Here is a 139,812-nt window from a genome sequence, read left to right on the forward strand (position 1 = left end):
TTGAAAATTACTGCCAGTCTAGGGAATATTGACTCTTCTTCTATGGTATTATGGTGGTCCGCAAACATTCGTTAGAGGTGCATTCTGCCACCTACTGTGTGGGCTGTATCAGCCTACTTTTTCTGAAGTGAGAATTCCTTACACTGTGACACAAAAACGGGAAGGAAAAGGGAAGATAAATTGTCCTACCAACTAACCCGTCACTGTAAATAAGAATTGGTTCTTACCTGACTTGGCTAATTAATAGATAGCAGTTTGCAGGTGTGGTTGGAAGCACAAAAAATATATATAGATGTGTATATAATACATACAAAAATAAAAAAGGTTTGTTAATTAAAACCTACTAATTATAAATGTATAAATGAATTGATCTTCAATCATCAAATTATAATATTTGTTTTGTTTAACTGTGTGTGTGCATGTGTCCATGTGAGTGTGTAAGAGTTATTCTACATGGAGGACATTACTATATGTAACATATTTTCATAAAAATATCATTTTACACTGAGAAATATGTAAACAAGGTTGAATTAATTCTCAAGTTGAATTGTATGGTCACTCAATCTAATGCTATTTTGTTGAGCATATTCACAATCCTATTTCAGCTTACAATTGTATGTTGAATGAACTTTTATTTTACAGTGAAGGTGGTCTGTCAGCATTTGCTTTCTTTATGCAGTTTGTTGTGGTAAACTAACAACAGACAAAGCTTGGGATACCCCCAGGTCAGCGGACTCTGTGGTCTATCAAAAACTACCGGAGGAAGAGAAGAACCAGCGCTACTACAGACCTTGAGGCTCTGGTTTGAATATCCCTGACCTAGTGCGAGTTATGTAATGGCTTGGAAACATCAGAGCTTCTGTGATTTAGCTTCTTATTAAGACAATGATGTACTCATTCACCTCAGGGAGGACATAAATTATCAGCAGTAATCTCAGTGACAGTCTTACATTCTTTCCTACCCCTTCCACCCCTTAAAGTAGGGCCAGTAGGTGCTGGGATTTGTACACACGCAGGCAGGAGATACACATATGTGCCATGGGCGGCGGCCTTAACTGCAAGGCCACCCTCAGGCTGACAGTCTCACATTCTACCTATAAAAATAGTATTGTTTTGTCAAAGAAAATTCTTTGTTGTTTAACCATACTCCCTTAAGAAGAGGTCTTATATTTTTTAAAGTTAAGTAACTGCTCAGGAGGGTGCGGTCTTCAACGGTTACATTTGACCTGGAGTGCCTGTCTTAACATCTGCACGTCCTTTGTTCAGAGTGTTCTCACGTTCTGTTTCCAAGCCTGGTACACACAACTATTCATCTCAAACAAAAACCAACCACCTACACCATCAGGTCGTCAATACAGATCCCGTGTACACAAAACTGCCAAAACGCTGAAATCATATTCGCCCCCCGCCATGAATCTGACCTGTATGAAATGTTGCTTACCATATGAACAATATAATGTGTTGTTTTTGTTGTTACAATTTTGCTTGTGATTTACATTGCTGTATGTAGGGAAATGTATGTATTTATGCACTATACGTGGTGATGCTGTGCTGTTGAGTTTGAGATGAGATGCAAGACAAATTTCCCAAAAGGGACACACCATAAAGAAATGATTACCGGCAGCCAAAAGTCAACTGTTGGTGCAATAAGGAAAAATGTTAGAAACAATGCGGCATCATCAATGAGACAATAGCTGCGTGAAGCAGATATTCTTTCCTGTACTGCTCCGCTACTTCTCTCTTTTCTGTCATACTCTATGTCTCACTCATCACATTTAACAAGGGCTGCACCTACTTTAATTTTCTTTAGCTAAAGCAGGAATTCTTACATTCACTACTATTACTTTTAAAACTCTTTGCATTCTCAGCGTCATTGTCATTCTCACACCCCTGAACTTTAAACTGAGAAGAATGTTCTTTAAGGACTGAACTCCCAGGGCGAAAGCGCATGCCATAGTATGATCATTAAAATCAACCTTTAAAAATGTGTTCTCATCACTTCTTTGGGGAGCGGGTTCACATTTGTTGGATTTCGTGCATGATTTATCTACACAAATAACATGCTTGTTTTCCATCTCTGTGGTGAGATTGAAAAGCCACTTTTACCTCAGCAATAAGTCACTGTAATGACTGGAAAGAGAACGTTCCTAACGCCCAACCACAGTTACAAGTGAAATGAAGTCAATCTGAACAGAATGGTACGCTAGAGTTATAATTGTGGTTCTAAACCCGAAGACAATGTAGAGCTAATCCTTGGTTACTCTTGTTCAGGAAAGTGCAGGTATAGGTAGACCTAATGCAGGGTATTTCAAGTATACCCTTGAAGTATTTTGAATATAAAATGTAGAATAATATCTGCCATTTAGCAGACACTTGCATCCAAAGTGACTTAGTAATGCATGCATACATTTTTTACATACGGGAGGTCCCAGGAATCGAACCGACTATCCTGGCGTTACAACCTCCATGCTCTTACAACAGCTACAGAGGATCATTTTATTGAAGTGTTTTTATAAGCTATACCAGCAGTGTTACGTATAACACACCATGTATGTACAGTAGGCCTGCACTTTATAATGTTCAGCTGAGTTAAATGAAGAACTCCCAAACACTGCCAGAGATGTGACATGCAATGATTCATTGAAAGTATAACAAAACAGTCCCTTAACATCAATAGTGCTTCTTCTGCCAGAGGCTCATTTTACTCACATAATCACTCTAGCTTTTCTCATCAAATCTGCTGCCAAGTGCAGATAAACTGGATTTGAGCTGGGCTGTCACTGAAACACTCACAAGAGCATACTGCATGCAGCCTGTACCAACAGGCAAGCTGAAATGTCACATGTCATATCTGAGAAGATCAGATAAGATCATCTAGTAGCTGTACAACATTGCATCTTCTCAGCAATGCAACTCAAGTCAACAGTATAGTCACACAAGAGAGAGAGTGAGTCTATTATCCCCATGGGTGTCACGCCTTGACCATAGAGAGCCCTCTAGGTCAGAGCGTGACTAGGGGGTGTTCTAGTCATTTATTTTCTATGTTGGTGATTTGTATGGTTCCCAATTAGAGGCAGCTGGTAATCGTTGCCTCTAATTGGGGATCATATTTAGGAAGCCCTTTCTCCCACCTGCTTTGTGGGATATTGTTTGTGTATGTGCTTGTTGAACTACGGTTTGTTTGTTTGTTTGTTTGTTTGTTTGTTTGTTTGTTTGTTTGTTTGTTTGTTTGTTTGTTTGTTTGTTTGTTTGTTTGTTTGTTTGTTTGTTTGTTTGTTTGTGTTGAGAAGTTTCACTTTTAATAAAGATGTGGAACTCAAATCACGCTGCGCCTTGGTCGGTCCATTCTAACAACCGTGACAATGGGGTAATTCATTTTGCCAGACATAGTAAAAACCTTGGTCGGTCCATTCTAACAACCGTGACAATGGGGTAATTCATTTTGCCAGACATAGTAAAAACCTTGGTCGGTCCATTCTAACAACCGTGACAATGGGGTAATTCATTTTGCCAGACATAGTAAAAACCTTGGTCGGTCCATTCTAACAACCGTGACAATGGGGTAATTCATTTTGCCAGACATAGTAAAAACCTTGGTCGGTCTATTCTAACAACCGTGACAATGGGGTAATTCATTTTGCCAGACATAGTAAAAACCTTGGTCGCTCCATTCTAACAACCGTGACAATGGGGTAATTCATTTTGCCAGACATAGTAAAAACCTTGGTCGGTCCATTCTAACAACCGTGACAATGGGGTAATTCATTTTGCCAGACATAGTAAAAACCTTGGTCGGTCCATTCTAACAACCGTGACAATGGGGTAATTCATTTTGCCAGACATAGTAAAAACCTTGGTCGGTCCATTCTAACAACCGTGACAATGGGGTAATTCATTTTGCCAGACATAGTAAAAACCTTGGTCGGTCCATTCTAACAACCGTGACAATGGGGTAATTCATTTTGCCAGACATAGTAAAAACCTTGGTCGCTCCATTCTAACAACCGTGACAATGGGGTAATTCATTTTGCCAGACATAGTAAAAACCTTGGTCGGTCCATTCTAACAACCGTGACAATGGGGTAATTCATTTTGCCAGACATAGTAAAAATAATAGACACAAAAACAAAACAATATATACAACGATACGTACACAGAAAGTAGACATCTAAACTAGACATGAAAAGAGAGTCAGTCTGTACCTTAACAGTACAGTACTACAGCTTATTGAGAAAGCTGATAGCAGCTGGGATGAAGTAGAGCAGGATTCCCCAACTGGCCCCCCAAGTTTTCTGGAGCACACACAGAGAAAATTATTTTATATAGAGGTGCTGACTAACGGCAAATAAACTATAAGCTCTAAAAAATTAAGAGTCACACAATATATAAACTCCCAGTAATTTATTGGGTAAATCACCAACGTTTCGGCATGACTGTGCCTTCAAATTTAATAAATGTTTTGTTGTTGGACATAAAAGATTGTAAAAACACCAGCAAATCAATTCCAAGCGATTTACATTTTGGAAATCTATTCCAAGGTGTTCTCACGCATAATAGAGAGATATTCATTGAGTGTACAAAACATTATGATTAGGAATTTCTAATATTCAGTTGCACCCACTTTTCCCGTCAGAACAGCTTCAATTCTTCGGGGCATGGACTCTTTCAAGGTAGCGAAAGCATTCCACATTATGGAATGGCCCATACTTGCCACAGTTGTGTCACGTTGGCTGGATATCCTTTGGGTGGTGGACCATTCTTAATACACACTCAAACCAGTGCGCCTAGCACCCACTACCATACTCCATTCAAAGGCACTTAAATCTTGGTCTTGCCCATTCATTCTCTGAATGGCGCACATACACAATAAATGTCTCAATTGTCTCAAGACTTAAAAATCCTTTAACCTGTCTGCTCCCCTTCATCTACACTGACTGAAGTGGATTTAACAAGTGACATCAATAAGGGATCATAGCTTTCACCTGGATTTACCTGGTCAGTCTATAGTCACACAAGAATCGGAGTCTCTTTATTATCCCCATGGGTGTCACGCCATGTACTGTATGTACAGTAGGTCATGGAAAGAGCAGGTGGTCCTAATGTTTTGTACACACAGTGCATGTGATCATACACAACAAATGTAAGCAAGGTTTTTAAATTATTATGTTTTAGTCAAATGTTATATTTGTTTGATCTTTTTGCAGTCAATTTGCAGAAACACAAATTATTTGCAATTATGTTCCTGCCCCCCCCCCATCTGCTGAAGAAAGAATTGGCCTGTGGCTGAATCTAATTGGTGATCCCTGAACTAGAGGTTAGACCTAGGGCACCTGTATCTGCACTCAGGGAACCAACGAAAATTCATCAAACAGGGGATGCTAGGAGGGCCTCAAAATGGATTGCACCTTACGTATGACAGGTGTCTGATACAGGTGAGTAAATTCATACCAATGATCCTGCTACCTAGTTTCACAATATTACCCAGCCTGTTCTTGCTCTCCAGGTTTAGATTATTGAACCAGCAGATCATATTGAGTGTTAGCTCTTGTGTATGAGCATTCATATACAGTACTGTATTTGCATAAGGTACATTTGCTTACAACCATACTGTAAAGACTATTCAGACCTTTAAATTGATATGGCATTGACAAGGTCTCCGATATCAGGTTTCCCTTTTCTGACATTACCATGTTTGGGAATAAAATGTTCTTAGAAGCCCTATGTGTGTGTGTGTGATGGCATGTTGAGTGTGTACCTTCCATTTGGGTGAAATACACCTGCACCCTGCAGACATTTTAGGTGTACTACGGAGAGAGGGATGTATCCGCCTGTGCCAAGTCTGAACAAGTATTTGGTGGTTATTTGAATAAGTCTTAACAGGTACTTTGTTCTCATTTTTACTACCGCTGTCTTTTCTTCTAAACTGTCAATGAAATAGTTCCGTTTTTGAATAATAAACTTGAAATAGCCTTTAAGGTATAGGACCATTTACAGTAAAATAATAAACCACTGAATGTTGGATACAGTGTGATCGCAAAAAAACTTTTCAGGATGTTGGCATCTTTTAGCACCAAAGCGGTAAGTGGTATGCTTCCCCCTGGCAGCTCATGCAGTAACAGGCCAACACACATAGCACAGCCAATGCCATAGATTATGACTGAAAGGATTAGGGTTTACCACCACCTCTCCTCACCTCAGCTTCTCTCCTATGCCTTTCACCAGGAGATGATGAGCCAATTAACAAACCAAATTCATACATGATGCTACTTGTCGGGACAAAAATGAATCATAGCCTTGATATTTCTGTTATTATAACACTGTCAAATTTGCAGTAAACAGTGCCAAAAGCAGCGTCCCTTCAAAGCACCAACAACTCAACCCATAGTAAATATCTTTCTCTGTGCTTTATCTCCCTGTGCTGGTTCTCTCTGTGGATGAGATCACTTACAGTATGTGTACCGACAGCACTGAGCTCACCATGTTTTGACTTGACAGGGTAACTATAGCAACACAAGGCCTACAATCAATCCTAGATGCATAACTTCTTCTATGGCTTTTCTGCATCCCCTGCTTATCTCAACTGCCATTCCACAGTCTAGCTCTTTTTCAACCTTTCGTCGTTCCCTCAACCAAGACCAAGAGTAGCCCTAGATCAACTCTCCGCAACCACAAGACAGAAAACATACAGGAGAGAGGTTGAGACAGAGGCAGCATTACCCCCTGTGCTGCAACGCCACCTACAGAACGTGTTGACCAGAATGTAGTGTCAACGTATCTCTGTCACGCCACTATGAGGTAGGAAGAACCCTAAGGATAGTGCTGCAGAAATATAACCCACGTGATAATTGTGGATGTATCAATCTGTATATATGTAATAAAAGTGTCTTAGACCCTAACCAACACCAATAAATGTCAACAAAACATCTAACTATTCTCAGGCAAAATGAAGGCCAGTCCAGTCTCCAGGATGACTCAGTCCAGTCTGTGTCCATGAGTGAAACATTGAGCAGAGAACAGAGATGTGTTTGTTTTTCCAGACAGTCCTAGTCTCTGTTGAGATGAGAAAGATGATAGCCTCTTCTGGTGAGAGATGAAATGTTACTCACTCAACATTTCCAGCAACCAGTATGCTATGCTATACTATACCGTCCATGTAGCAGTGGAGGCTGCTGAGGGGAGGATGGCTGATAACAATTTCAGAACGGAGCCATGTGGAAACCATGTGTTTGAATGTCACTACCATTCAAAAGTTTGGGGTCACTTAGAAATGTCTTTGTTTTTGAAAGAAAAGCAAATTTTTTTGTCCATTAAAAATAACATCAAATTGATCAGAAATACAGTGTAGACATTGTTAATGTTGTAAATGACTATTGTAGCTGGAAACTGATTTTTTTTTTAATGGAATATCTACACAGGCGTACAGAGGCCCATTATCAGCAACCATCACTCCTGTGTTCCAATGGCACGTTGTGTTAGCTAATCCAAGTTTATCATTTTTAAAGGCTAACTGATCAATAGAAAACCCTTTATGTTAGCACAGCTGAAAACTGTTGTTCTGATTAAAGAAGCAATTAAACTGGCCTTCTTTAGACGAGTTAAGTATCTGGAGCATCAGTATTTGTGTGTTCAATTATAGGTTCAAAATGTCAGAAACAAAGACCTTTCTTCTGAAACTCGTCAGTCTTGTTCTGAGAAATAAAGGCTATTCCATATGAGAAATTGCCAAGAAACTGAAGATCTCGTACAGCGCTAACTGAATGAGTTTGTCAGTCTTGCTTTCCCTGCCTCTCCCCTGGGGTCCTTCTGCCATTCCTCTGTGTTTGCACCTGGGTGTGCCGGAGCCTGATCAGGTTACCGGGGTCTGGCACGGATACCTGTCTGACGAGCTCGATCACTCCAACCCTTCAGTCTCCAGGTGCGACAGCTAGGAGGCAGGCCGATGCTGGGGAGGAGCCCTGTACCAGACAGGTAGATATAAGCCATCTGCCACCAGAGAGGAGTCACTCAGAGGGGCTTGACCTTCCTCTTAGTAAGCGCACCTGCTTCACCAAACCTCTCTGTCTCTCTCTCTCTCCTTTTCTTTTACTCCCATCAGAGGATCAGAAAAGCTGCAACCATGAGTTACAGGAGCAGTGGCAGCATGAGCGGAGGCTTCAGCTCTGGCGGAGGATTCAGCTCCGGTGGTGGTGGCACTGTGAGGAAGAGCTTCTCAAGCTTCTCCTCCTCAGCAGCCCCTATGGGCTCCAGCCGTATGAGCAGCTCATCAGTTAGACGCTCCGGAGGCGGTGGTGGGGGCGGCTTCGGCATGGGCGGTGGTGGAAGTGGAGGAGGCTCCAGCTTCAGCTATGTGAGCAGTGGTGGAGGCATGGGCGGCGGCGGCGGCGGAGGCTTTGGTATGGGTGGCGGCGGTGGAGGCTTCGGCCTTGGTGGCGGCGGTGGAGGCTTTGGCCTGGGTGGCGGTGGTGGAGGCTTCGGTGGAGGTGCAGGCTTCGGCATGGGTGGTGGTGGCGGCGGAGGTGGCTTCCCCCCCATCACAGCTGTCACAGTCAACTCAAGCCTGCTTGCCCCCCTCAACCTGGAGATCGACCCCAACATCCAGACCGTCCGCACCAATGAAAAAGATCAGATCAAGGGCCTCAACAACCGCTTTGCCTCCTTCATCGACAAGGTCAGTACACCTTTATTCTCTTAAAGCCCTTCAATTTAAGAGGATGTTAAACATATAAAGTATGCCATGACTATGGGCCTTGTCCAAGTAAATTAAAATATGTTGCATTGCTCCTCATCTACCATATGCCAGCATAAACAGGGTACAGATATGCTGCAAAGGAGATACTGCAAAGGGATACTGCAAAGTATCTGGAAAAGGACACTTTGCAATAGCAGTTCATGGCTGGGATGTTGTTTTATGGTACTGGCTGCAAATAGCACACTTGAATAGTTGCAAGGCTGTGTCTCTTGTGTGCTACTGTAGGGCTCATGAAATATTTCACAGCCACTGATAACGCAGCCCCCGGGAAAACCGGGCCGTATAGGATCCAGTTAGAACTGGCTCTGAAAACAAATACACAGAATGATATAGTGACTGCATCCTCAGCCTGAATGTATTAACAGGGGCATATCACCTTATCACAGGTGGTCAAAGTCCTAATGTGCAGCCAGTTGCATCGGAACTGACAGTTGAGTAGTTTTCTTTGGCCATAATTGCCCTGGCTCTGTGAGTATGGGAGTGGGAGTGAGTTTGGAAACCATAGCCCAAGCGGATCTTATGACCATGAGGGAAGGGATCGGGTTATAATAGCCCCATTCCCATGGCAGCAGGAAGGGACTCACTGGCTTTCAATAGAATGCTATGTCTCTGATGGTGCACCTGAGAGTTTATCCTCTCTCCCATCTCTCCCTCACAACCTGCAGAGACACAGACACACACCTGCACAAAGTTGAAGCTGATACGGCTAATAATATACTTTATCCATATGTCTGAAACAGCAAGGAGTTGTGTTAAATTAAAGGTTCTTCCTAAACACTTTCATCTTTCAGACAACAGCACGATAGACAATAGTGAAAATCAGACATTTCCTCAAGGGAGAGTTAGAAACACACCCTGTTAGTGAAACTGCACAGTCAGCTTTTCATAGACTAACCACACCTGCTTTTATTTTGAATGAATGGACAGATTCAATTAAATTACCTCATTTGCCTTCTTCTGCAAAACAATTGTATTTACCTTGTGCAAGGTAAAATACAACAATTAACCCTTAATTTCGCTGCTGTTACAGTCACAAATCATTAAATGCAGGTCATTCTCAAATTCTGCAGAATGCCTTATAATTACAGTGCATGGCAGCAGGTAAGTTCATTCACTAAGAGGCGATTCCACCTCAGGCTAAGGCGGGGAAACACAGCCATATCTGCTGGGACTTGCTATTACTTAGAATAAGGGGGGCTAAGGCGTGGCAGGCTTAGACATCTCCCTCCCGCCTCAGGGATGTGCAGCCTCACCCATGTACCTCACATGGAAGGTATCTTCTGAGAGCGAGATATAAAGTGGATAGATCTCTTCATGTCTGCCCCAGCCCTTAGGGAATGACTCAGCTCAGTACAATAGGCTATGGAGGGCTGTGTGTGCAAGTCACTCCTTTTTTACAGAGGTGTGGGAGAATGCCATTTCTGTCTGAGAAAGTCCCAATGAAAACTTCCAGCAGACCGTTTTCATTACCTCAGTGAATGTAAGTCTAATCTTGAACCACTACATAAATCCACAAGTAAACCTTGCCAGGGAGCTGTTGACATAATATGACATAACCCAAGTTAAATTCTCAACGTAATGGAAGATGTGTGCCAACCTGGTTCTAGCAGTACATATGACCTGGTTGTAACTATTATATTTCTCTCTCTACACACAGGTACGCTTCCTGGAACAGCAGAACAAGATGCTGGAGACTAAGTGGAGCCTCCTGCAGGACCAGACCACCACCCGCTCCAACATTGATGCCATGTTTGAGGCCTACATTGCCAACCTGCGCAGACAGCTCGACGGCCTGGGAGGAGAGAAGGTCAAGATGGAAGGAGAGCTGACAAACATGCAGGGTCTGGTGGAGGACTTCAAGAACAAGTAAGTTTTACACAAGACATTGTATGGATGTTCTAACTGTCCTACATGCTGGCCCATGTAACCATTGGTAATCTGTTTTTCCAGATATGAAGATGAAATCAACAAGCGTGCCGCAGTGGAGAACGAGTTTGTCCTCCTCAAGAAGGATGTTGATGGTGCCTACATGAACAAGGTTGAGTTGGAGGCCAAGGTCGATGCCCTTCAGGATGAGATCAACTTCCTCAGGGCCATCTATGAAGCGGTGAGGGCCATGTCAAACCACAAAAAGCTTAGTTTTCGAAGCGCTGTGATATGAACAAAAAATCATCGACATTATGGCTTTCCTGACGTCCTTCTCTCTCATCTCTCTCCAGGAGCTGAGTGAGCTGCAGGGACAGATTAAGGACACCTCAGTGGTGGTGGAGATGGACAACAGCCGTAACCTGGACATGGACTCCATTGTGGCTGAAGTGCGCGCCCAGTATGAGGACATCGCCAACCGCAGCAGAGCCGAGGCCGAGTCATGGTACAAGCAGAAGGTATGAGGAGACTTAAGTATATTTCTATGGATTTCCTATAAATGAGAGGTGCAGTAAAATATAATACATAGGCTTCAGACTGACTAATGACTGTGCCAATCCTCTCATCCTTCAGTTTGAGGAGATGCAGTCCTCTGCAGGACAACATGGGGATGATCTGCGCAACACCAAGTCAGAGATTGCCGAGCTGAACCGCATGATCAGCCGTCTCCAAAACGAGATCGAAAACGTCAAAGGACAGGTATGTACAGTATGCTGGCAAATGACGGTCAATTCAAAATAGAATCAGGTCTGGCACAACACTAACATTCAATTAAGTGAAAACATCAATCTTACTTCTGATCTTGTCTTTACTTTACCTGGTAGCGTTCTACCCTTGAAGCCCAGATCGCCGAGGCTGAGGAGCGCGGGGAGATGGCAGTGAAGGACGCCAAGCTCCGCATCAGAGACCTAGAGGATGCCCTACAGAGAGCCAAGCAGGACATGGCCCGGCAAGTGCGTGAATACCAGGAGCTGATGAACGTCAAGCTGGCTCTGGACATTGAGATCGCAACCTACAGGAAACTGCTGGAAGGAGAGGAGGACAGGTGAGCACAGGATCAAATATAGACATTGTGAAACAACACGAGACAAATGCATGGCTAGGAAATGTAAAGGCACAAGAAATGGAAAATCTTCTAGATGCAGTCAGCTCTTTCACTATAGTACATGCTTAGAGATTATGTCAACTAATCTATAAATCTTTACAAAGAATTACCTCTGGAGGGGGAACGGCAACCATCCACATAACCTCCGGCAGCAGCGGTGGTGGCGGTAAGAACTTCATACATATGCATTTAAATTAAGTTGGACAAGAAAAATAAAATAATACTTGTAGGTCTGATTATCACCATCATCAGTCCAAGTATTGACTTTTCTCCTACCATCTTTCTCTCCCAGGCGGAGGTGGTGGATTCGGCATGGGTGGAGGCGGCGGAGGAGGCGGAGGAGGCGGTGGCTTCGGATATGGCGGCGGCAGTGGCATGTCCATGAGAAGCGGTGGTGGCGGCGGTGGCTTTGGCATGAGCGGCGGTGGTGGCGGCGGTGGCTATGGCATGAGCAGCGGCGGTGGCGGCAGCGTGTCCATGTCCCGCTCCTCCATGACCTCCACATCCAGACGTTTCTAAACACAGGAGTCTGTATGTCTGTCCCCACCTCCCCCTCTCCTCTCCCTCCACAACCAAAACAAGCTACAAACTCCTCCTGTCACATGCAGGCACAGAGCGTCCACTGATCTACACTATAACTCAGGATGGGCTGTTAAATCTGACCCCTCCTTAGCTGCATATTCCCCATAGCTACTGGCTGGTAGGAAATAGTGGATGATATCAGAGGATGCACTTTGAATGCTGACAGATCATTTTTATCCCAATGTTTCCAGTGTTTTTAGTCCTGCTACCTCTTCAGCATCCTGTCCCTCACAGATTCAGAACACAGCCCTTAAAGATAGAGGCAGTGATAGTAAGAACCGGAAGCAGAGAATTACATCTGCTCCCTCTTCAGTCAGCCTGTCTTTAACTTGCTGGATGGTGCCTGTCATGGTGACACAACATTGGTTGGCGGTGCTGTGACAGTGCATCTTCATAAGGCAACACTAGTTTCTCATCGCACACAACATAGCGGCAGTCTCCAAATGAGCCGGCAAGGCAGGTGCCATGTTGTTCACTAAATGTTGAGACAACTGACAGTACAACATGCCCCTACCCCCTGTGTTCCACTGCCCCCACATTGCTGTGCATTATGGTGAATGCCAGATCAACTTAAGCAGCTATACTAAAGTGGCACCCCCTTTCTCTGGGGTAAACAATCTAGCGTTAACTCTTAATTCTCCCTTTCCTAGGGACAATGGGTTCTCCACTGAGGTTTGCAAACAGTGTTTGGTTCTGTTTTTCTTTTCATTCTGATCAAAAAGGGATGACTGGTACACCCAGATTTATTGAATGTAATTGATCATGTGTCATCAACTAAACATCCTGAATAAATCTGAGTTTTATAAAATACTTGTGTTGAAACATTTTCTTCTGACTGTATATAGGGGTGGCAGGTAGCCTAGTGGTTAGAGTATTGGGCCAGTAACCAAAAGGCTGCTGGATTGAATCCCCGAGCTGACAAGGTAAAATCTGTCATTGTACCCCTGAACAAGGCAGGTAACCCACTGTTTCCCGGTAGGTCGTCCTTGTAAATAAGAATTTGTTCTTAACTGACTTGCCTAGTTAATAAAAAAATATAAAACAATATGTTCTATTTACATAGACGGTCAGATAATTGGGTAGAAAATAGCTCTAGAATCGGGGTCAGATGAGTATCATTCAGAAGAATGAGACACAATGATGTTATTGACAGGGCTGATAGGATTACTTAAAGCAACAACAGTATTCAAATTGTCAATTGAGTATCCATCAGAAGAAGGAGAAACAATGACTTTACTGACAGGGCTGATAGGATTACTTAAAGCAACAACAGTATAAATGTTCTTAAAGAGTTAACTTAATTTAAATGAACTCAAACACTGTAAAATGCCTTCTTGACAGTTTAATCCACTTTGGCAAGTAAATGCAAAAACGTAATCCTTATGACTCAACACCTTGTATTTATTTAATGCCCATGGATAAAAGCTGTTACACGGTGCATACCCAGATAATATATAACCGTTAAGGCCTCTGACACAACGTAAAGGGATCTATCATCACTATAAACTGTAGATAAACGCCAAGTTATTAAAGGGATAGTTCACTCAAATTACAAAATTATATATTTTTCCCTTACCCTGTAAGCAGTCTATGGACAAGGTATGCTATACTTTGGTTTTGTTTACCTGGGAGTTGTTTCAAATGCTGCCTTTTTAGCATTTGTGTCAGAAATCCGATGCAAGTCAATGGTACCTGTATTAGCATTTCCGTGCTTCATGCTGTCATACCTTGTCCATAAACTGCTTACAGGGTAACAATACCAATATATAATATAAATACTTATATCTGCTTCAATTTCGACAGGTAGGCTACAGGCAGACAACTTTAACTAATGTAAGATATGCATGTGTCTACCGTACCACAAGTGAAGTGACAACTTGACCTATCTAACCCATTCACAAAAACACATCCCTCGGCTTATGCTGCCCTCTAGTGAGAATAGAGGGCAGCATACAGTAATAATATTATACTGAACAGGTGTCGTCTACTGTACAGTATGTGTAATTATTCTTTCAGATTCTGTTTTCTGGTATCTAACATAATCTTTCATTTTACCTACATGAAAAAAGTATATATTTTACTATAGAATACTAGAGTTTACTATAGAAAACTACAAATCAAATTGTATTTGTCACATGCGTCGAATACAACCTTATAGTGAAATGCTAGCTTACAAATACGTGTTAAGTAACAGATAATTAAAGAGCAGCAGTAAAATAACAGTGGCTAAATAGAGGGGGTACCAGTACAGAGTCAATGTGTGGGGGCACAGGTTAGTCGAGTAATTCAGGTAATATGTACATGTAGGTAGAGTTATTAAAGTGACTATGCATAGATAATAACCAGAGAGTAGCAGCAGCGTAAAAGGGGGGGCAATAAGTCTGGGTAGCCATTTGATTAGCTGTTCAGGAGTCTTATGGCTTGGGGGTAAAAGCTATTAAGGAGCCTTTTGGACATAGACTTGGCGCTCCGGTACCATCCTGGGTCCTGGATGGCAGGAAGCTTGGCCCCAGTGATGTACTGGGCCATACGCATTAGCTTCTGTAGTGTCTTGCGGTCGGAGGCCAAGCAGTTGCCATACCAGGCAGTGATGCAACCAGTCAGGATGCTCTTGATTTGATGGTGCAGCTGTAGAACTTTTTGAGTATCTGAGGACCCATGACAAGTCTTTTCCGTCTCCTGAGGGGGAATAGGCATTGTCGTGCCTTCTTCCAGACTGTCTTGGTGTGTTTGGACCATGATAGTTTGTTGGTGATGTGGACACCAAGGAACTTGAAGCTCTCAACCTGCTCATCTACAGCCCTTTCGATGAGAATGGGGGCGTGTTCGGTCCTCCTTATTCTGTAGTTCATAATCATCTCCTTTGTCTTGATCATGTTGAGGGAGAGGTTGTTGTCCTGGCACCACACTGCTAGGTCTCTGACCTCCTCCCTATAGGCTGTCTCATCGTTGTCAGTGATCAGGCCTACCACGGTGATCAGGCCTACCACGGCGAACTTAGTGATGGTGTTGGAGTCTGTGGATCTGTTGGGGTGGTATGCAAATTGGTGTGGGTGTAGGGTTTCTGGGATAATGGTATTGATGTGAGCCATGACCAGCCTTTCAAAGCACTTCATGACGACAGACTTGAGTGCTACAGGTCGGTAGTCATTTACGAAGGGTACCTTGGCGTTTTTGGGGCACAGGGAGTATGGTGGTCTGCTTGAAACATGTTGATTTTACAGACTCGGTAAGGGACAGGTTTGTCACAATTGGCCCAGCGTCTTTCGGGTTTGGCCGGGGTAGGCCGTATTTGTAAATAAGAATTTGTTCTTAAAACCTCTTAAGGATCCACCCCTCTTTTTAAATTTTTGCCTAAAATGACATACCCCAATCTAACTGCCTGAGCTCAGGACCTGAAGCTAGGATATGCATATTCTTGAAACCATTTGAAAGGAAAAACTTTGAAGTTTGTGGAAATGTGAAATGAATGTAGGAGAATATAACATATTAGATCTGGGAAAAATATAATCTAGTGGCCAGCTACAAGCAGTTAGATTTGGGAATGTCATTTTAGGCAACAATAGGGGCGGATCCTTAAGAGGTTATTAACAAAAGACTCTCATCTGAGTGTGCCAGAGCGCAGAATAACTGATGAATTTACGAACGCTCAACACCCATTGAATATGGCCGGTGTCATTAAACGTGGTAAAAAGCGTAATTAAATTGTTGCCAGCAAGCACAGTTACAGTCACCAACGCTCTGGATAACATGAAAACAGCCTAACCATTTCTGCTAGGGTGAGTAAAATGGTTAGAGTAGGGTGTTTTCTCATTTGTGTCTGGAAGTAGCTAGCAAGCTAGCCAATGTTAGCCAGTTAGCTTGGGTGCTTGACTGCCATTGTGAGAACAGAACGTTAGAATCAACCCTACTTATCAGCCAGAGCATCCAGTGTGCGCTCTGAACACTCTGCATTTTACAATCTGACAGCACAGTTGCAGTCAGCAACGCTATGGGTAATATAACAGCCTAATCAGCTCTGCTCGGGCAAGTGATTTTCAGTGAGCTGTTCTCTCATTTGTGTCTGGAAGTAGCTAGCAAGTTAGCTTGGGTGCTTGACTGCTGTTAGTACAGAGCACTCGGATCAACCCTTAAAGAGATGGGTAGGGCTAAAGCTTAAGAGGGTGTGAACGATGTTTAATGGGTGCAAACAAAGAAGGGCTCTCCAGTAGTAGTACCAAAACATTCAAAGGCCATTTTCTCAAAAGTGAGTTTACAAGTTTATCAACTTTCAAAGCAGAATAACTTTCCCATTGTTCCTCAACTGTAGTGTATGATATACCATTTTGTAGCTCTGAGTCTCTACTTTTATCCAATGTAAAAAAACACCATTTCAAATTCTGTTACATAAGACCCATTTGAGCTGGTCGGTCACATATTATAAATACCTCACATGTTTATCCGACTCCGTTAAGATGATTAGCAATATGCAAGAGACGACAGTTGAACCATGTGCAGTCAAGTATTATCCATTTAGCAGACTAAGATCAATGAATGGTCATGAGAAGCGAATATCAAAGCAAGTATTATTTAATAACTGTAAAAAACATTCACATACAAGGCATAAAGCTTAAGTTACACAAGGCAATACTGACATTAACAAAGCATAATTCTAGGCATATAGATCCTAAGGTTAACTTGCGAGACAAAGCATGTACAAAGAGATGCTTACTAGGCCAGAGTAGAATAGAAGCCTAGGAAATTAGAATTGATCATACAACCTTCCCCCATGGCTGGAAACAGGATAAGAGAGAGAACAAAGCCATGTAATTCCATTTATAACATCTGAAGGTGTAACCTTTCAACCCAAGACCAACCACCATTGACCAATCAAACGATACCAGGTTTACAGTGTAACCTGACCGCAAAGGCCCAATCTACACAGGATGTCACAACATCTAAATGCTTGTGTAGCGGATTGGACCACTGTAAATAAGACAGAATTCCTGAGAGGACGATAGCACTGCTGAGCGTAATTTAGAGTTCACCCTATACAGATACAAGTAACCACAGAGATCATACAAATATACCTGTATATATATATAGCATCAGTTATCCTCAGTGAACAAGTTTCGGATAGATACTGGACATGGATACTATAGTATTATTATATCACATCCAATAGTCTGTCCTCTGAATACTGTAATAGAGAGAAACATTTGGGGCCCTCAGTGGGGGAAGGGCTGACTAGTCCTTTTGCATTGTTCTCTGTCTTCCAACTCCAGGCGTCCGAGAGCACAAGCCTGCACTACATGGAACCCAATAGGGTTCGACCATAGGAGACCGATAGAGGATTCACTTTTGTATCTGTGCCATTATAGCGTCTGTGACAGAATGTAGTCAATTTTCTTCTCCACGATTCGCTGATCCCTCCTGATGACCCGGTTGGACATGGCTTCAACAGGGTCACCAAGAGGGATCAGCCAATGATGTTGAAAGTCCCACCCAGTTGGCTACATTAAAATGGTGGAAGTACTCAATGGCGCTGACCATGCTAATACAGCCTTTTAGCCACTAGAGGCCTCTATCAAAAAGGGTTATACCAAAAAGGTTTCTTCAAAGGGTTCTCCTATGGGGACAGCCGAAGAACCCTTTTAGGTTCTAGATAGCACCTTTTTTAAAGAGTGTATGACCTTCCCTGAATCCATAAAAATTCTGACATACAGTATGAAATTTCATCAAGTCATAGACCATGTTGTGAAATGTGATACGCAAACTTTTTATAACATGTGATAACATGTTATTCTAGTTTGTCATGCAGTTCATATGCTAAACTTCAGGGTTCAAAAACTGGGGGGAGCCAGTGCTCTGTGTCCACTACAATGCAGTTGCACTGGGGTTACTGGGGTCGAAAGCCATAATCTCCATGTGGATCAGACCTTAACAGGAAAAATCAAAGCATTTTAGAATTGTATCACATGAATCACACCATATAGTATTTTAGAATGTCATATCCTGAAAGGGAAACTTTGCAGAACTTTAACTGTAAGTCTCCAAGAACCATGAGAAATTCAGGATAAATGCCATCAACATGTGCAACCAGGTAATCAGTCATAGAGAAGATATACTCACTACTCCACTCTCCCACGTCAAGCTCCAGGCTTTCAAAGGAGTCGTCGTACGTCGGGGAGTCGGGTTCAGATTCTGGGTCATGGAACTCAGCCAGGTAGGGGTGTGAGAGGCCCTCTTTAGCCGTCATCCTGGTCTCTGGGTCCAGCAGCAGCACGTTCTCCAGCAGATTCACCGCTGGACAGAGGAACACACAGAACAGAGAGAGAGAGAAAGAGAGAGAGAGAGAGAGAGAGAGAGAGAGAGAGAGAGAGAGAGTGAGAGAGAGGATAGATGAGTATTACACAGTGAAAAGAAGGCATTAGGAAGTGGTGCAGGGAATACAGAGTCAAGCAAGCACTCAACTGTTCTCGATACAAAGTAGGAAAACTGAGATATTCATAACCACCATGCAGGACGTAACATTAGCACAGTGATAATAGACCAACTCACCGTTTACATGCAAGGAGGGAAAGACCTCCTTGAAGTTTTTCTTCTTTTGGATAGGGAGACTCTGTACATATGAGCGAGCCTGCAAGACAATACCAACAATGTTCAACTGTCAACTGTTAAACGTTACCTCCTTTTTCTTACAAGTTACCACCATAGTGAGCATACTTGTGATTTCAACACCAAGCTACATTGAATAGTTGCGAGCTGAACAGTTGCCATTAGATTGAGATGACAGTAGGCCTACATCTTTGCTCTGCATCTTCTGCACCAGGGAGGATGGTGGTGTTCCTGTAACGTTGAGGATCTTCTTCAGCTGGTCAATGCCTGAACAGGATGGTCAAGGAGTGTGTAGGGACACACAAGGCAGACAGTGGAAACCACTACAAGCAAAATACTTAGAGCACTGATCAGTGAACAGTCTGCTACATGATTGGTGTTGTCCCTTGTGCAACTGCAGAATGATAACTAATTCATGAGATAACTACATGATACGTACATCAGTAATATACAAAGAAATGGGGTACAGAATATATGTTTTTGTGTTGATGTAAACTTAGTGAGTTTATACAGGTGTTAAGAGGAAACTTGAGAGGATACTGTCACTGCCTGGGAAAAGAACCTGGCCTGTGATCATCTCAGCCAGGATGCAGCCAGCAGACCACAAGTCCACTGAGAGTGTGACAGACACACACAGAATAAATAACACATGAGCTACAGCTGAACCAATAGTACAAAAGTAAGATCACCCCAGAAGTGCAGTGCATGGAATGTGAAGCCCAAATAAATTAAAATGTATTTATTGTGTGTTGGTGATAGATCACCTGATTGGCTATAGTGCATCCAGTTGAAGATGACCTCTGGTGACCTGTACCAGCGTGTCACCACATAGCCTGTCATCTCACTCTCTGCATGTCTTGCTAGACCAAAGTCCAGGATCTGAGATAGAAAGAGAAAGCGAGGGAATGTGAAAGAAAAGTCAATTGAAGCTTATAAAAAGATAGGCTAATACGTAACCACAACAATCAAACAATCATTTGTAGTCATTAAACACCAATCTGCTATCTTCCTAAATCAAGTACATTATGTTTATCTTACTGTCTGAAGGTTTTACAATAAAAGGTTCAGTATAATTAAACAATTAATAATTAAAGAATGTTGCCAAATTCTTAATTACCTTTAATTCACAGTTCTCATTCACAGCAAGGTTACCAGGTTTTAGGTCCTGAAGAATACATTTTAAAAAACAAACGTAGGATCTTATATGATCTGGCCACTCAAATGTACTTAGAAATGTATTTCAAGTATATTCATAAGAACCTAATACAAACCCGATGGATGATCCCTGCAGAATGGATATACTAAGGGATAGAAAAATGTAAAGAAACATTATCTTCAGGTGAATATAAGATTCTGATTTAAGATTAAGATCAAGGTCCAACCAAAATTTGACTTCCGCTTTATCCCATCCCTTCTGAAAGATACACGCATATACAGGTTGAGAGGTCAGAGCAGGGGTCTGCCACACTGGGCGCCTATGGAGCAGTTGTTTTGGGATGGTTTAAGTGCATTGCTCAAGGGCACAACGGCAGGCAAAGGCATCTAGGATTTGATACCAGCAAACCTTCGGTTGCCAACTCATTTCCAGATGGATAACCTTTTCCTCACAGATCGGGGATTCAAAATGGCAACCATCCATTTGCTGGCACCCCTCTCTGACGGCTAGGCTACCTGCCACCCCATATAATACAATGATTTCTTAGTAGTGGTGAACACCTTCAGGCCACGTAGCAGCTGGTAGAAGAGGTAAACGATGATGCGATCGGTCAGTCTCCTGCTCTTCATGATGCGACCGAGGTCCTGAGCCACAAAGGGCATTACCATGTAACTGTAACATGGAGGAGAGAGATGGGAAGTCAGATAGAAACAGTGTTACCATGTAACTGTAACATGGAGGAGAGAGATGGGAAGTCAGATAGAAACAGTGTTACCATGTAACTGTAACATGGAGGAGAGAGATGGGAAGTCAGATGCAAACAGTGTTACCATGTAACTGTGACAGAGAAATAAAGTAGGGAAAGGGAATGATACAATATGTCATGTACTAAAGCTACCTCCTCAAACTAAGCATTACAAATGTATAAAATGATTTACATAACAAAAAATGCTGGTAATATCATACACAGACATAAAATATATGTTTTAACTCAGCTAACAGATTATATCACATACACAAGCACATACAAAGGAGCGAAGGCGAAGTAAGCACAAAATTTTAGGACATTGGGGTCCTAATAATGTAGGAAAACAAGTACACACACATGCACGATCAAATTCAAACTTCATGATACACTCTCAGCAGCCTGTCTCAACAAGCTGTGACAACTGGCAGAGGAATGTGGTTCACAGCTCCCCACTTACAACGTCTGGAATTTCTCCAGGGAGAAATCAGGTGTGAAGACATTGAGGAGGCTGATCACCTTAAGGAAAACAACAGGGAGAAGGAAAGTAAATGAAGAGTTTATTCCCACAAAAAGTGACCACACAAACATATACATTGCAGTAATACTAATTCATCGCCAGTAGTACAAGTAGGCCTGAGGAAGTACAAGTGCTCTGTGAATATGTTGAGTGAAAACACTGGCCCATAAGAGGGGCTATTCCTCTCCACCAAACATAAATATACATAGGAAGGAGGCAAAGGAATACAACTGGACGTCTTTGGGTGACTGATATTCAACATACAGATTAGTTTAAAACTACAAATTATCCTGATGTGAAGTAGAATGAATGACAATTACTGCATTGTGATGGCTTTTCATGTTTGAGTGTCTGGAATCTCTGTCCAGGGGAGTGTATCTCAGATGTCCACTATTATAGTAGGTAATAAGGACTTACATTGTCGTGCTGGATATGGCGTAACAGTCTTAGTTCACGGTAGGCCCGTTGAGCGTGGATTAGCGACTGAAAGGGACGATAGAGCTTCTTTATGGCCACCTTCTCCTTAGTCTGCTGGTCAATAGCAGAACTAATGAATAAAACAAGTTCAAAGTCAAATAACATTAGTGTTGGATAGAAGAATTCTGTCACAGAATGTAGGCAAGGGGGATATAGAATGGTTACTCTCAATGCCAATAGTGATACTTCAAGTCAGTATAGATCAAAGAGTACAGAATCTTTGAGTAGCTTTCATGTCAGTTTGACGAATTGTTATAAGTAGTACTACAAATAACATTTCAGACGCTTGTGTGTTCATTCTATATTACCGATATCTGGCAGAGGTAAAACGGGGTTTCAAGATGTGTTAATATGGGGCTCGCTCCAGGTTGGGAGTGCAAAATTAGTCTCATCTCGAGACCTGCTTCAATTGGCTAATTTCCTTGAGGCAATAGTGCCTCTGTTAGCAGTGTCCTGAGTCTTTTGTTATGGGAAAAAAATGGAAAAACAAGCTGATATTACACAATATCCAATATTGTAGAATTTTGCGTATGTAACTAATAAGAAATGAATAAACAATTATAGGCTTAGGTAAAGTTGTTCCCTTATTCTGTTTATGTTCTATATTTTAAAGTATATAAAATGCATGCTGGTTTGGCGAGAAGTTATTCCAGGAAAGCTCCCAATAATTGCCCCTTCACAAAGCCCTTTCACTCACCATACTGTCCCGTAAGCGCCCGAGCCAACTGCTTTCAGCGCGATATATTGCTCTGGAACATCCCATGTTGTTTTCTTTATCTCCAGTCTATGGAAACCTGTCTTCACAGGCGATTCCATTTTGTCAATAAAATATGTCGATCTAGTTCAAACCAGTGTGGTACCTATTGGTGAATTTTCATAGCCTTGAGGTTTCGATATGACAGGTAAGCAGAGGTAGCCTACAACTGTGAGACCCCACCCGACCTCACGTGATGTAAATGGCATTCCCACTGCACTGTGTACACACTCACCTGTCGAAGGCTCTGTATAAAACTCATACATAGGTCTACTAGTATAGTAGCCTAAAATATTGCTGCTCTTTTTGTAGCACCATTCCAAATACTGCAAAAAGCTGCCAAATTCCTCTTACTCTTCTGTTCGATCAGATGTGTAAAAAACAGGATTGAGTTGGTTTGTGAGATCTGGTATTAATAGTGCTTCTTGTTCCTGCTAAACGTCTCTGTAGAGGTCAAAGTCATGCACAGATTGCAGACAGAGTAAAGCAGTCACACAGATCACATTTACAGTATAGTATTAATCTAAGTTTTCTGTACTACCAACCATGGACCAATCAAAAACTGTAACTAGTATCTGCGGTGTATTACAACTTGAAGGCTACTGTAAAAACCATAGATACGTTATAAGACCCTCCACCTTTGTCTGACCCCATTAAATTATTTACTAAGGGATATCTATCTTGTTCTTACCATTAGTGGAACATGGGCATCCTATAGACCCTCCAGGCAAAAATATCGGTCAATACAAAAAGTGTATGATTCAAAGCTAGCTCAAATTTTCTAATTTGAATGCTCAGACTGAATGATCAGCAGCCAGAGTGAGGGACAGATATATTGGGCATAAAGCAAGCATACTGCAGGGCACTCCGTCTGTAACGGTTCTGTAACGACAGATGCTTGGAGACGAGAAGCAAGTACAGGGCGTGCATTTAATAATAAATAAACATGAAACATAACAAGAACAGCATCTGGACAGGAGAAACATAACATCAATGCTGACTCGGAAATTAAACTGAGGAAGTGACAGATAGAGGGGAGGTAAATTACATGATGGAGTGCAGGTGAGTCCCATAATTAAGCGCAGGTGTGCGTAACGATGGTGGCAGGCGTGCGTAATGATGAGTGTACTGGTGACCTCGAGCACCTGAGAGGGGGAGCGGGAGCAGATGTGACACTGTCAAATAGGCCTACATTACATTCCTCTAGTCAAGTGGGATGAAAAAAAGTGTAGAAAATCCACTACATTATTAAAAAACTTCTTCGGGATCAGTGTCCCTTCCACGGGACGGTTGAGCTAACGTAGGCTAATGCGATTAGCATGAGGTTGTAAGTAACAAGAACATTTCCCAGGACATAGACATACGGTCTCTGATATTGGCAGAAAGCTTAAATTCTTGCCAATCTAACTGCACTGTCCAATTTACAGTAGATATTACAGTGAAATAATACCATGCTATTGTTTGAGGAGGGTGCACAATATTGAACATGAAAAGTTATTAATAAACAAATTAGGCACATTTGGGCAGTCTTGATACAAAATGTTGAAGAGAAATGCAATGGTTCATTGGATCAGTCTAAATCTTTGCACATATACTAAATTGCACCTGGGCAGGAATAATACATTATGGCCTTTCTCTTGCATTTCAAAGATGATGGTACAACAAAGTACAAACGAACGGTTGGTTTTTTCTTTGTATTATCTTTTACCAGATCTATTGTGTTATACTACATTCATTTCACATTTCCATAAACTTCCAAGTGTTTGCTTTCAAATTATACCAAGAATATGCATATCCGCGCTTCAGGGCCTGAGCTACAGGCAATTAGATTTGGGTATGTCATTTTAGGCAAAAATTTAAAAAAGGGGCTAATCCTTAAGAGGTCCTGAATGAGTCCAGGTCACTGTAAAATGGGAAAAAGCTGAATAGATAAAGATAAAGCTGGATTCCATTGAGTATAATTTTTTTCAATGTAATGTGTGATTATCTGAAAAGTAGTTTTGTGAGACATGTGAGATTGCAAAATGTGTTCATACATGCAAAACAACCATTTTTCAAATGTCCATCTTTGGTTGGGTCTTTTGTTTTGTCCGTTTATTAGCAGCTAAGATAAAAACATACCAATAGGCTAATTCCGTAAAGGCAGATCTAAACTTCCGGCGCCGACAGAGATGGCCGCCTCGCTTCGCGTTCCTAGGAAACTATGCAGTTTTTTGTTTTTTTTACGTGTTATTTCTTACACTAGTACCCCAGGTCATCTTAGGTTTCATTACATACAGCCGAGAAGAACTACTGAATATAAGATCAGCGTCAACTCACCATCAGTACGACCAAGAATATGTTTTTCGCGATGCGGATCCTGTGTTCTGCCTTACAACCAGTGCCACGGAATGGTTCCCATGCAGCGACCCAAAAAAACGACTCAGAAAAAGAGGGAAACGAAGCGGTCTTCTGGTCAGACTCCGGAGACGGGCACATCATGCACCACTGCCTAGCATTCTTCTTGCCAATGTCCAGTCTCTTGACAACAAGGTTGATGAAATCCGAGCAAGGGTAGCATTCCAGAGGGACATCAGAGACTGTAACGTTCTCTGCTTCACGGAAACATGGCTAACTGGAGAGACGCAATCCGAAGCGGTGCAGCCAGCGGGTTTCTCCACGCATCGCGCCGACAGAAACAAACATCTTTCTGGTAAGAAGAGGGGCGGGGGCGTATGCCTTATGGCCAACGTGACATGGTGTGATGAAAGAAACATACAGGAACTCAAATCCTTCTGTTCACCTGATTTAGAATTCCTCACAATCAAATGTAGACCGCATTATCTACCAAGAGAATTCTCTTCGATTATAATCACAGCCGTATATATCCCCCCAAGCAGACACTTCGATGGCTCTGAACGAACTTTATTTAACTCTCTGCAAACTGGAAACGATTTATCCGGAGGCTGCATTCATTGTAGCTGGGGATTTTAACAAGGCTAATCTGAAAACAAGACTCCCTAAATTTTATCAGCATATCGATTGCGCAACCAGGGGTGGAAAGACCCTGGATCATTGTTACTCTAACTTCCGCGACGCATATAAGGCCCTGCCCCGCCCCCTTTCGGAAAAGCTGACCACGACTCCATTTTGTTGATCCCTGCCTACAGACAGAAACTAAAACAAGAAGCTCCCACGCTGAGGTCTGTCCAACGCTGGTCCGACCAAGCTGACTCCACACTCCAAGACTGCTTCCATCACGTGGACTGGGAGATGTTTCGTATTGCGTCAGACAACAACATTGACGAATACGCTGATTCGGTGTGCGAGTTCATTAGAACGTGCGTTGAAGATGTCGTTCCCATAGCAACGATTAAAACATTCCCTAACCAGAAACCGTGGATTGAAGGCAGCATTCGTGTGGAACTGAAGGCGCGAACCACTGCTTTTAATCAGGGCAAGGTGTCTGGTAACATGACTGAATACAAACAGTGCAGCTATTCCCTCCACAAGGCTATCAAACAAGCTAAGCGCCAGTACAGAGACAAAGTAGAATCTCAATTCAACGGCTCAGACACAAGAGGCATGTGGCAGGGTCTACAGTCAATCACGGACTACAGGAAGAAACCCAGCCCAGTCACGGACCAGGATGTCTTGCTCCCAGGCAGACTAAATAACTTTTTGCCCGCTTTGAGGACAATACAGTGCCACTGACACGGCCTGCAACGAAAACATGCGGTCTCTCCTTCACTGCAGCCGAAGTGAGTAAGACATTTAAACGTGTTAACCCTCGCAAGGCTGCAGGCCCAGACGGCATCCCCAGCCGCGCCCTCAGAGCATGCGCAGACCAGCTGGCCGGTGTGTTTACGGACATATTCAACCAATCCCTATACCAGTCTGCTGTTCCCACATGCTTCAAGAGGGCCACCATTGTTCCTGTTCCCAAGAAAGCTAAGGTAACTGAGCTAAACGACTACCGCCCCGTAGCACTCACATCCGTCATCATGAAGTGCTTTGAGAGACTAGTCAAGGACCATATCACCTCCACCCTACCTGACACCCTTGACCCACTCCAATTTGCTTACCGCCCAAATAGGTCCACAGACGATGCAATCTCAACCACACTGCACAATGCCCTAACCCATCTGGACAAGAGGAATACCTATGTGAGAATGCTGTTCATCGACTACAGCTCGGCATTCAACACCATAGTACCCTCCAAGCTCATCATCAAGCTCGAGACCCTGGGTCTCGACCCCGCCCTGTGCAACTGGGTACTGGACTTCCTGACGGGCCGCCCCCAGGTGGTGAGGGTAGGCAACAACATCTCCTCCCCGCTGATCCTCAACACTGGGGCCCCACAAGGGTGCGTTCTGAGCCCTCTCCTGTACTCCCTGTTCACCCACGACTGCGTGGCCACGCACGCCTCCAACTCAATCATCAAGTTTGCGGACGACACAACAGTGGTAGGCTTGATTACCAACAACGACGAGACGGCCTACAGGGAGGAGGTGAGGGCCCTCGGAGTGTGGTGTCAGGAAAATAACCTCACACTCAACGTCAACAAAACTAAGGAGATGATTGTGGACTTCAGGAAACAGCAGAGGGAACACCCCCCCATCCACATCGATGGAACAGTAGTGGAGAGGGTAGCAAGTTTTAAGTTCCTCGGCATACACATCACAGACAAACTGAATTGGTCCACTCACACAGACAGCATCGTGAGGAAGGCGCAGCAGCGCCTCTTCAACCTCAGGAGGCTGAAGAAATTCGGCTTGTCACCAAAAGCACTCACAAGCTTCTACAGATGCACAATCGAGAGCATCCTGGCGGGCTGTATCACCGCCTGGTATGGCAACTGCACCGCCCTCAACCATAAGGCTCTCCAGAGGGTAGTGAGGTCTGCACAACGCATCACTGGGGGCAAACTACCTGCCCTCCAGGACACCTACACCACCCGATGCTACAGGAAGGCCATAAAGATCATCAAGGACATCAACCACCCGAGCCACTGCCTGTTCACCCCGCTGTCATCCAGAAGGCGAGGTCAGTACAGGTGCATCAAAGCTGGGACCGAGAGACTGAAAAACAGCTTCTATCTCAAGGCCATCAGACTGTTAAACAGCCACCACTAACATTGAGTGGCTACTGCCAACACACTGTCAATGACACTGACTCTACTCCAGCCACTTTAATCATGGGAATTGATGGGAAATGATGTAAATATATCACTAGCCACTTTAAACAATGCTACCTTATATAATGTTACTTACCCTACATTATTCATCTCATATGCATACGTAGATACTGTACTCTATATCATCGACTGCATCCTTATGTAATACATGTATCACTAGCCACTTTAACTATGCCACTTGGTTTACATACTCATCTCATATGTATATACTGTACTCGATATCATCTACTGTATCTTGCCTATGCTGCTCTGTACCATCACTCATTCATATATCCTTATGTACATATTCTTTATCCCCTTACACTGTGTATAAGACAGTAGTTTTTTTTGGAATTGTTAGTTAGATTACTGCATTGTCGGAACTAGAAGCACAAGCATTTCGCTACACTCGCATTAACATCTGCTAACCATGTGTATGTGACAAATACAATTTGATTGATTTGGATTTGATTTGAAACACCGTAGGCACATTTTATTGAACTTTGAGCATTGACTGTAGGTGGAAAGGCACTTTATACATCCAATCAGTTATTTCAATTATTATTATTATTTTTCCAAGGTGTTACAGTGAGCACTGTAATAACTGTACCACAGAGATTTTAAACCTGTATGTATACCATAGACAGAGATAGACAGCTCTAGCGCCCCAAAGCTATTTTTGTCAACTTGGTGGGACTTCCTATGGATTAAGGAGGGATCACATAATCCCATCCAGGTCATCAGGAAGGCTCAGCAAATTAATTATTCTCCTGAGAAAACATTCCATAACTGTAGGAAGCAGTACATTTCATTGAAATTACATGGAAACAACGTTGATTCTACCACTGTGTGCCCAGTGGGATATTGCTTACACCTGTAAAATCCTCTCAGATTAGTGTGTAGGGTTTAGGGGTCCATTTGGGAGTGGGTCGTTTACTCTCTTTGACTACATGCTCTCCATACCTGGGCATACCTGAGGTGCATTGAATATGACAGAGTGGTGTTCATCGTTTAATTAATATGGAAACGGTACTGTACTAAAAAAACAGTTGGCGAACGATGTGGCCCAGAGGGTGATTGTGTAAGGAGGTGTGGATTTGTAGGTGTGGAGTTTTGCGATTTCAAATGGTCACACCCATATTGATCAGGCCACACCCACCAAACGGGAGTAAATATACCTCAAAAGAACAGTGTGCACCATTTTGGGAAAACGTGTAGTTCGGTACAAACTTACGGTAGGAAATGTTGATCCGAACTGAATGCACCCCAGGGTTGGGGTCAATTCCATTTAAATTCCAGTCAATTCAGAAAGCAAACCAAATTTTTATTTAAATTCCAAATGTTCCTCATTGAAAACCATTGTAATTGTAATTTCAGTTATCTTCCTGGGTTAGTATTGCATTACCATACCTCCAAATCACATTATTGCTCCTTTGGAAGTCTGCAGAAGTTTATATTAGCTGAAACGGCTAGACTACCCCGTTCAACAGCCCTGCACCCCCACAGCAACTTGCCAAACATCCCCTATTTCCCCTTCACCCAAATCCAGATAGCTGATGTTCTGAAAGAGTTGCAAAATCTGGACCCCTACAAATCAGCTGGGCTAGACCATCTGGACCCTCTCTTTCTAAAATGATCAGCCGCAATTGTTGCAACCCCTATTACTAGCCTGTTCAACCTCTCTTTCGTATCGTCTGAGATCCCCAAATATTGGAAAGCTGCCACAGTCATCCCCCTCTTCAAAGTGGGAGACACTCTAGACCCAAACTGTTACAGACCTATCTATCCTACCCTGCCTTTCTAAGGTCTTCGAAAGCCAAGTTAACAAACAGATCACAGACCATTTTGAATCCCACCGTTCCTTCTCCGCTATGCAATCTGGCTTCAGAGCTGGTCATGGGTGCACCTCAGCCACGCTCAAGGTCCTAAACGATATCATTACCGCCATCGATAAAAGACAATACTGTGCAGCCGTATTCATCGACCTGGCCAAGGCTTTCGACTCTGTCAATCACCACGTTCTTATCGGTAGACTCAACAGTCTTGGTTTCTCAATGACTGCCTTGCTTGGTTCACTAATTACTTCTCAGACAAAAATTAAATGCATGCTCTTCAACGGATCGCTACCCGCACCTGCCCGCCCGTCCAGCATCATCACTCTGGATGGTTCTGACTTAGAACATGTGGACAACTAAAAATACCTAGGTGTCTGGTTAGACTGTAAACTCTCCTTCCAGACTCACATTAAGCATCTCCAATCCAAAATTAAATCTAAAATCAGCTTCCTGTTTCACAACAAAGCAGCATTCACTCATGCTGCCAAACATACCCTCGTAAAACTGACTGTCCTGCTGATCCTTGACTTTGGCAATGTCATTTATAAAATAGCCTCCAACACTCTACTTAGCAAATTGTATCCAGTCTATCACAGTGCCATCCGTTTTGTCACCAAAGCCCCATATACTACCCACCACTGCGACCTGTATGCTCTCGTTGGCTGGCCCTCCCTTCATATTCGTCACCAAACCCACTGGCTCCAGGTCATCTATAAGTCTTTGCTAGTTAAAGCCCCGCCTTATCTCAGCTCACTGGTCACCATAGCAGCACCCACCCATAGCACGTGCTCCAGCAGGTATATTTCACTGGGAACGAATTGCAAAAATCACTGAAGCTAGAGACTCATATCTCCCTCACTAACTTTAAGCATCAGCTGTCAGAGCAGCTCACAGATCACTGCACCTGTACATAGCCCATCTGTAAATAGCCTATCCAACTACCTCACCCCCATATTGTTATTATTTTTTTATATTTTTTTGCTCCTTTGCACCCCAGTATCTGTACTTGCACATTCATCTTCTGCACATCTATCACTCCAGTGTTTAATTGCTAAATTGTAACTACTTCGCCACTACGGCCTGTTTATTGCCTTACCTCCCATTCTTACCTCATTTTCACAAACTGTATACAGATTTTTTTCTATTGTGTTATTGACTGTACGTTTGTTTATTCCATGTGTAACTCTGTGTTGTTGTTTGTGTCTCACTGCTTTGCTTTATCTTGGCCGGGTCGCAGTTGTAAATGAGAACTTGTTCTCAACTGCGCTAACTGGTTAAATAAAGGTGAAATAATAACATTAAAAAAATAAAAATAACAGCCAATAAAATGTAGGCGCTGTAAGCCACGCCTACATTTTACTGGACATTACATTTCTAGAACCCTCCCCCATTGTCTCATGTCAGATGGCTTCAATCTAATGCAGGAGCCAGCGCAGACGGCAGTTGCTCTTTCTGATGTGAGACAATGCCACCCCCCCGACATGCCTGTAGATTGGATGCTGCATGTAATGACATGTGTCACTGGGTGTTCGTGCTCCTCACTGCAAGGACGTTCTATTTAGTACAGTCTTGTGAAGACGAGAGTGTGGAGAACTCATCAAAAATTAGTTTTGAAGCACTGCACACTCATTGCTACTGCATTACCTTTGACCAATACAGACAAAACCAGATAACTACATAAATCAATAGCTAGCTTGTAATTTCATAATTATCAGCCTTGATGGGTAGCTAGCTAGCTACCAATTCTTCATCAGTTCGCCGGTGATCTATGCAAACTACAGTGGATATTTCAGGCAGTTAAACATGCCATAATTAACACAGTACATATTTATTAATGTATCAGGATAAAATGTGATAGTCAGGCAACATACTTGTTATGTCTCGTGGGTTTCATAACGTCTTTATAACATCACGTCTTTATAACAATTCAATAATAATGATACAATAATTCAGTTCATCCTTTTATCTCGAATGTGATCATCTCAACATACCACAACTCCCATGATGCTCTGCGGCATAACCCCAATATACAAAATCTCCTCCATTCCTTCTTAAATTGCCCCCATTATGAACAACAGTCCTGAAAAGGTGACTGTGAGCCCCTAGGAGATGACTGCTGGGACAGGATGTCACCCGGTAACAGTTCTGGTCCACTCACAGTACTCAACAGTAACTTATCTGTTTGTCTTTTCCAGATGAAGTCCTCTGAAGTCTGGACAGTGTGGGACACAGGACCAGTCTGAGCAATGACGGTAGCAGGAACCCACTTTGGTCTGTTGAGGTAGTACCTAGATAGTTTCTTCAGGTTTGAAAGCTCTGTCCTTTATTTTTTATTTTTTTTAACTAGGCATGTCAGTTAAGAACAAATTCATATTAACAATGACAGCCTACCCCGTCCAAACCCTAACAATGCTGGGCCAATTGTGCACCGCCTTATGGGACCACCAATCATGGCCAAATGTGACAACAGCCCAGGACTGAACCAGGGTCTGTAGTGATGCCTCTAGCACTGAGATGCAGTGCCTTAGACCGCTGCACCACTCGGGAGCCCGCTCAGTTCATGTTGTCACACTGTCTCCTTTGCGTTCAAAGGTTTGAGTAGGTTGAAACTTGTGCGTAGCTCTCTCTTCATGAGTAGTGATACAGAAAAGGCCTTGGTGGTTGTACGTGGCATGTTCCTGTAGGATAGCAGGAAGCTGTTCAAGCATTGGTGCCATTTCCCTTGACCCTGAGACGCTTTCAAGTCATGTTTCATGGTCTGCACAAACCTCTCCACCAGCCCGTTGGTTGATGGATGATACGGTGCAGACCTGATGTGCTGTACGGCATTCACCTGTAGGAACGAGGCCATTTCTTCTGACATTTCTGTGGTCCGTTGTTGTTAACGAGTTGGAGTAGTGATCCAAACCGACTAAACACTTCCACAAGCTTCTCAATGGTCTTCTCAGCAGTAGATCTCAGGATGGCAACCACTGGCTACTTTCTATGAGCATCCACGACCACGAGAAACAAACTTCGACTGAACCTGTGAAGTTGACATGCATGCATTTCCATGCCTCCTCCATCCAATCCCATGGATGAAGAGCTGCAAGTTGAGGTACGTTGTGAACCTTTTAGCATGGGGAACATGTTTTTGCTTTCTCCTCAATGTCTCCATCCAATCCAGACCAAAAGTAGCTTTGTGTGATTTCCTTCATGCAAACCATTTGATTCGCATTTCATTCTGCCTTCGCTGGTTTCCTCAGCAAAGGCGGAATGATAACTTTCCTCCCCCACAGCAGACAACTGGAAAGGTAAGGTTTCAGTTCTGGAGCATTTCCTGCGGCTTTACCTTGCATGATGGTGTCCATCACTTCAGATAACACCAGTTCGTTTCTGATGTTTCTCCGCACCTGTGATGAAGATGTCAACTTGGCATGACTACGTCTTGACCACAGGTAGTGGTAACCTGGAAAGTCCATCTGCTTAGCATTACAGTTCTGACTTGTGGCACTTGATGTCGTAGGTGTATGCTGACAACAACAAAGCCCACCTTTGCATTGCTTGCTTGCAGTATGCGGTACAAATATGCTAGTCAGTGGACAATGATCTGTAGGATGATTAGTAAGAAGGGTGAACTTCCTCCTGTACAAATACTGGTGAAATTTACGCACTCCAAAAACTATTCCTAGGGCTTCCCTTCTATTGCGTTGTTACTTTCTGCTTTCTACAATGTCCTTGATGCAAAAGCAATTGGCTTCTCTTCACCGGAAGGCATGATATAGGACATGACTGCTCCCACATCATAGGGACTAGATTCACAAGCTAGTTGGATGGGCAATGAAGGGTCGAAGTGTGTCCAGATTAATCTAAATCCCTCAGTTTCTTCTCCGCAAAGAAACCCACAGTACCTCCAGAGATGATATCTAGACCACGAACACATTCTAACCATTCTGATTGGTCCCAGAAGTTGATGGGTTGAGCCAGAGCAAGAACACACATGGTTAAAGCAGTGTTTTGAAAATGCGTCATTGGCTTTGATACTCTGATTGGTTAGAAATGATCCAATAATTTTGACATGAGTGGTGTTATACAACATTTGACTTAGATGATGGCAGTCACACTGAAGCATGTATCAAAACATAGAGCAGCGGAAGAAATCAGTTTGAGTCTTTAGGCAACAAATTAAGTGTAATATACAATGACATCGCAACACACAAAAACACATAAGTAGGAGGCAAAAATGGTTCCTACACAAGTAAAGAATGAAAGACATGCTATACAATTATGAGCTGTATTCAAATCTGTTATTTCATTTTTTTCCCTCGCCAGGTACGTTAGGTTATTTTTTGTGTAACTGTGCTTTCAGTCCCACTGGCAACCACCAGAGGAGGCTCAAATCACATAGGTCTACATACAGATTTTGAGGTGATGCTATCATTGAATTTCCTCCTGTATTACCACCTGGAACTGTGAATTTATACCGTTCTTTGTTGTTTATAACTAATTATGTTTGCGGTGTTAACACTTATTTTTTGGGCAGGGGATAGGCCTACGTATGGGAATTTGCTAAGTCATTATACAACGAATATAATTAAAATGAGGATAAAATTATCCATTATTTCAAGTATTTAACTTGTTTTTGTGAAAGTTCGACGATGTCATTCATTTATTGCGCTTCTTGCTTGTCTGTAAACAATGGCTCACTGCGGGACGAAGCAATTGCGCTTCTACAAAATAAGTTGCCCACTCCCAGATATGCCTAGAAAGAAGTCTGCCACTCAGCTTGGGCTTGTTCGTTGTAGTAACTGTTCCTCTGAACTACCCGTGCGCAAACCAAGCGGCTTGTCAGCTGTGGGGATCCTCAAAGACAACGAATGTACCATACGACAACTGACACAGTGCTGCTCGGTAAAGAATAGGAAGGGGCAGTAAAGTAAACGCACGTTTTTAGAATAATTTGTCAAACAATTTGCATTTGGATTAGCTGGAGAACAGACACTTTTCTCTCGTTTATAACGCCGGGGAGCTCACATCGAGACTCCGTGACATCGTACTTTTTAAGGTAAGAATACAGTTTGATTTGAGTCCCTTTAAAACTAACATTTACTTAAAGTTGTTTTTAGTGCCTAATAAACATTATAACCTAGAGGAGAAATAAATGCGACAATTCGGACTACGTTGAAAGAAACACATTACGGGCTAGAGTTTAAAATGTAACCTCATTCCATAGATTTTTAAGATTGGAAGGTGCAATAATATATTACGTTGTTGCAATACTTTAAAAGTTCCTATGTTGTCAAAAAACAAGTCCAAGTCGAATGTAATATCACTCAATACATTCATTTGTCCATGAGCCTTTTGTTAAAACGTTTTTAACACTAACCCCTGCACCGAATGAAGGTATCCTTGTAATAAAAACTGGTTTTGCGTATGAGTGTATTGTATTGAATTGCTCAGTTGTCTAGTGTGATTATTCCACTTGGGGTCGTTGTTCAAACTGTCTAGGCATAGACCATCAAAACAAATGTTTTGTTTGTGTATTGTCTGACTATCATTTGGTAATTATCAGACAAACTATTGATGTACCACCATCACTTTTTGACATTATGCAAGTAAAGCTGCCAGCATGCCATTCTCCTTCTCCCATATGTAGGGATTGATGAGAGGATGATCCAGCTGACACAGTTGGGCTCCACTGTCACCTGAATACTGCAACTGGATGTGTTGTGTGATTTTTCAAATGCCATTTTCAGCTGCTGTCATAATCTTTTGGATACAGACAGACACATCCTCTTCCTAACTGTCTAAAGCTGTTGTTCCCCCTTTGAAATTAGCTTACAACTTGCCATTGGCAAAATCAGTTGAATTTGTACATATCTGTATGTTTGCCTAGGTGTGATTCTGAAAAGGTTTCGTCTTATCTTTTAACAGGGGCTACAATTATAGCCTAACAGTGGAAGTGTATATTTTTTACATAGCCACTCCCTTTCTTTTTCTTTCTACTGCAGGAAATTATTGTGTAATATTCAAACTTTATTCATACAGTGGCCAACGTTTATAAAGGATCACATTTTCAGCTGTGATCAGGCTAGAAGAGGCTTTGTTTAAAATCCCCCAAAATCCTGTTTTGCACCTAATAAACCCTATTGAGATGGTGCTTTCATTCTTTCCCACCCCAGTCGGTTTTCACTTTCTTACCCTGTGTAGGTAATCCAGAAGTGCAATAAACAAAACCAGATTTATATATATTTTTGTATACCAAAGGACAACCTTTTTCTAGGTGTATTGGCTGATCAGATGTAATTTGATTACGTTGGATTAGGGTTTTGATTATCCAGCATCTTACCCTAGCCCAGTAACATCATTACAGGAAGACTTTGTAGTAAAATGGCCATGGGCATGACCTTCGAGCTCTTACTCTTTCACTTGTTTTGCTGTTCAAAACCCAGACGGACATTCTTGAATAGCAGGCCATCTGCTAGTCCAAGTGCTTTTTCCATGAGCACAATATCACATTACCCTCAGATCACTTTGCAATAGAGTGGGGGATGTGATTTGTTGGCAAGGGGGAATACAGTCTCATTCCCAGTAGTATGTCTTCAACACAATGTCTGGTAAAAGGCTTTTACATTTTTGTGGGTGGCTACCACCAACACCATCTTTGCTTCCGCTAAAAACCCTGCCATCTGATTGGTTGAGACTTATGGGCTCACTTTCCTTGGCTGGCAAAGACACCACCGGGGATAACTCTCTGATTTGGATTGCTGTGTGCTTTCGCTCATGTCTTAAAACTGTCTGACTATTTGGCCCAGAGGCCTATTTCAAGTTTTCAGGTAACAGGAATGAACATGCCGGCCTCCAGTCACCACTAGCCGGCCTCCTTCCGGTACCCTGCCCTGAACCTTAGTCACTATTAGTAACCGGCTACCACCCGGTACTCTACTCTGCACCTTAGAGACTGCTGCCCTATGTGCGTAGTCACTTTAATAATGTTTACATATTGTTCTACCCACTTCATATGTATATACTGTATTCTAGTCAAGGCTCATCCTATATAACTACTGCTGTGTACACCTTTCTATTCATATACTGTCCATTCATACCATTTTATATTTATATTCTAGACTCTGACATTGCTCGTTCTGATATTTTTGGGATTTGTGTGTTGTTTTATACTGTTAGGTATTACTGCACTGTGGGAGCTAGAAACATAAGCATTTTGCTGCACCTGTGATAACATCTGCAAAATATGTGTACGAGACAAATGCAATTTTGATTTGAAAAGATCAAACGTTGAAGGCACTAGGACCTCTCGGATGGACAAAATAAAAAAACTTCATCAGCAGCTGCCGTTCAATCTTGCTTTGTTACTACCTTTTTTACAAGCAATAGAAGGGAGGCTGTCATCTACAGGATATATATACTTGATTGATAAGTGAAATGTTAAAGGGATACTTTGGGATTTTGTCAGTGAGCCCTTTTATCTAGTTCCACAGCCTCCAATGAACTCGTGGATACCACGAAAGTTCAAGTTTTAAGTTTCAATGTCACATGCACAAGTACAGTGAAAGGTCTTTCTTGGAGACACAAAGCCCAACAATGCAATAATCAATAACGATGTATTGCTAGAAAACAAAAAACCACGAGTAAGTAAGCATACCATATACAGGAAATATTTAAAGTCAGTTCCAATACCATATTTACATGTGCAGGGATATTGGAGTGATGGAGGTAGATATGTATAGGGGTAAGGTGACTAGGCAACAAGATATAAGATAAACAGAGTAGCAGCAGCTTGTAGGTGTGTAGAGTCAGTAAAAATGTATGTGCATATTATCTGTGAGTGAGCAAATGATGGAGTGAGCGTTTGTGTGCATTTTGGCGTGACAGTGTGAGTGTGTAAGGCTCTAAGTGTGCATGGAGACAGTGCAAATACTGAAATAAAAGGTCAAACTCGGTCCGTGTAGCTATTTTGTTAGCTATTTAACAGTCGTATTGCTTGGGGATCGAAGCTGTTCAAGAGCCTATTGGTGTCAGACTTGATGCACCGGTACCTCTTGCCGTGCGTCTTTGACGATTTTCCAGGCCTTGTTTTCACACCACCTGATATAGAGGTCCTGTATGGCAGTGAGCTCGGCCCCAGTAAAATACTGAGCTGTCTGCACAACCCCCTGTAGTGACATGCGATCCAGGGTGGTGCTATTGCCATACCAAGCAGTGATGCAGCCAGTCAATATGCTCTCAATGGTACAGCTGTAGTACCTTTTCAGGATTTCAGGGCCTATGACTAACTTTTTCAGCCTCCTGAGGGGGAAGAGGCACTTTCGCGCCTTCTTCATGAATGTGCGTTTTAACCATTTTAAGTCTTTAGTGATTTGGACCCCCCTGTTTCCTGTAGTCCACAATCAGCTCCTTGGTCTTGCTGACGTTGAGGGAGAGTTTGTTGCTCCGGCACCACACTGTCAGGACACTGACCACCTCCTTGTACGGTGACTCATCATCAACGGTGATCAGGCCTACCACACGTGTTGTCAGCAAACTTGATAATGGGATTAGTCGTGCGTGGCCACATGGTCATAAGTGAACAAGAAGTACAGGAGGGGACTAAGCACACACCCCCTGTGGGGCCCCTGTGATAAGGGTCAGCGTGGTGGAGGTGTTGTTGCCTACCCTCACCACCTGGGGTCAGCACGTTAGAAAGTCCAGGATCCAGTTGCAGAGGGAGGTGTTCAGACCCAGAGTCCTAAGCTTGTTGACGAGCTTGGAGGGGATAATGGTGTTTAACGCTGAGATGTAGTCAAAGAACAGCATTCTCACAGGTATTCCTCTTATTTAGGTGGGTGAGGGCAGGGTGGAGAGCAATTAAGATTGCGTCATCGATTGATCTGTTGGGGCGGTATGCAAATTGGAGTGGATCTAGGGTGGCTCGATGTTGTCAAAGCGTGCATAAAATGCATTGAGTTCATCTTGTAGAGGGGCATCGTTGGGCAGATCATGGTTGGGTCTTCCTTTGTAATCCGCAATAGACTGTAGAACCCTGCCACATGTGGTGGGCGTCATAGCAGGCCTTCTTGTGCTTATTCCTGTCTTCGGCCATAGCATCAGGGTTGTCTGTGATAGCTCTGTGTTCAGTAGCCCTGCTCTTTAGTTTAGCGCCAAACTCTGTGTTAATCCAGGGCATTTGATTGGGGAAGAAGCGAACCCTCACCGTGGGTACAACGTTGCCGATGCATTTTCTAATGAAGCCTGTTGCTAACTAGTGCTAGCGCAATTGCTAACTATTGTGCGAACGTTTGCGAAACTACCTCTAACTTCCTTCATACTGAACACAGAGACAAATGGTAAACACAAGTTAATCTGACTCTGGGTAGTATCCCTTTAATGATGTAGGCTAACCCTTTTGCTTTTCTCAACATGAGAACAAGCTGACCGATGGGGTGATTTGTTGGCACTTTTGAAACAGGATGCTCACTGTATGAGTAGGGGGTTTCCCAGAGTGACAGTTGCAAACCAGTATGTTCTGAAATAATAAAAAGTAACTCCTCACATGTAACATGAGCATTAATGGAACTTAGGGATTTTTTTAGCTCTGGCCAGCTGGTCTAGCCATTTCTCCTCATCCTACTCCGACTGGTCGTGTAGACTTGTATTCTAGGCCCCAGAGACATAGACTATTGACTATTGGATTGGTGGAGATCTCAAGACACAGTCTCAGTTCAGCATGGCAAAGGGGATTGACACTTGTCTTCCTCTGAAGCAACAGTAGATGTACTTTAAGTAATTATTCTCACAGTGGAACAAACACTAGCCTAGATGACAGAGACTTGACAATCGGGAGAGAGTGGGTCAAATAGCTCCAAGCATATCTAGACAGAAGGACATCTTATAGTAATCTCCTTTTAAAAAAATATATATTTTTGAGTGTTTGCGGAGAAGATGGCCATCTTGAGGTTGGGGGTGGGGGGGATGTTTGGAAGATCTGAGAGGTCAAGGATTGTTAGGAGGTATTTGGGGCGTCCACCCCATCAGTCACTCTAGCAGCAGCTGCGCTGCCCTTATGATGCGTCCTTGTGCTGCGGGGTGTGGTTTTATGATCTGCCGGGGTGTGGGAGGTTGACAAGGGGTCACCAACCATGGGGCACCACTCTGGACATACTGCGCAGAACATCACTGTGAGAAAATGAAGGAATATTACAAAGGATTTACATGGTGAAAGTATTTTAACTGTTTAACTGGCAAAAGTTATGTGACTATCATAGGTAACTATGACGAACATACTGTACATCCTGCTGTTTTGGTAATTACATCTTTCAGCCAGACCTGTAGCTTGATACACTGCACAGGTTGAGTGTACTGTACAGTTGCCGTATGCAGATCTCAGAAGCTGCCAACTCCCTGACTGCTCTGCATTACATCACTAAGCCCACCCAGGATAGAATATTCATTAGCTAATGCTAACACGTGTGAAAGCCCTGCATAGTTTCCCTTATTTTTTTAGGTAAAACTGTCTCTCTCTTTACGTCCTTATCTGCTTTCATGTCTCCCCTCTCTTTCTTGCAAGTCACTGTGGAAGTTGGAACACACGCCGGCTGCTGATCCTGCTCTGAGGCTGTGCCCATTTCATTTGGCTTCCTAATAAATACCCCTTTTCATTAGTGGTAAGCAGCTTCTGTGATGTGCTTACCAATGATAAGCTTTTCCATTTCCTGACTAAGCTAGGGACAGTGCTGATGGTCATTACCCTCAATAGGGTCTGGTGGACTGGGTTGAAGATGAGCACTGTCTGGATACCAAGTTACTGCCTTTTTTTATTTATTTCCCTGGCCTTTGGAAACAGGTGATTTTAGAGCCTGAGGAAACGAGGACGGTCACAGCAAACACCAACAGCTGTCAGATAGGTTAACAGGACATTGTTTTGCAAAAACATATTCCCATGGGCTGTTTTTCCACTCTATTTTGGTGTCATCACATTGTATGCTGTTTTCCATCAAGGTCTTAAAGGCTGTCCAAGTTCTATAGTGAATGTCAATTGATAATGTCCCTACGATCCACCTTAACACTTGAAATGTATAAAAAATAAACGTAATTTAATTTTAAGTGTCAGTCTGCTGAAAATTCCCCCTTTTTCATAGCTCTTTGCAGTCCCATGGGAAGCCCCAGATATGGAGGGTGTGGTTATTGTGCCGTAACATGGCAACCTCCCTCATTCCCTCTGAACACTTGCCTGTGAGCCCAGCTCAGCTATGCAAGTTATTTCAATCACAGTTGTTAGCATTCCCTTGCTAAACGACATGCCAGTAGAACCTTGTGGTCCCAACTGGAACCTGGCATGACTGACAAATGGTGTTTATGCAGCATGGTATCAAATGTTCAGATATTAAATGATACATTATTACACAAGTAATGACTAAAACCAGTTGATTGATTAAACAAACCTCCAAGCATCTTATCCCTCTGCCAATCGAGTTAATGCATATGGGATTACTGTACTTGAACAGAGGGGTGTATTGCAAAGTCAGCTTGGCTTCTCACAATTTCTCTGTTTCTCATCTTTATTAGCAGTGAAGGGGATTTGGAGAGAGTCTTGGTAGATCCTAGATAGGGGATCGCTTTAATCCCCTTTACCTCAGACAATGAGATTGAGGAAGAGGAAATATGCACAGTAAACAAAGGTTAAGGACTATGGTCATGTTTCTTTACGCCATCTTTTTTTACTTCCAATATCTAACTTCCTGAAGCACATTGACGGTTTTGTTAGATCCTTCCTCAATTATGTGACCTGTGGCTCGATATCAGAATAAAATGCTAATATTCAAATGTAACTTTCTACCTTGCTTCTCTTAAGTTGTTTTGGAGGGTTGTTTCAGTATAAGAGTTTCTTGTCCCTTGATTTGAAGGAAAATGCTAAAGAAGAGTAATTCATTAAAGTTCAACTCAGCCTTGACTTTAAAGATTAGACCACAGGGCTGGCCTCCCAGTCTTGATGCTCTGCCCAATACGCTGTGCTAGTGACGCGTTCTTAAATCATACTTCCGTGTTCATGTCCCTTGTCTTTTTGAATGGGCTTGACGATGATCTCATAAATTTCATAACAATTATGTTCTTGTTTGTTTATGAATATACTTCTGCCAGATGCCTTTCATTAAGTTTTGGCACTGAAGACCCTTTTAAAAAGCCTACAAAAGTTCAAAAACTGAAAGGCTACTTGCTGTGTCATTTTGCATAGCGTGTATGTCCCAAACTGGTTACAGTCTCTAGGACATTTGGGTCACCAATAACTGCCCTTTTTTAGAGTATTAGCGTGCCAGTTTGTTTAGACATTAGAAGGGAAAACTCAGCAACAAGGAATGCAAAATAAATATTTTGGTTATTTGAAGTCAACCTTTTTATTTTTAATCTTTGCATGCTTTGAACGATGTTGACCTTAGGTCTCAGTCAAAGGCAAGTAATTGGCTTCACAAAACATTCCCTTTTGATCTCAAAATAATGAATGACATGGTTGTTCTGAAATGTCCACATAGTTAAACAGACCAGGGAAGATAGATATCAGCATTATCTATGTAGTGCACATGAATGTGCAGTAATGGTGTGTAATTCAGAGAACACATTCAGAGACCAAACCAGAGCCATTATGGTAGGAGCAGAGTAGAGCGGATGGCACGAGATGCTTGTACTTACATTGACAGTAAATACCCTCAAATCGAATAATTAAATCTTAATTCCAAGAAGCTCACAGTATCTTGATCCCAAAATTCAAGATGCTTGTTTAATGTTTACCAGATGTCATTAAATTGATTATTCAACTAAAGTTTCTAATATTACTGGTAGGCCTTTGACAAAACTATTTCATAAAGTAAACATTCTGCATTATATTTAGCCTTTTCTTCAAATTGTGTTAAAGGTTAGTTTCACTCAGACCGTGGTGAATAAGCAGATGCGGAGTCCTTTTCTTTGCAGACAGATTTATCCGGATGGTTGTATTGAACCTGAGGAGTGGCTTTAAATTACTTCAATCTCTGGTTGAAACCTAGCTACGTCACAGACCAATGGAAGATGCCTTCTGCCAAGCCTCCCTACTTAGTGGTCTCTGAGACTGACTGCTTAGTGTTCTATCAAATGGCAAGTATTGGAATTTCTGTCTGTTGAACTTTGTAATTTAGTAGAGGATCTTGGCCAAGAAGACCGTGCTGTTTGTTCCAGTTCTATAGTCAGCAGAGAGTAAAACATGCAGAGTTGTTTTGACCACTGCAAGCGACTCTGTAGGCCTACAGCCTATTCAATCAAATCTCGGTAACACAAACACGTATTCTATTTCTGTGCGCATACATTTGCATTGTGTTCTGTATGCATTGCCTGTCATTTGATTCCTGAGAGTCTTGTCTATGTATGCCTCTGTCCAGGGATCTACTCAGTCACAGCACCTTCATTCATCAGTCTAACCTTTATTGTAAAGACTTATTGGGGACTCTTGAGCAGAAGTCAAGTTGTGGTAGTGGGGTAAAGAAACTAAGGAGATTGTATTTTCCTAATTCGGTAGCTAGGTCTAGAAAAAACACATTTTCCTTAGAACCTACAGTATTAGAGTAGACCACACAGTCTTTCTGTGGGGAAAGTGAGACAAACAAAACAAACAGATCCTCAAGCTCAGTCTAATACTTTGAGCCTCTCTCCCCTCTCTCTGTCATTGTTCAGTCACAGCTTTGCTGCTTGCTTTTCCATGTATACTGAACAAAAATATAAATGCAACATGTCAAGTGTTGATCCCATGTTTCATGAGCAGAAATAAAAGATCCCTGAAATGTTCCGTATGCACAAAAAGGTTATTTCTCTCTCTCCTGTTAGTGAGCATTTCTCCTTTGCCAAGATAATCCATCCACCTGACAGGTGTGGCATATCAAGAAGCTGATTAAACGGCATGATACTTACACATGTCCATGTTGTGCTGGGGGACAATAGGCCACTCTAAAATGTGCAGTTTTGTTGAATATTAATTTCTCTACCATAAGCCACCTACCATAAGCCACAATTTGGCAGTACGTCCAACCGCCCGCACAACCGCGGACCACGTGTAACCATGCCAGCCCAGGATTGTCTGAGGCCAGCCACCCGGACAACTAATGAAACTGTGGGTTTGCACAACCGAATCATTTCTGCCCCAACTGTTGTCCTCACCGGGGTCTTGACCTGACTGCAGTTCGATGTCGTAACTGACTTCAGTGGGCAAATGCTTACCTTTGATGGCCACTGGCACGCTGGAGAAGTATGTTCTTCATCGATGAATCCCGGTTTCAACTGTCAGTATGGCAGACGTGTGGGTGAGCAGTTTGCTGATGTCAACATTGTGAACAGAGTGCCCCATGGTGGCGGTGGGGTTATGGTATGGGCAGGCATAAGCTATGGACAACGAACACAATTGCATTTTATCGATGGCAATTTGAATGCATAGAGATACCGTGACGAGATCCTGTGGCCCATTGTCATGCCATTCATCCTCCACCATCACCACATGTTTCGGCATGATAAATACACGGCCCCACATCGCAAGGATCTGTACACAATTTCTGGAAGTTAATTCCATGGCCAGCATACTCACCAGACATGTCACCCAATTGAGCCTGTTCGGGATGCTCTGGATCGACGTGTACGTCAGTGTATTCCAGTTCCCGCCAATATCCAGCAACTTCGCACAGCCATTAAAGAGGAGTGGGACAACCTTCCACAGGCCACAATCAACAGCCTGATCAACTCTATGTGAAGGAGATGTCGAGCTACATGAGGCAAATGGTGGCCACACCAGATACTGACTGGTTTTCTGATCCGCGACCCCACTTTTTATTTTTTTTAAAGGTATCTGTGAGGGCCTAATTTAGGGCCTAATTTATTTATATAAATCAGTAAAATCTTTAAAATAGTTGCATTTATATTTTTGTTTAGTGTAGAACTTGGCATTGCTACAACTCTCTCTGGTGATCTAGCAACATACTCCAGGGACCTTAACCCTGTCAGCTCTCATCTGCAACATTGTGTTTTCTGTGATATGGGTCAAACTGAGTTGTTTGCAATAACAAAAAGTAATTAGTTAGAAAACATCCATATCAATGAAAAGACAATGTCCTATGTGTTCTCTTTTTGAGACTCGCAGCTCAGGGATTTGTGTGTGTTATTTACCTTTCTAATTGCTGCTGTTAAGAAAGAGGCTAGCCTCAAACCATCAATTTGGGTTTAAGATGACAGCATTTGAAGCTTTTACTGTTTTTTCTTAGCACAATAATTATATAGGCTTACTACCACAACACTACTAAAGACTGGAGCAGGCATTTTTAAGTCTGTCTTGGCCTGTCCTCTTGATGTACAGTCATGTTGTCTGAATGCTTCAGGGCTTATGAAGTTGGAAATGTGATCCAAGAACATAATTAAGTGGTATACTGCATCTGCTCATCTTCTTATACCTCTGTAATTATACTTATAATTGATTGCAACTGTTATTAAAATTTCAATTGAATCAGCAATTCAACTTAATCTAAATACACAGAACAAAAATGTAAAAGAATACTCAAATATACAGAAAATATTTTAAATCCTAGATACTCAAATACCTGTGTTTGAACCCAGGTCTGATTCACATTTAACCCGAGCTAAGAGACCCCATATCACTTTGAGGCAGCACTAATTTCACACATGGTAACAGATTTAACGCTAAACTTTTCCAAAGCTTGCTGCATATCACCATTTTTAGACATTGAATTACATTTTGGAGATGTCTGACGTTAGCAAACATGGCAAAGTGGAGCCTAATGGACAAGCATAGCGGGCGATGTGAAATCCCACCTCCAGCAAGAGGATATGTTGCCAGATGCCCCAGAGAAATCTGATTTGCCGTAGTACATGCCGATGCTGTAGCCTGCATGCATTGTGACCACACAGTAGCTCCATACAATCCATCCATTGTGGCAACAGTCTGCTAACCAGGAGGTGTGTTCTCCTCTGTGTTTATACAGATGAGCCTCCCTGCATCTCTCCCTACAAGCAGCCCTGGCAGCATATTGTTTTAATATCTCGCTTTCAGCTCCATGTGTAATGGCAATTTGAGAAGGAGCACGGCCCACATGGTGGCTGTGTTTTAATTGGGCGCTCCAGGGCATTCAGTGGCCTCTCCTCTCTCTTCTGTTCTGAGACGTGCTGCAGTCTAACCAGGTCTGTTTGTCCAGCTGCTGGATTACCCCCCCCCATCTCCCCCTCCTCATTCTCTTTTTAAATATATGTGCACGCACACACGCATTCACGTGCACACACACACACACTTGCTGAGAGTTTTCCAATCGGCCTTTGTCATGACAAAAATGGGTTACGTTTTCCCCCTTCACTCAATGGTATGTCCAAAGGCCATGTCTGTCTGTCTCCCTCGGTCCTTCTCCTCTCCTCCTCTCTCTCTTTGTATCTTTCCTTTTCCGGGGTGTGCAGTTTGACCCTGGTTGCCCTTGACACATGTGCCTCTAAAGGCTGAACCAATCAATATGGATCTCAGGGTCCAGTGTCAGATGTCTCCGCTCACTAATTGAATTCAACATTTCAGTTTATGCATGAATGGAGGGGCTATAGGCTAATATGCAGCATTGTTGTTTTGATTTGGAGTTTTTGGTTTGGGGACATAAAACAGTAGGCTTAACCAATTTCTAAAATGTCTCCAACTCAATCCCAAAAAGTGGCTAGAATAATTTGTTTGGAGCCTGAATGTTGCTGACCTGTGAACAGAGGGAATATGTTCATTTTATTTCAGAGAATAAAACTCGCAGAGTCAGGCGATGTCAGTGTGCACATTTGTCATCAAGGCAAAGGTTGGCTACTTCGAAGAATCTGAAATATAAAATATATATATATATTTTTTTGGTTACTACATGATTCCATATGTGTTATTTCATAGTTTGATGTCTTCACTATTATTCTACAATGTTGAAAATTGTAAAAATAAAGAACCCTGGAATGTGTAGGTGTGTCAACTTTTGACTGTGTGTACGTACAGACAGACAGTTGAAGTCGGAAGTTTACATACACCTTAGCCAAATACATTTAAACTCAGTTTTTCACAATTCCTGACAATTAATCCAAGTAAAAATTCCCTGTTTTAGGTCAGTTAGGATCACCACTTTATTTTAAGAATGTGAAATGTCAGAATAATAGTAGAGAATTGTCACGCCTTGGTCTTAGTATTTTGTGTTTTATTTATTTGGTCAGGCCAGGGTGTGACATGGGTTTATTTTGTGGTGTGTTTTTGTATTGGGGTTTTAGTAGGTATTGGGATTGTGGCTGAGTAGGGTTGTCTAGGAAAGTCTATGGCTGCCTGAGGCGGTTCTCAATCAGAGTCAGGTGATTATCGTTGTCTCTGATTGGGAACCATATTTTGGTAGCCCGGGTTTCACTGTGTGTTTGTGGGTGATTGTTCCTGTCTCTGTGTTTTTTTTGTCACCAGATAGGCTCAGTCACTGGTTTTTCTTTTTTCATTGTTTTGGAAGAGAAGAGAACGTGAGTCGGGTGCGCCATTCTCCTTGCGGAGATGGTGCTAAATCCATCAACACGGTCGGTCCCTGGGATTGGGCTGGCCAACACGATTCGGTTTGCTTGGAAGGAAAAGGAGTTGGAGCCTTTAGGACAGGAAACTTTTGGAAGGATAATATTGATGGGGATTCTAAAGCTGACGGTGAAGGACGTGTTTTGTTTCCAAGGCAACTCGTTGGAGGGAGCATATGACGTGGCACTATATACAGAGGAGAAACACGATGATATCCTGAGAAGGGCAAGAGCAGTGGGAGGTGAGAGGCCGATGAGTCACTATGAAATAACAAGCCTGGCGAAGAACAACTTTAGGGTTGTAACTGTCAACATTTACAACCCTTACGTTAAGGACGAAGAGGTGAGGGCCTTTCTGGGGAGATGCATGGATAACGTCTCCGCAGCAAGGCACCTCAAAGACTCCCTTGGGTTTTGGAATGGGAGGAGAGGCTTCCAGGCCCTCCTCAGGGAGGACCCAAAGGGACATGGTAGCTACCTCCATCCTCCTGCTATGTTCTCCCTAGGGGCTGACAGGGGGACGTTGTTTTATGCACGTCAGCCCCCATTTTGCAGGCGCTGTATGGCCTATGGCCATATATTCGCTTCGTGCAGCACAACAAAATGCAGATTTTGTGGATCTGAGGAACACGAGGCGAGGGATTGTGACAAGCCTAAGGCGTGCCACGGGTGTGGCTCGTCAGCACACCTGTGGCGGGGGTGCCTGGCTCGTCAGAGGTCATATGCGTCTGCGGCTGGGGGGGGAGCAGGAGCGGGGGATGGGGGAAGAAGAGGAGGGGAAGGAAGCACGCCTCATGACCAGAGTACAGGTCCAGAGGGGAAGGCCGCAAGGAAGGAGGAGGAGCAAGAAGCGGCGGATGGAAGAGAGAAGGAAACAGAAGGCACGGGAGTAGGAGAACCAGGAAAAGTGGCGGAAGAAGGCAACCGAGTGGAGGAGCATGAGAGAGAAGAAAGAGAGGGAGGAGTGTTGGAGAAGGAGACTGTGGAAGAGCAAGTGGACTGGGGGGAAAGTGCCCTGGTGGAAGAGATGAGGGGTATGGTGGAGGAGCTGGCGGGGGGGAGGGTGGTATCTCTCTACTGCCGCCATCACCAAAGAAGAGAATGAAGAGGAGGGTGCGATTGGCCGACAGTGAGAGGGAGGGGGTGGCCAAGAGAGTGATGGGGGTGGGAGAAACCTCTGGGTTGCTGCTGGTTTCCCCAGGCCCTCAACTTCTGTTGGGTGGGGACACACCTAACAAGACTCAGAACTGGGTACAGGAGGAGGTGGGGAGTTTTTTGTTTGGGGACTCAGCCTCCCCGATTTTTTTTCCAAACCAGCTGCAGCACTGGGGAGGGGGAGGAGTGTGGGGGTAGACCCAGGGTGCAGGGCACCCCGGAGCCAAACACTATTCCTGCATCCTGGGTTGGTGAGATGGAGGAAGAGGGGGGGATGTCGGGAGTACGGATGGTGTTCTCACCGGTAGATATGGAGCAGGGGAGCATCGGGTGAGTCTCCTGTTTTTGTTTTTTTCTGTCTGGGTTTAGAATTTGAGTGTATTACATGTTTTTATTTTATTATTTCATGGGGTCTAATTTTACTTTTGTTAGTTTAAATGTAAGGGGTTTAAGGGATTTTGTTAAGAGGAGGGCGGTTTTTAGTTATTTGGAGGGTGTGGGGTTTGATTTTTGTTTTTTACAGGAGGTTCACCTGAGGGATGGAGGGGATGTTAGTAGGTTTAAGAGGGAGTGGGACAAGGGGGAGTCGGTTTGGGGTATTGGGGGGGTGCACTCATCGGGGGTAGGGATTTTGTGTGGGCACAGGGAGGTAAAAGTGGAGGATTCTTTTGTGGTAATGCAGGGAGGGTTATAGGGGTGGATGTCACGATAAGGGATTGTAAATTTAGATTAGTGGTGGTGTGTATGGGCCACAGGTGGTGGCAGACAGGAGGGAGATGGTGAACTGTCTGACGCCCTGTGTGTCACAAATAGGAAATTAGTGATAGGGGGATTTTAATACAGATTTAGGAATAGGGGGATAGCAGTGCAGGCGCCATTACCGGGCTAATGGCTTGCCATGGTCTGGTTGATGGTGGTCTGCACACTACTCCGAAAATGGCCGGTCCTACATGGCGCAACTCCAGGGGGTTGAGCGGAGGCTCGACTATATTTTTGTACCCAGGTCTTTGGGTAAGTTGTCTGGGCGGCTGTTGCCTGTTTTCTTTTCGGATCACGACGGGGTGCTCCTGCAGGTGGGGTCGCCAGTCTGCATCTTTGGTAGGGGGTACTGGAAGTTAAATCGGGATGTGCTGGAGGAGCAGGCTTTTGTTGACGGGTTTTATGGTTTCTTTTGGAGGCTTGAAGGCCTCCGGTCCATGTGCGAGGGGGTGTTAGAGTGGTGGGAATTAGTTAAGGTGAGGATTAGGGCTTTTATAATAGGGTATTGCAAGAGGAAAAAAAGGGAGGAGAGGAGGGAGGTGGATCGTATCCAAAGGTTAATTGAACGCGAGTACGAGGCAGGCAACCTCGGCGGGTCGTTTGACTGGGAGAGATCCGCTACCCTAAAGGCGCGGAAGGCTCGAGCTTTCCTGGAGCGTGCGCATAGTGGCTTTCTAGAGCACAATGAGACTTGTTCCGCTATGTTCTTTAAGTCGGTTAGGGCCAGACAGAGTAGGAAGGTAAATGCATGGCGTTAGGGAAGAAAATGGTAGTATAGTTAGAGAACCAGAGGATATGGTCAGGGTGACAACTGATAATTTCCAAGGTTTATTTAAGGAAAGGGAAATAGATGTAGAGCAGGGAAATGTGTTTTTAGAACACTTGTCCAGGCGGTTGCCGGAGGACATTAGAGAAGTGATGGAGGCCCAGATTTCACTAGAAGAGGTTGAGAGCGCTCTTAGGAGGATGGGAAAAGGGAAGGTGCCTGGGATGGATGGGCTGCCGGCTGAATTTTATCTCAGGTTTTGGGGTATACTTGGACCAGTGGTCCTCGAAGTCTTGAAGGCCATCCTTGAGACAGATGGCTGTTGGTGTGCTGTCACTTTTATATAAGAAGGGGGAAGTAACAGACCTTGGCAACTGGCGGCCGTTGACCATGCTGTGTGTAATTACAAGCTACTTGCAAAGGTTTTAGCAGACCGGTTGCGCACAGCCCTTCCCTACGTCGTCCATGAGGATCAGACGTGCGGGGTAGAGGGCCGCTCTATTAGATGGAACCTACAGTTAATCAGGGACTCCATCGCTTGGGTTGAAGATAGAGGACTGCCTTTAATGGTAGCAGCGCTAGATCAGGCGAAAGCCTAGATCCTTTTTATTCAGAGTGTTAGGTCGATTAGGATTTGGGGAGAAGTTCATAGGATGGATTCGTACATTATATGTCGGAGCGGGGTGCCGAGTTAGTGTAAATAGTCACTTGGGTGACGTTTTTGACCTCTCGTCTGGGGTCAGGCAGGGGTGCCCACTCTCGGCTCTCCTCTTCGTTCTGTACATGGAGCCTCTGGGGGCTGCCATTAGGGCAGACACAGGGGTGGAAGGCTTGTTGATCCCTGGAAGTGGTGGGCTGCGTATTAAGATGACGCAGTACGCCGACGACACTTCTTTGCTACTGTGCAAGGACTCGTGCCTGACAAGGTCCCTTGCCATCTTTGGGGATTTCACCCGAGCGTCGGGAGCAGTTCTGAACCATGCAAAGTCTTCCGTCAAGTTTTTCGGAAGATGGCGCGGTAGAACGGATGTGCCTGGGGGGTTATCTCTCTGTGAGGGGGCCCTGAGGATTCTCGGGGTCCATTTTGAGACCTCCGGCTCAGCGACGCTAAACTGGAACATGCGTATCGCAGTGGTACAGAGGAAGCTAGCAATGTGGAAGGCTAGGTATTTGTCTTTTATGGGCAAAGTCCTGGTCCTAAAGGTGGATGTGTTGCCGTCTCTTTTGTATTTGGCGTACATCTACCCATTGCCGGCTTGTCTGAGGAGGCCTCTAGTGAGGCTTGTGTTTCAGTTCATGTGGAGTGGCAGGTGCGAGTGGGTCGCCAGGGCACGCATGATCTGTCCCATCGGGGAGGGAGGTAGGGGGGTACCACATTTCCCCCTCAAGCTGGACACAATTTTTGTTTCTTTCTTGTTAACGGAGCTTGCTCATCCAGTGATACACCCGTCCAGTTACCTCCTGCGGGTGTTCTTCTCGTATCAGGCGAGAAGCGTAATGGTGTGGTCTAACACGGGTCCTCGGGCGGAACAGCTGCCGTGGCACTTTGGTCATGCGGCCAAGTGGCTGCGTGCGCACCCTGAGGTTGAAGTTGCCCGAGTAGGTTTAGATCACAGGCACCTGTACGAGGAGGTCAGAAAGGCAGGGAGTCCGGCGCCTGTAGTGGGCATCTCGGAAGTGGTCTGGGAGGGAGTGCAGGCGCAGGGTCTGGACAACAGGCCTCAAGGACCTGAATTGGTTGAGCCTCCATAAGTGTTTGCCAGTACGTTCCATCATGTACCGGTATAGTTTGGTGCAATCCCCCACCTGTCCAAGATCCTCTTGTGGCAGGGAGGAGACTGTGCGCCATGTCTTTTGGGACTGTGCCTTTGCTGGAGTAGTATGGGCTAGGGCACGGGTGTTGTTAGGTTTGGTAAGGGGGAATTTTGTATTGACGTGGGCCAGGTTAGAGAGAGGTGTAGGGACAGCGAGAGGGACGGATAGGGACAGGTTTCTGCTCTGGCTTCTCATGAGTCTCTTTAAACGGGGGCTGTGGGAAGCCAGGCAGAACATGGTGAAGACGGGGAGAGATTGGGGGGTGGAAGGGATAGTGAGGAGGGTGGAAGGAGATTTGAGGGGGAGGATGAAGAGGGAGGAGAGGAAGTGGGGGCAGCACGCTGCTCGGGAGAGGTGGAAGGGGGGTTTAGGGCTGGGTGTCATTTAGATTTGCAAGGGGAAAGATTAGGGACGTGGAGATAGGGAAAGGTAGTTTGTAGGGTGACGGGGAGGGAAGATGCTCCCCTGAGGTTTTGTTTGGGGTTTTTGTTTAGTTAAATTAGTTAAATTAAAATACCATTATTTGAGTATGTATGAAAATTATGAGTTGTAAAGAATGAATGGTATTGAAGATAATAAATTATTTTTTATAAAAATAAAAAAATAGGCTGTATAGGTTTTCACATTCCGTTTGTTGTTTTTGTATATTCGTGTTTATTCGTTTATTAAACATGTATCTAACTTACCACGCTGCATTTTGGTCCGACTCTCTTTCGACGGAAGAAAACCGTAACAGAATCACCCACCACAGGACCAAGCGGCGTGGTGACAGGCAGCGACAGCAGGAGCAGCGAAAAGAGGAATGGACATGGGAAGACGTTTTGGATGGCAAGGGTTGTTACACTTGGGAGGAGATACTGGCTGGAAGAGATCGCGTCCCATGGGAACAGGTGGAGTCACTTAGGAGAGCAGAGGCAGCCGGAGATAGGAGCCGGCGATACGAGGGAACACGGTTGGCAAGGAAGCCAGGGGGTCAGGGAGAGTGTGGCAGAGTCAGGGTTCAGACCTGAGCCAACTCCCCCTGTTTATCGTGAGGAGCAGCGATCACAGGACTTCTGGAATTGGGAGGAGATATTGGACGGAAAAGGACCCTGGGCACAGCCTGGTGAATATCGCCGCCCCAAAGAAGAACTGGAGGCGGCGAAAGTGGAGAGGCGCTGGTATGAAGAGGCAGCACGGCGACGCGGATGGAAGCCCGAGAGTCAGCCCCTAAAATGTATTGGGGGGGGGGCTCACAGGGAGTATGGCTACGCCAGGTAGGAGACCTGCGCTAACTTCCTGTGCTTACCGGGGGGCTAAAGAGACCGGGCAGGCACCGTGTTATGCTATGGAGCGCACAGTGTCTCCAGTGCGGGTGCATAGCCCGGTGCGGTACATACCAGCTCTTCGTATTGGCCGGGCTAGAGTGGGCATCGAGCCAGATAAGGTTGGGCAGGCTCGGTGCTCAAGAGCTCCAGTGCACCTGCACGGTCCGGTCTATCCAGTGCCACCTCCACACACCAGTCCTCCGGTGGCAGCTCCCCGCACCAGTCTTCCTGTGCGTGTCCTCGGCCCAGTACCACCAGTGCCAGCACCACGCACCAGGCCTTCAGTGCGCCTCGCCTGTTCAGCGCTGCCAGAGCCTTTCTCCTCTCCAGCGCTGCCGGAGTCTCCCGCCTGTTTAGCGCTGCCAGAGCCTTCCTCCTCTCCAGCGCTGTCGGAGTCTCCCGCCTGTTTAGCGCTACCAGAGCCTTCCTCCTCTCCAGCGCTGCCATTTTCCTGCCTGTTCAGCGCAGCCAGAGTCAGCCAGAGCCATGGAGCAGCCAGAGCTGCCAGTCTGCATGGAGCAGCCTGTAGCCAGAGCTGCCAGTCTAGCGCTGCCAGAGCTTCCAGTCTCTCCAGCGCAGCCAGAGCCGCCAGAGTCTGCATGGAGCAGCCCGCCTGTTGCAGCGCTGCCAGAGCCTTCCTGGAGCAGCCAGAGCCGCCAGTCTGCTCCAGCGCTGCCAGTCTGCATTTTCTGCATGCCAGTCTGCATGGAGCAGCCAGAGCTGCATAATCTGCATGGAGCAGCCAGAGCTGCCAGTCTGCATGGAGCAGCCAGAGCTTCCAGTCTGCATGGAGCAGCCAGAGCAGCCATGGAGCAGCTGCCAGTCTGCATGGAGCAGCCAGAGCCGCCAGTCTGCATGGAGCAGCCAGAGCCGCCAGTCTGCATGGAGCAGCCAGAGCCGCCAGTCTGCATGGAGCAGCCAGAGCCAGTCTGCATGGAGCAGCCAGAGCCGCCAGTCTGCATGGAGCAGCCAGAGCCAGTCTGCATGGAGCAGCCAGAGCCGCCTGCATGGAGCAGCCAGAGCCGCCAGTCTGCATGGAGCAGCCAGAGCCGCCAGTCTGCATGGAGCAGCCAGAGCCGCCAGTCTGCATGGAGCAGCCAGAGCCGCCAGTCTGCATGGAGCAGCCAGAGCCGCCAGTCTGCATGGAGCAGCCAGAGCCGCCAGTCTGCTTGGAGCAGCCAGAGCCGCCAGTCAGCCATGATCTTCCAGATCCGCCAGTCAGCCATGATCTTCCAGATCCGCCAGTCAGCCAGGATCTTCCAGATCCGCCAGTCAGCCAGGATCTGCCAGAACCTCCAGCTAGCCAGGACCTGCCAGAGCCTACTACCTGCCTGAGCTTCCTCTCAGTACTGAGCTTCCTCTCAGTACTGAGCTTCCTCTCAGTACTGAGCTTCCTCTCAGTACTGAGCTTCCTCTCCCCTCAGTGCTGGGCTTCCCCTCAGTGCTGGGCAGTACTGAGCTTCCCCAGTCAGTGCTGGGCTTCCCCTCAGTCTCAGTACTGAGCTCCTCCCCTCAGTCCAGTGGCTTCCTCTCAGTCCTTCAGTGCTGGGCTTCCTCTCAGTTTCCCTCAGTGCTGGGCTTCCCCTCAGTGCTGGGCCCCTCAGGTCCCGAGCTGCCCCTCAGTCCAGTGGGGATCTTGGTGAATCAAAGGTCGGCGGCGAGGATCGCCAATTACAGGGGGACTAAGACTTGGTTGGAGTGGGGTCCACGTCCCGAGCCGGAGCCGCCACCATGGACAGACGCCCACCCGGACCCTCCCCAATGGGTTTAGGTGTGGCCGGGAGTTCGCACCTTGGGGGGGTTCTGTCACGCATTGGTCTTAGTATTTTGTGTTTTCTTTCTTTATTTGGTCAGGCCAGGGTGTGACATGGGTTGTTTTTGTATTGGGGTTTTAGTAGGTATTGGGATTGTGGCTGAGTAGGGTTGTCTAGGAAAGTCTATGGCTGCCTGAGGCGGTTCTCAATCAGTCAGGTGATTATCGTTGTCTCTGATTGGGAACCATATTTAGGTAGCCCGGGTTTCACTGTGTGTTTGTGGGTGATTGTTCCTGTCTCTGTGTTTTTTGTCACCAGATAGGCTGTATAGGTTTTCACGTTCCGTTTGTTGTTTTTGTATATTTGTGTTTATTCGTTTATTAAACATGTATCTAACTTACCACGCTGCATTTTTGTCCAACTCTCTTTCGACGGAAGAAAACCGTAACAAGAATTATTTATTTCAGCTTTTATTTATTTCATCACATTCCTAGTGGGTCAGAAGTTTACATACACTCAATTAGTATTTGGGAGCATTGCCTTTAAATTGTTTAACTTGGGTAAAACGTTTCGGGTAGCCTTCCACAAGCTTCCCACAATACGTTGGGTGAATTTTGGCCCATTCCTCCTGACAGAGCTAGTGTAATTCAGTCAGGTTTGTAGGCCTCCTTGCACACACATGCTTTTTCAGTTCTGCCCACAAATTTTCTATAGTATTGAGGTCAGGGCTTTGTGATGGCCACTCCAATACCTTGACTTTGTTGTCCTTAAGCCTTTTTGCCACAACTTTCGAAGTATGCGTGGGTTCATTGTCCATTTGGAAGACCCATTTGCGACCAAGCTTTAACTTCCTGACTGATGTCTTGAGATGTTGCTTCAATATATCCACATAATTTTCCTGCTTCATGCTGCCATCTATTTTGTGAAGTGCACCAGTCCCTCCTGCAGCAAAGCACCACCACAACATGATGCTGCCACCCCCGAGCTTCACGGTTGGGATGGTGTTTTTCGGCTTGCAAACCTCCCCCTTTTTTCTCCAAACATAAAGATGGTCATTATGGCCAAACAGTTCTATTTTTGTTTCATCAGACCAGAGGATATGTCTCCAAAAAGTATGATCTTTGTCCCCATGTGCAGTTGCAAACTCTTCAGCGCAGTCTTGCTTTTTTATGGTAGTTTTGGAGCAGTGGCTTCTTCCTTGCTGAGCGGCCTTTCAGTTTATGTCGACATAGGACTCGTTTTACTGTGGATATAGATACTTTTTGTACCTGTTTCCACCAGCATCTTCACAAGGTCCTTTGCTGTTGTTCTGGGATTGATTTGCACTTTTCGCAACAAAGTACGTTCCTCTCTAGGAGACAGAACGCGTCTCCTTCCTGAGCGGTATGACGGCAGTGTGGTCCCATGGTGTTTATACTTACGTACTATTGTTTGTACAGATTAATGTGGTACATTCAGGTGTTTGGAAATTTCTCCCATTGATGAACCAGACTTGTGGAGGTCTATAATTTATTTTCTGGGGTCTTAGTGGATTTCTTTTGATTTTCCCATGAAAAGAGGCACTGAGTTTGAAGGTAGGCCTTGAAATATATCCATAGGTACACCTCCGATTGACTCAAATGATGTCAATTAGTCTATCATTAGCTTCTAAAGCCATGACATAATTTTCTGGAATTTTCCTAGCTGTTTAAAGCACAGTCAACTTAGTGTATATAAACTTCTGACCCACTGGAATTGTGATACAGTGAAATAATCTGTCTGTAACAAATTGTTGGATCAATTAATTGTGTCATGCACAAAGTAGATGTCCTAACTTAGAAATGGCCTTGTTTTTGAATAACATAAAATTGATCAGAAATACAGTGTAGGCATTGTTAATGTTGTAAATTACTACTGTAGCTGGAAACGGCTGATTTTAATGGAATATCTACATAGGCGTACAGAGGCCCATTATCATCAACCATCAGTCCTGTGTTCCAATGGCACATTGTTAGCTAATCCAAGTTTATAATTTTTGAAAGGCTAATTGATCATTAGAAAACCCTTTTGCAGTTCATAGATTGCATGGGGGCTTACAGAGTTAGCCTACAGTTTTATAGTGAATTTGCATTTAAAAAATATATATTTCCAAAATTAATAGACTGACACATTACCTTTTTTAGCTACCGATTCTCACCACTGTGCGTTTCCACCTCTCTCTCCTTCATTCTTTTCTCGAGAGCTTAGAGAGGGGGGGAGGGCTGTCAACAGTTTAATTAATTAAAATATGTTTTGTATCGATGTTCCCGAGCAGATTTCACTTGTGTTTTCCAAATTAAGCATGGGGTAGCTGCAGGAACAGTGTTGGAGAGCCCATGGCATACAGAGTTTGGGTGTACTATCAACTGTCGCCCAGCGAGAGGCTGCATGCTTCTCAAACAGCGTGTTGTGAAATTAGTGTGTTTTATAAGTCCAGGCATTTCTATATGCAATCCTGTGTGAAAGCAGAGCTCTGATGGTTGCCACTAAAAATAGGAAGTTCCCAACCTTCTACTACTGATATTTATTTCTCAGCTAAAATATTAAGCATTGCTCAGCTATAAAACCAGAGTAGCCAACCCGGAATGATTTAAAAACTAACCTCCGGCCTCCATTCGCTATTCGAGAGCGCATGGATGATGTCCCCCCTGCCTCTGTTTCTTCCCATTTGATAATGGACCTTTTCTAAATTGAAATAAACATGATATATTAGTAAAGACTAGATTACATTGAGAATAGTCTGATGGATGAAAATATGCTCACGTGATGAGAGAACAGCTTGTGCGGCAAAGAACAGAGTGCAAGCTTTTTTTGCAACTTTTTCAACTCATCAATAGTCTGCAGTCGCATCATGCAGCCCAATAATGTTTGAATTTCTAAGACATTATAGAGTGTGTATCATTCACAACTAAATTTGACAATTAACTGTCATATAGGACCTGTTTCAAATGATCACTTTTACGCTCAACAAAGGGAAAGGGGTATACCGAGTCATGCCTTAATCAACATCCACGGTGCCTGGGGAACAGTGGGTTAACTGCCTTGCTCGGGCAGAATGACACATTTTTACCTTGTCAGCTCCGGGATTCGGTCCATCAACCTTACGGTTAGTGGCCCAACGCTCTAACCACAAGGCTATCTGCCGGCCATCTTCACACACTCGCTCTGGAATTAGAAAAATATGCAGTTTTATTCAGCTAAATTCAATTATATTCTTCTTACTATAAAATCATATATTAGAAAATAATGGCACAGGACTTATAAGCATATCATCTGCTAAATGAACTAGCCTACAACCTATATGGCATGGCGTATAGCCAGATAACATGCAGTAGGCCCACTCATATTCTGTTCTTCTGAAATACATTTTCTTCAAAACATAATGTTTGTTTAGACCTGTCTAAAGTAATGGATTTATTCTGATGGTGTATATTAAAAGGATTTAGAATTGTTTCAATGTAGATGTTCCAAAGGCACATGGCATGGCATGTATGCGTAGAGGCCGGGAGATGTGTTTGTTAATTAATGGTCAATTACCAATACACCGGCAGTCATTTGCATGAGAATTACTGGCTGACAAAATGTCATGACCACCACAGCCCTACCCATGAGCCCTGTCATTGCATTTACTGAAACCAGCATCCTTACCCACTAAGCAACCACCGACACCAGACTTCCATGGACATTGAAAGTAGTTACAATTTGGTCAGTCCATCCTTCCCTTCTTCTCAATGTCAACCAGCTTTAATATCAACGTCCACAGATGTTGATTTTTGGACCGGCCTTGATTTGGCCGAAACACAGACGTCCATGATTGGTTCGAACCGGACCACATCTGAAGCAGTCGTAGACATTTGGAAAGCACTGTACAGTCGTTTTTTGTGTGTTTTTTTTTTTTAAACATAGTACAGTAGAGCACAAAGTAGAGTACAGTACACAGTAGAGCACACGAGTTGAGTACACTATTGTTCTGTAATGTACAGAGCTCTACTGTTCTGTGCTTTACTGCACTCTACTGAGCTATACTATGCTGTACTTTGTATTTATACTTTTTATTATTATTTTTTTTACCAACAGTATTTAGGATAAATCCTCATGAAGCGATTGATATTCATATCTATAATTATGCATTTCTGTGTAGTACAGATCAGGGACCCATGATGAAATCCCGTTTGCATAATTCTGTTTCCATGGAACTGCCCATAAAGTGAATCCTCAATCCCTCTGAGAGAGAAATATATATATATATATATATATTGTGAAATTCAATGTCACCATCTAGTTCAAGACACGTGGTTTTAAATAATTCAATCAACCTCTGCCAATTTTGGTTAATCCGTCAGTTCCACTGGGAGGGCATGGCCAAAACGGCTAGCTAGTGTTAGCGAAAATGAGCTAAAATTAGCTAGCTAGCAAGATTAATGTGAACCTAACATTAGTACTCGGCTAAGTTGGGTAGCTAGCTAGCAAATGTCTGATAACTAACAGCGCAGGCACATTTGAAGGCACAGGTCCCTCATCAAAACATTAGCCTATTCGACTACATCAAGGGAAAGGTATTCCCTGAAGGCTGCTCTATTCAGGAACAATGCTTATGGATTGCCAGTAAAGATCTGTGTGGATTAGCACCGAGTGTCCTGTGGAGGAGGGATTGTGGCTCTGCTTACTAAGCTAATTAATCTCAGTCAGCAGTCTGAACATCCTCTTTTAATGAAGCTTTCGGTCTGGGTCACGGCACAGTTTGGGGATTTGGATAATTATTCAGAGATTCAGCAGTGATGCCAGCACAGACCTCCCTCTATTGTATTGTAATAGCCGTGGCAAAAACTCTCCGTCAGCTCCCTCTCTGCTAATAAGTCCAAACACTGGTATCTACTGCTGGGCTTTCCCTGGAATTCCAGGTTGCATGACTAGTTGCACTGAAAAATAAAGCTGAATGAACACAGGCTTATGTCAGTTTTTTTATTTCGGTGTTTATCTACATATTTTCTGCAGTGCGTCATACAGTAGGCTATAGATTCTCGGGGCAGTAAAGGCATAAAAGAAAGTTTCTTGCTGAGCAAAAATGTTGCTTACAGTAGGTGCTACTTTGGAGAGAGCCGGCCGGGATAGTGGGGAAGAGGGAGTAGTGGTGTGGAAGAGGAGTGTACCTAACTAACCATCACGTTTCGGTCCCTGTGGAACACTTTAATGCTCTGTTTATCTTTCACTGATCTGGGCACAGCCAAAACCTAACACATAGCCGGCCACTGCAGCATACCAGTATTTACGGCTATTCTTTGATGTTAGTATCTACAGTATGCAGGGCTTTTCTGTCGCTGACTGGAACTGACCATGTACGTTTTGCTTGGCCTTTTGTTTGGGTGAACTTAACTCACTGACTTGATGGTTAATACACCAACGCTGAGTTAAACCCTCAGTCAGTCTGGCTGAAACCCATTGAAGCCCATCCACTCCCTCATACTGGCCTGATCAATGATTAATGCAGTCCCCAGGTGTCAGTCCTGTTAGCAGACTGTCTCAGGACCTCAGGGGAGTGAGCTCCTGGTCTGACTCCTCCCAACCCCCATGCTATGTTTCCCAAGGCTGTCTCTCTCTCGCTCGCTGTCCGTCTCTCGCTGTATGTCGCTCGTGGTCTCTCTCGCTCGCTTGCTGTCTCTCTCGCTCTCTGTCTCGCTCGATCTCCAAGCATCAGAAAGATTGCCTCAATTAAAGGCGCGGCGGGGTTCCCTAAGCCATTATCCATATTAGTGTTGGGTCCATGACTGTGGCCCTCTTAAACAAAGACTTTCTAATGCTCTGTGGTGCGGCTCATCCATAATTATTCTGCTCAGTCTGATTTAGAACCCCATCTAGTCACAATTTACTAATCTTGTATCGAAATTGCATAAGAAAATCTTTGGTTTTGTTTGTGAAAGATGTCATGGATTTCAGTTAAGATCTTTTCACTGCCTCCTCCTGCAGGTTCCATCCTAGATTTCACCACCCTATTGTCCTCAGGTCATAATTAAACACCTTTGCTTTCAACACGGCAAGCTCTGCACATCCATCATTAATGATTTTCTGTCAGAGTTTAGAGAAAGGGGTTGTGTGTGTGTCACATGCATGCACTTCTGCTTAAGAGAGAAAGAGTACACTCTATTAACCATTTGACAATTGAAGACCCCCCACTCGTAGAGACCTGCTCTGATTCTCTCCCTCTCCCATTATCTTTTAAATGAAGCTGTCTGTCATTCAGCACACGAACAGAAGGCCACGATAGCTCCCACCTGCCTGGCTCTGCCCAAAACCCTTTTTTGGAAAGGCATTGTTTTTGTAGTGATTTTTTAAATAGAATTTAGACAACAAAAAACAACCCATGTAAAGTGCATTCGGAAAGTATTCCAACCCCTTGACTTTTATCCACATAGTGTAATGTTACAGCCTTATTCTACACACAATACCCCATATTGATAAAGCGAAAACAGGTTTTTATACATTTTATCAAATGTTATAAAATGTTCTAAACCAATACCTTATTTACATAAGTATTCAGACCCTTTTCTATGAGACTCAAAATTAAGCTCAGGTATATCCTGTTTCCATTGATCATCCAACTTGATTGGAGTCCACATGTGGTAAATTCAATTCTTTGGACATGATTTGGAAAGGCACACACCTGTATGTACAGTGCCTTGCGAAAGTATTCGGCCCCCTTGAATTTTGCGACCTTTTGCCACATTTCAGGCTTCAAACATAAAGATATAAAACTGTATTTTTTTGTGAAGAATCAACAACAAGTGGGACACAATCATGAAGTGGAACGACATTTATTGGATATTTCAAACTTTTTTAACAAATCAAAAACTGAAAAATTGGGCGTGCAAAATTATTCAGCCCCTTTACTTTCAGTGCAGCAAACTCTCTCCAGAAGTTCAGTGAGGATCTCTGAATGATCCAATGTTGACCTAAATGACTAATGATGATAAATACAATCCACCTGTGTGTAATCAAGTCTCCGTATAAATGCACCTGCACTGTGATAGTCTCAGGGGTCCGTTAAAAGCGCAGAGAGCATCATGAACAAGGAACACACCAGGCAGGTCCGAGATACTGTTGTGAAGAAGTTTAAAGCCGGATTTGGATACAAAAAGATTTCCCAAGCTTTAAACATCCCAAGGAGCACTGTGCAAGCGATAATATTGAAATGGAAGGAGTATCAGACCACTGCAAATCTACCAAGACCTGGCCGTCCCTCTAAACTTTCAGCTCATACAAGGAGAAGACTGATCAGAGATGCAGCCAAGAGGCCCATGATCACTCTGGATGAACTGCAGAGATCTACAGCTGAGGTGGGAGACTCTGTCCATAGGACAACAATCAGTCGTATATTGCACATATCTGGCCTTTATGGAAGAGTGGCAAGAAGAAAGCCATTTCTTAAAGATATCCATAAAAAGTGTCGTTTAAAGTTTGCCACAAGCCACCTGGGAGACACACCAAACATGTGGAAGAAGGTGCTCTGGTCAGATGAAACCAAAATTGAACTTTTTGGCAACAATGCAAAACGTTATGTTTGGCGTAAAAGCAACACAGCTCATCACCCTGAACACACCATCCCCACTGTCAAACATGGTGGTGGCAGCATCATGGTTTGGGCCTGCTTTTCTTCAGCAGGGACAGGGAAGATGGTTCAAATTGATGGGAAGATGGATGGAGCCAAATACAGGACCATTCTGGAAGAAAACCTGATGGAGTCTGCAAAAGACCTGAGACTGGGATGGAGATTTGTCTTCCAACAAGACAATGATCCAAAACATAAAGCAAAATCTACAATGGAATGGTTCAAAAATAAACATATCCAGGTGTTAGAATGGCCAAGTCAAAGTCCAGACCTGAATCCAATCGAGAATCTGTGGAAAGAACTGAAAACTGCTGTTCACAAATGCTCTCCATCCAACCTCACTGAGCTCGAGCTGTTTTGCAAGGAGGAATGGGAAAAAATGTCAGTCTCTCGATGTGCAAAACTGATAGAGACATAACCCAAGCGACTTACAGCTGTAATCGCAGCAAAAGGTGGCGCTACAAAGTATTAACTTAAGGGGGCTGAATAATTTTGCACGCCCAATTTTTCAGTTTTTGATTTGTTAAAAAAGTTTGAAATATCCAATAAATGTCGTTCCACTTCATGATTGTGTCCCACTTGTTGTTGATTCTTCACAAATAAATACAGTTTTATATCTTTATGTTTGAAGCCTGAAATGTGGCAAAAGGTCGCAAAGTTCAAGGGGGCCGAATACTTTCGCAAGGCACTCTATATGTAAGGTCCAACAGTTGACAATGCATGTCAGAGCAAAAACCAAGCCATGAGGTCGAATGAATTGTCTGTAGAGCTCCGAGACAGACAGGATTGTGTCGAGGGCACAGATATGGGGAAGGGAAATGTTTGCAGCATTGAAGGTCCCCAAGAATACAGTGGCCTCCATCATTCTTAAATTGAAGAAGTTTGGAACCACCAAGACTCTTCCTAGAGCTGGCCGCCTGGCCAAACTGAGCAATCAGGGGAGAAGGGCCTTGGTCAGGTAGGTGACCAAGTAGCCGATGGTCGCTCTGACAGGGCTCCAGAGTTCCTCTGTGGAGATGGGAGAACCTTCCAGAAGGACAACCATCTCTACAGCACTCTACCAATCAGACCTTTATGGTAAAGTGGCCAGACGGAAACCACTCCTCAGTAAAAGGCACATGACAGGCCGCTTGGAGTTTGCAAAATGCACCTTAAGACTCAGACTATGGGAAACAAGATTCTCTGGTCTGATCAAACCAAGATTGAACTCTTTGGCCTGAATGCCAAGCTTCACATCTGGTAGAAACTTGGTACCTTCCCTACTGTGATGCATGGTGGTGGTGGTGGCAGCATCATGCTGTGGGGATTTTTTTCAGCGGCAGGGACTGGGAGACTAGTCAGAATCGAGGGAAAGATGAACAGAGCAATGTTCAGAGATCCTTGATGATAACCTGCTCCAGAGCGCTCAGGACCTCCGACTGGGGCGAAGGTTCACCTTCCAACAGGACAACGACCCTAAGCGCACACAGCCAAGACAACGCAGGAGTGGCTTTGGGACAAGTCTCTGAATGTCCTTGAATGACCCAGCCAGAGCCCAGACTTGAATCCAATCGAACATCTCTGAAGAGACCTGAAAATAGCTGTGAAGCGACGCTCTCAATCCAACCTGACAGAGCTTAAGAGGATCTGCAGAGAAGAATGTGAGAAACTCCCCAAATACAGGTGTGTCAAGCTTGTAGCGTCATAGCCAAGAAGACTCAAGGCTGTAATCACTGCCAAAGCTGCTTCAACAAAGTATTGCGTAAAGGGTCAGAATAAATGTGATATTTCAGTTTTAAAACCTTAGCAAAAATGTCTAAACCCGTTTTTGCTTTGTCATTATGGTGTATTGTGTGTAGATTGATGAGGGGAGAAAAAAACTAAATCAATTTAAGAATAAGGCTGTAATGTAACAATGTGGAAAAAGTCAAGAGGTCTGAATACTTTCCATATACGCACTGTATATCATCAAATCTGACCTTGTACTGCGTCTTTCCCATCTCAAAACTACCCCTTAACTTTCAGTCACTCCTCAGTGTGGTATTTTTCTCAACAGTGTTATTGAATTATTGCCACCTTGTGAAGGGTCGTCGTTCCATCGTGTGTGTGTGTGTGTGTGTGTGTGTGAGGAGAGTATGTAGTTAACCCTATGGTTAGTGTATTTTCTCCTGAAAACAGGATTACAATGCATTGCAGAGCTTCATGATCATCAATTTAGATGCATGTTTTTATAGTTTGACCAAAATATCTGGTACATCTGATTGTCACTCTGGGAAAGGAAAGCAACCCTTTATGAATAGGATTGATTGCGGTCTTTCTCTGGTCCAAAGGCAAAAGTTAATTTGGAACGCTTCTCACAGTACCTTTTTAACCATTCAGAGTGATTATTTCTGCATGACGTCTCTGGCAACCGATGAAACACATTTGTGATGAAAATAACAGTCTTTGCATACACTTGTCCTGAAAAATCATGCCAATGAGGTAATCTTGCCAAGTTCTCTCTCTTGGCTTAGTTACAGACTACTAAACAGATTTGACTTTAGAACTATCAGCATAAGTTATTGCTTCGGTACGGTATGTGATTCAAACAGAAGCTTTAATTACACTGCCTTAAATACGTTGCTCTGGTTAACCTTGGCCATCCCAAGTAGAATGACTGGTTTTACATGTGTCCTGGATAAAATGTCAGACCAGTAAAGAACATTGAAACCCATACTGAAGGTAACTGAGGCTGGTAATTATTCAGGTTTATTGTGGTTTGACAGAGATGACTGATTTGAACACCTGTAATGAGTGAAGGTACATGTACGTACACACACACACACACAGCTAAAAGATCAAAGGTTGCAGACTACCACACTAATATTTAATTTCCCTGACCAACAGCATGTATTTGTTAATGGAGGAGGACAGAAAAGACACACTGTGTGTAACGGCGCTGGACTCACAAGAGTCCCTCTATGAGACTGCCAGGGGGAACACCAGTTCAGTCTGCACAGCATTTAAGAGAACCAATCCCAGCTCTTGCTGGGTGATGCTCAGGGGGAAAAAGCAGGCATAAATAAATAAGAGAGGGAAAATAAACTCCCATTTCTTCAGATTTCAAAATGCAGTCATGGAAAGGCTTCACTGTTTTTCTGACTTGATCTACTCTGCGATGATGATGAAATGTGTACTAATGACAGCTTCACCAAATTGACCCTCTGAAACTGTCTACAGTGATGAACATCACTCTATCCAAAGCACAATTCCTTGGAAATCGGCTAATGTAGACCTAGACTGTATGTCTAGTTGGACAGTAAAGTTGTACAAGCCCAACCTGGCATGATACTAAGCAGAGATGTGCATGTTTCTACATGAAAGAAATGCGCCGAGCCGAGTGGCCTTTGGGCTGACTGGCGTATGTCTACTCAGACTACTTAAGGGCCTATTATAAGTGCTTAATAAATATGATTATTACAATATCACATCAGTCATTGAGGCCTATATTGCCCAGATAAGCTAAAGCTTATCCATTTTCCATTCCCCAGTAGTTGAGTGTTTTGTTAGGGTATACGCTCCTCCACACTGCTCTAGGCCAGAGCTTGGGAGAAGCCGTCCCTGCTAAGCATTCAGAAAATGCTTGGCATTCTGATAGGTGACTGTGATACCAGTCCCTGAAGGAAGAGGAGAGTGAGTAGTGCAGTGTATCTATGTTCTTATAGGCTTACATTGGGGGGGGAGGGGGGCTCTGCTGTTGCCTATGTGTTCTTATGAAGTGCTAAGAGCTTCTGGTTCATTTAGTTTCCTCCCTCTATTTGCTGTTAGGGGGTCAAAGCCTAGTTGGGATCAGCAAAAATACTCTGCTTTTTCGAGAGAAAAAAATGTTCTACTCTTTTTCAAATGAAACAAAATAGCTCTGCTCTTGTTAAAGCTTTTCGAATCATTTTTAAGATGAGGCTTATTTTCCGTCCATCTCTAGATTCTGAGATTACAAAGGGTTGGTAGAAACATAGCTTTTGCCTGCACGGCACGTTGGAAATCATTCCAACTGGTGTACCTTCTTGGTTTCGATTATAATATTTTCTTGTCAAGTCAGGGGAATAATTCAGTGCAGCATTAGGGAGCGTTTCTTACCACGACCTCTATTCCTTAAATGATAATACCAAGCACCTAACCATGAATTATTTTGTCAGGGAGCTTGAGTGGTTGTACAGTTTCTACTAATTCAAATGCCTATGAGTTGACGCTAGACTTCAGCTCTCCTTTTCATCCAACCACGAGACGTCGTCAAGACAACCACAAATGACAAAGGGCTTTCTCAGTCTATTCAGCGATATGAAAGAGAGGCTGTTTTGTGTGATGGAGATGTGATAGCACATGCAGTGGGTGGTAATGTATGCAGCCAGGGCACAAACACATGAATAAGCATGTTTCTCCACCGCTTCAGCCTCCTGTGATGCCAACACAAAGACATGCATTATCAATATATCCTATTGACGTGACGCTAAAATAACCATATGGTCCGAATAAAACACATTGACGCAATCACAACAATCCTTAATCGCACATTTCTGTTGTAGCTCCTTCTGCTCGACAGAACCCAACCGCTAAATGCCATTTTTGCCACTTGGCAAACGTTTGTGGCACAGAAACGGGGAAAGAGTGTAAAAAGAAAGCATAGCTAGAAACAGAGGAAGAGATTTGAGATTTTCTGCATTCACACGCTCTTCCTGTGTTCAGATTTTGCTCACATCAATCCCAGAGGAATCTCCAGTCCAGTAGTTTTGTCTGTAATTTAGTTGGAGCAGTTGGATTCTGTCCTGGTCCCGTACCCACAGCTCAGCAGGACCTGACCACCAGACACTTACTGGCCTCTCTTCCTCCCATCATTCACTACCATTCTTTTGAAGGGTCCTTATTTTACAGTAGTGTGGGTTTGAAATGTGTTATTTGATCCAATTTTAATTCACCATATACTTAAGTTTTACACACTACTATATATAGGTATATGTATGATATAGCCTATGAATACATGATCTTCAACCCCTCCAGAAACCCTTGGAAAGCATTTCAGCTGCTTCCATCCGTCATTCTTGCGGAATGCTGTATCTTTTACAACAGACTTCCGTGCTGTATCAATCTTGCGTCACACATGTTGTTTGGGTTGATTTCAGACTCTACTGTCAACTGTACTACGTTCTTCTGCACCTTGCTTCCCGCTGACAAACCACCTTCAGAAAGGTCTAGGCCTACATGAAGGGTCCCGTTATAAGCCAGACTGTGTGAAGCTCTTTTATTACAAGGAAGTGGCTTTATTCTCCACCCGGTCAGAGAAGCCACTTGGTCAGAGAGGACTGAAAGGGACACTATTCCCACCAACGGCTACACACAGACTCCCTTTTCAACACCGGGGGCATTTTTAAAAAGAGGGGAAGAGAGACCCTCTGTGCATTTGTTAGAGTGGTTTGCTATAGACCTAAAGAAGTAGACGGGACTGGCAGAGGGCCGACGTTTGTGTGTGTGTATGTATGTGTGTGTGTGTGTGTGTGTGTGTGCATCCTCCTTTGATATTCGCTTGTTAACATTTTCTTTGTCGACAAACATTTTCTATTCTATACTGTAGAAATCACATCTGTGACTGGCCGTGACTGTTTTTATTCACTGCAAAAATACCCTCAAAGTCTGACGATCACACCCTATGCTGTGACGTTTTATGTGTTGTGAAACAGAAAATCTATGTCTAAGATTAACTGTACTGTAGTTGGATTCTGCCTCGTAGTCATAAAACGATGAACTATGGTGGCTGTGTGTTCCCCCGAGCCTGTCATAACTCAAGCAGACGGGTACAGTACCATTTGGCTGTGTTCCAGAGGGGAGATGCCAGGAGCAGCAGAACAATGTCAGGCCTCCGAGCCTGAGGCCGTCTCTCATTCAGACGCCGCATGAAGAATCGTACCCTTGTCTTTTTGGAGGGATTCGCTGCTGACCTCACATTTTTATGGGGTCTTAGCGTTCAGACCCCTGTCACAGATCATTAAGAGTTGAACGTTAAACGTGCACAGCAACCACTTTCAATGATTGATAAACATAGAGGGGAGTCTCGTCGAGATGTGGAGCTCAGCGGACTTGGCTGTAGTGTAGTGGAATTGTAAAGCCCCGATCAGACCCCCAGTGATGCTGACAGGCTAATAGCCTAGCAGTAGTTATTTATAGGTTCCTTGGACTGCACCAGAGCAGAGCCATGCATTCCAGACACGGCCAATGAACTCTGGAGATTGTTGGCTCTGCATGCCCCTGTTACAGAGCCCCCCTCCCAAGTTATTGTTTTATCATTACAACCACTACACTTTACAGTGGTAGCAGCAGTAGTAACAAAGTGCTACATTACTAATTACAATATGGGCATTTGGCAGACTCTACTTTTCCAGAAGTACTTACATTCAGCTGAATAATCTTGTGAAAAGTCACTACAGCCATGATCAGGAAGAGGAAACGTGATGCATGTAAAATAAATAATAAAAAAATGAGGCTACTTTTATTATTTTTTTGTATAAAAGGAATGACTATCGGTTTCCCAGTCCTATACTGCTGCTCCAGTTACTAAGAGGAAGTTCCCATGACGATTGGTCCCCATGCACTATAAATATTGACAATGGGATGTCAGCCGTTCAAAGAGCTGGTGAGGACTGCAGACCAGTAGCATGGCTGTGTTCTCCATTGTTTCCAGGCCTCACAGTGCAGCTGTGTATCATAGGCCAATCGATCTAGACTGAGACTGAGCATCAAGGACAACAGTGACAGGAATAGAGGCCCACAAATAGACATGTTGTAGATAGTGCTAATGGCTCTAGAAAGTGTTTTATTCCCCCATACTATTCTTATCTCTCAAAGCACCCCTATTCTGGACATAGGTTTGTCTCAATAAAACATGATGCACATGGAATTATGCATGTCTTTTTCATGGACTACCCTGTGGCAGTGGGCCTGGAAGTTACTGTCCATGAAGTGACATACCTCTTATCCCTCCATGAATAAGTAAAGAGGGGTCTGACTGAGACACTTACTGTATCAGAGCAGCACACCAGACGCACCTGCTCCAGGACCACCAACTAGGGCTCTCTTCACCCTCTTATGCCCCATCCTCTTGTCACTGGCTACAGTCACGTACTGTAGGACTACTGCACTTAGCCATTCTTGACCTCTCACCAGGGTGGAGGGTGAGGACGGGGAAGAGCTGCTCAATTATTGAAGGGGTTGCAGCTGTAATAGAGGACTCCCACTGATTTGCTGGGGTAGTGAGGTGATGAGTGACAAGTGTCCTAAATTTCAGAATGCCCAACATCGCTTTAAGGCTCATGTGATGTAGATAAGTGGCAGGGTGGCAGATTCTAGAACATGATCCAACCAATGTTGTATCTCCTGATGGATTATTGGCTAACATTACATTTGCAATAATATTTCCATATTTTATTTTCTCTACAGGTGTAGTGAACAATAATGGGTTATGTTTGCGGATGATCAAGAGGAGACTGGCGTCTTGAGCTTATCGTCGGACACATGGTTAGACATATTGTATAGATATCTATTAATACTGTAAGCATTTGTATAGCAAACTTGATGTTGAGCTTTTTTAAATGTATTTATTTATTTGGACTATTCTTGTGTTTGCAGAATATTTGCCATGCCACTTGGGATGGCTCTGTTCTCAGCCCTGCTCATCCTCCTACTGATCACCACCTCATACACCCTCGCTGTCCGCACTTATCCACGCTTCTCCAGAAATGACACTTCTTTTGAGCACCTGGTCCTGCACCCGGACCCTTCTGTGGGCACGGTTTACGTGGGGGCCAGGGACCACCTCTTCCAACTGGACGGGCTAGACGGCCTGCGTCTGGAGCATGAGGAGAGGACCGGCCCTGTGACTGATAGTAAGGAGTGTCTTCCCCCTGTCACCGAGGCCAACTGCCCCCAGGCCCGGCACACCTCCAACCACAACAAGCTGCTCCTAGTGGACCCCTCAGCCATGGAGCTCATCACCTGTGGTAGCGTCCACCAGGGCACCTGCCAGAAGCGCAGCCTGACCTCTGTGAAGGAGGTCTTGTTCTCCACAGAGAGGCCGGTGGATACCCAGTATGTGGCGGCCAACGACCCGGAGGTGTCCACAGTGGGGCTGGTGGTGGGGCCCCGAGGCGGGGAGCGGGCCGTGCTCTATGTGGGGCGTGGTTACACAAGCAGCCATCCGCCCATCTCCACACGCCACCTGGCCCACGAGCCTGTGTTCTCTTACGAGGAGACAGCCAAGCTGGCTGTGGCGGGAAGGCTCTCGGAGTACGACCACCATTTTGTTGCCGCTTTTGCTCGCCGTGGGCATGTGTACTTCTTGTTCTATCGCCGTGACATTAAGGCTGTGTCGCGGGAGTACCGTACGTATGCTGCCCGCGTGTGTCTGGATGACACCTCCTACTATTCCTATGTAGAGGTACCCCTGGTGTGTCACTCCTCTACCTCCTCCCCAGAGAGGAACTACAACCTCCTCCAGGCAGCCCAGGTGGGTCAGGGGGGTGGCAGAGAGGGGGAGACCCTGCTGGGGGTCTTCTCCACCCGGGTCAGCTCTTCCAACGGGCCCTCCGAGGACTCCGCTCTGTGTGTGTACCCTCTGGACGAGCTGGACAGACTCATCGACTCCACACGAGACCTGTGCTACACACTGGATGGCCGGGTGATGGGAGGAGGCGAGGTGGCCTACATAGAGTATGAGGTCAAGTCCAGCTGTGCCAACTTACCTACGGTAAGGTGTTCGGAGGAGCAGCTGTTGTAACAATACATGCACCTTTCACCCGAGTCCTCTGCTTCATCGGTATTAAACACATTTCAATGTAGGTTTCCTCTGCTCAAATCCAAGCATTTGCCCTATTTTTTTCCTAACATCAGACTACTACCAATGGAATGCCTTATCTAGTTAAATCCTACTTATTCTCTGCCTTCACTGCTGTAATGGCTTATTGGCTTCAGCAGTCTGGAAGAGGAGTAGATCCAGCCTCCGCTCAGAGCAGCCGTAGAGAGAGGAAGGCCTGTAATTCATGAAAGGCCTTAATGAGCACTGTGCCAAAGAGCCAAGAGATCCCTGAAGCCGGGGAGGGAAGTAGCCCTGCAGGCCTACGACCCCGGGGTGACCTCCAGCCTGGAGCCCCGGAGCTCGTCAGGCCTGCCTGCCCTGCAGCCACGAGCGGTTTAATGGGATCGTTAGGATCAATAAAACTAACTGTCCCGACTCAGCTATCAGACTGGTAAATGAAGGCTGACACGGATGGGTAAGAGCCCTTTGAAGTCCAATGAGACTGACAGATGGATTGGAACACATAGTTCATTTGGTAAACAATTTGCTTTGAAGTAAACAAGCCCTGTAACAAGACTTTCCAATTTACTGGAGTTGGACTGAAGACTTATTTGTAGGCTTTTAAGGGGTTACGCAAAAGCAAAGGCACAAGATTGCATTCTTAGTATGCTTCCCACCTAGTATAATATTTAATCCTCTTATAAAATCTAAGAGGATTGGTTGGACTGTGAAAGACCTGTACATTAAATATTGCTGAATGAAAGTTATACTGTTGGACTTAAAATGAATAACCATGTTCCTGTGATAATGTGAATGGAACGTTCTCTGATAGATGTGTTTTTGTTTGTTCTCTGTCTTCCAGAACACCCTAAAGGCTTATCCCTGTGGCTCTGACCACACCCCCAGTCCAATGGCCAGCAGGGTACCCATGGAAGCTGAGGCAGTATTGGACAGCCCATCTGCCCGTCTCACTGCTGTGGCTGTTGGTATGAGGGCTGGGCACACCATTGCCTTTTTAGGAGACTCTAAAGGGAATTTGCACAAGGTATGCCAAGTTACAGTAGGTCATGATGCATTTTATTTGTTAATACTTGAGATCTAGATCAAGATAGTGTTTCAGACGTACTTCTACTCTGGATATCGTCTGGTAGCCTTGTTAAAGCTGTGGTCCGAGCCGGTGGGAGAGACCTTCTCAGACAGAAGAGAACAGAGGGCTTTGAGGTGCCTGATCAAAGCTCCCTTAGTATGCAGCTGACTGAAGTTACCCATTATAAAGGGATTATCTCATCACTGCACACCAAATTCCACAACCACCATTCAGACACACACGTCAAATGCATGCGTGAACACACACACACACACACACACACACACACACACACAGTGTGGATACAACTTGCAGGTTTCTAAATCGAGTGTCTTATTTTGTCAGCTCGCTAAGATGTGCTGACAGAAACTGCACTTGACAAGCAATTTGATTCCTGCTTACAGCACTGAGATCACTGCACAGGCTTATGGAGTCTGACATAAAAATCTATGCTAATCTCATTAAACTCAGGTAATTTGAGAGTTCTAGGGCTCATGAATCACTTAGGCAAAGGTGTCTTGGTATCCTCCAGATTAGATTTACTGACTGCCAATCAAATTAACTGTTCTCTTCACAATATGATCCTGCAGACAGTACAAATGCACCTTCAAATTGCTTTTAGACACATTCTAGCCAGGACTTCTTTAGCCTTTTCATTTCTCTTTTTCTGTTTTCATATGTACTGTATGTGCTGAGTTTTATAACCTTCACAATTGGAAATGGTTGATGGTTTCTGACCATAACCATCTGCTTCTCTCCAGGTGTTCCTAGGCTCTGGAGGCCGGGTGGAGATGTACTCCTCCATGCTCATCCAGCCCAACTCGCCCATCAGCAGTGACCTCCTGCTGGACCAGACGGAGACGCACATCTACGTCATGACCGGCGCAATGGTTAGTCTGAGTGAACAACACCGCTCAAACACATCATCGCTAGCTAGATACTTAACTCCCCTAATACAGTCTAGGGTCTTCAGCTGGTGCAGGAATGCAGTGAAGAGGATCAAGAGTAGGTACTGTACAGGTGTGTTTTGCATTTTTGACCATGCAGTTCACTGGTAGTAGTTCAGGGCAAGGGCTATGAAAAAATATATAATTGATCGAACACAATTATAGCACCTCTACGGTTTCATTGTATAGTACAGCTGTTTTTAAGAAAAATATGTGGGTAACCTTTCAGGTGGAGAAGCGACCGGTGGCAGAGTGTGGAGATCACTTGGACTGTCAGTCCTGTCTTTCAGCCCGAGACCCTTACTGTGGCTGGTGTGTTCTGGAGGGCAGGTGAGGAAGCACCAACTGACTATCCTATACCAAAGAAAATTTAAGTTAAGAGCTCAAAAATATAGGAAGAGCAAAGGCAAATGTTAACATTAATGAATGATCACCTTACCCATTTCTCACTTGTTCCTCTCTTGTTCCTCTCCTGTGCTCAACCACACTTCCCCCTGTGATGGCAGGTGTGTCCAGCGTTCACAGTGCAGTCGGGGGGCTCTGCAGGGCCAGTGGCTGTGGAGCTTTGACCACCAGCAGCAGCAGTGTCTCGGTATCCAATCCCTGAGCCTGTATAACATCAGCCGTGGAGAGGAGACGGACGTAAGACATGAGAGGAGTGGGAGATGCAGTACTTGTTTCGAGCTTGAAAGAAAAAAGAAATGGACACCCTGTATGTATTTTTGTCCTCTCTCTTCTCTCTCGAAGATTGCTGTGTCAGTGAAGGGATTGCCCAGTCTAGTGCAAGGCGAAGCATACAGCTGTTTCTACCAGGATGTGGAACGTCTGGCCACTGTCACAGACACTGGTGTGATCTGCTCTACTCCCGACGCCAGCAGGCTGCCTCCCATTGGCCAGGGAGAAGGTGAGTGACATCCGTGTGAGTCCAATTTGACACTACAAAGCCTAATGATTTCTTTCTCTTTCTTAATGATCACCAAAGCTAACTATCCTTTTGGAGGGTACTGTAATTTAGGGATGTTCTGACTTCTCTCCTGCTCAGACTCAGTCACCATCCCCCTGTCCCTTCGCTTCCGCAATGTGACTGTGGCTGCTCGGGAGTTCACCTTCTTTGACTGTGGTGTGGTCCAACAGCTCTCTGGACTCATGCCGTGAGTTAAAAGGCTGACATTTCTAGCCACAATGTAATTGTATATCTCCCCCTGTTAACCTCTCTGTCTCCGGTCTTCTCTCTGTTTTCAGGTGCAGAGGGTGTGTAAGCAGTCGCTGGGGCTGTAACTGGTGTATTCACCAGCACATGTGCACCAATAAAATCTGTGATGAGGGAGTCACAATTTACAACAAACACGTAAGTCTACCTGCAGGTTATCAGGCAGTGCAGTTATAGGACTGCTAGCTGGTACAAACTATATATACTAACCAGTGTATTCAGGTTTGCTTTGTAGTGAAACTGGTATCTGCCCCCTAGGTAACTGTTAGTTTGTACGTGTCCTGTCTATTTATGTTTTGTCGTGTTCCATTGTCTTTGTTTTAAATTTGTACTTTTTTTTAGTAAACAGTTAGTTTTTTTTTGTGATTTCAGTCTTTATGTATTTATTTGCATATTTCTTGCTATTCCTCTTGTTTTACCATCGTCTCCCTCCTCTCCCCCTTTCTGCTCATTTGTGTTACCATCTCAAGTTCAAACCAACATTCACTCCCCCAGCAACCAAACAATCTGACACTCTAACTCCAACTCTCCTGGCTGCTCCAACACTCCCACCCACAGGGACATCTATTAGGACCACTCCCCCAGTCCTGGCCAGCACACCTGTGCCCCCATCCACCACACCCACCACCACCACCCCCGAGCCAACCGCAGTCCCCACCACCCACTCACCAACCATTGCCACCACCACACCCTCAACCACACTGGCCACTCAGGCTACTACTGCAACACTAGAGGTGACAACCATTCTGCAGGCAGGGACACAGACCACCGCTGGAGAGACCTCAGTGGATGGAGACGGGAGCCTCCCCAGGACTACTGCTGGAACAGGGGAGACGGAGCAGACAACAGTCACTAGGGTTGAGCTGCTAGACTGGCCCGAGTCTCCAGAAACTGAGGCTCCTAGTAGTACAAATGGACTCACCTACACTGACCACACTGTGCCAGAGCCCTCCTCTGACACCACATCAACCACTGCTAGTGGTGTCCCCCTGTTAATGGACCTGCCCACTGGCTCTGACGGGGATGAAGTCCCCCTGTCAATGGACCTGCCCACTGGCTCTGACGGGGATGAAGTCCCCCTGTTAATGGACCTGCCCACTGGCTCTGATGGGGATGAAGTCCACCTGGCCCCCTCTGAAGGTACAGACTCACCCCCCTGGACAAAGGAATGGGAGAAGGGAGAGGGAGAGTCAGAGATGAACCCTCCAACATCCTCTGCCACAGTGCCCTCTGGAGATGATGACCCAAACCAGCCTTCTCAATCCTTTACCCTCACACCTGACCCTGACTCTTCAGCAGACTACCAGTCTGACTCCTCTGAAATTGATCTGCCGGTGAGTGGGGTCTTTCAGTGGCAGTCTAGCTGATGCACCCAGTACAACACATGCACTGAATCGGATAAGTGCAGTTGCATTGGCATCGTGTAAAATAGGTTACTCTTAATTTGATCCGAAATTCCTACCCTCTTACTTATGTCTGATGTGTGCAAACATTGCATCGCCATTACGTTTTATGTTTTGAGTGTCATTGAAGTGGTCAACTGTCAATACTTTGGAGATCAAACCATCAAAAATGGCTGTCTTCAGTTTGAACTAAACCTGCTGTTTTTTTGTTTTACGCTTTGTCAGTGTTTTTGTTCTTCACTTCAGTCGCATATAATAAACTTTTAGACTGCAGAGCTACATTTTGGTGTGGGATTTGCTGAATTGTTCACACAGTCAGTCTAGTTTAATGATTTGAAATTGGTAAGACCTCACCTGAAAATGTAAGCTGGTGTATTGTTTGATGTTAAATGTCCCATGTGTGTGTGTCCTGTAACGTATGTCTTATAATATGATCAGGACTGCCCGTGTGTGGAGAAGGTCCAGGGCTCCTCTCTTGTTCCTGTTAATGTGGAGCGGAAGATCACTCTGGTGGGACGCCACCTTCACCTCTTCCAGGTGTGTGAGAAATGCTTGCAAAACCCAAATGGCTGATGGTTTACTTTACCCAAGATGCGTGGTGTGTAAAACGTGGTGTGTGTGTGTGTGTGTGTGTGTGTGTTCAGGATGAGGATCTGGACTATGAGTGTGTGCTGACCATCGAAGGGCGGTCAGTGGTGGTCGACGCGTACGTGGAGCCAGACGACACCCAGCCCTCTCTCTACTTCATCACCTGCCAGCTACACCAGGTCAGTCTTCATACAACATCAGCCTATGTGGTATTGCAACAGTGCTGTTAATTTGAACAGCGTTTGTCTGCATGGTGTTTCATGTTTTTTTGAAGTGATATTCCAACTATAGTGCTGTGGAAAAAGTATTTGCCCGCTTTAAAATCTTCTCAACTTTTGCATATTTTTTGTATACTGAATGTTATCATCTTCAACCAAAACCTAATATTATATAAAGGGAACCTGAGTGAACAAATTATAATTGCATACATATTTTATAAACAGTTATGCAACACCAATACCTTTTTGTGAAAAAGTAATTGCCCTCTTACACTCAATAACTGGGTGTGCCACCTTTAGCTGCAATGACTCCAACCAAACGCTTCCTGTAGTTGTTGATCAGTCATGGTGGAGGAATTTTGGCCCACTCTCGGGATTAGGTCAGGACTTTGTCTAGGCCATTCCAAAACTTAAAATGTGCTGCTTTTTAGCCATTTTCATGTAGACTTGATTGTGTGTTTTGGATCATTGTCTTGCTGCATGACCCAGCTGTGCTTCAGCTCACAGAAGGATGGCCTGACATTCTCCTGTAAAATTCTCTGATACCGTACAGAATACAAAATTCCTTCTATTAAGGCAAGTCGTCTAGGTCCTGAGGCAGCAAAACATGCTTGACCGGTGGTATAAGGTTCTTACTGTAGAATGCAGTGTTTTGTTTCCGCCAGGCATGAGGGGACCCATGTCGTCTAAAAAGTTATACTTTTGACTCCCCTGTCTTTAGAAAATTCTTCCAAGAGTCTTGATCATTCAAGTGCTTTTTGGCGAACTTGAGTCCAATTATGATTTTTTTTTTGTAAATTCAGGTTCCCTTTACCTAATATTAGGTTTTAGTTGTAGATCGGATAACGTTCAGTATCAAAAATTGAGAAAATCAGAAAAAGTACCTTTTTTTCACGGCACTGTATGTGGGCATCTGTGATTGTGGTCACTGCTAAGACTACCTTATTTCTGTCATGTTGCAGTACGCCTATACTGCCTTTGTGGAGGAGTACAACGCCGTGATCAATGTGAGGAGGAGAAACACCTTTCAGATTGATAGTGCGGACGACCTTCATGGTAGGTTATACAAGAGAGCTACTGATGTAGATCTCATTGAGATTATCTCTTCTTCAGATTATGCGGTGTTGTTGACTCCCGGTATCCTCTCTGTTCCAGTGACGTTGTTTAACTGCTCTGTGGGCCGGTCAGACTGCAGCCGGTGTCGTACAGCTGATCAGAAGTACGGCTGTGCGTGGTGTGGGGGAGCTCGCTCCAAATGCAGTTACCGGGACTCCTGCGCTGGCGAAATCAAGCAGTCCTGCCCAGCACCCGTCATCCACTTAGTGAGGCTTGATTTGCGTCCTTGTCTTTTTATGGTTGACGTGTCTTCAGACAGTGACATGGACTCGTTTTTTAACTTCTCCGTGACTGTGTGTTGCAGATGGATCCCATCTCTGGACCAGTAGAAGGTGGTACTGTGGTGACCATCTCAGGCTCCAATCTTGGACAGAAAGCTGAAGACATCCAGAACTCTGTCACTATAGCTGGTGTCCCCTGCACGGTCATCAACAGCAGATATGAGATCTCCTCAAGGTAATGTTCTTCTCGTGCAACAACGTTTATTTCCATCTTCTGCAGCTCTAGTTGTATCTGCATTCAGAATGAGAACCTCCATTTCCCCTCTAGGATTGTGTGTGAGACCACAGCCAGTGGGGGAGAGAAGAGTGGTCAGGCCTCAGTCGAGGTGAGAGGAGGAGGGCTTGGACTCTCCAGTCAAAGGTTCAGCTTCCAGGTATCTATAACAGACATTATTATACTCTACTAAAATCTTGCTCTAGCCAAATGGACACTTGCCCTCAGTCTGATAATGTATTCTTAATGCCCTTCCTCTTGCCCTCAGGACCCGGCTTTGATGGGGATAGCCCCTCAGAAGGGGCCCAAGGCCGGGGGCTCAGAATTGACCATAATGGGCCAGAGCCTGAAGACTGGACACCCCAGTGAGGTCAGCGTGCTTATTGGAGGAGTCTCATGCCTCATGTAAGTCTCTTACGCATCTCTTACATTCAAAGTCACCAGATCAACCACTGTAAAGCAAGTGGAGTCAGCACTGCATATGAGAATTCATACATAATTTGTGAATGTCCTTAATAAAGTCCTGTACCTTTCTGTAGCAGCAGTTGTGATATCTTTTAAATTAATTATTTTTTAGCTCCTCTGAGGTCGTGGATGACCAGATTACATGTATGACAGGGGGCAGCAACAGAACTGGAGAGCATGGAATCACGGTCCGGTTTGGTAGAGCAGAACGCCATCTACAGGGAGCCATCTATCATTACACCTCAGATCCTAACATAACCATGGCTGCACCCTCAAAAAGCTTCCTCAGGTGGGTGTCACAATGTCACTCGCAATGAATTTCCATATTTTTTCATTCATGTAATAAATTCTTCTTCTCTCTGTGTGTCCAGTGGTGGAAGAATGATCCGTGTGTCTGGGCAAAACCTAGATGTAGTGCAGGAGCCCCGAATCCGAGTGACCCTTAGTCCTCTGGAGTCCCTTTCTCCAAGGAAGAAGAGGAGGATGAGGAGGAGCAGCAGAGATGGAGAGAGTAGAGTGAGACGCACAGAAATCCCACTCAAGAGGCAAAGACGGATAGTTCCTGAGCCAGACTGTCTTGAAGACGCACTCTGTGTGGTAAAAAAGGTAAACTGGTGGTCCTCTGTTGGTAGAGCATGGTGCTTGCAATGCCAGGATAGTGGGTTCGATTCCCGGGACCACCCTTACGTAAAACATGACTAAGTTGCTTTGGATAAAAGCATTCTGCTAAATGGCTTATTTATTATTATTCTATTCAACTGAAATGTATTTTGAGTCCTCTAACATGGTGTTCAGATGTCTACTGGCTTAGTTTGGGGGATAGGCTCTCTTTTCTTTGATCACGTAGTGTGATGTATCACCTTTTTAAAGGTAAAGTTGAGAATCAATCACTGCTATTGCTTTCAATAAATATCTATAAATACGCCTCTCATCTCTTGCTCTCCAGTTTGAGACGAGTTGTGCTGTGAGCAGCTCCTCTCTGATGCTGTGCCCTACGCCTGCCGTGGGGATGGAGGCCCACCATGCTCGGGTCAAGGTGGACTTCCTACTGGATAACCTGCACTTTGACTTCAACTCTGTGGGCAGTGGAGCTTTCAGCTACGAGCTCAACCCCAAACTGTACCCACTGAACCAGAATGACCCTAGCAAACCCTACCACCACAAACCTGGCAGCATCATCTCTGTGGAGGTCTCTGTCCCATTTCTGCTACCATAACAGTTTCCCCAACAGTTTTTCAGAACCTGTGAGTGTTGTCTGTTTCCTGTCCAGTTGGCTTTCTCCAATATCGTTATTGTTATGATCTAGGGGGAGAACCTGGACCTGGCCATCTTTAAGGAGGAGGTGGTGGCTCTGATTGGGGAAGGAGTATGCTCTGTGAAAACCTTGACCCATAACCACCTCTACTGTGAGCCTCCATCCCAGCAGCCCTCTGTGATGGCCAGCAAGAAGCAGGAGGGCATGGATTCTCTCCCCGAGTTCACTGTACGTCTTCACTCCTTGCGTCACCACTATTGGAATTGGAAATCAAAGAGGGCACATGTCTTTTGTGAATAAGTTTGGTCAAATCTGTGTAATTCTGAATATTATTTAGTTGTGGTGGTTGTAGGGATGACAAGTGTAAAACACTTCAACGTTGAATCTAATCCTTCCACTCTAAAATCAATTGCTGTCTTGTCCCAGGTCCAGATGGGGAACCTGAACTTCTCCCTGGGTAGAGTGCAGTATGACACCCAAGGCCAGTCCACCTTCCCCCTGGAGGCCCAGGTGGGCGTAGGGGTGGGGGCTTCCATCGTAGCTCTCATCGTTGTCATCATAGTGCTCATATATAGGTGGGTGCCAACAGTCACTCTACTTTGCCAAGTATACACCATTTCATCTGTTCAAAGTAATGCTTGGTACAGTATACTGGATGTGAGCTTTTCTGTCTGTCCGTATGCATCTCTGTCAGGAGGAAAAGCAAACAGGCCGTGAGGGACTACAAGAAGGTCCAGATTCAGCTAGAGAATCTGGAGACCAGTGTGAGGGACCGCTGCAAGAAAGAGTTCACAGGTGAGAGAAAGTGCCATAAGCTTTTACATAAGTTCACAAAACCGCATCTTATACCACAAAAACCTAGTGGCTTCAAATAAGTAAGGTTTTTCAGGTGTAGGTTATATATGATTTTGCTGAAAGGATTCTCACGATCTCAATGTGGTCTATTTTCCTCCCTCTGTAGACCTAATGACTGAGATGATGGACTGTTCAAGTGACCTGGTGGGTTCTGGTATTCCCTTCCTGGACTACAAGGCGTATGCAGAGCGCATTTTCTTTCCTGGCCACCGGGAGTCGCCACTGAGGCGAGATTTGGACGTGCCGGAGTGCCGTAGACAGACGGTGGAGCAGGGACTGGTTCAACTGTCCAACCTCCTCAACAGCAAACTATTCCTCACCAAGGTAACCTTAACCAACTCTGAAGAAGTGAACTTGACCTACCGTACCTCTCAATACCATTCAGACTATAAAACGTCAGCGGTAATATGTAACGCATGCACGTTATGCTTCACTTTCACTGTGTCACTGTTTTGACCCCTTTGTGCCACTCTCTCCCAGTTCATCCACACCCTGGAGGTGCAGCGGACCTTCTCCCCTCGGGACCGGGCCTACGTGGCCTCCCTGCTCACCGTGGCCCTGCATGGGAAGCTGGAGTACTTCACTGACATCCTCAAGACTCTGCTAAACGACCTGGTGGTGCAGTACGTGGCCAAGAATCCCAAACTCATGCTCCGAAGGTGAGGGGCGCTGATCAGTATATGTTCTCATCAGTCTTGGGTAATGGCAGGCTTCTTCCTGTGTCTTTTTTAAAGTCTCTTGTGGTTTTCCTATCCGTGTTGGACACATTCACGTGGAACATGTTCTGTTTCAGAACTGAATCGGTGGTCGAGAAGCTCCTGACCAACTGGATGTCCATTTGTCTGTTCACCTTCCTGAGGGTGAGTAGCTCAGCCTGCTCTTTCCCCATTCACCCCCCTGTGTCTCCTCATTAAAGAGGCATTTAAAGAAACATGTCCCATCTGTGCTGTGTTATTAGGACACTGCAGGGGAGTCCTTCTACATGCTGTTTAGAGCCATTAAACACCAGGTGGACAAGGGACCGGTGGACGCCGTGACAGGAAAGGCCAAGTATACACTCAACGACAACAGGCTGCTCCGCGAGGACATAGAGTACAAAACCTTGGTGAGAGCACACACAGCACACACAAACCCTGATGTCCCTTTTACCATAAATACACATCTACATTCAGGTTTTGTTTATCATTATAAAGCAGGGGCTGGAGTAAAAGAGCTGTGCAACATTGTGAAGTAGTCATGTTTTTTTGTGTAGTGATTTAATTAACTACCATTAACCTTCCAGACGCTGAATGTCCTCATGCCAGCGACAGGCAACGGTGGTGTGCCCCAGACCGCTCCTGCCAAGGTGCTGGACTGTGACACCATAACCCAGGTGAAGGAGAAGGTCCTGGAACAGGCATGGAAGGGCATGTCCTTCTCCCAGAGGCCCCACACAGACTCTCTCCACCTGGGTGAGCCTCCACTACAGCTCTCTGTCATTCACTGTTTAATCTGAAAAGGTGACATCTTTGTCCATCCTGGCATGCCAGGTAGAAATGAAGCCAAAGAACATTTATCCAAGTTAATGGGCATACTATAAACCTGAAACCTAGAATTGACAAAGCCAACAGAATCCTTCCTTGGTCATCAGTTATAATCAACTTTTTTGATAGCTAATCTTTTGTATCGTGTCCTTGATCAGAGTGGCGTGCGGGCATGGCAGGTCACCTGATCCTGTCAGACGAGGACTTGACGTCGGTGGTGCAGGGTTCCTGGAAACGCCTCAACACCCTGCAGCACTACAAGGTCAGAAATGGCAGGCCACACATCCCATCCATCCCTATCTCCTTTAACTAGAATGACTAACTACATGACTGTGAAGTATTTATTTTTTTGTTTACTTTGTTAATTTGATTTAATGATTTTACAAATGGTCTGCAGGTTCCGGATGGAGCCACTGTTGCACTGGTACCCCGGAACTCCAAGCACATACACAATGACAACCATGACTACTTTCCTGGAGAGAGTTGAGTCTCAACTAATCTATGGCACATACGTGCAGCATGGTCATAGGATATTGTTCAGCATCCATACAATATTGCTACCAAATTTGGACAATGCACAAGAGCTGCATTTGAAACATAAAGATATAACTGTTTCCTTATACACTGTACCTAGACTATATCCGAGATGTCTGACCGTGTGTGTCCCTCTATCAGAGACGCCCATGTTGGACGATGGGGACGAGGGAGGTGTGAAGCTCTGGCACCTGGTGAAAGCCAATGAGGAGCCAGACCTGCCCAAACACAGGCGTGGCAGTCTGAGAGAGAGGGAGAGAGAGAGAGCCAAGGCCATCCCCGAGATCTACCTCACACGCCTACTCTCCATGAAGGTGCCAGAATGCACAGGCACAACACAATGCAACAAACAAGCAGTCACACACACACAAACGCTATGTGTAATATTTACACTTGTGCATATATTTATCCCCATATCTTCCTACTTTCTCTCCCAGGGCACACTGCAGAAGTTTGTGGATGACTTGTTCATAGTGATCCTGAGCACTAACCAGCCAGTTCCCATGGCTGTCAAGTACTTCTTTGACCTGCTGGATGAGCAGGCTCTGCAGCACAACATTACAGACCCTGAGACCATCCACATCTGGAAGACTAACAGGTAACTCGGTACTACTACTACTACTGGCTCATTTGCTTTTGAACACAAGTGTTTCCTGTCCTTTGTAATTACAGTAACCAATACAGACCTGGGCTCGTTTTTATATCTATCAAATCACTTCTGGGTAGCAATTAAGTACCTTACTGTAATTGATTTCCATTGAAATGGGTAAAAATAGCTTTTTAACAAAACTATTTCTCAAGCAAGAATTTTGCTAGGAATGTCTGGCCCTTACCAAAATGTACCATGGTAGTGCAATAAAAAAAATCCATGGTTCTATCATTGTTTTCTGGTCAACTCCATGGCAGGAAATTACAATGGTATTTTCACCAGTAACCATGGTATTTGCCTGCCATGGTAGTGAACAAAAAAACATGATGGTACCAAAGTATTGTTTTTCATTGTACTACCATGGAACAAAAATGTACTGTGGTAGTACAACGAAAAAAGCCATGTTTTTGTACTAGCAGTATGTGAACCATGAAAGTATGGTAGTTGTTTAAAATGTATCATCATGATGGTCTGTGTCCCACCATTTTTCGGGTAAAGTGACCAAAAATGTAGTAATTTGTGGTACTCATGGGGACTCGCTCTGCAGTGGCAAAGCTTAGGCCTAGTGTACCCTCTTAAACCCCTTTAGCTCATAGCAAAAAAACACAACACACATGATCTAGTAGTGTACCATCTTAAACCTTCTGATCTGGATATGATATTGTAAGAAGAATGAAGGGATAGTGGTGGAGATTCGACTCCAAAGTAATTGCTTCCTCGACTCCTTTCCTGTTGGCTCCCATTTTCCTCGAATCCTAAGATTCAGTTTTTTTGCAACAGTCTGAGTAGTTGCCATAAGCTACTTCCAAGAACACAAACTCTTATATCATTCATGGTATTCATGGTAGAGCCAGGGGAGGGGCATAGGTAGGCAAGGTCGGCCACCAGGCAGACAGTCAAAATCATGCATAGCATCAGTAATCAAAAGTTGAATCTCTCAATTTCTTGGCATGCAATGTCTCAAAAGTTCATGAAAGTAGGGGCTATCAATTAGTAAGTAGGCTCTTCTACATGCAACAGACACTGGCATATTTCATAGCGAAGAGAAACAAAGGCAAGCCAGCGAGGGAGAGCAAGAGGCAGTTGGAATATTTTAGTTAACCTTTATTTAACTAGGCAAGTCAGTTAAGAACAAATTCTTATTTACAATGACGGCCTAGGAACAATGGGTTAACTGCCTTGGTCAGGGGCAGAACAACAGATCGGGGATTTGATCTAGCAACCTTTCGGTTACTGGCCCAAAGCTCTAACAACTAGGCTACCTGCCGCCTAGGCTATCTTGGTAATCTATCTCGCAATGTCTTGTCTTGCAATACCTCGTAAATTCACCAAAAGCATTTTAAAGTATAAGCTATCAATGAGTATGGCTATTCTACATTGTGCCAGTGAATTTGAAGTTTAACATCACCAAATGGTTCAGTTTCATTAGGCCTAAATGTGCAATGAAAAGTGTTATGCCTATAGTTTATTTAATTTAATGAAACCCTGGCACCTATCAGCTCATCCCCAATTCCCCACTGAGCTAAACCTTTTGGAAATGGCAAGTTCACTTTCTCATCCAAGTGTTGCAAATACTGTCCAGCAGCTCAACTCAAATCAGCAGGATGGGGGGACATTTTTATTAGGAGGGACATCTACCATGATCACAAAAATAATGATTATGATCACATGAGCAGCAGTGTCTGGCGTTGTCACACACTGCGGGGACACCTAGGGCTGTTACGGTGACCGTATTATCGCAACACCAGCAGTCACGAGTCTTGACCGCAGTCAAATTTCACGTGACCGTTGAGTCACAGCAACTAGGCTTTTCCAAAACTGTGCTCTGATGCCGCTGATGGTCATTAGTAGCCTACCAAACTTGCTAATGGCCTGGTACTCAGAGCTCTATTGTCCCTCGAATCACTCTGACATCAATGCAAATGCGATCAAAAATCAAACATTTCATGAGCACCCTGGCATTCAGAGTTTGAGCGGAATAGGATCACTTGTTGCTCAGCCAGAATCAGCTCCTCATAGCTGGTAGATGCATGGAATGAAATGCATTGAGTGGGCAAAATATTATTTCCATGCCATAGACTGACCAGGTAAATTCAGGTGAAAGCTATGATCCCTTATTGATGTCACCTGTTAAATCCACTTCAGTCAGTGTAGCTGAAGGGGAGGAAACAGGTTAAAGAGGATTTTAAGAAATCCTAAAACTTTAGGAACACCTTCGGAATATTGAGTTGCACTCCCTTTTTCCCTCAGAAACCTCTTTGTCGGGGCATGGATTACAAGGTGTCAAGTGTTCCACAGGGATGCTGGCCCATGTTGACTCGTATTCTTTCCACAGTTGTGTCTGTGTTGGCTGAATGTCTAAAGTTGGCTGAATGTCCTTTGGGTGGTGGACCATTCTTGATACAGAAGGGAAACTACCATACCCCGTTCAAAGGCACTTGCATTCACCCTGGCACACACACAATCCTTGTCTCAAGGCTTAAAAATAATTATTTAACCTGTCTCCTCCCCTTCATCTACACTGATTTGAAGTGGATTTAACAATTTAATAAAGGATCATAGTATTCACCTGGTCAGTCTGTCATGGAAAGAGCAGATGTTCCTAATGTTTTGTACAAGTGTTAAGCCATGTTGTGCAACATTTCTATAGGGTATGCTAAGCAATTGTGTGAGAAAAGTTTTGATGAGTTTTGATGAACACTAGCTTTCTATAGGCTAGGCCTACTATTTATTTCTCAACTTTCCTAATATTAAGCACATTGCTTCACTTTTCTAACATTTGTTATTTAAGTTCATACGCCCCTGTTCCGACAGCTGCATGATAATGGCCCATTCTAAGTCCAAACTTATTTCACACACAGTGCATTTGTAAAGTATTCAGACTCCTTTTTTGACATTTTGTTACATTACAGCCGTATTCTACAATTGATTAAATAGTTTCTCCCCCCCCCCCTCATCAATCTACACATCTACCCCATAATGACAAAGCAAAAGCAGGTTTTTAGAAATTTGTGCAAATGTATTAAACAGATTTTTTTTAAATCACAATTACTTAAGTATTCAGACCCTTTACTCAGTACGTTGAAGCACCTTTGGCAGCGATTACAGCCTCGAGTCTTCTTGAGTATGACGCTTGGCACACCTGTATTTGGGGAGTTTCTTCAATTCCTCTCTGCAGAGCCTCTCAAACTCTGTCAGGTTGGATGGGGAACATTGCTGGACAGCTATTTTAAGGTCCGGAGATGATTGATCTGCTCAAGCCTGGGCTCTGGCTGGGCCACTCAAGGACATTCAGAGACTTGTCCCGAAGCCACTCCTGCGTTGTCTTGGTTGTGTGCGTAGGGTCGTCGTCCTGTTGGCAGGTGAACCTTCGCCCCAGTCTGAGATCCGGCCCGTTCTAGAGCACGTTTTCTTTGAGATTCTCTCTGTACTTTGCTCCGTTCATCTTTCCCTCGATCCGGACCAGTCTCCCAGTCCCTGCCACTGAAAAACATCCCCCACAGCATGACGTTGCCACCACCATGCTTCACTGTAAGGATGGTGCCAGGTTTCCTCCAGACTTGTTGCTTGGCATTCAGGCCAAAGAGTTCAATCTTGGTTTTATCAGACCAGAGAATGTTGTTTCTCAACGTCAGAGTTCTTAGGTGCCTTTTGGCAAACTCTAAGCGGGCTGTCATGTGACATTTACTGAGGAGTGGCTTCCGTCTGGCCATTCTACCATGAAGGAATGATTGGTGGAGTGCTGCAGAGATTGTTGCCCTTCTGGAAGGTTCTCCCATCGTCACAGAGGAACTCTAGGGCTCTGTCACGATTGGGTTCTTGGTCACCTCCCTTACCAGGGCCCTTCTACCCTGATTGCTCAGTTTGTCCAGGCGACCAGCTCTAGGAGTCTTGGCGGTTCCAAACGTCTTCCATTTAAGAATGATGGAGGCCACTGTGTTCTTGGGGGACCTCAATGCTGCAGACATTTTTTGGTACCCTTACCCAGATCTGCAACCAAACACAATCATGTCTCGGGGCTCTACAGACAATTCCTTCAACCTCATGGCTTGTTTTTTTTGCTCTGACATGCACTGTCAACTGTGGGACCTTATATAGACAAGTAAACTCAGCAAAAAAGGAAACGTCTCTTTTTGAGGACCCTGTCTTTCAAAGATAATTCGTAAAAATCCAAATAACTTCACAGATCTTCATTGTAAAGGGTTTAACTTCTTGACGCACCCATCCCGTTAGCGGGATCATTTTTGTCAACATCCGCTGAATTGCAGAGCACCAAATTCAAATTTAATTACTAATTTTCATGAAATCACAAATGCAATATAGCAAAATACAGCTTAGCTTGTTGTTAACCTCTTGCGTCGACCCGAGATGCAATCGTCTCATCTAGCCATCAGCAAATGCAAATGCGCTACGCCAAATGCTAATAGCACTCGTTAAAACTCAAACGTTCATTAAAACACACATGCAGGGTAGTGAATTAAAGCTACACTCGTTGTGAATCTAGCCAACAAGTCAGATTATTAAAATGCTTTTCGGCGAAAGCATGAGAAGCTATTATCTGATAGCATGCAACACCCCGAAATAACTGAATGCGACGTAAACAAAAGATTTCACGTAGCCGGCGCTACACAAATAGCAGAAATAAAATATAAAACTTTCATTACCTTTGACGAGCTTCTTTGTTGGCACTCCTATATGTCCCATAAACATCACTATTGGGTCTTTTTTTCGATTATATCGGTCCTTATATACTACGTCATTTTTTTTAATTAAAGTTGACGATAAACTTTCACAAAACACTTCGAAATACTTTTGTAATCCAACTTTAGGTATCAGTAAACGTTAATAATCTATCAAATTGATCACGGGGCGATGTGTATTCAATAGCTCCACGATTTCAAATCATCTTCCAAAATCTCTCTTCCAAAACTTCCTGTCGGAGACCGGATGGAAAGTGATCTCTCTAGTACGTTTGACCAAGAAACAAAGGCACCGCAAATGACGAGACTGGCGACATCGTGTGGAAGCTGTAGGAATTGCAATCTCGGCCCCATTTAATTTAGTTTCCATTCATCAATACATGCAAGTGGTTCATTGATACTTTTTTTCAGTTTTCAGTGACCAGATTTTCTTGCGCTTTTCGATGAAACACACGCTCTGTTATAGTCACAGCCGTGATTTAACCAGTTTTAGAAACGTCAGTGTTTTCTATCCACACATACTAATCATATGCATATACTATATTCCTGGCATGAGTAGCAGGACGCTGAAATGTTGCGCGATTTTTAACAGAATGTTCGAAAAAGTAGGGGGTCGACGTAAGAGGTTAATCCACCTGGCATGTCAGACTTCAAACAAGCTTTTCGGCGAAAGCATACCAAGCGTTTATGTAAGGACATCTATCTCAGCAGACGCAACATTATAAACAGCTACCAGCAAAGTAGATTGGTCACGAAAGTCAGAAAAGCAATAAAATGAATCGCTTACCTTTCATGATCTTCGGATGTTTGCACTCACGAGACTCCCAGTTACACAATAAATGTTCCTTTTGTTCCATAAAGATTATTTTTATATCCCAAATACCTCCATTTGTTTGGCGCGTTATGTTCAGAAATCCACTGGCTCGAGCGGTCACGACAGGGCAGACAAAAATTCCAAATAGTAGCCGTAAAGTTCATAGAAACATGTCAAACGTTTTTTTATAATCAATCCTCAGGTTGTTTTTACAATATATAATCTTCTTATAATTATAATTCTTATGTATTCTTCTTCAATAGGAGAGAGAGAGAAAATGTCTGCTCCACTCTGTTGGCGCATGCAAAACGCTGCTGGCACCCAGCCATCCAATGACACGATGTGATCTTTCTCACTAATTTTTCTAAATAAAAGCCTGAAACTGTCTAAAGACTGTTCACACCATGTGGAATCCATGGTGAAAGGAATCTGTTTGATATACCTTTAAATGGAGGGAAGGCATGCAATGGAACAATGGAAGCTGTCAGGAAAAACAGCACTTCCTGGTTGGATTTTCCTCAGGTTTTCGCCTGCAATATCAGTTCTGTTATAGTCACAGACAATATTTTGACAGTTTTGGAAACTTTAGAGTGTTTTCTATCCTAATCTGACAATTATATGCATATTCTTGATTCTGGGCCTGAGAAATAGGCAGTTTCATTTGGGTACGTTTTTCATCCAAACATCAAAATACTGCCCCCTACACTCAAGTGGTTAAACATTGTTTCCCAATCAATGAACAGGCACCTGTGGAACGGTCGTGAATTTCCTACCGTCTGTAAGCTGTTAATGTCTTAAGGTCACAGTTATGAAAAATTAGGACACTAAAGAGGCCTTTCTACTGACTGAAAAACATCAAACGAAAGATGCCCAGGGTCCCTGCTCATCTGTGTGAACGTGCCTTAGGCATGCTGAAAGGAGGCTTGAGGACTGCAGATGTGGCCAGGGCAATAAATTGCAATGTCCGTACTGTGAGACGCCTAAGACAGTGCTACAGGGAGACAGGATGGACAGCTGATCATCCTCACAGTGGCAGACCACGTGGAACAACACCTGCACAGGATCGGTACATCTGAACCTCACACCTGCAGGACAGGTACAGGATGGCAGCAACTGCCAGGAATGCACAATCCCTCCATCAATGTTCAGACTGTCCGCAATAGGCTGAGAGAGGCTGGACTGAGGGCTTGTAGGCCTGTTGTATTGTAAGGCAGGTCCTTACCAGACATCACTGGAAACAACGTTGCCTATGGGCACAAACCCACTGTCGCTGGACCAGATAGGATTGGCAAAAAGTGCTCCTTACTGACGAGTCGTGGATTTGTCTCACCAGGGGTGATGATCGGATTCGCGTTTGTCGTCGAAGGAAAGAGTTTTACACCGAGGCCTGTACTCTGGAGCGGGATTGATGTGGCGTGTCCGTCATGGTCTGGGGCGGTGTGTCACAGCATCATCGGACTGAGCTTGTTGTCATTGCAGGCAGTCTCAACGCTGTGCGTTACAGGCAAGACATCCTCCCTCATGTGGTACCCTTTCTGCAGGCTCATTCTGACATGACCCTCGTTCTGTGATTTCCTGCAAGACAGGAATGTCAGTGTTCTGCCATGGCCAGCGAAGAGCCCGGATCTCAATCCCATTGAGTAAGTCTGGGACCTATTGGATTGGAGGGTGAGGGCTAGGGCCATTCCCCCCAGAAATGTCCGGGAACTTGCAGGTGCCTTGGTGGAAGAGTGCGGTAACATCTCACAGCAAGAACTGGCAAATCTGGTACAGTCCATAAGGAGATATTGCACTGCCGCACCAGATACTGTTTCTTTTGATTTTGACTCCCCCTTTGTTCAGGGACACATTATTCCACTTCTGTTAGTCACATGTCTGTGGAACTTGTTCAGTTTATTCTGTTGTTGAATCTTGTTTTGTTCATACAAATATTTACACATGTTAAGTTACCTGAAAATATACGCAGTTGACAGTGAGAGGACGTTTCTTTTTTTGCTGAGTTTATGTACCTTTCCAAATCATGTCCAATCATTTGAGTTTACCACAGATGGACTCCAATCAAGTTGTAGAAACATCTCAAGGATGATCAATGGAAACAGGATGGACCAGAGGTCCATTTCGAGTCTCATAGCAAAGGGTCTGAATACTTTCCGAAGACACTGTAGAAGGGTGCAGTGAGATGGGTTGGACGATACTTTTCTTGTTAATCTTTTTTTAAACGGATACTTAAATGATAATCAACCAACCAATGTAAGACTTTTTAAATGCTTTATTATCCAAATGTTCAAAGTGCGAGTGGGCGACGGAGAGAAACAAAATGGTGCAATTTGAGGCCATGTGGCGGAGAGTGCGGTGGGCGCTGGAGATGGGGGTGTTAGCAGGTGGGTCTGGACAGGTATGATGTAGTTGTCGTTTGTGTGTGTGTGTGTATGTTATGTATTGTCTAAAAAGATCAAATAATATATATATATTTTAAACATGGAAAAGACAAGCTTGCAACATGCATCTGATTATTCATTTTGTTTACATTCATTGTAACCATAACGACACATATAATTGAACCCACACAACATGAGCAGGTTAACTTTGTCAAAACATTTATTTTTTAAAGACTATCAGAAAGAATGTTGGTACTTATTTATTTTGATCACTCAGCTTTGCTGACAAATAGTGTTAAATGGGCTACCTACTAAATAGGCTAAGCCTAAATTAATTAAATTGCCTAAATAAACTAGTACATTTCATAGATAAAAGTAACTCAGGTCTTGAAAATATCGACCACGTTTTTCCCCTCCCTATCCTCGCTAGACTCTTTCATTCAGTGGTATTCTTCACATCAGCAAAGAAGGACTCTGTTTCAGAAACTCACTTTATATAGAGGGGCTATCAAGTCTAGAATTTTTATCTGTCTCTTTTTAGAGGGAGAGAAACCAAAAGCACACACGACCTATTTTTCGAAAAATATTCAGTCCACATGTCGAGTGTATTGCACCATTGTATTTACCCAAGTTATAGTTTTTTACCTGATGCAGGACTCTAGTGCCTTAAAGAGAGACTCTTGGACTGAAACATTCACACCTCCATTAATTTACCAAAATATAGTCAATTTGTTCCACAGTTCAGACTACTGATAGATCAGCGTTCTTACTCCCCCTTGTGATAGTTTGACGCAATGACAGAATGACGCAATTTACCACCATCTACCATAAATGATCACGGCATAAGCTCAAAACCTTTAATTGAGCAACCACTGTAGTTCACTCCAAACGTGGTTATAGCGTTGACTGCATGCTGACAGTGAATTCAGAGACAGAATTCAGAGACAGAGACGGCTAACTACACTACAAACATATTTTTGCCAGACCCTGTGAAGCAATTGTCATGAGTCTACCACAACATACTAAACAGTTCCCTGATTAGCACGGGATAGTCTGCGTTTTAATTTAATTGTGTATTAGAAATGCAGTTTGAGATAATTTGTATGCAGATTTCGCCAGTGGTTGAATGGGGAATTGGGCTTCCCGGGAAAATGTTGTCTGAGGTTGAAACAGTAACCAAGGAGGGCGGAGCTTAGCGAAGGGTCAATTGTTGAGGAATGTACGTACGAACTATCTTGTGAACTTATTTTTTCTCAAAGGCCCAGTGCAGTCAACACTAAGGTTGGAATAATACTGTAAAATTGTGCAAATTATGATAATGCTCTTTTAGTCTACGGTAAATTAGCTAATAAACTAATATGAAAGCGTTTCAAACCTCTCTGCCAATAACAGCTAGTTTTCATTTTTCCCCCTCTCCACTCAGACCATTCCCAGACAGTACTAGCAAAGTTCTTGCTTGAAAAATCACAGTAAGGTACTTAATAGTTACCCAGAAATGATTTGATATTGAAATAATATTGGGGCCTCCAGATTTGGCGCAGCGGTCTGAGGCATGGCATTGCAGTGCTAGAGACGTCACTACAGACCCAATTGGCCCAGGATCATCCGGGTTAGGGGAGAGTTTGGACAGCCGGGATGTCCTTTTCCCATCGCGCTCTAGCGACTCTCCTATTGGCGGCCCGGGTGCATGCATGCTGACTTCGGTTGCCAGTTGTACTTTGTTTCCTCCGGCCCATTGGTGCGATTGGCCTCCGGGTTAAGCTAGCAGTGTCAAGAAGCAGTGCAGCTTTGCAGGGTCATGTTTCGGAGGACGCATGGCTCTCGATCTTCGCCTCTCCCAAATTCGTACTGGAGTTGCAGCGATGGGACAAGACTGTAACTACCAATTTGGATATCACGAAATTGGGGAGAAAAAGGGGTAAAAATGTTCAACAACGAAAAATGAAAGACATTAAAAAATAAATCCAATGTAAGCCTTTTTATTATATATTTTTTAAATGTTTTACATTTTTTGTGTAGTGTTTTGGGAATCTGGGCCCAGGGCTTGGTCATTGAATAGACTTAAGTTATTTCTGCATTTTATATGGTGCGACTTGTTTGTTGTTTTGTTTTCCCACCAGTTTACCCCTGAGGTTCTGGATCAACATCTTGAAGAACCCCCAGTTCATATTTGATGTTCAGGCATCAGACCATGTGGATGCTGTGCTGTCTGTCATAGCCCAGACCTTCATGGACTCATGTACCATCGCAGAGCACAAGCTGGGCAGGGTGAGCCACACACAGGGAGAGGAAACCTTACCGAGGATGCTAAGGGGGAACGGCAGATCTAGCAGAAATTAAGGGAGAATAGAGATGCCAAGGGTTTTGAAAGAAAGAATACTAGATAATGAGAGCATGCAGGTTCTCAACATTCATGTAACCATACTGTGTTTCGAATATAACATGTAAATGTTTTCCTCCCTCTAGGACTCTCCTATCAACAAGTTGCTGTATGCCAGAGATATCCCACGGTACAAGCAGATGGTAGAGAGGTGAGAACACCAGGCTCTTGCCTTCCTGATTGGCAGAGCAGAGAGGGCATCGCCACTGTATCAGTGCATTGCTGCAGCCACACTGAGCCTGCAAGGCTTCTTCTATGGAGAGTCTGTCTGGCAGCACGCTGCACACACCATTGCTGTAGCTATACACTATGTGTCACGCCCTGGTCTTAGTATTTTGTGTTTTCTTTATTTATTTGGTCAGGCCAGGGTGTGACATGGGTTTATTTTGTGGTGTGTTTATGTATTGGGGTTTTTCGTAAGTTTTGGGATTGTGGCTTAGTGGGGTGTTCTAGCAAAGTCTATGGTTGCCTGAGGCGGTTCTCAATCAGAAGCAGGTGATTCTCGTTGTCTCTGATTGGGAACCATATTTAGGCAGCCATATTCTTTGAGTGTTTTGTGGGTGATTGTTCATGTCTCTGTGTGTGTTTGCACAAGATAGACTGTTTAGGTTTTCGCGTTACGTTTGTTGTTTTTGTATTGTATGTTTTTTCGTCTTCATTAAATATGTATCGAGAATACCACGCTGCATTTTGGTCCGACTCTCCTTCGACGGAAGAAAACAGTAACACTACGCTTGAGGAAACTCAGTCATACGAATTCTACTGTACAGTCTTGGCCAAAAGTTTTGAGAATGACACAAATATTAATTTCCACAAAGTTTGATATTTTTGTCAGATGTTACTATGGAATACTGAAGTATAATTACAAGCATGTAATAAGTGTCAAAAGCTTTTATTGACAATTACATGAAGTTGATGCAAAGAGTCAATATTTGCAGTGTTCACCCTTCTTTTTCAAGACCTCTGCAATCTGCCCTGGCATGCTGTCAATTAATTTCTGGGCCACATCCTGACTGATGGCAGCCCATTCTTGCATAAACAATGCTTGGAGTTTGTCAGAATTTGTGGGTTTTTGTTTGTCCACCCGCCTCTTGAGGATTGACCACAAGTTCTCAATGGGATTAAGGTCTGGGGAGTTTCCTGGCCATGGACCCAAAATATTGATGTTTTGTTCCCCGAGCCACTAAGTTAACACTTTTGCCTTATGACAAGGTGCTCCATCATGCTGGAAAAGGCATTGTTCGTCACCAAACTGTTCCTGGATGGTTGGGAGAAGTTGCTCTCAGAGGATATGTTGGTACCATTCTTTATTCATGGCTGTGCAAACTTGTGAGTGAGCCCACTCCCTTGGCTGAGAAGCAACCCCACACATGAATGATCTCAGGATGCTTTACTGTTGGCATGACACAGGACTGATGGTAGCGCTCACCTTGTCTTCTCCGGACAAGCTTTTTTCCGGATGCCCCAAACAATCGGAAAGGGGATTCATCAGAGAAAATGACTTTACCCCAGTCCTCAGCAGTCCAATCTCTGTACCTTTTGCAGAATATCAGTCTGTCCCTGATGTTTTTCCTGGAGTGAAGTGGCTTCTTTGCTGCCCTTCTTGACACCAGGCCATCCTCCAAAAGTCTTTGCCTCACTGTGTGTGCAGATGCACTCACACCTGCCTGCTGCCATTCCTGAGAAAGCTCTGTACTGGTGGTGCCCTGATCCTGCAGCTGAATGATAAATGGTAGATTTAGGTGCAATCTTACTGGCAGCAATATCCTTGCCTGTGAAGCCCTTTTTATGCAAAGCAATGATGACGGCACATGTTCCCTTGCAGGTAACTATGGTTGACAGAGGAAGAACAATGATTCCAAGCACTACCCTCCTTTTGAAGCTTCCAGTCTGTTATTTGAACTCAAACAGCATGACAGAGTGATGTCCCCAGCCTTGTCCTCGTCAACACTCACACCTCTGTTAACGAGAGAATCACTGACATGATATCCGCTGGTCCTTTTGTGGCAGGGCTGAAATGCAGTGGAAATGTTTTTGGGGGATTCAGTTCATTTGCAGGGCAAAGAGGGACTTTGCAATTAATTGCAATTCATCTGATAACTCTTCATAACATTCTGGAATATATACAAATTGCCATCATACAAACTGAGGCAGCAGACTTTGTGAAAATGTATATTTGTGTCATTCTCAAACTTTTGGCCACGACTGTAGTCATTAGTATGCAATGGATTTCAGAAAGGAAATGCCATGTATTCATTTATTAGAAGAGATTAACAATACATTAGGTATTGGGGATTGGCTCTGCCCCTTCAGGGTAGCTCAATGCCAGAGCAAAGCTTCAATATACAGTCAGGTCCATAAATATTTGGACATTGACCAAGTTATTATTATTTTAGCTGTCACAGCATATTGGAGTTGAAATTAAATAATGAATATGAGCTGAAAGTGCAGACTTTGAGCTTTAATTTGAGGGTATTTACCTCCAAATTGGGTGACCGGTATAGGAATTACAAAACTTTTTATATATGGTCCCCCCGTTTTTAAGGGACCAAAAGTAATTGGACAATTGGCTGATCGGCTATTCCATGGCCGTGTGTGTTATTCCCTCATTAGTTAATTTACAAGTAAGCGGATAAAAGGTCTAGAGTTGATTTCAAGTGTGGCATTTGGAATCTGTTGCTGTTAACCCTCAATATGAAGTCCATAGAGCTGTCACTGCCAGTGAAGCAAGCCATCATTAAGCTGAAAAATCCAAACAAACCCATCAGAGAGCAAAAACATTAGGTGTGGCCAAATCAACTATTTGGTACATTCTTAAAAAGAATGAACACACTGGTGGGCTCAAACACCAAAAGGCCCAGAAGTCCACGGAAAACAACTGTGGTGGATGACAGAAGAATTCGTTCCCTGGTGAATAGGTTTTTCTTCACAACAGTTGGCCAGATCAAGAACACCCTCCAGGAGGTAAGCGTATCTGTGTCAAAGTCAACATTCAAGAGAAGCCTTCACCAGAGTAAATACAGACGGTTTACCACAAGATGTAAACCATTGGTAAGCCTCAAACAGGAAGACCAGATTAGAGTTTGCCAAACAACATCTAAAAAAGCCTGTACAGTTCTGGAACATCCTATGGACAGATGAGACAAAGATCAACTTGTACCAGAATGATGAGAAGAGCATGGAGAAGCGAAGGAAATGCTCATGATCCGAAACGTACCACCTCCTCTGTGAATCATGGTGGGGGTAGTGTTATGGCGTTAGGCATGCATGGCTGCCAATGGAACTGCTTCCCTTATATTTATTGATGATGTGACTGCTGACAAAAGCAGCAGGATTAATGAAGTGTTTGGGGCTATATTATCTGCTCAGATTCAGCCAAATGCTTCAAAACTCATTGGACGGCGCATCACAGTGCAGATGGACAATGATCCGAACCATACTGCGAAAGCAACCCAATACTTTTATATAGACCAAGAAGTGGAATGTTCTGCAATGGCCAAGTCCATCACGTGACCAGAATCCAATTGAACATGCATTTCACTTGCTGAAGGCAAAACGCCCCAAGAACAAGCAGGAACTGAAGACCGCTGCAGTAAAGGCCTGGCAGAGCATCACCAGGAAAGAAACCCAGCATCTGGTGATGTCTATGGGTTCCAAACTTCAAGCAGTCATTGACTGAAAGATTAAAACTCACAATTTAATTTGTGATTGTTAGTTTGTACAATTAGTTTTGAGCCCCTAAAATTGGGGGGACCACATAAAAAAGTGCTGTAATTCCTACACTGTTCAACTGAAATGGAAATAAAAATACCCTCATATTAAAGCTGAAAGTCTGCACTTTCAGCTCATTGTTTCCCTTCAAGTCCGTTGTGGTGGCGTACAGAGCCAAAATTATAACTTGTCAATGTCAAAATATTTATGGACCTGACTGTATAATAAAATAACTACAGGCAGTGAGCACAGTATTCTATACATCTCCCCCTGCAGGAAGGAAAATTGAACCAAACAGGTGGAGGCTGGGGTGGTGGTGGGTAGCAAGAACAAGCAAACTCATACTAGCAGTAGCAGAAAGTGGCAGAGGATGTGTGAGCAGAACCTGGTCAGTTTAAATAGAATGTCATATTAAGTATGAAGTGTTAGCATCTGATCTGCACCAATCTCAGACAGGTTAGCATTTTTCATCATGAATCTTTTTCTGGAGGCAACTCTGCAGTGGTCATTAGCTGACACAGCCACAAAGTCATACAATCAGATTTTAAACCTAACCCCACTGCTAACCCTAATGCCTAAACTTAAATTAAGCACATTTTTGTTTTCATTAATTTATACAATATAGCTGGCGCCATCTAGCGGAAATCGCTCAGATCTGCCTCCAGGACAAGATTAATCCCAATAAACATCAACTTGCCAATCTTAGCTGATGCATACACCTGGGTTTCCCTTCTGAACCAGCTTCTCTTTATGAATGAGTGGTGTATGAGTGTATAGCATATGGATTTTATGAAGGGTGCACTAATCTCAGATTTCCATTCCATCTCTATTTCTTTCTCTCTTTTCAGATACTATGCTGACATCAGGCAGACTATTTCTGCCAGTGACCAGGAAATGAATTCTGCTCTTGCAGAACTGTCTCGAGTATGTTACATTTAAAAAACCATTTAAACACTGGTGCATGTTTTGACATAGATTTTCTGCTGTAGGCCTTTTCCGTTTTAATCTTTGGTTGTTTTTGCATAGAGCACTTAGAAGTTATGAACCAAAGTTTGAGTATTTCCACCTTTCTTTACAGAATTATGCTGGTGAGGTGAACTACCTTGTAGCCCTGCATGAGCTGTACAAGTACATCAACAAGTACTATGATCAGGTGAGTCCAACATTTTTATCCATTGGTTTTTGAGGCCCATACTTGTAATTTCTATTTGATGTTAAGCTAGTTGATGAACTTAACCTGTTATTGGTATTGTCTCCTCCCAGATCATCACTGCTCTAGAGGAGGACCCTACAGCTCAGAAGATGCAGCTGGGCTACAGGCTCCAGCAGATTGCGGCTGCCGTGGAAAATAAAGTCACTGACCTATGATAACAGAGTGGCCCTGAGAGGGGACAGGCCGAATCCCTGAGGAAAAGACACCCGCTGTGAGGAGTAGTCCGAAAGGAAAATAATGTGTGAAAAGGAAAAAGACCTTGTGCATACAGGGTGTGATTTCCCTCTCTTTTTGGCAGACTGAAGGAAGTAAAGAAGGTTGAGGGACACTCAAAGTGGTGCCCTTCTCTTTTTGCCATATCTGTGTAGAGTTACTGTGCATAGATTCTCCTGACAAGCTGCACAGGAGATTTCCATAGCAACCTGACTACATTTACCCGCTGCTACTCAGTGTGTACATACATAGACATTATCCTGAGTAAATTAGCAAAGCCCTGTTGAACTCTCTGGACTGCTGCAGAGTTTCTGCAACACAAACAACGTCTTACTGGGATGAAATGGATGGATAAAGCTTACAGGACTAAAATGAATTGAATAGCACTTATTCAATTATGCTATTGTCATTCACTTGCTAATGCCTTCTGTTTCCCTGAATCACATTTTCAAAGTCTTACTTTTCTGGTATAACTATCCTTTGCAGACAACGTGTGAGGTAGTATTGTCTTCACTCATCCTTTTCACTCCCCATCAATGTTTTTGTCGATCCACAAAGTTGTTCTGCTTCATGTAGTTGGACACTAAAGAACAGACTGCTTTCAATACATTGTGAAAATGTTAGGTACTCCATGTGCTGGCTTTTATTGTCACCCAGCTTTGACATCTCTATGATTTGAATATTCCTTTCCAAAATCGGTATGATGTACAAATAATTTTAGTGCATTTCTGATGGTAATTCTACGGTTCCCTATAATTGCAGTAGCCATGCTGATATTTTCCGTTCTAATGCTGAGATAATGATAGACATCTCTAGCTTAAACCTCCAGAGAAATCTCAGCTAGTTAATGTTCAATCTGCAGAATGTTTCCTTCTCTTAGCAGGGTGCCAGGCTTCACTACACATTATCTGTCAATGGCAGACTAGAAGGTGTTCTCAAAAAGGTGTATTTTGTGAGCAGGAGCTAGTAATCAAACACAACAATTTCCAGAACTGAATGCGATCAAACAGTTTGTTTTAGAAAATGGCTGGTTATGTGTGACCAATATGACATTTTCTGTCAACACTGTGGGATGTGACGACTAACAAGCAACAGTTTCCGACACTTGATTATTTGAACAAATCACGATTTAGCAGGGTGTGTATCTTTTGAATTTCGGAAGGGGGGAGATGACATTTGTCCTTCTGACTTAAAAGAAACTTGCAGAGAAAGGGGGGTGAAGCTAACATTCGGCTTCCGCTCCTCATTCTAGTATCTTTTCTCATACATATCCCCCCCCCAGAACTTGAAAGAGTATCTGACGCAATTACGTAAGATTTTAGTTCTGGGTATCCGAGATTAGTATAGTTGTAAAGGTTGAGCGAAAGGAGTATGAGATTGGCAATATAATATTGTTTATCTCATAAAACTTGCAGTATGACATGTTTTTAGTCTAAACAATGAATCCTTTAGCCCAAGGCCTAATGACTGACCTTTTTTATGACTGAAATTAAACGGTAGCCCTATTGTTTGATTTCCAGTAATACAACATTTTAACCCTCAAGCTACTGACTGGAGTCATTTTGACCCCATAGGTATATTTATCATAGCCCAAAGGTGGTTTATTAAAATCTTCAAATTTGTAATGACTTGTTCTTAACAAATCTAAATCCATGTTTTTAGTGTTTCTGTATCAATATGGGGGTCATACCTCCAATTTGATGCCTTTTGGGATGTGTAATTTGGTGGGATTTTTTGTTGTTGATTTCACCTCATTTTAACATTCTGTCATAAAAAGCACATGTTCAACTTAATAAAAAACGTGTTTTCCCATCTCAATAGGTAAAATAATTACTATAGTAAGTGCCTATTAAGTGACAAATAAAGTAACCTGGTTGACAATTTAACCTTAAATCAGCCATAAATCTCCTTGTGATGGGGGGAATGGAAGCTTGTTGTGCAACCGGGAGGGGCAATTTGAGTGCAAGCTTCAAAAAATTTTTTTAATATTAAAACATTTCTAGCCTGTTTATCTATGGGTAACAGGGTTGACATGTTATGCTCGACCCATTCAGTTTCCCACCAGAAAATGGCCAAAAAGAGTAGAACCATCTCACCTGTTTTTACACTCATTTCATTATCAGATGTTCAATGTTTCTTTTCAAACATTGAGTTCATATAACAGCGTTCACCTTTAAAATGAGGGACTGTTTTTTATTTTTTTTACCTTAAAATGAATCACTAAATAAATAAATCAATTAAATACTTTTCAGAAATTACTTTGTCAAAGCAACAAAATAACCAGGGCTACACAATCATGTGAGAACTTTTTGGGAAGTCACAGATGATGCACGGAGGGACATGTCAAAATGCTGAATTTTGGCACATTAGCAAGTCTTTATATAAAAAATATGCTTTATTGAATTGGTGCATGTGCTCTATATTAAAAGGGCACTTCATTGAACATAACAGGCTTTTAAAATTCAATATTGCTGCAAAAATTTGCCGCAAAATGTCAAAAGATACTAATTTCGTGGAACAACCCATGGACTATTCAGAAATGCAATTCCTTTTGGGATAGTTTTGACCCTAGCCAAAAACACTTAATTTTGTCTATAGTAATTTGATTTTAAAAATTACTTTTTATTTGAATCTAGGTTTCTCTAGAGACAAATACAAGTTATCCATAGGGTGGAGGGGGACCTGTATCAGTAATGTTGATCCAATACAGATCCTCTGCAGAGATACAGCTCCCCATGTAACTTACTTGCCTAACATTGTACATTTCTTTACCATGTATCGTATGACTGTACTACAAAACCAAAATGACGTTATTTTTGTGCATGTAAAAATCTGACAATGGTGTACAAAGTTTGCCAGTGGTATAAATATATGATAGAGCTGCAATAGAGAACTCCGGTACACTCCAGCTACATAGAGATCTGTATTGGTCTGTATTCTCTGAAAAGTTGTTATTCTAGGGCAAATATCCCAAAAAGTATTTATTTGAATCCAGGTTTCTCTAGAGACAAAATATTAAGTTATATGTATCATCAGAGGGTGGAGGGGGACCTGTATGAGTGATATTGACCAAATAGACCGATCACCTGCAGAGATGGAGCAGCTTATGTACTCGCCTATGGTTATAAATCAAATCAATCACATTTTATTTGTCACATGCTTTATAGGCAACAGGCGTAGACTAACAGTGAAATGCTCACTTACGGGTCCTTTTCCAACAATGCAGTTAAAGATTTTTTTTAAATAGACATGAGGAATAAATACACAGTGAATAACTCAGTAAAAATTAAGAGTAGTGGTAGCTGCAGTGTGTGTGTGTGGCGTCTGGGGAGGGGGGGGCAGTGTCAGTGTGTGTGCATAGTCAGTGCAAGAGAGTTGGTAAAAACAAAGGGAAGTCCAGGTAGCCATTTTTAATTAGGTATGTAGCAGTCTTGTTTAAAAGTCTTATGACTTGGGGGTATAAGATGTTCAGGGTACTTTTGGTTCCAGACTTGGTGCATTGTTACTGCTTGCCATGCTGTAGCAAAGAGAACCGTCTGTGACTTGGGTTGCTGGAGTCTTTGACAATTGTTTGGGCCTTCCTCTGACACCGCCTGGTATAGAGGTCCTGGATGGCTATAACTAGGTACGACCGTGTACAAAATCTAAATTTACCTTCGATATATGCCAATTTGCAGTCAAAACAGCTCAGAACAGTCTGTCAGTCATATTAATACTTGGTAAAACTGTAATACGGAAACCCACTACCCTCTAAAATGAACACATAGTGCTGTGTATTCTCTACGGTAAATGTTACATAAATTCCTATATTCTATAGGTGCAAGCAACTTGTGATATTTTGGATGCTATACCATTTGTTTTGAGGTGACTTCGGGCATGCTTTTGAAGCATCCTGCCATAGCCTCTAACACTCCCATTGTTTTACTAACAGTGATGGTAATGCTGTCTGTGGGCTTAGTAAATAAAGTAAACTAAGCCATACATTTGGTACATTTCTTTCAGGATCACTTTTTGAAGTGAATTTAATCATTTACTTTTCAATAAAATGTAGAATATTTCAAATGTAGAATATTTCAAATGGTGTACTGTCCCTTTAAACGGCAGTACTTTTTACCACAAAATATGACCATTTATATTTTCAACGTTCTGAAAACGAAATGATACTATAATAAAATAATGGTAAATAAGCTTTTTCTGTAGTAATGTGGATAGAATTTGGGAGAAAAGGCTGCAAATTGAATGAAGGAAACATAGTTGAGTTTTTACAGAATATGCAAATTAACTCATTTAGCTAAAATAAGTGTTTTGGTCTCTTTTTTTTCAGATTACATTAATTACATGTCTAATGTTTTAAAAATAAATATGTTGCTATTTTGCTATGACTGTTGCTTTTTCAAATATAGTTTATTCTTGGGGTAACAATGAACCCAGATGGTAATCGATGTATGAGAATATTTTTGGTAGCTTGAGGGTTAAAATATTTTTAGGTTTTAAAATTGTATTTATTTATTTATTTTCCTGTCTGGTTGGCTGCTGGTTCGTTATCTATTTACGAAGACCAAATAATCAATGGAATTACAATGAAATCCATTGTTTGAAAGTGCGATCCGATTTCATGCAAATGCCTGTCATATTCTTCTTTGGTACTGATGACATGGTCCACAATGAATGAATTACACTGTTCTTTTAAAAAATATTTTTTAATAAATGCAGTAGAAGCTTTATGTAGGCCTATACTGGTCATGTTTTGACTTTTGACCCTTTTTGATTTTCATTACTGTGTGTTTGTGGGTTGGGTAAGGGTATACTTTACAAAAAAATCTAAGTATCAAAATTACGACTCGCATTACATTCTGGGACTACTGCTTTTTGACATGTCAGTTTTTACATACATTTTTAGATGTCAAGCTATAATAAGGGAATATCTGTTTGTTAGTAAATGTAGAGCAAGTTATGTTGGCGATTTTGAAAGTACATTTTTGTCATCTCTTGCCATGGACATAGCAAAAGCAATCCTTGTTTGTTTTCCTTGCTAAATTCAAACATTATTTGGATTTCCTTGTAAATACTTTAACGATTTGTAAGTAAGCCTACCATTAGCTTTCTCTAACTGTTTGATAGGTGAAATGTAACTTAATGTCATGCAATAAAATAGTCAAAATGTCAATGTAATTTGTGGTTTTGTATTTAAAGTGATCATTATAGAAATTTGCTGCCAGTTTAGGGCTTTGAGAGTACCTCTGTTATGCCGGCCATCAACTGCACTACAGCAAGACCCTTCAAGCTGGAGTTAAGCCTACCCTATATGGAGCTAGTGGCCCTATATGTGCCTAGTGGTTAGAGCGTTGGGCCAGTAACCGAAAGTTTGCTTGTTAAAATCCCCAAGCCGTCAAGGTGAAAAATCTGTCGATCTGCAGTTGAGCAAGACACTTAACCCTAATTGCTCCAGGGTTGCCGTCAATAATAGCTGATCCCTGGCCGTGACCCCACTCTCCGAGGGTGTCTCAGGATATGCAGAAAATATATTTCCATTTCACAGCTTACAAACATACAGGTTACCCACTTGTATATGCAGTGAAACAGGACTGCGTGTACTTTTGGGGGCCCCCCACCTCGCAACAAAACATTTTAGAGGCGCCCTTCTTGACGGAGGAGAGAAATTAAAGTTCACTTCCTGCACTTACATTTTTTTTGCCATGGCGCATAGAGAACTTGCTTTAAAATTGTACAATTTTCTATCAATTCTACACATTTTGTGATGGGTTGGAAATAATTTTTTTGCTGTTTGATAGCCAAATTCCTGCAATTCTACACATTTTGTATTGACTTATGCCATGTTATGATATCCTGAGTAAGAATGACAAACAAAATTAACTGCATGCTTTCCCGAGTTGTAGTGGGAGGACCACGCAACATATCACCGCATGACTCCAAGCTTACTTCGATATGATGGTTATTATATACATTTTTGCACATAAACAAGTTTCCACCGCCATTTCTCGCATAATTCATTTAAGACACAAAAAGATCCCACCTTTTCTATTATTATTATTTGGTCGGGGGCCCGAAGAGACCACTTATGTCGCTTATGCCTGGATCCGGCCCTGTGTAGAAGTGCTGACGTATGAAGAGTAAACTGTATCATTAAAAGCATCTTCACATCATTAAGGTCCAATTTGTCTGACACAGATTTACCATTGAACATGCATATTAGTCCAAGAGCTGGCATAATCTGATTCCGGGAAAGTGACTTTTTAATGAAGGGAACCACAGGGTACTGCAGCACACTACTTATGCCATTGACTCAAAATGTGAATTGTGTTGCTTCATGTAGGCAGATGGTTTACAGTAAATGGTGTTTTTCCAATAATTTTCAGATTGCTCTATTTGTTATGCTGTACTTCCAGCCAATCATTCTGCTGTGAGATATTTACAGTATGCCTGTCTGGTGACTGGTGTGATGAAGAGGTTTAAGAGGAGCTCATGAAAACCAGATAGCCTTGGCAGAAAGTCCTCAGTGCCATGTGCTTACACTCCGCTCTAACAAGGGCCAGGAGGTTGTGAGTGTTCAAAAGTGGAAACAGTGTCACGTCAAATGAATGCAAGTCAGTGAGGTTGTGCTAATGAAGACCTTGGGGTTTAGAGGGGAAGGTTGGTGGGTGAAATAAGTCAGTGGGGCCTGGCCTGTGGTACTCCCTGCTCGTGTCTACGAGAAGTAACCAAGTTTCTCTCTAGTTGCCGTACCATGTTTGGTTTTAGTCTAGTAGCATTTCTAGTACAGTTACAGTAGCTGTGGCAGCACATCTATAGATAAGTGATCATAAAAAAATGTGCTTTTGCAATAGGCGTACAGAAAGGTGAGATATATTAAACATTAACCATATGTTTATTGCACTTATTAAGTTTTAGACCGTAGCTATAGTGTAGCCTCCCAAGGTTTACAGGGAACATTTGGATTCCTACCAAGTACTGAGGATCAATCCCCAGTCTTTATGGGAGCTTAACATTTGTCTCCGTTTCAGTTCATCTTTTAACATGGCTAGTTAAAAGGTTTATGCGATACCTATGATATCCAACTTGTGTTTTATATGCACCCCCTTCTGACCCAGTTTTTAAACTCCCCTCATCACGTTTGCGTCTCAGTCAAAGAAAAGCCACAGCTGAGCCCCTGTGGGTCTGCTACTTGTGTTACCACACATTGGAACAGCAGCCCTAATGGCTAACTGAGGCTTTACAGCTTATGCTGTGCCAAGATTAGGCCGTAATTCAATCAGGCCATAAATAGGAGGTGAATAACGTTTGCAGTAGAACAAGAATATTCTGCCTAAAGAAAATTCACCCAGTGTAACAGAATGAAACAAAGAGGTTATGATGACCTCTCAAACAAATCTGTCTAGTGCTAGAAAGATGTTTGCCCAGGTAGCAAAATTATTCCTGGGCAACTGTAGGGCACATACTTTGTGTTTTTCTGGCCCAGTATCAGCCTGGGTCCCCAGCCCAAGTCTGGTGCACATACTGTATCACCGTTAGATTAAAAAGGAGAGGCACAGATCTGGCCCACACGCTGATAAACTACAAATGCGTGGCCCAGCTCTGGCCCACAGTGTAAAATGATTCATTCTTAACGATGTGGCCCACATCTGGGCCATATTGTTCAAAACGATTGTAAAATAAAAAGGTGTGGTACCAGTCTGGCCTACATACTGCACAAAGGTATGGCTGAGTTCCTGTCTATAGGACCCCGGTCCAGAAGTGGGCCAGATGTAGGCTGCCACATAACCTTAAATGGGGCTACATTAAACCAGCTACTCCCCAAATAACATTCAAATACTCTGCTATTAAAATCTTCATTTAAACAAAAGACAGGAGTGGTTGTTTTATATAAAACAGATTGTTTGGATCCTGGATGCTGATTGGTTGATAGCAGGCAGTTACTCACCACAATCCCCAGGTAATATTAACAGGCCATTTGAATTATCATTCCACTCCCCCACAGCCATGCCAGGCAATTCATAAACTTCACCTCACCTTGACAAAATACAGTATTCCCCATACTTTTAGCCTATATATTGGATTGCAACAGTTGGTGTTTGTCCAAACCTTGCTGCCTGCCTCTCCAACCTGTGCAACAATGTTGCATTTTATTTTTTGCAATCCCCACTGTGCCATCGAGAATGAACTTGTCTGGGTGAGACTGACAGCTTCTCTGAGCCAGGCAAATTCATTTATCAGGATCATTATAATGGATCTATCTAAAGAAATGGCAATAGAAACAAATGTGAAACTAACAAAACTGCACATAGTTTGCTGTCATTTCAGCTGCTTGTGTGCTATATTTAGTTGGCTAGATAGCAAAGTAGGAGCTAACCAGCATAGCAACATTATTTGCTTGGAATGGACGACCAGTCCGCTTGGCTGGCAACCATGCCAATAGAACGGACGACCAGCCTGTTTGGCTAGCAACTTCAGAATCTCATAACTAATGACTGGCTTTTTTGCCCGGACTCTGCTTTATGTCGGGCCTAAGAACAGCCCTTACGACCATGATCCACTAACCTTGATAATTTGGACAGCCACACTAGCTTTGCCCTCATGTGGGCGCTTGCAAGCAGGCAGATCAACGGCTATATTGAACTTTGATTGGCCCATCGCTCTGCGATATAGCAGAGTATTTGCTTTCCGCAATTTAGGTCCCGCCTTGTTCATACTTCCTCGCCCATGCATGCATCGCTCAATGCCCCCGCCCACTTCACTTATCTCTATTGAAAACGAATGGGTATTCCGTTGTTTCATCGCTCGATCTGGACTGTTAGTGAGGTGTTATTCACAGGATTACTCCCGGGTTCTCATGCCCCTTACTAAAACATGTTGAGTGTTTTGAAACGTTTCTTGCCGATATTGTCGCATTGATTTTACAAAAGCGTTTCATAACGCTCAGACAGAAACATGGTGAGCTGTTGCAATTTGGCAACGTATTCATGTCCCAGCCATATCCCCTGTTTTTATGTTTTTATTTTTTTATTTTACCTTTATTTAACCAGGTAGGCAAGTAGAGAACAAGTTCTCATTTACAATTGCGACCTGGCCAAGATAAAGCAAAGCAGTTCGACAGATACAACGACACAGAGTTACACATGGAGTAAAACAAACATACAGTCAATAATACAGTATAAACAAGTCTATATACAATGTGAGCAAATGAGGTGAGAAGGGAGGTAAAGGCAAAAAAGGCCATGGTGGCAAAGTAAATACAATATAGCAAGTAAAACACTGGAATGGTAGTTTTGCAATGGAAAGCTCACGTTGTTGTTGAAAATGTCCCTGCCTTTGACCACATATATTATATTTATATTGTTATGACACTGCCTTTTCATGTAAAACAATAGTGTTTACGCACATGGATTACTCTCTGCAACTTTATCAATAAATCCTGCACCTATGAATCATCTCACCTCCCGTGCCTATAATATTTAGGCACTGTATTATGTTTTACATTTCTCTCGACCTGATTTAGGTCTACAGCCTAAAGACACATAAATTAAGGATTAAGGGCTTGTAAATACGCATTTCACGGTAAGGTCTACCCGTTGCTTTCGGCGCATTTGACAAATACAATTTGATTTGAAATGTACCAATAAGTAAGGTCATAAGTCACCTTGGACCAATTAAACAGTCAACCCAGTCGTGTAGGCTATTGAAACCGAGCAGGGGGCTTCTTTCTCTCCGATCCATCAACTTTCATTCAGTTTATCGCTGTGCGCCTTGCGGTTTCTGAAGTGTCTTCGGGTGGCGTGTTGGAGCAGAGTGTTAACAGCCCAGTATTAATCACAAAGAGCAGATCCATGCCTGAGACCTCACCCTGCTCTACCCTGTATCGTGACCGTGGATATTTTTACCCTCTCTCCAATTCCATGAGTGGGGTGGAAACATACTGATGAAGGTGTACGAAGTGTAGCTTCCCACTGATTTGACTTCCCACGGTGGCCATCAAGGAACTGACAGAAGTGAACTCAATGACACAAGACTCGTTTGATATAGCCCATATATCTACTTTTACTGTTCCTAATTAGATCAAATCAGATATAGCTTATTATATAATTAGATTAAACTCTTTATGACTGCACCATAGAAGGACAAATCTAATGCAGTGTACAGCACGTGTCCAGTGCAATACTCTTCTGCTACGTGGTTTTACTTCCTCATGTTCGAGATTACTGTAACTCTTAGTTCAAAATTCTGCAGCTTGGTTTTTAACAGGCACCAGAAAATGTAACCATATGAAATCAAATGAAATTGTATTTGTCACATGCGGCCGAATAGAACGGGTGTATACTTTACTGTGAAATGCTTGCTGACGAGCCCTTCCCAACTATGTATAGTTGGAGATAATGGAGTGACTGGAGATGGAGATAGTGACTGGAGATAATAATAAGAGTGAAATAAAGAACAGAGTAGCAGCAGCATATGATGTGTGTGTGTGTCTGTGTATTTAAACACAACTATTTTAATTTCCCTACACTGGCCACCAGTCACTTTTAGAATAGATGTTAACATTTTAGTAATCATGTTTAAGGCTTTTTTTTTAGCCCCATCCTATATCTCAGATATTTTATCTCCCTGTGAGCCAGTACACAGCCTGAGATCCTCTGACAGGGCACTGTTGACCATTCCAAAGTCTAGGTTGAAAATGACAGGAGACTGGGCATTTGCATTAGGGCCCCTAGACTTTGCAATTGTCTGCCAGAGGAGATCAGGCTTGTGCCTATTTTTAAATCTCTGCTGAAGACACACTTTTATAAAGATGCTTTTCATGTATGATTTCAATTCATGATTTTCAATTTATGATTTCAATTTATGTTTTTCATTCTCCTTCCTCCTGTCTTTGTTTCTTTGTTAGTACTTTTATCTAATTATATTTTTTTATGAGGTGAAGCATTTTGTTTACTTGCATTGAAAAGGTATTATTATTATTCCTTGTTTTGATATATCATACTGTACAGGTATTTGCACATGGTGGGAAAAGGGGTGCCCTGGCGTTCCTGTGAGATCATGAACTGTTGGACTGGGGTCGTTATAAACCCCCCAGTAACTCCACACAGCTGTCATTTCCTCTTCCCTCTACCCTTTCACAGCTGTGGAGAGATATACAGAGTGGGGGTGAAGGGAAGAAAGAGCAAAAGAAGAGGACAGAGAGTTAGTTGGGGGGTTGGGGATTTCCATGTTTAGACCTGGCCGGCTCCTCATACATAAACACCGCTGACTGGTCACAGGCAGTCAGAGTCCTACTGTATACAGGCTCTGTATACTCAGTCATGGAGAGGAATATGTGCTCAGCTCAGACTTCTGTACAGTTGGCTCAAAAAACGTAAGTATCATCTGTTCTCACTTTAAGTATGCCAGATCTAGAACAGTACACTGACATGATTATTACTAATTGAAAGGTGCACCTCTCAACCTGTAACCTGGCTGCCCACTAAATTGTCAGTGAGACTCACCTGTTACCCATAACAAGTCACAAAGTCAATGAGTGGAAGTTTGGTATCTTTTTAATTAAGAAATATTTTTGAGGAACAGGTCTTAACCAGAGGACTTTAACCCTGTGTGTGGTTGTTTGCTAGCCTGGTGCCAGTCTCTTTAGCTAACATTCCACTCCTTGCCACTCCTTGTCATTGACAAGGAGACCAGCCTTTCTGCCATCTTCAAATATGAACATTCTATCATTACTGAGATTGAGGAGAACAGAGGAGCTGATCCTGATTCAATAACCCTCACAGCTATCCTCCAATCACAACGATTATCCAAATGTTTTACAATGGGTGGGTCTAATCCTGAATGCTGATTGATTAAAACCGCATTCCAGCCCGTGTCTATTCCACAAATTACCACCGGCTAAATCTATGACGCTAAAATGCCTATTTACTCTGTTCCATCTGACTGTGCAATCCACTGTCTCATCAGCTATTTATAAACATGATCTCCACTATAAAAATCATCTAGACATTATCTCACATTTATTTTAGACTAACATTTAGTTTTCAACATATTTGTATAAACTTTGCTGTCTGTCTCTCCAACATTTGCAACATTATTTCAATATTCAAATTTGATCTCCACTTGTACCATAGTAATGAACGAGTCTGGAATCAGGACCAGACAGACAGGCAGGCAGCGTTTCTCAACCAGTCAAAATCATGAATCAGCTGGCATCATTTTTATGGATATATACAAAGAAATGTACATTGAAAAAAGGTCAAATGAAACGAAGTGCAGAAAGTTTGCCGTCTTTCCAGCTTCAGTTTGAGTGATTGTGTTAGCTGTGTTGTTGGCTAGCTCTTTTGAACAACAGTGTCCTGACGAGTGAGCACATGTTTTATGCCAGACAAAATCACACCTCATCAACTCATTGTTAGGGATGTATCCAAATGTCTACAGAAAACAACTTAAACAAAGCAAATGAAGCTACTTTGCTGTTATGCTGGCTTTTTGACGTGACTGTAAATTAGCCGTAGTTGGCTATCTAGCAATCAAGAGATAAGAACGTTGCCAGCCTGTAGGGCAATGGAACATCTCGAACGAACGACTGGGTCGCGTCCATAGATACAGAACAAAAAGACTGAACGACTGGGTTGCATCTCTAGCAACTGAACCGATAGAATGAACGACCAGCCCTAGATTTGTGACGGGACTATATCTTCAGGGCTATATCTTGTGGAAGGATGAAATAGTATGAATAAATTCATAAAAGGTTTTTAATTAAAATATGTCAATCATTATTTGAATATGTTGGTAACCCGTTGTATAAAAGTGATAATGCCCTCGAAGCCGGTGTTTGGAGGATATATTGGCAACACCCTTGCCAATCTATCCTCCAAACACCAGCTTCGAGGGCATCATCACTTAATTGGTACTGGATAACTATTTTTCACCACAGAACATATTGGTACCTGGTTGCTAAGCAAACATTTTTTTTTGTCCAGATGATACCAATCTGTCAAAAGTTGCTAGCTGAAGTCTAACTTCTCAAACTAAATACATACTGCAATTCCAATCACAAAACCTGGCTGGTTTGATTGTAAAGCCTCAAAATACAATAACTTGCCTAGTTAACAGCTAAATCTTTGTTTTTGACTTTGTTATAATTATAATTATATTTTCGAGGTTCCACATGTTATCATGGAAAATATGAATGTTATTATTTCCATCGACCAATGAGCAATTCTGCCATAAACCCAGCTGCATATTGAACATTGACATTGCCTCAAGGCCAGTCTCTGTGGCAATGACATGGAGAGGCAAGAAGTGGAATGTCAGCTAAAAAAGACTTGTACCCAGACTAGTTGTTTGCCTCAGTAAATGGAAACCAATTTATAGCTTGACCCTAACCTTTTTTTCCATGGCCAAAGAGGCAGGGGCTCCATGTATAGCTCGCCTGGCACACAATGAGAATGTGTGCATTATTTTAGTGCCTCTGGAAGTGAATGACAGTTTAGAGTTTCACTGGGTCTGTCACAGTGTCAAGGACCTGGGCCAATATCCACGCTCTGAACTGGAGCCACAACATTCTGAGAGACTGTCCTGGAGAGGATATTTGACTATAAATAAATTATTCAGAAAAGGAGCAATAATTGACAGATATTTATAGTACACTAACCTGATACAGCATATCCTAATGAATTTGACCTTTGCCTCTTTTACGGAGGGTCACAGTGAGGTACATGTAGTCAGTGGGATTTTAGCATGTAAATCTTGGTGGGGCAAAAAAAGAATAATACGTGGGATGCTTGCCAGCAAAGCCACTACACAACACAACACTAAACAATACATTAATGGCACTATAACGGTGACAAACGATGCTCACAAACTGTTAGATCCTACAAAAAGCTGTCCCAACATCTTACCACTGCTACACCTGGCTATCAGCGGAGCCTTGTCTGGCAGCGAAACAGTTCATTCAGCCTCATTTACTGCCAGGGTGAGGCACATGGGCTACTAACAGCTTACTACACAACATACACTTAGTATTACATTCTTAGCTACAGTATACATATCTCCCTGGCATATTATGTAATTTTTGCAGCAGCATACAAGATGTTTTTGGACTCACCTTGTTGTGCTTGAACAGGAAGGTGGCATGGCGGTCCTTCATGGGCAAATTTTGTCGTCAAAGTCTGGCTTTCTCTGGATTTATGGTGCTTTCAAGACAACTGGGTCGAATCATGATGACATCATTGATCTTTAGGTCGTAGCTCTAGAAAGATGTCCGAGTTCCCGACTTACAATGACGGTTCAAAATGTAAATGCTGAAAATGTATTTCCCAGTCGGAGCTCGTTTTTTCTGGAATTCCCAGTTGTCTTGAACTCACTGAAGTCAAGTTTTTGCAGTTCTGAGTTAACAGTTGTTTTGAGCGCGGCATAAATCATGCTTTATTGACAGCATGGCCCATGTTGAATGTTTATCATTTTAAACTTGGAAAATAGACACTTAATCCCGGAGTTGGGACACAGGGCCACTGCACTGAATAGCAGGCTAGTGATTTATTTGCTATGCTGGCAGTTAGCCATTGTCACTGATTCTTTCCAAACCACTCATTGTTCAATTTTCGATTTCTACCCTGTTTGTGTAATGTTTATGTCCAATGGCCGATGAGCACCGAAACATTTTATCTATTATTTCTCTTCATACGACATGGATTAAAAAGGATTTGCCAATAGATTGTCAACTTTATTTATTTATTTAGATTTTTTTTGCAAAAAATGTGCCGCTCAAAACAGGTGGGGCTCTACCCCACCTGCCCTGAATGACGGGTTGCCACCGCATGTAGTCCATCTGGCTGTAGACTATAGTGGCATGTCTATTAAATGTCTGAGACCCATTCTGTGTCCTGTCAGCTGGGTATCCATGTGAACACCCAGGGAAGTGTCTAAAAGTAGCCTCACCCTGTCTGCTCCCAGCAACCCAACACTGACTTAGACACAGAGGGGTCACATCTCTGCCCTGTGTGGGATCAGATAAGTTGACAGTGTGTGCACAGTATGTAGACAGTGTGTGTCTTTGTGTAAGTGTATTAGCATGTGTGTGTTTGTTGCAGCAGTAAACCTGGGACATCCAATGGACTTGATAAGCTGAATCGTTTGGAACAGCTAGAGCCAGAGGAGTCACTGGACAGAGAGGACCCCCGAGAATACTGCCATGGTCTGATATGGGTCTACTCAATCTGTCTTTCTCCTTACATGTCTTGTTGTCCTATTCACTCCTTTCCAGCATACACATAGTCTGTTTGTGTTGAGTACTGTGTTTACACAGTAAATACAGTAGTTGGAGGCCTTCCGTGGCTAGTAAAACTAAATGCTAGTAAAACTAAATGCATGCTCTTCAACCGATTGCTGCCCGCACCCGCCCGCCCGACTAGCATCACTACTCTGGGCAGTTCTGACTTAGAATATGTGGACAACTACAAATACCTAGGTGTCTGGTTAGATTGTAAACTCTCCTTCCAGACTCACATTAAGCATCACCAATCCAAAATTAAATCTAGATTTGGCTTCCTTTTTTGCAACAAAGCCTCCTTCACTCATGCTGCCAAACATACCCTCGTAAAACTGACTATCCTGCTGATCCTTGACTTCGGCGATGTCATTTACAAAATAAAGCACCACTGCGACCTGTATGCTCTCGTTGGCTGGCCCTCACTACATATTCGTCGCCAAGCCTACTGGCTCCAGGTCATCTATAAGTCTTTGCTAGGTAAAGCCCCGTCTTATCTCAGCACACTGGTCACCAGCAACACCCACCTGTAGCAGGTATATTTCACTGGTCATCCCCAAAGCCAACACTTGCTTTGGCCGCCTTTCCTTCCAGTTCTTTGCTGCCAATGACTGGAACGAATTGCAAAAATCACTGAAGCTGAAGTCTTATATCTCCCTCTCTAACTTTAAGCATCAGCTGTCAGAGCAGCTTTCCGATCACTGTACCTGTACACAGCCAATCTGTAAATACCACACCCACCTCTTCCCCATATTGTTATTTATCCTCTTGCTCTTTTGCGCCCCAGTATCTCTACTTGCACATCATCTATCGCTCCAGTGTTAATGCTAAATTTGTCATTATTTCGCCTCTATGGCCTTTTTACTGCCTTACCTCCCTATTCTTCTACATTTGCACACACTGTACATATATTTTTCTATTGTGTTATTGACTATACGTTTGTTTATGTGTAACTCTGTGTTGTTGTTTTTGTCGAACTGCTTTGCTTTATCTTGGCCAGGTCGCAGTTGGAAATGAGAACTTGTTCTCAACTGGCCTACCTGGTTAAGTAAAGGTTAAATACAATTAAATAAATAAAAAGTTGGCGTAATAACTATTTGCTATCTATGATCCTGTATGTTTCAATAGGGGGGTACCACCCTGTTCACATTGGAGACACCTTCAACAGGAGATACCAGGTTCTGTCTAAGTTGGGCTGGGGATACTTCTCCACTGTATGGCTCTGCTTGGACCTCAGGTTCATTCACTATGTTGCTGTGTGAGGATTTACTCAAATATCTTCTTCTTGTCATATAGGAAAAGCTCTAGTGTGATTAAAACAGGCTCTGTATGTGCAGATTGGGCAGGCGAGTGGCCGTGAAGGTTTTGAAGAGTGGAGAAGGATTCACACAGGCTGGGCAAGACGAATTGACTCTGCTACGCTGTGTGAGTCTCCCTTCTTGTCTCTCTTCATTTCTCTTTCTCTGCTTCCTCTATCACTTTCTCATCCTCACCCCTAACTCTTCTCTAAGGGCAATAGGGCATACATGAATAACACTTTTTGCTCTTAGTCCACATGTTATTTATCTGTCACTACCACTTATTCACATCCACCCATGCTTTCATTATTTTTCTCCCTTGTCTCATACAGACCCATCTCTCTCTATTTAAACAAGTATAGTATCGACCAGTATAGTCCGGACCCTGACTTTAACCTCTCTCACCTGCCTCTGCCCCTCTCCCCCTCAGGCCAGTGGTCCCACTGCTCGTCACCTCCGAAGCCGGAGGATAGTCCAACTGCTGGATGAGTTTAAGATAGCTGGGGTCAACGGGGTTCGTATCCTTTCTCAGACTGCATAGTCATGACATACACACACAAACCTGCAGCAACATTTGACACCATAGGGAGTGTTTTTGGTTCCTTGACCTCCTGTGTGAAGATGTATGCCTAGTGCTGGAGCTGCTAGGACCAGACCTCCGCTGTTGGCAAGTCTGTTTTGGAAACCCAGGGCTATCACTGTCTTGGGTCAAACAGGTCATTGCTCAGGTAAAAGAGTGACAGAGTTCATAGTATGAGATGAGTAGAAACATTTGGGCTGTCATTATCGAATCACTACACTAATGGATGCATCTTTAGTTTGATGCAGGAGTAGTTGGAGTTCACAGTGCCATCACTCTTTCCCTGTAGGTTCTTCAGGCATTGGACTACCTGCACACTCAATGTAAAATCATCCACACAGACATCAAGCCTGAGAATATACTGTTATGTTTGGAGGAGCAGAACCCAAAACAGACAGCAGGGGGCAGTGCCTGTCCATACCCTGGGAAAGATGCCAAGTCAAGGAGCACAGCAGGTAGTGTTCACTGTCCAGCTACAGGTGTTATAGAACTCTGTAAAGTCACATGACTGAATGGACCAGAAAATGAATCTGTTTACTGTACATCAAGGCTAGTATTCTGTTTCTATGTCACTTCAGATTGTCTGTGTCCAGTATGCTGTTGAAGTGTTTAAATCAGATCATAACCCTGTACTGTATGTTGTTTATCTCTTACTATCTCTTACTATTCAGAGAAGGACCTGGTCACACCCATCAGTCTGAAGAAAATCACAGTAAAGATTGCTGACTTGGGAAGCTCCTGTTGGGTGGTGGGTATGATCAGTCAGTCAGCGATTGTGAAATAGCGTCCCCCATGCAATTACTACAAATGCCTCATTTACTAATTTCATGTTGTACATTGCTCTCTGTTACTCTTTTTTTGTGTAGTCATTAGCACAGTAAACATGACCCAATTTTAGCTCCAAGAAGCAGCCAATTTCAAAACCCGCAAAAGTAGATTGTGCTGATTTATTGGTGCGTGGAACCATGTTGCACGCCATCGTTTAAAAACTCATTGGAAAGCGCTAAAACATTGACATCATATCGGAATTCCGACATCTTTATGAACCGTTGCCATTCATATTCAGTAGTTGGTTACAAAATAAGAGTAACTAATGTGGGATACTGCCCTGGGGTCAGGACTGTATTTCACACGCTGCCTTTGCTCTGTGTGACATTCCAGTACAAACATTTCTGTGAGGAGATTCAGACCCGTCAGTACCGCTCACTAGAGGTTCTATTGGGCTCTGACTACGGCCCACCAGCAGACATCTGGAGTGTAGCCTGCATGGTAAGAGAGACAACCACCATACAACCAACACTTATAGTCTGCATCTGTTTACAGCTTCACTGAAGTAAAACCATGTTATCTCCTGTCTCCTCTGATTCACTTGCATCACTTAACTCTTGTGCCATTCAGTTACCCTTCCAGTCTACCAGCACTCTTTACATCAAGACAAATTCACCCACTCCTTTAGCACTAAGCTTATAAGATAGATGCCACTACAGAATAGTTCCAGGCAATTCAATTCTTCTTCTTTTTATTCTAGGCTTTTGAGTTGGTCACTGGGGATTCATTATTTGAGCCCAAAGCTGGGAAGACCTTTTCTTTAGAGGAAGGTATGTCGATATTAGGCATGACAAATATTGACATAGGATTCAATGGAGATAACATTGTGTCCACTTTGTGACTTTTGGATAATTGTTTATCCAGTGGGGTTTTGGTTCTGTTCCCTCTAGACCACATCGCTCACATAATAGAGCTCCTTGGTAAAGTCCCTGCAGCAGTAGCCTTGTCTGGCAAGTATTCCATGGAGTACTTCAATAGCAAAGGTGAGTGAAGGATTTGCTTTGAAAATCATCAATTGTTCCAATGTAGAGAAAGGACTTTTTCATGTAAATGTTGCAAATTCTCATTATTTTATTAGATTTTTACATTTTTTATTTTGTTGTGGTACTTTTACCCAATTTTCTCCCCAATTTCGCGATAGCCAATTGGTAACTACAGCCTTGTCCCATCACCGCAACTCCCCTAAGGACTCGGGAGAGATGAAGGTCGAGAGATATGCGTCCTCTGAAACACAACCCTGCCAAGACACACTGCTGTCCATACCCTGGGAAAGATGCCAAGTCAAGGAGCACAGCCGCACCAATGTGTCGGAGGAAACACCGTCCAGCTGGCAACCAAAGTCAGCTTGCAGGCGCCCGGCCCGACACCTTGAGTCGCTATGGGTCACCTTGAGAGTGCAATGGGTCAAGGAAAACCTGGCTGGCCAAACCCTCCCCTAACCCGGACGACACTGGGCCAATTGTGTGCCGCCTCATGGGTCTCCTGGTCACAGCCGGCTGTGACACAGCCCAGGATCGAACCAGGATCTGTAGTGATGCCTCAAGCACTGCGATGCAGTGCCTTAGACCGCTGCGCCACTCGGGAGGCCCCCTTGCAGATGCTCATTTTGACAAATCATAGTGTACTTTTTTGTGAAGTCAAACCTACAAAGAATACATTTTCTTTCCAAGTCACAAAGCTCTCTTGTACTTACCTCCACTGTCTTTCCTCCTCTCTAATATGTGTTCTCCCAGGTGACATGCGTCATATCGGAGTGCTGCGGCCCTGGGGTCTATATGAGGTGTTGGTGGAGAAGTACCACTTCATGCTGAAGGAGGCCTCTCTGTTCTCTGACTTCCTGTTGCATATGTTGGACTTCCAGCCGGAGAGGAGGGCCAGTGCTGCCCAGTGTCTCCTGCACCCATGGCTTAGCTCCTGAACCCTGGCCCTGGAGCCAACTTGATACCAAGCTAGTAGATAAATGTGTTATATAAAAGTGTTATGCAGAGACAAACACAGTGGTGCTGAATCACTAAGACTACGGGAAAGATATACAGTATACATTTTGCCAATTGGCTCGATGCCAATGTTCCGGGTGAAATGTACTATTTTATGTTCATTCATTAAGTAAGACTAGATTTGTCTCTTCTGATAAATGTATGGGGCATTTGATTATCTGTAGTGTAATGAATGTATGAAGTACAAACTTATATAAGTGTTGTGTGATTTACTGAAATGTAGTACTTGTGCTCAAGACTTTCCACAGCTGTGCAGCACAGTGCACTGCACCAATTGTACTACTGTATATTTGTAGTTCTTTTTTACAGCATACAATAAATCATGTTTTGCTAGAAATGTATTGTTTCCATTGTCTCTTTTGGGCTTACATCTGCATGCCTTCTCTTTTTCGTCTACTTGTAGTTTCCCCAAGATGGTGGTAGGTACTTAGTGCAAGATGGCGTCGACAAAGATGGTCGCCTCGCTTCGAGTCCTTAGGAAACTATGCAGTATTTTGTTTTTTAATGTATTATTTTTTACATTGTTACCACAGGAAATCTTAAGTCTTATTACATACAGCCGGGAAGAACTATTGGATATAATAGCGACTTCAATTTACCAACATTACGATCCCAAAGCGGATCCTCTGTTTGGACCACCACCCAGGACAATGGACCTAATCCCAGAAGCCAACCCAAAACAACGGTGCTGCAGAAGGGGCAGACGGAGCGGCCTCCTGGTCAAGCTCCATAGACGTGCACATCGCCCACCGCTCCCGAGTATACTACTCGCCAATATCCAGTCTCTTGACAACAAGGTAGATGAAATTCGAGCAAGGGTTGCCTTCCAGAGAGACATCAGAGATGGAAACATTCTCTGTTTCACGGAAACATGGCTCTCTTGGGATATGTTGTCAGAATCTGTTCAGCCACCGGGCTTCTCCATGCATCGCGCTGACAGAGATAAACTCTAGGGGTGTATGCTTCATGATTAACGGACTCATGGTGTAATCATAACAACATACAGGAACTCAAGTCCTTCTGCTCACTCGACCTAGAATTCCTTACAATCAAATGTTGGCCATATTATCTCCCAAGAGATTGATAACAACATTGATTTATACACTGACTCGGTGAGTGAGTTTATAAAGAAGAAATGTTGTACCCACTGTGACTATTAAAGCCTACCCTAACCAGAAACCGTGGATGGATGGCGGCATTCACGCAAAACTGAAAGCGTAAACCACCACATTTAACCATGGAAAGAGGTCTGGGAATATGGCTGAATATAAACAGTGTAGTTAATTCCCTCCAAAATGCAATCAAACAAGCGAAATGTCAGTACAGGGATAAAGTGAAGTCCCAATTCAACGGCTCAGACACAAGACGTATGTGGCAGGGTCTACAGGAAATCACAGACTACAAAAAGAAAACCCGCTACGTCACAGACACAGACGTCACGCTTCCAGACATACGAAAAACCTTCTTTGCCTGCTTTGAGGATAAGACAGCGCCACAGTCGCGGCTCGCTAACAAGGACTGCACCCCCCCTCTCCTTCTCCGTGTCCAACGTGAGTAAAACATTTAAACGTGTTAACCCTCGCAAGGCTGCTGGCCCAGACGGCATCCCTAGCCGCGTCCTTGGAGCATGCGCAGACCAGCTGGCTGGTGTGTTTACGGACATATTCAATCGCTCCTTATCCCAGTCTGCTGTCCCCACATGCTACAAGATGGCCACCATTGTTTCTGTACCCAAGAAGGCAAAGATAACTGAACTAAATGACTACCGCCCCATAGCACTCCCTTCTGTCATCATGAAGTGCTTTGAGAGACTAGTCAAGAATCATATCACCCCCACCTTACCGGCCACCCTAGACCCACTTCAGTTTGCATTCCACCCCAACAGGTCTACAGATGATGCAATCGCCATCACACTGCACACTGCCCTATCCCATCTGGACAAGAGAGATACCTATGTAAGAATGCTGTTCATTGACTACAGCTCAGCATTCAACATTATAGTACCCTCCTAGCTCATCATCAAGCTGGAGGCCCTGGGAAATTGGGACCTGGACTTTCTGACGGGCCGCGCCCAGATGGTGAAGGTAGGAAACAACATCTCAACTTCGCTGACCCTCAACACTTGGGCCCCACAAGGTTGCTTGCTCAGCCCCCTCCTGTACGTCCTGTTCACTCAGGACTGCATGGCCATGCTCGCCTCCAACTCAGTCATCAAGTTTGCAGACGACCCAACAGTAGTGCACTTGATTACCAACAAGAACAAGACATCCTACAGGGGGGAGGTGAGGGCACTCAGAGTGTGGTGTCAGGAAAACAACCTCTCACTCAACACCAACAAAACAAAGGAGATGATTATGGACTTCAGGAAACAGCAGAGGGAGCACCCCCCTATCCACATCGAAGGGACAGCAGTGGAGAAGGTGGAAAGTTTTAAGTTCCTCGGCGTACACATCAGAGACAAACTGAAATGGTCCACCCACATAGACAGTGTGGTGAAGAAGGCGCAGCAGCGCCTCTTCAACCTCAGGAGGCTGAAGGAATTCGGCTTGTCACCCAAAACCCTAACAAACTTTTACAGATGCACAATTGAGAGCATCCTGTCGGGCTGTATCACAGTCTGGTATGGCAACTGCACCACCCTCAACCGCAAGGCTCTCCAGAGGGTGGTGCGGTCTGCACAATGCTTCCCTGGGGGCAAACTACCTGCCCTCCATGACACCTATAGCACCGGATGTCACAGAAAGGTCAAAAAGATTATCAAGGACAACAACCACCCAAGCCACTGCCTGTTCACACCGCTATCATCCAGAAGGCGAGGTCAGTACAGGTGCATCAAAGCTGGGACCGAGAGACTGAAAAACAGCTTCTATCTCAAGGCCATCAGACTGCTAAACAGCAATCACTAACTCAGAGAGGCTGCTGCCTACATTGAGACCCAATCACTGGCCACTTTAATAAATGGATCACTAGTCACTTTAAACAATGCCACTTTAAATAATTCCACTTTAATAATGTTTACATATCTTACATTACTCATATCATATGTACGGTATATACTGTATTTTATACCATCTATTGCACCTTACCTATGCCGCTCGGCCATCGCTCATCCATATATTTATATGTTCGTATTCTCATTCACCCATTTAGATTTGTTTGTATTAGGTAGTTGTAGGAAATTGTTAGATTACTTGTTAGATATTACTGCGTTGTCGGAACTAGAAGCACAAGCATTTCACTACACTCACATTAACTACTGCTAACCATGTGTATGTGACTAATAAGATTTGATTTGATTTGATTTAGGTTAGTTGATTATTCTGATCAGGGCTAGAGTAAATGTAATGTGCTTGCTTGCCAGATGTCGGATTTGTTTCACTAGATCTGTTCTATGCTAACAGAATAATGATCAAGCTTCACTGGCTCATACTGAATTACATTTACATTACATTGTAGTCATTTAGCAGACACTCTTATCCAGAGCGACTTACAGTTGTCTTAAGATAGCTAGGTGAGACAATCACATATCACAGTTGTAGTACATTTTCCTCAATAAAGAACTTATCAGAAAAATCAGTGATAGTAGAGCACATTAAATACAATTTGATCCAAACTAAATGTAATGTACCTTTCAACTAAATGTACGTTTAAATTGATATTATTATTTATAAGGTATGGTTTTCCATCTGTTAAAGACAAAGGTTTGTTTTTGTCTGATTTTCAATAAAAGTAGGTCATGTCATTCTAGAGGTTATGTTGGAAGACAATAGTGTGTATAGAAGAAGAACATCAGGGCTATGTAAGAGGGAGCTCTTTAATGGAAAAATAATAATAACATTTATTTTACAAGCATATACATATGAAATATAAAAATGTCTTTTGAGACAAAAAGATGCAACAACCAACCATTTATGAGCAATCTCATTCTTGAGCGAGCATTAACAATTGAACATCAGAACAGATAAGATCACTCTCTGAATGAACTTAGATTGAACCCAATACACTGGAACTGTATGCAAGTACAGCAATTAGGTCCTGGAAGAAAAACTATATTACACTTATTTCATTAGGGAAAGATTTTGTATCAATGTGAAGCTGTACAGTAGACTTACCATCTATGAAGGTAATATTGACAGTTCTTGCTCTCTATATATTCTGCAGACAGAAGCATAGAAGGCTGGATAATCAACCAATCCAGCTATAGGCCCGACACTCCAGCTCTGGGCTGAGCTTGTAGACGACCCTGTAGCCACACTCTGTCAACAGCCGCTGACATTACTAGGCCACAAAGTTTGATTATTTGGCCTACAGAACATACACAAGACATGGGTTTTTATGCAACATTAACATGTGCCGGATGTGATAAACCATTGTTCAGGATGATTGATTTCTTGAAATGTACAATTGTCACAACATTTTCATGATTTGGCACAGTTTCACTCACGAAAAGCAGAAGAAGCCAAACTCGTGACAAACTCACTTGTCACAGCCTTCTTTGGAATGATGCTCCCACCTTGAAGAGCATGTCTTTGTACGTGCATTTACAGTGGGGCAAACAAATTATTTAGTCAGCCACCAATTGTGCAAGTTCTCCCACTTAAAAAGATGAGAGAGGCCTGTAATTTTCATCATTGGTACACTTCAACTATGACAGACAAAATGAGAAAAAAAATCCAGAAAATCACATTGTAGGATTTTTTATGAATTAATTTGCAAATTATGGTGGAAAATAAGTATTTGGTCACCTACAAACGAGCAAGATTTCTGGCTCTCACAGACCAGTAACTTCTTCTTTAAGAGGCTCCTCTGTCCTCCACTCGTTACCTGTATTAATGGCACTTGTTTGAACATGTTATCAGTATAAAAGACACCTGTCCACAACCTCAAACAGTCACACTCCAAACTCCACTATGGCCAAGACCAAAGAGCTGTCAAAGGACACCAGAAACAAAATTGTAGACCTGCACCAGGCTGGGAAGACTGAATCTGCAATAGGTAAGCAGCTTGGTTTGAAGAAATCAACTGTGGGAGCAATTATTAGGAAATGGAAGACATACAAGACCACTGATAATCTCCCTCGATCTGGGGCTCCACGCAAGATCTCACCCCGTGGGGTCAAAATGATCACAAGAACGGTGAGCAGAAATCCCAGAACCACACCTAGTGAATGACCTGCAGAGAGCTGGGACCAAAGTAACAAAGCCTACCATCAGTAACACACTACGCCGCCAGGGACTCAAATCCTGCAGTGCCAGACGTGTCCCTCTGCTTAAGCCAGTACATGTCCAGGCCTGTCTGAAGTTTGCTAGAGAGCATTTGGATGATCCAGAAGAAGATTGGGAGAATGTCATATGGTCAGATGAAACCAAAATAGAACATTTTGGTAAAAACTCAACTCGTCGTGTTTGGAGGACAAAGAATGCTGAGTTGCATCCAAAGAACACCATACCTACTGTGAAGCATGGGGGTGGAAACATCATGCTTTGAGGACCAGGACGACTGATCCGTGTAAAGGAAAGAATGAATGGGGCCATGTATTGTGAGATTTTGAGTGAAAACCTCCTTCCATCAGCAAGGGCATTGAAGATGAAACGTGGCTGGGTCTTTCAGCATGACAATGATCCCAAACACACTGCCCGGGCAACGAAGGAGTGGCTTCTTAAGAAGCATTTCAAGGTCCTAGAGTGGCCTAGCCAGTCTCCAGATCTCAACCCCATAGAAAATCTTTGGAGGGAGTTGAAAGTCCATGTTGCCCAGCAACAGCCCCAAAACATCACTGCTCTAGAGGAGATCTGCATGGAGAAATGGGCCAAAATACCAGCAACAGTGTGTGAAAACCTTGTGAAGACTTACAGAAAACATTTGACCTCTGTCATTGCCAACAGCGGGTATATGACAAAGTATTGAGATAAACTTTTGTTATTGACCAAATACTTATTTTCCACCATAATTTGCAAATAAATTCATTAAAAATCCTACCACAATGTGATTTTCTGATTTTTTTTTCTGATTTTGTCTGTCATAGTTGAAGTGTACCTATGATGAAAATTACAGACCTCTCTCATCTTTTTAAGTGGGAGAACTTGCACAATTGGTGGCTGACTAAATACTTTTTTGCCCCACTGTACCTGTTGACATGAAATGGAGATAAAAAGCAGGTTGTCATTTATTGTCATGAATCTTGTTCTGGAGGCAGCTCCGCAGAGCTGTCCCTATAACTGGCACATCCACAAAGCCATAAAATCTGATTTTAAACGTAAACGTAAACGTAACTCTAACCTTAACCCTTACCTTAACCACAGCGCTAACCCTAATTGCTAACCTGAACCTTAATAGAAGACCAAAAACCTAATTTTTGTTTTCATTTTTATGATATAGACCATGTTGACTTTGCAGCTGGCCCTGCAAGCTCAATTCTGCCTCCAGGTAAAGATTCATGACAATACCTTTCAACCTGCAGATAAAAAGGGTAAGTGACTGTTCTCATATGCCAGACAGGACAGATGTGTTTAAAACATTTCGGCTTGATCCTGTATTTGCCCTCCAGTGTTGAGATCACACTTACTTCATGGCTGAGTTCCTCTTGTCCCTACAGGGTATAGGCTGGGACCAAAAAGCCTTATGGAATACATGTTTCACCTTGAGAGAAGCAGATCTAGCATGAAGAGCCCTTTAGGTCAGATAAACACAAACACCCTCAGAAGTAGAGAAGATGGGCAAGTCGTCCCATCATCGCCTGCAGCACCAGTCACTGTGAAAGTGTTAGACATACATTAGCCCCGGGCAGGCAGGGCTCCTCTGCCAACCCACTGGGACAACAGTGGTAGGCTGTGTTACCTTTTTTTTTAGTCTGATTCCATGATTTTTTAAACTTACGGGTGCCAGTGGTACACTCTAAGCAGAACAGCACTAAGCTACAAAAGAAAACACGCACAAAAAAAATCCACTTTCAAAATACCACGTTTTTATCAGATCCGATTCCATTAAACATTCGGTATCACTGTGGTTATCAGAATTAGCAGCAGCTGTCGGGAGAGTGTGCGAGCAGGTTATACCTCTGGAGTAATTACATGGAGGCCTGGGACAGACCACAGCTCCATAGGAGGATGAGAGACAGGCACGCGGTCCACAGCAATGAGCATGACCATGACGGGTTGACCACACTCCCTAGACGCAACATAAACATCCCCTGATAAAAACTGGATTTTCAATTATTAAAATGTTTTGTTTCGAAAAGTCTTCAACTAACTCTTCACCTTAGACAGATGGGATGGTGCATATGAAGAGAACTTGGGAGCACATCCACTTGCAGCTACTGTAATACCTTAGTGACAACCCAACATCTCTACAGTCTGTATTTATAGACTACTTCCCACCTGTGAACTCTACAAAAAAATGGGTTGAGGCATTCTGACAATTTGTTTTTTTCTCTTTTCATTACAGCCACTGATCAAATCAAATCAAATCAAATGTATTTATATAGCCCTTCGTACATCAGCAGATATCTCAAAGTGCTGTACAGAAACCCAGCCTAAAACCCCAAACAGCAGGCAATGCAGGTGTAGAAGAACGGTGGCTAGGAAAAACTTCCTAGAAAGGCCAAAACCTAGGAAGAAACCTAGAGAGGAACCAGGCTATGTGGGGTGGCCAGTCCTCTTCTGGCTGTGCCGGGTGGAGATTATAACAGAACATGGCCAAGATGTTCAAATGTTCATAAATGACCAGCATGGTCAAATAATAATCATCACAGTAGTTGTCGAGGGTGCAGCAAGTCAGCACCTCAGGAGTAAATGTCAGTTGGCTTTTCATAGCCGATCATTAAGAGTATATCTACCGCTCCTGCTGTCTCTAGAGAGTTGAAAACAGCAGGTCTGGGACAGGTAGCACGCCCGGTGAACAGGTCAGGGTTCCATAGTCGCAGGCAGAACAGTTGAAACTGGATTAGCAGCACGGCCAGGTGGACTGGGGACAGCAAGGAGTCATCATGCCAGGTAGTCCTGAGGCATGGTCCTAGGGCTCAGATCCTCCGAGAGAGAGAAAGAAAGAGAGAAAGAGAGAATTAGAGAGAGCATACTTAAATTCACACAGGACACTGGATAAGACAGGAGAAGTACTCCAGATATAATAAACTTACCCTAGCCCCCCGACACATAAACTGCTGCAGCATAAATACTGGAGGCTGAGACAGGAGGGGTCAGGAGACACTGTGCCCCCATCCGATGATACCCCTGGACAGTGCCAAACAGGAAGGATATAACCCCACTCACTTTGCCAAAGCACAGCCCCCACACCACTAGAGGGATATCTTCAACCACCAACTTACCATCCTGAGATAAGGCCGAATATAGCCCACAAAGATCTCTGCCACGGCACAACCCAAGGGGTGGCGCCAACCCAGACAGGAAGATCATGTCAGTGACTCAACCCACTCAAGTGCCGCACCCCTCCCAGGGACGGCATGGAAGAGCACCAGTAAGCCAGTGACTCAGCCCTTGTAATAGGGTTAGAGGCACAGAATCCCAGTGGAAAGAGGGGAACCGGCCAGGCAGAGACATCAAGGGCGGTTCGTTGCTCCAGAGCCTTTCTGTTCACCTTCACACTCTCCTGGGCCAGACTACACTCAATAATATGACCCACTGAAGAGATGAGTCTTCAGTAAAGACTTAAAGGTTGAGACCGAGTCTGCGTCTCTCACATTGGTAGGCAGACCATTCCATAAAAATGGAGCTCTATAGGAGAAAGCCCTGCCTCCAGCTGTTTGCTTAGAAATTCTAGGGACAATTAGGAGGCCTGTGTCTTGTGACCGTAGCGTACGTGTAGGTATGTACGGCAGGACCAAATCGGAAAGATAGGTAGGAGCAAGGCCATGTAATGCTTTGTAGGTTAGCAGTAAAACCTTGAAATCAGCCCTTGCTTTAACAGGAAGCCAGTGTAGGGAAGCTAGCACTGGAGTAATATGATCAGATTTTTTGGTTCTAGTCGGGATTCTAGCAGCCGTATTTAGCAACTGAAGTTTATTTAGTGCTTTATCCGGGTAGTCGGAAAGTAGAGCATTGCAGTGGTCTAACCTAGAAATAACAAAAGCATGGATTAATTTTTCTGCATCATTTTTGGACAGAAAGCTTCTGATTTTTGCAATGTTACGTAGATGGAAAAAGCTGTCCTTGAAACAGTCTTGATATGTTCGTCAAAAGAGAGATCAGGGTCCAGAGTAATGCCGAGGTACCTCACAGTTTTATTTGAGATGACTGTACAACCATCAAGATTAATTGTCAGATTCAACAGATCCGCTTTTCCTTCTTCCACTCTCCCTTCACCTTTTGTTTCAGGGTATTTGGGTTTGGCTAGTTAACAAAGCATCCCTGTAAATTTTAATATTGGCCCATGTGGTGTCTACAAGTCCCCTCTGCTCTGCTCTGTGTGGGTGAAGGGAACGGGAAAGGGGGATACCTAGTCAGTTGTACAACTGAATGCCTTTAACTGAAATGTGTCTTCCGCATTTAACCCAACCCCTCCGGATTGGAGAGGTGCGGGGGCTGCCTTAATCCATGACAGGAGCACATATATAAGTGAAACGTCGGTCATTACATTTTACATTTACATTTTATTAATTTAGCAGATGATTATCCAGAGCGAGTGCATACATTTTCATACTTTTTTCATACTGGGTTTCCTCTGATCATCTGGGTTTCCTGTGGCTATCCTTCCTGCTGTCATGGCATGCTGTGGTTCATCACAGAGTATTTCTAGGATGGAGATTCTTTCTTTCTCTCTGTCTTTTGCTCCCTCTTTCCCACTTTCTTGCATGCACATGCACACCCGCACGCAACACACACATGCACGTACGCACGTGCAGACAAGCACACACACACAGCACATTACACCCACACAAGGAGCAATGTCTACTATACGACTGTAGGTGCGTCATTATGACTTGGTGACAGAGGCAGCCTGCGTAGGTCTTTCTGGATGAGAACGTCTCGAGTCAACGCCATGACTTCGCCAAGGAGAGACTGGGTTATGGTGTTGAGGAAAACTAAACTTCCATAACATTTTAACGGTCATGGATACTGAGGGTGTTCAGAGACAGTTAATAAATGGGAGAGTGGCTTTGAATGGAGTGAGAACTACATTAGTTACCTCACCTGTCTGAAACAGTTTAACTGTCAGGAAGTAGTTAATAGACCTGTGTTGCATTTATTGCACAGTAATTGTAAGGGCTTGCATAAATGAGTGGATCAACACTATGTAGGCTACTGTAAGCATAGTATGATTTCTAAGGGAAAATGTTGTACTTGTCTGTGCATATTTGTTACAGTACATATGGCTTGAGACTGCAATAAAAACATAATGCAGTGTGGTAGATCCTTCATTGTCATAGGCTTCAACATTTATGCCAGGCGAGAAACCAATTCAGGAAATGATGAAACAATACAACTCATGTACTGTATATGCTTTTGAGGTCCAGAAAGAGGTCCAGAAAAAAACGTCAGAATGTAGGCCCACTAAATAATGTCTTATTTCTTCCACTCATGTACAATGAACTGTATTGTTGTAAAGCCTTTAGCCACATTATTACACATATACAATTGTGGGCACCCACATTCACAGACACAAAGCGGAAGGGTTTAAGAGGTGTAGGCCTATACAGTGAGTTTTACAGACCTTTGTTGTCATAGAAGGTTCCCTGTCTGTATGTAAACTTAGCAAAAAAGGAAACGTCCCTTTTTCAGGACCCTGTCTTTCAAAGATAATTCGTAAAAATCCAAATAACTTCATTGTAAAGGGTTTAAACACTGTTTCCCATGCTTGTTCAATGAACCATAAACAATTAATGAACATGCACCCATGGAACGTTCGTTAAGACACTAACAGCTTACAGAGGGTAGGCAATTAAGGTCACAGTTATGAAAACTTAGGACACTAAAGAGGCCTTTCTACTGACTCTGAAAAACACCAAAAGAAAGATGTCCAGGGTCCCTGCTCATCTGCGTGAATGTGCCTTAGGCATGCTGCAAGGAAGCATGAGGAGGGCAATAAAATGCAATGTCCGTACTGTGAGACGCCTAAGACAGCGCTACAGGGAGACAGGACGGACAGCTGATCGTCCTCGCAGTGGCAGACCACGTGTAACAACACCTGCACAGGATCAGTGCTGTGATGGCAACAACAACTGCCCGAGTTATACCAGGAACGCACAATCCCTCCATCAGTGCTCAGACTGTCCGCAATAGGCTGAGAGAGGCTGGACTGAGGGCTTGTAGGTCCTCACCAGACATCACCGGCAACAACGTCGCCTATGGGCACAAACCCACCATAGCTGGACCAGATAGGACTGACAAAAAGTGCTCTTCACTGACGAGTCGCGGTTTTGTCTCACCAGGGGTGATGGTCGGCTTCGCGTTTATCGTCGAAGGAATGAGCGTTATGCCGAGGCCTGTACTCTGGAGCGGGATCAATTTGGAGGTGGAGTCTGGTCTGGGGCGGTGTGTCACAGCATCATTGGACTGAGCTTGTTGTCATTGCAGGCAGGCTCAATGCTGTACGTTACAGGGAAGACATCCTCCGCCCTCATGTGGTACCCTTCCTGCAGGCTCATCCTGACATGACCCTCCAGCATGACAATGCCACCAGCCATGCTTCTTATTCTGTGCGGGATTTCCAGCAAGACAGAAATGTCAGTGTTCTGCCATGGCCAGCGAAAAGCCCCGATATCAATCCCATTGAGCTTGTCTGGGACCTGTTGGATCGGAGGGTGAGGGTTAGGGCCATACCCCCAGAAATATCCGGGAACTTGCAGGTGCTTTGGTGGAAGAGTGGGGTAATATTTCACTGCAAGAACTGGCAAATCTGGTGCATTCCATGAGGAGGAGATGCACTGCAGTACTTAATGCAGCTGTTGGCCACACAAGATTCTGACTGTTACTTTTGACCCCCCCTTTGTTCAGGGACATATTAATACATTTCTGTTAGTGACATGTCTGTGGAACTTGTTCAGTTTAAGTCTCAGTTGTTAAATCGTGTTATGTTCATCCAAATATTTACACGTGTTAAGTTTGCTGAAAATAAACGCAGTTAACAGTGAGAGGACATTTCTTTTTCTGCTGTGTTTATGTCTGTCTTCCACCAGGCTACCTAGCCAGTCAGCAAAGCTTGCTTTGAGAGAAAGGAAAACAAATGGTCCCAGAGTCTAAGTGACTGGATCATGTGGTGGCCCTCTGACAGGTCAACTGGAAACAGATGAAGTCTGTATTCCCGCTTACCACCAGTCACCCCTCAACCCAGACCAACCGACACCACAACCACTAAGACAACTGCTGCGGTCACATCAACGTCAGGCTGGTGTCTTTTGTCGTCAGTCATGCTGGAATGTGAGGCAAACATCGTCTTGTTTTGCCTATTGTAAATGGGACTATGATTGCTCTGCTTCCATCTATTGTGTAATTGCCAATATTGATGTGGCAGGGCTGTGTTGACTCATCCCATTTTTCTCTGATAGTAGGCCAACTGTGGTAGGTAGGTCAGAGGACCACACAGTGAAGACCAGACTGATGATGGACTGTTTATGACAAGAGTGAGAATTTGTGAGGCTCTCTTCTCAATGCCATCCTAGGAGACTCCATTCTCTAATGTCCTTGAATTCCTTCTTGGTGACATGATGCTCTGTACACTGCCCCTTTCCAACACGTGTTATCAGGATAAGGATCAGCAGCTCCTGAACAAATCAAGACTAGCCTCTGTAAGTAAAGCATATTTATTTGACCTTCTCCAAATACTTTACAACAGTAATGTCAGATGGCGAATTTGAACTTTATTCACACATTTGACTTGAACATTTCAGATACAGTGCCTTATTTATTGGGACAGCAACAATTTATTTGGTTGTTTTGGCTCTGCACTCCAGCACTTTGGATTTGAATTATACAATGCCTCTGAGGTTACATTGCAGACTGTCAGCTTTGACATGAGGGTATTTTCATCCATGTCGAGTTTAGAAATTACAGCACATTTTAGGAGACCAAAAGTATTGGGACCAATTAAAAATCAAGTGGTCAAAAGTTTAGTATTTGGTCCCAAATTCCTAGCACGCAATGATTACACCAAGCTTGTGATTCTACAAACTTGTTGGATGCATTTGCAATAGAAGTGAATGGTAAATAATGTATTGTGTCATTTTGGAGTCATTTTTATTGTAAATAAGAATTTAATATGTTCTTAACACTTCTACATCAATGTGGATGCTACCATGATTACGGATAGTCCTGAATTAATCGTGAATAACGATGAGTCAGAAAGTTACAGACGCAAAAATATCATACCCCCAAGACATGCTAACCTCTCACCATTATAATAACAGGGGAGGTTAGCATTTTTGGGGGGGTTATGATATTTGTGCGTATGTAACATTCTCACTCATCCTTATTCAGTATTCAAATACTGAAATATTCAAATATTCACGTTTTAAATACCCTCAAATTAAAGCAGACAGTCTGCACTTTAACATGTATAATTTCAAATCCAAAGTACTGGAGTAAAGAGCCAACAGAAGAAAACAATATTTTACTGTCCCAACAATTACAGAGGGCACTGTACAGTGCATTCAGAAACTATTCAGACCCCTTACCTTTTTTTTCAGATTTTGTTACGTTACAGCCTTATTCTAAAATGGATTAAATAAAAAATATATAATTTATTTTTGAAATTTTTGCAAATATATTCAAAATAAAAAACAGAAATACCTTATTTACATAAGTATTCAGACCCTTTGCTATGAGACTCAAAATGTGAGCTTAGGTGCATCTTGTTTCCTTTGATCATCCTTGAGATGTTTCTACAACTTGATTGGAGTCCACCTGTTGTAAATTCAATTGATTGGACATGATTTGGAAAGGCACACACCTGTCTATTTAAGGTCCCACGATTGGCAGTGCATGCAAGAGGAAAACCAAGCCATGAGGTCAAAGGAATTGTCTGGAGAGCTCCGAGACACTATTGGGTCGAGGCACAGATCTGGGGAAGGGTGCTTGGTCTGGGAGGTGACCAAGAACCCTATGATCACTCTCACTCTGACAGAGCTCCAGAGTTCCTCTGTGGAGATAGGAGAACATTCCAGAAGTACAACCATCTCTCCAGCACTCCACCAATCAGGCTTTATGGTAGAGTGGCCAGGTGGAAGCCACTCCTCAGTAAAAGGCACATGACAGCCCGCTTGGAGTTTGCCAAAAGGCATCTAAAGGACTTTCAGACCATGAGAAACAACATTCTCTGGTCTGATGAAACCAAGATTGAACTATTTGGCCTGAATGCGAAGCGTCACATCCGGAGGAAACCTGGCACCATCCCTACGGTAAAGCATGGTAGTGGCAGCATCATGCTGTGGGGAGGTTTTTCAGAGGCAAGGACTGGGAGACTAGTCAGATAGAGGGAAAGATGAACGGAGCAAAGTACAGAGAGATGCTTGATGAAAACCTGCTCCAGAGCACCCCAGACTTCAGACTGGGGAGAAGGTTCACCTTCCAACTGGACAACGACCCTAAGCAAACAGCCAAGACAACACAGGAGTGGCTTCGGGACAAGTCTCTGAATGCCCTTGAGTGGCCCAGTCAAAGCCCAGACTTAAACCCGATCTAACATCTCTGGAGAGACCTGAAAATAGCTGTGCAGTGACACTCCCCTTCCAACCTGACAGAGCTTGAGAGGATCTGCAGAGAAGAATGGGAGAAACTCCTCAAATACAGTTGTGCCAAGCTTGTAGCATTATACCCAAGAAGACTTGAGGCTGTACTCACTGCTAAAGGTGCTTCAACAAAGTGTTGAGTAAAGGGTCTTAATACTTACAGTTGAAGTCAGACGTTTACATACACTCAGGTTGGAGTCATTTAAACTCGCTTTTCAACCACTCCACAAATTTCTTGTTAACAAACTATAGTTTTGGCAGCATAGCGGCAGCGTAGCACAGTGGTTAGAGTGTTGGACTAGAAACCGAAAGGTTGCAAGATCGAATCCTCAAGCTGACAAGGTACAAATCTGTCATTCTGCCCCTGAACAAGGCAGTTAACCCACTGTTCCTAGGCCATCATTGAAAATAATAATTTGTTCTTAACTGACATGCCAAGTTAAATAAAGGTTAAATAAAAAAATAGTTTTGTCAAGTCGGTAAGGACATCTACTTTGTTCATGATACAAGTAATTTTTCCAACAATTGTTTACAGACAGATTATTGCACTTATAATTCACTGTATCACAATTCCAGTAGGTCAGAAGTTTACATACACTAAGATGAATGTGCATGCATAAAAATTCCAGAAAATTATGTCATGGCTTTAGAAGCTTCTGATAGGCTAATTGACATCATTTGAGTCAATTGGAGGTGTACCTGTGGATGTATTTCAAGGCTTACCTTCACACTCAGGCTTGACATAATGGGAAAATCAAAGGAAATCAGCCAAAACCTCAGAAAAAACATTGTAGACCTCCACAATTCTGGTTCATCCTTGGGAGCAATTTCCAAACGCCTGAAGGTACCACGTTCATCTGTACAAACAATAGTACGCAAGTATAAACACCATGGGACCACACTGCCATCATACCGCTCAGAAAGGAGACGCTGGAGTACTGTATACTGTTCACTTACGTTCTGTCTCCTAGAGATGAACGTACTTTGGTGCAAAAAGTGCAAGTCAATCCCAGAACAACAGCAAAGGACCTTGTGAAGATGATTGAGGAAACAAGCACAAAAGTATCTATATCCACAGTAAAACCAGTCCTATATCGACATAACCAGAAAGGCCACTCAGCAAGGAAGAAGCCACTGCTGCGAAATCAACATAAAAAGCCAGACTACGGTTTACAACTGCACATGGGGAGAAAAATCCTTCTTTAAAAAGAAAAATTGAACTGTTTGGCCATAATGACCATCGTTATGTTTGGAGGAAAAGGGGGAAGGCTTGCAAGCCAAAGAACACCATCCCAACCGTGAAGCACGGGGGTGGCAGCATCATGTTGTGGGTGTGCTTTGCTGAAGGAGGCACTGCTGCACTTCACAAAATAGATGGCATCATGAGGCAGGAAAATTTGGTGGATATATTGAAGCAACATCTCAAGACATCAGGAAGTTAAGGCTTGGTCTTCCAAATGGACAATGACCACAAGCATACTTCCAAAGTTGTGGCAAAATGGCTTAAGGACAACAAAGTCAAGGTATTGGAGTGGCCATCACAATGCCCTGACCTCAATCCCATAGAACATTTGTGGGCAGAACTGAAAAAGCGTGTGCGAGCAAGGAGGCCTGCAAACCTGACTCAGTTACACCAGCTCTGTCAGGAGGAATGGGCCAAAATGCACCCAACTTATTGTGGGAAGCTTGTGGAAGGCTACCCGAAACGTTTTACCCAAGTTAAACAATTTCAAGGCAATGCTACCAAATACTAATTGAGTGTATGTAAACTTCTGACCCACTGGGAATGTGATGAAAGAAATAAAAGCTGAAATAAATCATTCTCTCTACTATTATTCTGACATTTCTCATTCTTAAAATAAAATAGTGATCCTAACTGACCTAAGACAGGGAATTTTTACTAGGATTAAATGTCAGGAATTGTGAAAAACTGAGTTTAAATGTATTTGGCTAAGGTGTATGTCAACTTCCGACTTCAACTGTATGTAAATGTCATTGTAGGGTATTGTGTGTAGATTGAGGGAAAAACAATTAAATCAATTTTAGAATAAGGCTGTAATGTAACAAAATGTGGAAAAAGTCAAGGGGTCTGAATATTTTCCGAATGCAGGCTACAGGATTTTGACACATTTATATATATGAACAGTCATTAGACAATGGGAAACTCTTATTTGATGCTGTTGTAGTTGTTGTTTTTGTTGTCATCACTCTATCAATAACTGTTGCCTTACAAAGTGAGTGACTGAATGATCATCATCACATTTTCTGTGAAAGTCTCACAGTACATTACTGCTTCATTCAATAGCACATACAACTAAAATGTGAGCAGAAATACTCAACAATCACATATACAGTATTATACTTCAATATACAAAAACAATACGCCAGTTATCATTGATATGTTTTTCAAATGATGGCATCATATTTTGGCCACATTTTTGTGGGTAAGATATTTTAAAAATTAGGAACTATAATTGAGACCAATATCTAAAAATCTTTTTAGATTATGTATATTCTTATTACTGTGTCTATCCCCAGTGTCTCTTCTCCTTGACTCTTGTTAGTTGCCTGCTATTTAAAGAGCCCTCCCACTGAGTTAAGTGATGGGACAAAGACAGGACAGAGCTACTTTGGAGCCAGAATAAAACATCGGAGTCACTGGTCATGTATCCCATCTGTATTATAGAGTTCCATATGCACCTAAAGGTACAGTAGTTTGCTCATTGGGTTAAGGTTTGTCTGCTCATTGGGTCACAAAAACTATGCTTGAAATCTTGAAGTGTCTCATCAGACCCAAGGCTCTATTCTGGAGGAACAATAGTGTTTGAATCAGTGTACAGTAATTGCTGTCTTACAGTACAGCTTCCTGAGGATCGGCTGCCACTTAAAAACTTACATAGCTTCTCAATTTACAATAACTGTATACAATGTAGCAAAGATGATGGACAAATGATGTACAAATGTGTAGTCCTTCACTAGAGACCATTTGAAAATATTCCTTTTAAAAGTTAGTAGAAATCCTGCCTCTACATAGATTTTTACCAGGATACTTTTTCCATTGTGGGGTGTTAAGGTGAATTACACACAGGCCCACTGAAAGCCCATCTGGGCTGGCAGCCTGGCACAGTGTGTGTTGGTCACTGCAATGTGCCGTAGAAGGCCAGTTTGGACGGTATGGTGGAGACCTGTGGCCCGAGTGTCTCAGTGCCTAGAGAATGCAGCATACAGGGCTTCCTTCTGAGAGTTTAATGCCAAATATGACATTTTCCTGTCATCTATCTACTGGATAATTTCTTTAATCTACCCTGTTTCAGTTTAATAATTAAAAAAATTATTCTCAAATTTTCACTGTTTACAATAAATACCTTCAAAAAGAAACACCAAAAGCTTAGTTTTATAGGGTATATTAAATGTTTACAAAATATTTGTTTTGTTCTACTTTATTCTATCCTTTACTCAAATCGTTATGCAAAGGGTAGAAATTACACTGAACAAGATTTTCATTGTTGGATGATCTTGTTTTTTTGCCCAATGTACCAGTACCAATATACTGTATACATTACTTTGTATGTACAGTACATAGATTCCCAGAGATGTCGATTTCTGTAAAGCTGCAATATATAGTTCCTTTTGGACACATAATATTTACAAATACTGTCATTTTTTAAAAGTATTGTTAATGCACTTTACAACATTATAGCGGCTTCGTAAAATATGGTTTCTCCCAGTTTTATAACACTGAATGCTGTACAGATGTAGGCTCTTCATTTGATCACCTTGTTGCAGGAGAACTTTCTTGCAATGCAGTAAACATTAAACTTGTAGTGTATCTGAGGTTTAAAAAGACTTCTGAAGTGTGTTATTTCCACGTTGAAATTTCAGACTTGATTTTCCCTTACAAAAAAATGGATCAAGCCCCTACATTTTTTTTTTATTATCCACAAAATAATTCACATTTCCCTACTGGAGCAAACTGGCTCAAATTAAGACCCTACATCTATACATGTGGTCTGCACATATAGCCGGATGACTGGATGGCAAGGAGTAGAGGAGAGGTGGTCATCCACGGTAAAGATCCCATCAGTACAACCGCTGGACTCCAACATACCTTGGGTCGCTTCTTCTTTCCCGGACCTCAATCTAAGGGCAATAAAAAAAGTATCACAGCAGTGCATCATGTAAGGATTTTGAAATAATACCAATTATATAGCAATGTATTACAATACAGAACCAGACAGTGCTTTGAACTCATTCAGCCAAACACATATTATACAAGATGGGACTAATGGGACAAACACACTGATCAATTTAGACAATAACTGCACCATGCACGAAGCCATGACACTGTGTACTGTTCACTTACGAAGTCACTTACCCCGGACACAGCAAAATCTGCGAGAACAAAGTAAAATATGGTTGTAAATAAGAGTGTCAAAAATATACATTCTGTTACAGCACATACAATATTACACACAGTATAATCTCTATCAGTGAGATAGTGCAGGGTTAATCAGATGAGTGGTGAGCGAGACACTGCAGATGATATATAGATACTGGCATATCCCACTGAAAGCTGGTGAGTAACCATGGAAACCTCCATAGCGAGTATAGTATAAAGAATTCACGATACTTTGGCATTTCCCTACCAAACAGTGTAATCCTCTGATCTGACAGTTAACAACTTCATGAGGGGTCTATTACTTTTCTGTCATATTGGTGACAGTGAGTTTTAGAACACTTCATATAAGATTCTGACATCAATGTCTTCAAAGGTCCCCTGAAAGAACATCTCTCCGCTCTGATAACTCAATATGATCCGACCAGTCTGATGCAATCCTGTGCAAACAGTGAGAACAGACTCTGGTGGACATTCCTACCCTCATCCATGCAGTTTCACGGTGAGTGCAATAAGCTAGACTGATCGACTTAATAACAATACCAGATGTATTATTTTATCATTCAGAAATCATGTCAACTATCAGAGCAGGTTATGCAATCTATCTCATAAGTATACAGGAAAATCTATCTGATTTTGGAAACCAATGTTGATTAATTATAGATATGATGTGTTTTGGTCACTGCTTGTTTGCGTCTGAAATGGCACCCTATTCCCGACTGAACTGCTTTTAGCCAGAACCCAATGGGTCCTGGTTAAAAGAAGTGCATCATGTAGAGAAAATGGTGCCCTTTCAGATGCAGTCTTGTCTTGGTCTAATCCATCCCTCACCTTTATTGTTGTCAGCCTTGCGTTCCTCCAGGAACATGTTGTTCTGTCTGTTTCCCAGGACGAAGGCCAGGAAGGAGAGGATCAGGGTGTCCAGGATGCCGATGATAGCAAGGATGTAAGACCAGCGGACAGAGCAGTTACCCAGGGTATACTTCCCCGTCTCTTCCCCACACAGGTCCCGCACCACCTCTGCATCCCAGCCATCTGGAAAGATTATACAGCCCAACACCAGGCATACAGCTGGGGGAGAGAGAAGAGAGAGAGGATGTTCATGAGATAGAGTCTATGGGAAACATGGATGCATGATTCAAAAGCTAAACTTTTATTACATTGTCATCAAAAGACCAGTAAAAATCATAGAGATGTATAAAAGATCATTACATGTAAATAAGTGTTTTTTTTGCATGGACATTATCATTGAGGGTTTCCGTCATTTTAAAGTAGTCATCTAAGTGGGGATTCTTATGGGTTGGGGGTGATCAGCCAATGATCAGAGTATTGTCTTCTTCAAATTGGTTTGCCTACTTTGTAAATGGCTTTAAACTATATGACCGCCATCTTGTGGCCACAATAAATTAATGACACAAGATTTGATTCCAGACTCCAGCATTGCAGATAGCTTTACACTTTTTTTAAAACTACTTTAAAATGGAGATAGCCACAAAGGCACTCTCCATAACTTCACAGATGCCATAATTGGCACAGATACAACGTTGAGATCTCTATGGTCCAAATACAGTATAGGCAATGGGGGTTGGATAAAAAATGCAAACCATAATTGCTGTAATTGCTATACTGTTTTAGAGGAGACATTAGCATTGGCATGGAAAATCACATAGAAGTCATGAGTCACTTTTCTTTGAGTGAGAGAGTAAGTAAGAATTCCCTGTGCCTGGCTCTCAGGGGGTTGATGGCGTGGAGCAGGGTCTTTTCTGCTGATGTTCCTGCTGCTGCTTATCTTTCAGCTCTGGGCCTCTGGATCTCTCTGAGTTCCCAACTCTCACTCATTCTTCTGTCCCGGAGTCTCTGATTCCCCCTCGTCACCCCCTCACCGCAACCTCTCT

At 43.4% G+C, this 139,812-nt stretch overlaps 5 protein-coding genes across 11 annotated transcripts in view; 3 read left to right on the forward strand and 2 right to left on the reverse strand.

Annotated features, from left to right (window-relative positions):
- Positions 1-7,988: 7,988 nt before the first annotated feature.
- On the forward strand, positions 7,989-13,172 carry LOC112221630 (keratin, type II cytoskeletal cochleal). The gene is made up of 8 exons (XM_024383808.2): positions 7,989-8,668; positions 10,407-10,615; positions 10,700-10,856; positions 10,969-11,133; positions 11,249-11,374; positions 11,500-11,720; positions 11,885-11,946; positions 12,073-13,172. Exons 1-8 carry the CDS (start codon positions 8,117-8,119, stop codon positions 12,297-12,299), a joined length of 1,719 nt encoding a protein of 572 aa, XP_024239576.1. The 5' UTR covers positions 7,989-8,116; the 3' UTR covers positions 12,300-13,172.
- Positions 13,173-16,915: 3,743 nt separating this feature from the next.
- LOC112221631 (mitogen-activated protein kinase 14A) lies at positions 16,916-22,808 on the reverse strand. Of its 2 annotated transcripts, none has more exons than XM_024383809.2 (12): positions 22,555-22,808; positions 21,798-21,927; positions 21,321-21,379; positions 20,676-20,787; positions 20,231-20,260; positions 20,077-20,124; positions 19,724-19,838; positions 19,500-19,571; positions 19,147-19,226; positions 18,903-18,981; positions 18,474-18,647; positions 16,916-18,280 (listed from the first exon to the last, which is right to left on the reverse strand). In XM_024383809.2, exons 1-12 carry the CDS (start codon positions 22,671-22,673, stop codon positions 18,219-18,221), a joined length of 1,080 nt encoding a protein of 359 aa, XP_024239577.1. In that variant the 5' UTR covers positions 22,674-22,808; the 3' UTR covers positions 16,916-18,218. The 2 variants fall into 2 exon arrangements, with proteins under 2 accessions (XP_024239577.1, XP_024239578.1); XM_024383810.2 differs by having other exon boundaries at positions 21,798-21,908; positions 22,555-22,805.
- An 11,553-nt stretch (positions 22,809-34,361) lies between these two features.
- On the forward strand, positions 34,362-104,043 carry LOC112221632 (plexin-B1). Its single transcript, XM_024383811.2, has 38 exons — positions 34,362-34,645; positions 69,769-69,846; positions 69,958-71,074; positions 71,985-72,167; positions 72,971-73,099; positions 73,386-73,486; positions 73,663-73,798; positions 73,904-74,060; positions 74,199-74,307; positions 74,399-74,504; positions 74,837-75,700; positions 76,208-76,306; positions 76,414-76,536; positions 77,538-77,631; positions 77,731-77,897; positions 77,996-78,147; positions 78,241-78,346; positions 78,455-78,591; positions 78,764-78,940; positions 79,023-79,257; positions 79,598-79,840; positions 79,958-80,134; positions 80,333-80,481; positions 80,601-80,701; positions 80,868-81,085; positions 81,242-81,420; positions 81,555-81,621; positions 81,720-81,866; positions 82,044-82,212; positions 82,443-82,546; positions 82,682-82,766; positions 82,960-83,132; positions 83,256-83,416; positions 93,480-93,627; positions 93,826-93,890; positions 98,299-98,374; positions 98,529-98,603; positions 98,714-104,043. The coding sequence occupies exons 3-38, from the start codon at positions 69,968-69,970 to the stop codon at positions 98,816-98,818; spliced, it is 6,624 nt and encodes a 2,207-aa protein (XP_024239579.1). The 5' UTR covers positions 34,362-34,645; positions 69,769-69,846; positions 69,958-69,967; the 3' UTR covers positions 98,819-104,043.
- A 5,950-nt stretch (positions 104,044-109,993) lies between these two features.
- LOC112221633 (SRSF protein kinase 2-like) lies at positions 109,994-119,183 on the forward strand. 6 transcript variants are annotated; one of them, XM_024383812.2, is made up of 12 exons: positions 109,994-110,241; positions 113,966-114,069; positions 115,270-115,399; positions 115,479-115,566; positions 115,870-115,957; positions 116,061-116,167; positions 116,309-116,474; positions 116,691-116,767; positions 117,181-117,288; positions 117,548-117,617; positions 117,738-117,830; positions 118,581-119,183. In XM_024383812.2, exons 1-12 carry the CDS (start codon positions 110,189-110,191, stop codon positions 118,763-118,765), a joined length of 1,269 nt encoding a protein of 422 aa, XP_024239580.1. In that variant the 5' UTR covers positions 109,994-110,188; the 3' UTR covers positions 118,766-119,183. The 6 variants fall into 6 exon arrangements, with proteins under 6 accessions (XP_024239580.1, XP_024239582.1, XP_024239583.1 ...); XM_024383814.2 differs by having other exon boundaries at positions 115,270-115,378; positions 115,464-115,566; XM_024383815.2 differs by having other exon boundaries at positions 115,270-115,378.
- A 16,379-nt stretch (positions 119,184-135,562) lies between these two features.
- Positions 135,563-139,812, reverse strand: part of LOC112221634 (LHFPL tetraspan subfamily member 3 protein-like) — a 27,704-nt gene continuing 23,454 nt past the window's right edge. The window contains exons 2-4 of the mRNA XM_024383819.1: positions 138,749-138,988; positions 137,897-137,913; positions 135,563-137,661 (exon numbers count right to left, since the gene is read on the reverse strand). Coding sequence (XP_024239587.1) covers positions 137,602-137,661; positions 137,897-137,913; positions 138,749-138,988 — 317 coding nt within the window. The 3' untranslated portion in view covers positions 135,563-137,601. The remainder of the gene's footprint in view (positions 137,662-137,896; positions 137,914-138,748; positions 138,989-139,812) is intronic.

This window comes from Oncorhynchus tshawytscha, linkage group LG22 (genome assembly GCF_018296145.1).
Source record: "Oncorhynchus tshawytscha isolate Ot180627B linkage group LG22, Otsh_v2.0, whole genome shotgun sequence".
Lineage (NCBI taxonomy): Eukaryota > Metazoa > Chordata > Actinopteri > Salmoniformes > Salmonidae > Oncorhynchus > Oncorhynchus tshawytscha.

Bases quoted from the DNA above. Each gene is read 5' to 3' on its own strand.
- LOC112221633 (XM_024383812.2), top strand. From the start codon at position 110,189: ATGGAGAGGAATATGTGCTCAGCTCAGACTTCTGTACAGTTGGCTCAA. The intron at 114,070-115,269 runs GTCTGATATGGG...ATGTTTCAATAG, and splicing joins CCCCCGAGAATACTGCCATG to GGGGGTACCACCCTGTTCAC. The intron at 116,475-116,690 runs GTAGTGTTCACT...CTTACTATTCAG, and splicing joins CAAGTCAAGGAGCACAGCAG to AGAAGGACCTGGTCACACCC.
- LOC112221632 (XM_024383811.2), top strand. From the start codon at position 69,968: ATGCCACTTGGGATGGCTCTGTTCTCAGCCCTGCTCATCCTCCTACTG. The intron at 71,075-71,984 runs GTAAGGTGTTCG...TCTGTCTTCCAG, and splicing joins GCTGTGCCAACTTACCTACG to AACACCCTAAAGGCTTATCC. The intron at 76,307-76,413 runs GTGTGTGAGAAA...GTGTGTGTTCAG, and splicing joins GCCACCTTCACCTCTTCCAG to GATGAGGATCTGGACTATGA.
- LOC112221630 (XM_024383808.2), top strand. From the start codon at position 8,117: ATGAGTTACAGGAGCAGTGGCAGCATGAGCGGAGGCTTCAGCTCTGGC. The intron at 11,375-11,499 runs GTATGTACAGTA...TTTACCTGGTAG, and splicing joins TCGAAAACGTCAAAGGACAG to CGTTCTACCCTTGAAGCCCA. The intron at 11,947-12,072 runs GTAAGAACTTCA...TTTCTCTCCCAG, and splicing joins CGGCAGCAGCGGTGGTGGCG to GCGGAGGTGGTGGATTCGGC.
- LOC112221631 (XM_024383809.2), bottom strand. From the start codon at position 22,673: ATGGAATCGCCTGTGAAGACAGGTTTCCATAGACTGGAGATAAAGAAA. The intron at 20,261-20,675 runs GTGTTCACCACT...TCTATCCCTTAG, and splicing joins AGCTGCTACGTGGCCTGAAG to TATATCCATTCTGCAGGGAT. The intron at 20,125-20,230 runs GTTTGTATTAGG...TGTATTCTTCAG, and splicing joins CTGCAGGGATCATCCATCGG to GACCTAAAACCTGGTAACCT.